General features: G+C 42.3%; 1 protein-coding gene across 2 annotated transcripts; it reads right to left on the bottom strand.

Annotated features, from left to right (window-relative positions):
• Positions 1–62,863: 62,863 nt before the first annotated feature.
• On the bottom strand, positions 62,864–106,100 carry LOC141498241 (putative G-protein coupled receptor 174). Of its 2 annotated transcripts, none has more exons than XM_074201274.1 (2): positions 105,936–106,100; positions 62,864–69,133 (listed from the first exon to the last, which is right to left on the bottom strand). In XM_074201274.1, exon 2 carries the CDS (start codon positions 68,622–68,624, stop codon positions 67,503–67,505), a length of 1,122 nt encoding a protein of 373 aa, XP_074057375.1. In that variant the 5' UTR covers positions 68,625–69,133; positions 105,936–106,100; the 3' UTR covers positions 62,864–67,502. The 2 variants fall into 2 exon arrangements, with proteins under 2 accessions (XP_074057375.1, XP_074057376.1); XM_074201275.1 differs by lacking the exon at positions 105,936–106,100 and adding an exon at positions 104,767–105,688.
• Between the last annotated feature and the right edge of the window lie 38,079 nt (positions 106,101–144,179).

The following is a 144,179-nucleotide window of genomic DNA, read 5'->3' as shown; positions in this document are numbered from 1 at the left end:
TAGTGAGTACCTTCCTAGACATATATATATATATATATATATATATGTATATGTAGAAATGTTTAATAAATATCACTAATCATACAACATTTAATAAATGTCTATTCTATACTGGCACTGTGCTAAGGATTGGTGTTGCAAAAAGAGGCAAAAAACCCCCAGTTCCTGCCCTTGAAGAGTTTACTACATATATATGGCTACAGATAATTGTGAATATCCATTTTACACAGTACTTTTTCTTCTTTTATCAAATGTACGTGGTTCTCATTCAATATTAGCTAATGTAATTATCTAAATTTAGACTCTTGCTGCTTTATGGAATAATTTGAGGTCCTGGGAGTGCAAATATGCCTTTAAAAATAATCCTTTAATATTCTTGACAAAGTCTTCTTAGCATATGGATTTTATTATTGTTTTATCTAGTCCTTTGGCATTTTGCTCAGTTCAGCATTAAATTCATAGATTATTTTGGCTAATTGTCATCTTGTTTATATTAATTTGACATAATCGTGTGCATTGAGTTTCTCTCTAGTTTACTTCTTTTTCATTTGTATGAAAAGGTTTGGTAGTTATCTTTAGGTAAGCCCTGTGGCTTTGAAGATTAATTCTCAGCAATTTAATATACCTGTAATCATTATTTTGAATATTTTTGTACCATTTGTTCTCTCTGGGGGGGGGGATGATATATGGAACTGTTTATCTTTCATCTTGTACCTTTGGTAATGTCATCCATTACATAACTTAGAAAATTTGTTTTGCTGCTTTCTCCAAAACAAACCATCGTATATCGTCCACAAATAGATATTGAACAAAACAACTGGAAATAGACATGGATCTGGGCTTGAAGGCATTTATCCATCACAACAGGGACATGAAAGAACATCATCAAATTTTTCAGATGCAAAGAGTACTGAGTGTTCTCAGAAAAAAAATATTACTCCTCTGGCCATTTTACACAGTACTTTGCCTTATTCCATCAACCAACTCTTTTTCATCTAGCCTTACCATCAAAAGATCTTAAAATGTCTGTCCATTTGCGAAGAGAGGCAAATACATTAGTGCTGTGGCTTGATGTTGTTTCCCAAAATCCTATAAGTCTACATAGTATCTTTACTGTCTAGGAGTTGGCACCAAGCTTTAGGTGGGGGACATATATAGGACGGGGTTTTTCAAATATGGTATTCTTTTTTAAAAAATTCAAATGTGGGGTGGCTAGGTGGTGCAGTGGATAGAGTACTGGCTCTGGAGTCAGGAGTACCTGGGTTCAAATCTGGCCTCAGACACTTAATAATTCCCTAGCTGTGTGGCCTTGGGCAAGTCACTTAACCCCATTACCTTGCAAAAAAAAAAGCCTAAAAAATTCAAATGCATAATAATCATAGTAGTATCTTCTGCCAAGCAAGTAGTTGCTACCCTAGTGCCTCTGTTTCCCCCAATTTAACTGTTTCCCCCAATTTAATTTAAATTTTCCTCCACTGGGTAGGCTCACATATTCTGGTAGACAGCAATGACAGAGTAGGATGTAAAGTATGGTTTGGGGTCTGCTAGACAGAGACTACTTAAACTCTTTGCCTTCTAAAACATATCTCCTGTTTGGGAGGTTTCAATCAAAAGCCAATTTAATTGACACTTCATCAATTAAATTCAACCTTTCAGGACCCAATTTTCTCCCATGGTATAGAAATCCCCTTGCATGCTCCTTGCTAAAGAAGACAGCTGTAGCCTCTGGGCCCCTGGGGCTTTGCACCTAGAAAACAGGCTAAGCATGTCATTCCTAAATTGTCACTTCCAATTTTTGAGATTACCAACTGGCTGATCCCCTTTCGGAATGGTCCGAAAAAAGCAATCGAAGCTGAGGAAAGAGAGTTTGCCCAGTTACAGGAGGCAGAAGGGGAGCCTGGCTTTGTTAGAGCCCATACATTATGTGGTGATTGGAGACATGGCCACCTTGGAGAAAACATTTGTACATTTCTGATCTTGGGATTCCTAGGTACAGAAGACCCCATCTTCAATTTTTATATTTTAAAAATTTATTTGTTTTATGTTTCTTGTTTTTAGTTTTTAAATTTAATACAAAGAATAAGAAAAAAAAGCATTGTCATATCCAGAGCAAAACAGGAGAGAATTCATTGTATAAAGCAAACATTTCTATTTCAAAAAGCCTATATAATAAATACTGCAAATTATATTCACAGTTGTCCATCTTTTCTTTGCTTCCTTATGTTTTCTTCTGTTCTCTGCTGTGAACTTCATTCCCCCTGACCCCTGCCTAGCAGGGTTACAATTAATTCTGGATATAAAGATACATATACATTGATACATATATATTACATATATATATATATATATATATATACACATACAAACACATACATACATATATAGAGACATACCCACATATCTACATATAAACACGCATATATTTGATTTGTATGTATCTCATTTTTATAACATTTCCTGAAAGCAGCAAGCCCTTCTCACTCTTTTAACTTTATTTTTCCTCCATCCCTAGCCCTCCTATTCCTTAACCTACCGCCCTTCTCTTCTCTTATCTACCCTTCTATATCTGCCTCTCCATTGATATTATATATATATATATATATATATATATATATATATATATATATTCCCAGATCCCACCTTCATTGGTCAAAACTGACAGGGGTTGAGGTGGGAACAGGGTGCCAAGTCTTTGTGATGAAGAAAAGTGAGCATTTGTGAAGTATTTGCTTCCCAGAACTCCTACTCCTACTGAACTCCATGCTCCATGAAGGCAGGAATCCAGTCTGGTCTAAACTTCAATTTTTCAATCAACACTTATTCTAGTACAGTGCTTTGTACTCAGCAGGGGCTAAAGAAAATATTTTCTGAGTAAACGAATGGCACAGATCACTCAGGAAACTGTTCCACCCAGGGAAGTTGGAGGAAAAATGTATGGAGAAGGAAGTAGAAATGGGGCATGTTGTATAGGGGCAGGACTTGCCAGAATAAACCAGAAGGTAGAGTATGCTGGAGTTTGAAAAGTTCAAATCCTCCTCTAGAAAAATCACTTAACTCTGATTACCCCCCCCCAAAATTTTCCTCCACTGGGTAGGCTCACATATTCTGGTAGACAGCAATGACAGAGTAGGATGTAAAGTATGGTTTGGGGTCTGTTAGATAGAGACTACTTAAACTCTTTGCCTTCTAAAACATATCTCCTGTTTGGGAGGTTTCAATCAAAAGCCTAAGCTACCAGCAGAGCAAAGATGAGTTTAGAGTTTTGGTGCAATAGAAATTGTACCAGGTTTGGGGTCATGGGACTTGAGTTTTAATCCTGGCTCTGCTGCTTGCCACAATATGTGGTTTGGGGCAACTGGTCTGTTTTTCCCAATGTCGTTTGAGTAGATGATCTCCAGTTTTTCAACCCTAAGCCCACAGGAAAAAGTATTTCCTTTCATTAATCATTGGAAAGCATTGCTCATAAACATTCTTAATAGTATTGATTTTGTAATTCTTGTGTAACAAGGGCCATCCCAGGGACATCATAAAGTTGCTCTTCCTACTTTTGGCTGGCCACAGGTGTCTCAACACTTGAGTAAATCACAGGTGACAAACTCTTTGACTGCTTGTAGCCCTGTGATAACTTAGCACCGAAAGGACTCAAATGGCAAACCCTAGGTGGTTGCCTTGTTCTTCTCTCTGTCCCATGACAGTGGCAGATGATGGAGTGCTGTATCCGTTAAGAAGAGATCCTTTCTGCCTTTCACTTCCATATGGCGAGTAGATCTCTGTCTGTCACTAGACTTTCCATGAGGGGTTGGGGATGAGCAGTGCTCTTCAACATGCTGCAGCTTCTCCCACATGGAACACTGACTCAACTAGTCAAACTTGGGCCTGGGCTGCCTGCCTTCCTTGTCCTCTATGTTTCTCCTTTCCTAGTTGGGTCATCATTCTCAAGGCTTAGACCAACTTTTGAGTTCAAGAGGTCTGAAGGTCCATTGGGTCCAGCTCATTGGCATCAAGGGATGTTTCTTCATTGGAGAAAATTAACCAGGAAGATGACTAAAAGTTGTTTGGACAGTGTAGAAGTGAGGTGAAATGTGGTCATGCTCACTGAGTGGTTTATGTTCTGTTGAGATTAAAGTATCAGTCTCCCAAGCCATCGAACAGTAGTTATAAGTTACTGAATCTTGTTTTCAAATTATTGTCAATGTGTGTTTTGAGTCTCTTAGTATTTTTTTGACCCATAGGAAATAATTACCTGCCCCATATCTGATTCATATTGTATATTGAGTTCTTTTCTACTGTCTACCTTCCCCTCTTCCCTTTGGGGAAACTTTACACCATAAGCCTAAACCTTAAGCAATTTTCCCCCAGATTGGGGGGGATGTAAGAAGCCAAAGAATGTGAGGAAAAGGAGTCTGACCTCTTTTGTAAATGGCTAGACTCCCCCATAAGTGAACTTGGTCCAAACTGAGTCTATCGTGAAGAAGAATGTGGTTGTACTGATCTAGTCCTTGAGACCCAGAAGTGGTTTCTTAATGTTAAATTTGTTTTCTTTTGTATTATGTGTCAGAAACTAAAGCTGAAAATCCCCATAATCATGCTAGAGTGTTGTGTTAAATCTTTCATTTGGCTCCAATGCAAAGCTCCACCAGGAGGTGGCTCTTGTAGCAAATACAAGTCAATTACACTAAAGAAAGCCATTATTTGATCGTTTTAACCTTATCACATTCATTAGAATTCATTTCCACAAGCATATACTCAGCACTGGGAATAGAAAAACAAGAACGAATCAGTCCCTGCCCTCAAGAAGCTTACATTCTATGTGAATATAATAAATGAAAAGTGCTAATTACCCTAGTCTGCCTTCTAACACCTATCAGGAAAATAATTTCAAGGGCACAATAAGCATCCAGGTCATTAGTTGTTTTAGCAATATCAAATGTTTCATTTGCATTCATAGATTTTGGACTTATTATTATTATTATTATTACTAATGATAGTAATAATCTCTTAGACCAACTGAAGTGAAGAGAAGAAGGGACTTTAGGAACAATTGAGCTAAATAAAACACTAGCTGTGGATCTTAGAGCAGATCATTTAACCTCTTTATATATCATCATTGATAAATGAGGGATGATGGTTATTAAAATGAAAGGCATTGTGACGAAATGGATAGAGGGCCACCCTGGGAGACAGGATGTCAGTGAGTTACAATCGTGCTTCTGAGATATCCAGGTCCAGTGATCCTCAGCAAGTCTCCCACACTTTCAATGTCCTTGGCAACTCTCTAACCTGCTGATGTTCCTGGCTCAAGAAGTTTCCACATACAATGGAAATCACAAATATGCATCAATACAAAAATCATAATCATCATCTCCCTACTCTATTACTTTTATTAAACTACAAAAATCAGGTATTTTTAAATCCATCTCTACGAGAGTTCCCTGAACATTAAATGTTAAAACAGTACTAATAATAGGACAGTTGCTTGTTCCAGGACTTTTTCTATCTGAACTCCATTAAAAAGATGAAAGTGAAATGATGATACTTCATCAAACAAACGACAAAAGCAGCACTGATATTTGAGAGGGCTGTGAAAAGGAGATGGGAATACTTAGAATGGGATTCCAAAAAGATCTTTTAAGGTTCGACACAATAAATCCACTAGCCAAACCATTGTACCCTAACAGAATAATGTTGAATAGAAAGTTTTCTTCTATATCCATCATGAACAAATACATTCTCTCATAGAATTTGACAGAAAGTGTAAAAAAATAGTTTAGGACCAGTAGTATATGTAGCAGACATTGCTATGGTAAGAACCAAAAGATGAAAAGTGAAAGTATCAAAGAATACTCCTAAGAATGGAGACCAAGCACCACTGCAGCAAAGACAGGAAGCGTGAGAGTTATTGAAGACGTATAGAAAGGCATGAGATGGCACCAGTGTCTACTTGGTCCACATGGTAAAGTATGTGAATGCTAAATTATCCAAATCAATGCAACAATAAACTTATGGAAAGGAATGCAGAAAGCATCAGTAGATAAAATTTTGAATTTTCCTTAATCAACAATTGAAAACAAGGTAGTACATAGAGAAAAAGTAGCATAAAGAACAAAGTAAACAATTCAACATCACTCAAAAATTTTGCTACAGAAACTTAAGAATTTAAAAAAAAGAGGCAAGAAGGGGCAGCTAGGTGGCGAAGTAGATAGAGCACTTGCCCTGGAGTCAGGACTACCTGAGTTCAAATTCGGCCTCAGACAAGTAATAATTACCTAGCTGTGTGGCCTTGGGCAAGCCACTTAACCCCATTGCCTTGCAAAACAAACCTGAAAAAAGAGGCAAGAAACAACCCTCAAAAAAGGGGGATGTAGAAAAATTCAGGTTTTCTACATAGCCTGAAGAGCTAAAGCTATAAAAACACAAATTGGATCAGGTGAAAAATAGAAAGCTCCCATAACAGCTAATATAATAAACAACAGAATGGTTCTGTCAAGGGAGGAAACAAACTAGTTTCTCTAAAAAAGTGGAAAAATATCAGACTGGATGAGATCCATGATATTGGCTCAAATACTTCACAGATGCACCGGAATTATTAGAATGTGCTTAGCCAGTTTTCCCTCAGATGCAAAACTGACCCTATCTTTCTCAACAGAAGACACTGGATTAGCATTTCCAGAAGGTGAGAACACAAGCAACCCCTCCAAATAGAGGTCACAATCATGTAATTCATTCTTAGCATTTAATTTGTATAATTTAAAAAGAATAACACATAGGGGCAGCTAGATGGTAAAGTGGATAGAGCACCTGCCCTGGAGTCGGGACTACCTGAGTTCAAATCTGACCTCAGACACTTCATAGTTACCTAGCTGTGTGGCCTTGGGCAAGCCACTTAACCCCATTGCCTTGCAAAAAAAAACTTTAAAAAAAGAATAACACATAAACACTTTCAAGAACAACAATATATTGACTGAGGACCAAAAAGGGATGCCAGAAAAATGGTGTAAACACCAGCTTGTAATTGAAAGCAAAAATTAGACAAGTGTCCATAAAATACAATAATATGAATAGAGTATCTTAGGTGGTTTTCATGACACCTTTGACTGGTTTTCTCACTTATGATTCAAGTCCTATAAATATATAAAAAACAACCTAAGTATAGGGAGAATGCCTATAGGGTATGCCTACAAGGGAAACTTTTTTATTGAAAATATGCCACCATAAGAATCATGTCAAGGAAAAATTGATGGAAAACAAGGCATCTTTTTTCAGGGAGACAGTTTAAAATCATTATGGTTCTGCCAAGCTTTAAATTCACGGTCATTTTCCCTAAATAGAACTAAATATGGCTTTTTAAATTAAAGAGGGAGCTGAATGAAAACAATTTTTATTTAGTAACTAAATGTACGTGAATGACATCAAATTATTTGGCCCCATGGCAGAATGCATAGAACAACTCCTTCATTGACTTAGTCACATGGGTTTGTTTGTGGAAATGGAAAGATTTATGATGGCAATTCAGGACCAGTTTATTGTTACCAGAAATTACAGGATTCTCTTTAAGGAACCCAAACTTAATGATCACTGTAGAGTATTCAAGGAAATGGCAGAATTGAGGCAACACGGCATTGTAGGTTGTAAAATTTTAGCATCTATCAGCAAGCATTTGTTTAGCATTTACTGTATACACTATAGGCATTGTACTGGCAAAACAAGAATGCTTGGATTTATCAGGAATGTGCATCTACTTCACAAAGTGAGTCAAACCTGCCCATAGGACATTGGGGCACAGAAGACCTGATTTGTTTTGAAACTTCAGAAAATTTATATTTGTGATATGATTTGGCTTCTAATTTCATCATTCAGCTGAAACTTCTTTTTCTAATGTTACTGAAGATCTCTTCAATTGCTAAATCTTAGGGCCTTTTCTCAACCCTCCTCCTACCTGCAGCCTTTGATGTTAACAACCAGCTTCTCCTGATACTCTTTCTTCTAGGTTTTCTCAATACTGATCTCCCTTGGTTCTCCTACCTTTCATCCTCCTCAGTCTCTTTTGTTGGTTCTTCATCAGTGTCATTGTCCACTCACCATGGGTGTCCCCCAAGGAATTGCCCTGGGCTTTCTCTTCTTTTCTCTCTTTTATCACTAGCATGAGTTCAATTCGTATCTACATGCAGATGATTCCTAGATCTATCCATATAACCCTTGGTTCTCGACCTACAGTCTATCATTGCCAACTATTTATTGGACATTTTAATCTGAATGTTCCATGGGTATCTAAAGCTCAGCATATCTAAAACTGAACTCATTATCTTTTACCCAAAACTCACCCCTTTTCAGGAAGCTAGGTGGTGTAGGGGATAAAGTGCCCAGCCAGAAATCAGGGTTTAAATCTGGCCTTAGACACTAAATAGCTGTGTGACCCTGGACAAGTCATTTAACCCCATTTGCCTAAGTTTCCTCATCTTTAAAATGACCTGGAGAAGAAAATGGCTAACTACTCCAGGATCATTTCCAAGAAAACAACAAATGGGGCACAAAGAATCAGACACAACCAAATGACTAAAGAAAAACAATATCCCTCTTCAGAAACTTTATTAATGTGAAATTAACTACACTCCTTCTGTTTGCCTAGGGTCACAACCTTAAGTGACATCTTCAACTCCTTATTCTTTCTGGCCTCATGTATCCATTCTGCTGCCAATCTTGTTTCTTTCTCCACAACATTTATATGTGCCCCCTTCTCTCTATTCACATGACCATCACACTAACTCAGGTCATCTCATCACCTCTCATTTTCCAAGAGCCTCCAAAATGGTTGCCTTGCCTCAGGCCTCTCCCTACTTCAATCCATCCTGCACTTGGCTACAAAAGTGATTTTTCCTATAGTTCAGACATGACTAAGCTACCCTTCTATTCAATAAAATCCAATGACTATTATCTCTAGGATCAAATCTAAACTTCTCTGGTATCTAAATCTACTCATATCTGTCCCTTTTCAAGATTTCATTTTTTCTTTTTGTTATACATCTCTCCCTTGTATGCACTCTACATGATCAATTATTGTTTCTCATACATAATACTCGAGTTCCAGTCTCCATGCCTTACTACTGGCTGTCCCCCAAGACTGGAATGTTCTCTCTCCTCATCTCAACCTCTCAGAATCTCTGGCTTCCCACAAGACTCACTTCAAACACCATCTTCTTCACAAGGCCTCTATGGGTGCTTCCCAGCAGTGAGTGCCTTGCCCTCTAAGGTTAACTTCTATTTTTCTACTTTGTTTGATTTTGTACTTATCCATATGTGGTCTCCCTCATTAGAAGGCAAGCTCCTTGACAGCAGGGACCAGTTTTTTTATTTTGGTTTTGTTTCATTTTGGTTTTTTTTTTGTTTTTCTTTTTTCTTTGTATCCCCAGGGCTCAGCATAATGCCAGTTACTTTGTAATAAATGGTTGTTGATTGATTGACTGAAGTCTAAGAATCTTGGAGACCAAAATAAAAGAGATGGAAGCCCTTTGACGGCAGGGGCAGTTTCAAATTTGTCTTTTTTTTTTTTTTTTTTGCAAGGCAAACGAGGTTAAGTGGCTGCCCAAGGCCACACAGCTAGGTAATTATTAAGTGTCTGAGACAGGATTTGAACCCAGATACTCCTGACTCCGGGCCGGTGCTTTATCCACTAGCCACTTAGCTGCCCCCATATTTGTCTTTTGATTGTTGACTTGAATGGAGTACCAAGAGAAAGGATTGTTGGGTAGCTCCAAACTTCTGAGATATGCTCCCTTTTGTGTGAGAAGTCAGAAGGGGGCACTCGTACCTTTTCTGGGGCTGCCACTACTAAATCTTTCCATGGTTCAAAGACACAATGATGAAACCACATTATTACTGTTTTCAAATAATTATTGGGTGTTCCTGTTTAAGCAGTTACAGGAAACACTTCCTCCGAAGATAGCAACCTGAGTTTCAGCCCTGGCTATTTCTATTGAACAGAAAAAAAATGTTCCCTGCCCAGAACTGAAGTCTGCAGTACCGACACATTTTGAGGTTTAGGACTGGGGTTAAAGCTCCCCAACTCCTTTTCAATCGACTTATACCGAGACATAGAATAAGGCAACATTTCCAGAGTACTTTCAACTTGACATGTGTTTTGCCCATATCGGCTCATTTGGATCTCAACAATCCTGCAGGGTGGCCACTATCATTATTATGATTTTCATTTGACAGATGTGGAAAATGATGCTTATAACAATGGAGTAATAACTCACCAAGGGTCACTCAGCTAGTGGGTAGGAAAGTGAGATACAAAGACGGCCTCTGCTGACTCTGAATGGAGCACTTCTCATGCCTCCATGCCAATATGGTTGCCCACATTCAAGAATATTACTATCTAGCAGGAGTGGGTGAATAAAATGCCTTTGCCTTATGGGAGACCTTGTGGAATTAATTTTTTAATAAGAACAATTTCAAAATATTTTGTTACTCCTTAGCGCCTTTCCTAAAACATTTGCAGGGTGGAGGGAGGAGAAGGAGAAGGGGTAGAAGGAAGTGTTTAGCTAATAAGAAGTATGAAGTCTGGTTTAACTATGGGAGTTACCTAGGCTACCCCTGTATCTTGTGACTATGAAAAGGCACCGATAAATTAAGGATGTTTCTAATATTTCTAGTTATGATGACCAAGACAATCATGGCATGATGGACTTGATTAGCCATGTGACTTTGCAAGGGACAGCGGACAGAGAATGGAATTTGGAGTCATAGATTTTGAGTCATTTTTTGAGTCATCTAATCCAACCTCTTCATTTGAAAGATGAAGAAAATTGAGGTCTATAGAGAGGAAGGGACAAGCCCAGGGTTACTAGTAAATCTAAGATTTGAACCCAACTCCTCTAAATCCAAATCCATTGTTCTTTTCATTCCATCAGATGACCAGATGACATCCTTCCCCCAACCCCCAAATTTGCACCTCCTTATGACTTTACTTTTTGTTGAGGGTGACAAGATCATTTCAATCACCTGACTGGAGATGGCATAACTATTTTCAACTTTTTAGTTCTATATCATCCAATAAAGCATCTGACAAAATGGTTCCATTGTCTTCTAAGTCAACATGGTCTTCATCATTTCTGCTGGGATTATTGTAATAAAGATGTGCTTAGATTTTCCATCTATCTTTCTGGCCTTATTACTCACTTTACTCATTCTGTTTTCCAGACCAACTGGACTTACAGCTGTTACCTGACTTCATCCTGCCTTTTCCCACCTCTGAACCTTTACACAGAATGAATTCTCCCTACTACCTATTTCTGCCCATTGAAGTCCTCCACTTCCTCTATGATGACTTCTGTGAACTATCTAGGTAGAAGTGTGTCCTTCCTCCTTGATTATCTTGGTTTTTTTTAGTTTCTTTTTGCAAGGTGATGGGGTTAAGTGGCTTGCCTAAGGCCACACAGCTAGGTAATTATTAAGTGTCTGAGGCCAGATTGGAACCCAGGTACTCCTGACTCCAGATCGGGTGCTCTATGTACTAGCCACCCCCTTCCTTGATTATCTTGAGCCACTGACTTCTGAACATGTTTGCTCACTTGGGAGAGGGGAGGGAGAAAAATGTGGAACTCAAAATCTTACCCCCAAAACCATGTTGAAAACTATTTTTGCATGTAGTTGGAAAAAATACATTTTTAAAAAATAAAAAAATAGGAGCAGCTGGGTGGTGCAGTGGATAAAGTACCAACCCTAGAGTCAGGAGGTCCTGAGGTCAAATCCAGTCTCAGGCATTTAATAATTGCCTATGTGACCTTGGGCAAGTCACTTAACCCCTTTGCCTTAAATAAATAAAAATAAATTTAAAAAAGTGATCTCAATCTTAAAGTCTTGTAAATCACTAATTCCCCCCCCCCATTCTTGTCTCATGGCCCTTTAGAAAAACACAAATTCAAATTGGAGGTTAACTAAAGCACGTAATTTTTAAGATAGTTGTTATGATGAAGATGATGATGTTAACTTTTATCCAATTGGAAAATTCTACATAGTAGAATATTTAGATGACAACCTAGAGGATTTTCTCCTGGAGACAAGAGGGAGTCATTCCAGAACAGGGGAGGTAGATGGTCAGATACTTGTTTCCTCCCCCTACTTAACTGTAACTTCCCTGAGGGCAGAACCCCCAGATCTGATCACAAAGAACAGGATGCTTCACATAGAAACCATTTATTGAATTGAACTGAAGCCAGCCCAAGCCTCTCATTTTCTAGATGACATGCTAGAGGTCCTGAGAGATGATGACAGAGTCACACACTCCAATAAGTGGGAGAGAAGCTAGGCTCCTAGCTCTCTCTTGATCCAAAATGCTCTCCATTTTTAGAGCACACTGGTGTTCCAAGTCATGTTCAGATGCTACAAGGAACAAGATGGCCTACTATGGATTCCAAATCACAAATGGCCTCTTGAGTCACACAAACCTGATCTTTCAAGGTGGAGCCCTCCATTCAAAGTAGCCATTCCTCCGTGGCTCTGAACTGGAAGTCCCAGGTGAACTTTGCCTATGGCTAGGGGGTCCTGTCATTTTCTAATTGAGAAGATCCACCTGAAGCATCTATCTATAAGCCTTGGCTTGTTGAGCATTTCAGCTCCTTCTGATGGTTGGTGCTAGGATGGTTTATGCACAAAGAAGCTTGTTACTGCCAGTAACCATCTTCATGGGCCTTGCAGCATAAAACTCAGAAGCAAAATATGTCTCCAAGATGGGGGAAGGGAGAGGGGGGAGGGGGAAAACCTGCTGCTCTCTCCACATTACCAACCACTGTTTCTAATGCTGAATCGGGAGATTTGCTGACCATAAAGAAAACAATTCTCAGGGAGCTTTCTCTTCCTGTCCAAGCACTTCCCTGGGGACAACATGATCAAAGTTTGCAAAAATAAACTCCATTTGCTATTCACCTACCCTCAGCTAAGAGAAATAGCTTGAAATTAAGTAACCTTCAACCAACCACAACCTTACTGTTTTATCTTGAAAGGAAGCTAAGGTTCTGTAAATTAACCCTTTTTCCCTCTGCTCTCTCACTTAGTACTTCACTTACTTCTTAAGGGACAGAAGTTCCTTTCAGTGCCCACTAAAAGAATCTCCCATCTGTCTGCTGCCTTATGGTCCCTAACACCTCTAACATCTTCTCCATTTCTGTACGTTCAAGGCCAATAGCCCAGGTCAGACCTTTAGCCCCTTTTAACTGGATTATTCTAGTAGCTTCCAAATTGGTCTGGAGCTCTTCTATGAGGAGGCAGAAATAATCCTCTTAAGGCACAAGTCTGACCATCTACCCTCCTTGTTCTGGAATACTTCATGGCTTCCAGGACAATCCTCCAAAATGGCATCTGAATATGCAACTGAGTAGAATTTTCCCTTTGGATGAAAGTTAACATTATTATCTTCATCATAATGTTAACTGCTTTAAAAGTTGTTGCTCTGGTTATGCCTTCATTTAGAATTTGTGTTCTTCTGAAGGGTTATGAGATAAGAGTAATGAGCAATTAGGGATTTACAGGTCTTTAAGATCATTTTTTTTTAAAATTAAGTGTATTTATTTTTTCCAATTACATACAACCACTCATTTTTGGTAAAATTTTGAGTTCCACCTTATTCTCCCTTCCTCCCCCCTCCCCTTGACATAAAGTAAACTGATAGAAGGTTATACATGTTATACATAACCATATTAAACATGTTTCTATATTAGTCATATTGTGAAGGAAACATCAGAATAAAAGGGGAAAAAAACCATGAGAGGAAAAAGACATAAAATATAAAACAAATTGAAAATAGTATTCTTTGGTCTACATTCAGACTTCATAGTTCTTTCTCTAGATGTGGATGATATTTTACATCCTAAGTTCTCTAGAAGTGTCTTTGATCATTGTACTGTTGAGAAAAGCTAAGTCTATCAGAGTTATCATCACACAATGTTGCTGTTAATGTGTACAATGTTCTGGTTCTGCTCGCTTTACTAGGCTTCAGTTAATGTAAGTCTCTCCATACTTTTCTGAAATTTAGCCACTCACAATTTCCTTCAGAATAATAGTACTCCATCACATTCATATACGAGTCTATGTAGCAAGTGATCAGGGCTTCAGAATAAAAAAAGTATTTGTCAACTGGATAGGTCAAGAGAGGTCAGAACAGTAGACTGGGTCATTGAATGCAGGCTTTGCTTTCATATGGCAAAACAACCAAAGTGGTTTTGTGTGTACCTATTCTTCTCAAGGACCCAAATGGCTCAACAGCCTTGGGCAAGTCATTGCCCTTCTCTGGGCCTCAGTTTCCTAGTCTGTAAAAACAGGAAATTGGGCTAGATGATTTCTAAGAGTTCTATTTTTCTGGTTCTTCTCCTTTTCCCCCACCTACCCCCAACCCCATTATCCCACTGTAAATCAGGGCTGAAGGTTTGACAATTATCATCATAATTCCTACTTCTAACATCTTTAAGACATATCAAGTGTTTTCCTCACCAACAACTCTGAGATGTTTTTTTTTCATTGTCTAGACCTATAATTTCATTGGTATTGGGTGATCTCCAGTATGAAAACTCCCTTCCTCATCACAGATCAAAAACTTCACTTTATTTTATAGTCTTAGAAGAACGATAAGGGTCAGAATTTGAACTCAGGTTTCTCTGGCTCCAAGATCCACCTTCTCCTACCCCATGCTTCCTCTCAGTCCTATTTTTAATGGGGAAACTGAGGCTCAGAGTCCCAGTCACAAAGCAGCTAAGGGTTCACGTTCCCACAGCCCTAAGAGTACTTTCCTCAGAAAGAATTGCTCTGTTCTCAGATGAAAAGCTTTTCCTTTTTTCTGTTGTTTTTTTGTTTTGTTTTGTTTTAACCATCTGTTGATATTGCTCTGCTCGGAAATGCCTGAGACCAAAGCCCCAGGAAATAAGCACACAGTCCTCCAAAGGCATTAAAGCCACAGGAGGAGGCCATGAAGTCAAGTTCACGGTCCACATGGACATACTGAGGTCAGGTGCCAGAAATGTCATTGACAGCAAGTGGCCTGAAATAAGAGCCAATGGCCTAGGACTGTACGTTTGCTTTGCAAACTGGTGTAGAACCGAGTAAATATTTTCAGATGTTTGTCTCCAATGGGAACCTGGGGAGAGTGGCCTTGGGACAGTGTCTTTGGGAATTTGCAACAGGAGGAAAAGTCACTGTAAATACAAAATCTGGTCCCTTGCACACAGTTGGAACTTCAGTGGAAGTTAAGTGATTGAGGGGAATCACTGAATTTTAGCATTGTAAGGGACCCTCGAGATAGAACATCTGGTTCAACCATCTTTTATGGAGGGAGAAAGTGAGGCACAAAAATAGTTAAGTGATTTGCCTAGGGTCACACTGAGCAAAGCCAGATGAAAGGTTAACCAGGTGAGGTCATGAATCCCTGGGGGGTAATTCAGTCAACTCCTTTCTAGAATCATGATTTCAAAGATAAAATTCATAGGATTACAAAGAAAACCAATCCTACTGAAATATAGTTAGCAGTGTATTTTTTTTTTAAGTTCACAGACTCCAGGATTAAGAATTCCTGATTTGGAGATGCAGATTTTTTAAGATGTAGAAGGAAACTTAGTGGCCATTAAATTCGCTTCCCTTATTTTATACTGTAATGCATAGACACTAAATGATTTGTGCTGGGCCACCCAGCTAGGATTTGAACTCAAGTCCTGTAACTACAAATATAGGGCTCATGAAAGTACATTATATGCAGTGGATAGAGTACCAGCCCTGTAGGCAGAAGGATCCAAGTTCAAATCCAGCCTCAGTTGCTTAATAATTGCCTAGCTGTGTGACCTTGGGCAAGTCACCTAACCCTGTTGTCTTACAAATACAAAAAAAAAGTGTATTGTAATGTTAGAATGCTGCCATCTTGCCATCCAGTTCAAGACTTATTCCATTGTTCCTTTTTTGTCTCTCTAGAGCAATAAAAGCCCAAGGACAGATTAAAGTGGCCGGTAGAAGAATATCTTGGTGAGAAATCCAACAGAAGGCAGATGCATTTTTAGGCAAGTGTATTTCTAGCAGAGATATAGAAACAACTCATGCACCCACTAAATTGAAAGGTTACTTCCTCCAACTTCCCCAGAGTACTGCCAATTTGCTTAGTTTGAGGGAAGGATGTCCTTGGACTTTTGCCTGGGGACCAGGATTTAATTCTTCAATTCTGAAGGGCTGCTTTGGGGGACTTTTGGGGAGGCTTGGGTCTGCTGGATGGCTTTTGGAGAAACCCATTTCTGGAATGTCCACATTGCTTGCCCTCATTCATTCATCATAAATTTTCTTGTAGCAACTAGTATAGTCAGATGTAGGCCTGTTTGTCAGGTTTGAAAACAGAATTACTTTTTTGCTTTTTTGAGTAACTATTTCATCAACATAAACAGTTTCATCTTGGCTCCCGATGTTACATTTTGTAGGGCAGAGTCAGCTTTTAAAATGCATGATACAACTCTCTTCAGGACTACGTTTTTTCCTCCTTTGATTCATCAGCCCATTGTGGTTTCATAGTATCAAGAAACCTCAATGCTCTGTCATGGATGGAGACCAAGTTCAATGGCCCCAAACTCGTGCTTGATCCAGAATCCCTAGAATCCATAGCTTTTTCCATCTACAACATTTCTGCAATCTATCTCTTATTGGATCACCATTAAATTTTTGCTTTCTTCTTTTGTCAGCCATATTCAAGGATTGGCAATGACGTCAAAGGATCATTAAATCAGGGGTCCAGAGCTAGAAGCAGAAGTTGGAGCATGATTTTTTAAAAGACTTTTTTTTTTGGAGCCTAATTTTTTTTTCAAGGCAAATGGGGTTAAGTGGCTTGCCCAAGGCCACACAGTTAGGTAATTATTAAGTGTCTGAGACCAGATTTGAACCCAAGTCCAGGGCCGGTGCTTTATCCACTGCGCCACCTAGCCTGCCCTGGAGCCTAATTTTTAATGAGAACATTTATAGCACTGGAAATTTGTTGTTTTGTTTATTATCTAGTCTTTTAAAAAGTTATGGAGATAATGTCAATAATGAAAATTAAGGGTGGCTAGGTAGCGCAGTGGATAAAGCACCGGCCCTGGAGTCCGGAAGACCTGAGTTCAAATCTGGACTCAGACACTTAATTACCTAGCTTTGTGGCCTTGGGCAAGCCATTTAACCCCATTTATCTTGCAAAAAAATGAAAATTAAGCTTAAAAGTATGTTGGGCATAATTCTTTTAGAGAGCTAATTACTAAATGTTTACCAAGCTTGGAAGCTTTTGTTTTTAAACAACCATATTAAAATTTATCCATCAAAATGTACAGGATTGTAAGAACTTACTATATTGTCAAAATTCCTTAAGGGAAGTAGGTCATGCTAATTTGATTTGGTGTCATACACAATGACTTACACATGCTGGGTCTTACACCACTAAAACTGACCTAAGATTTTTGGGACACCCTGTCTTACAGGTGCTTAGCAAAATGTCTGCTGAATGAATGGATAAACGAATACTACAAACAGCAAAATGGGAATCATAGTCAATAGGAAGATACCTTTTGAAGAATGTCTATGAATCACAAAAATCAAGGAATTTCAGGATTGGAAGGAAACTCAGCAACCATCAAGTTCAACCTGAGAAAAGGATTCCATATTTGATATAGCCTCCATTAGAATCATGTAACCGTCATTCCAATGACGGAAGAGACACACCCTCCAAGTAAAGACTATTCCACTTTTCCATAGCTTGAATTGGTAAGGTTTTCCTTGCAGCTATATGGCACAGTAGCTAGAATGCTTGACCTGGAGGCAGGAAGCTCTGAGTTCAGATTTAATCTTGGACCCTTGCTGGTTTGCCTCAGTTCTTCCTATGTAAAAGGGGAGTGATAATAAGCATCTACAGGGATGTTGGAAGGATGAAATGCGAGAAAAGTTGTAACGCATTTTGCTAATCTTAACGTGTCATATAAATGCTAGCTGTTATTGTTGCTGACATCAGGTCTGAATTTTCTTCTTTGAAACTTTAACTTGTTATTCCTGAATCTGCCCTTGAAATCCACCAGGACAGCCCTTCAGATGCTTGAAGACCATCATCCTGCTGCCCTGGGCCTTCTCTCCTTCAGATTAACCACCCCTAGTTCCTTCAATGGATCTTCGTATGACAAGAACTAGAGACCATTCACTATCCTCTATTGCCCTCTTCTCCAGCTTACCTTCTCTAGGCCAAGTTGTATAAACAAAGCACTTAGGACACCATACGTGGGCAGCCAGGTGGATAGAACATTGAGCCTGAAGTGAGGACGATCTGAGTTCAAATCTTGCCTTAGATGTTCACTAGCTATGAGTTTGCACTTAACCTTATTTACCTCAGTTTCCTTATCTGTAAAATGAGCTAGAGAAGGAAATGTCAAACTATTCCAGTACCTCTACCAAGAAAACCCCAAATGGAGTCACAAAGCATCAGACATGACTGGAAAAATGACAGAACAATCACAAGGACCATACATGTTAGAACTAGAATAGACATCAAGTGATCAGCTAAGGCAACTGAGACCTAGAGAAAATTATTTGTTCAACTGAGCAAGAAGATAGTCCAAAGATAATTCACGGGTATAATGGATACATTATTATTATTATTATTAACTCACTTTTTGCATTTCTTTTTGATATTTCCATATTTCAAAGTTTGCCAAATAACTTAAAATTCTCATCTAAAGTCTCTGGGTCTCAGTTTCCTCATCTGTCAAATGTGGATATCAATTGCTGCCCTTCACAGGGATAATTTGGGGATCTAATGAGACAATGCAGATGAAAGTGCTTTGGAAACTCATGTGTTATAAATTAAGATATATGGAATTTTTCACCTTCCCTAAAAGAGTTATCCTGTAAATTTGCCCAGGTTCATGAAAACCCACCATATTTTCCAAAATAGCCCTATTGATTCACATACACGCTCACATATGAACCCACATCCACGTATACACACTCCTACGCTCCCACACGTATACCTATTTATTACCTGGAGGGGTAATGGTAGTCTGTTTTAAGAACCTTAGGCAAATGGATGTCCTATTAATTAGCTGTTACCTTGGGAGCAGAGGTGTAGAGGAAATAATAATAATAATAATAATAATAATTTGTCCTTTATTTTCAAAGAAGACACAACAGGGAGGTGATATCATGACAAGTACGTGAACTGGATTTGAGTGAGGGGAGCCTGTGCTAAGTCACCAGTCTCACCTTTTCCTCTAGAGTCACCTGGAGCCTGTGGTCAGATAGGAATCAGGACGACTGGAGATGGCCCTAAATGCCAGGCAATCAGAGTTAAGTGACTTGCCCAAGGTCGCACAGCTAGTCAAAGTCAAGTGTCTGAGGCTGGATTCGAATTCCTGTCTTCCTGACTCTAAGGCCAGTGCTTTAGTCACTGCACCACCTGGCTGCTCTGGAGGACGTAAGACAAGTATATAGATACATATTATACATCATATGCATTATTTATCTATTTATCTGTGTCTATCTGTCTAGCTATATCTCTTTGATAGATACTTCTGCACTCGGTATGAGGTGCATAAATGCTTTTTGACTTGCAAATGGATACAAAGCTGAGCCAAGAATTAAAAGAGGAGGCAAAATGACTGTACTGTCTTTGGGCAACTGCAGACCCCCGTTATTGACCCCAACCTTCTCCCTGAAACAAACACATGATTGTTGTATCGCTGGGAGCTATAGAACAGTACAGTCTCTGAAGAATGAAAAATGAGCCTCGCTCAGAGGGCACTCTAGGGTATGTGGTGGGCAGGGGAAGGCTGTTACCATAAAAAAAGAAAACCCCATTAAGAACCACTAGGGTAAAGAATGTCATTAAAGAGATGCATGATTGAAAAAACAGTTAGGTTGGTCATGTGGTAAGAGGAAAGGATAACTGATAGTGTATGTGGTGTTCTTGAAACATCAGAAGAGAGAACATTTGGGTAGACTCCCAATAGTCCTCTGATGTTATTGGAGGACGCGAGCCTGAATAGCATGTGTAGAAAGTGTAGGCATCAGATGGATTGTTATTTGCATCCTGGGAATAGCCTTATCAATGGAATCACAGAAACATTGGAGTATTTGATTATAAGGGGAGGGAAGAGCATGGGAGAAACACTCCAGTAGAAGTTGGGTTCTAGTCAGACAGCTGGGGGAGAGGTATGATGGGAGTGGGTGCCATGGAGTAGTGGAAAGGAAGCAATGAACAGAAGGAGGCACTAAAGAGGACAGGGAGAAATCAAAGTCAGACTCTACCTTTTACAATTATCTTGTCATCTTGGGGGACACAGGTCTCTGTAGTGTCTCTGGAGTTTTTCTAGTATCAACATCACAGTATGAAGAACAGCATATTAAAAGATCATTAAAAAGAAAAAAAGAAAACTACGACTACTCAGTAATACAGAATGGAGGATAACAACAGTCATTTTTGCTCTTAAGGCCACGTATTTTGGAATGCAGAGTGGCCAGGGACAAACAAATCTGAACTCCAAAGAAGGCTTCAGTTCCAGGAGGCCAGAAAACTGGGGAAAAACTGACACTGATCTGTGGATATTGGGCCCCTGGTCAGTGTGTTCAGATCTCATCATTAGCAGATCAACAATTGTTTCTTCAAGTTCATCAGGTTCCCTTCTTCTTTGCTTTACACACCAAGCAATCATTTCTTGAATCACACCTGTCACCCTCCCTTGTCTCTTCTTCAAAAATTGTTCAAATCTGAGCTTATGCTAAGAGTGGATTGTCAGCATAAACTCAAAGGCAGGAAACCGAGGGGATGGTAATGGTGGTGGTGATGGTGGTGGTGGTGGTGGTGGTCTGTGTGTGTTTGTGTGTGTGTGTGTGTGTGTGTGTGTGTGTGTGTGTGTGTATGTGTAGTGCTATTTATTCAGAGAACTCTGGAGCAATACTTACATTTCTCATTTCATTCTGGCCTGAAGAAAAGAAAGCATTTCTTGAGCACTTCCTATATTATATGTCAGTCACTATGTCAGGTACTTTACAAATAAATGATTTAAGGTGCAGCCAAGATGACGGCATAAAAGGTGTATTTGAGTCAAATTCTCCCCAAATTCTCCTCTAAACGACTTTAAAATAACATGTTAAATTGAATTTTAAAGAGGCATAATCAACAAAAGGTCAAGGTGAGACATATTTTCTGGCCCAGGACAAGTTGAGAGGGGTCTGAGGGGTCTAGGGCACTACGTTGGGAATTGGCTGGTTGTACAGTGTGGAAGCAACACCAGCTTGAACATTGTAAGGGGCAGCAGCAGCAGTAAGCAATAACAGTATTAAGAATTTTCGCTGCCCAGAGATGGTAAGGGAATTGAACACTTGGTCAGAAAAAGACTCCAGAGGATCCCTATGTGAGTATGGACTAGGCCCATTTAACAAAACCATGGCCCATTACCCAGTTCCAGGACAGAGAGGAGTACTTGCACTCACAAGGGAGTAGGAATCATAGTTCTAGGTTATAGTTCCAAGAAGGAGAAGAGTTATGGTCATATGAGAGCACAGGTCCTACAAGGATAAGAACCAGAGCACAGACCAGGAGAGCACCACACCTTTTCCTTGGAAACATTAAAAACTTACAGGCCACCAAAACTAGATGAAAAAATAGCTGGGCAAAAATCTTGAAGTTCAGGACAGTGGGACCCCCACCCTAGCTGAGCAGAGTTCAACTATAATGTAAAGTTGAGTGTCAAGAAATATGCTGAAAAAATGAGTAAAAACCAAATAAAAAAAGAACTTCATCATAGAAAGCTACTGTGGTAACGGGGAAGCTTAAGACAAACTCAGAAGAATATAATGACATGAATACATCTACAAGCAAAGCCTCAAAGAAAAGTTCAGTTTGGACACAAGATCAACAAGAATGCCTAGAAGCTAAAGAAAGAGATTTTTAAAAAATTTAAAAATCAAATAAGAGAGGTAGAAAAAATGGGGAAAGAAATGAAAATAATGAAAGAAACTCATGAAAGGAGAATTAACAGTTTGGCAAAAGATACACAGAAAAGTACTAAAACAGAATTATATAAATGGTAAAAGGAAATACAAAAAGAATACAAAGCCTCACTGAAGAAAATAACTTCTTAAAAGGAGAATCAGTCAAGTGAAAGCTAATAACTTCTTGAGATATCAAGAAATTAAAAATGAAAGACAAAAAATAGAAGAAAATGTGAACTATCTCACTGGAAAAGCAACTAACTAGAAAATAAATCAAGAAGAGATAATTTAAGAATTATTTGACTACCTGAAATCCATACTTTAAAAGAAAATGTAGATAATCATATTTCAAGAAATTATAAAGGAAAACTGCCTGGATATCTTAGAACCAGAGGACAAAATAGGAAAGGAAAGAATCTACTGACCAACTCCTGAAAGAGATCTCAAAATGAAAAGTCCCAAGAATATCATAATCAAGTTCCAAAGTTTCCTGAACAAGGAAAACTCTTGCAAGGAGGCAGGAAGAAGAAAATCAGAGATGATCGAGTCACAGTTGGGATCACACAAGATTTAGCAGCTTCACTACAAAAGAGCAGAAGGCTTGGAATATGAGATTACAGCAGTCAAAGGAGCTGGGATTAAACTAAGAATAACCTACTCCCAAATCTGAGTATAAAAATCCTTCAGGAAGAAACATGGACATTTAATGAAATAGAGAACTTCCAGTCATTTCTGATGAGAAGACCAGAGATAAACAGAAAATTTGACACTAAAACACAAGACTTGAGAGAAGCATAAAAAGATACACATGAATGATAAATCATGAAGAATTTAATAGGGTTTCTCTGTTTATGTTCCCAAATGGGAAGATGATGCATGTAACCCCTAAGAACTTTATCATCATTAGGGCAGGGAGAAGGAGTCAACTTAGAGGGCATGGTGTGAGTCTATTATGCTAGGATGATCTCAAAAGAAAAATGAAAGGCTGAGAAGGAGGGATCTAAAGGAAAAGGGGGAAGGGAATGGAAAAAATTCTCTCACATAAAAGAGGAAAGCAAGGATGTTTTTATAATAAAGGGGAAAATGGAGAGAGGATAGGCAGTGCTTGAACTTCACTTTTTCTCAGTTTTATATGTCACTTTCACAGAATTTGATCATGCATTGTGGCATAAAAACCTCACAATCAAATACAGAAAAGCAGAAATATCAAATGCAACCTTTTCCGACCACAATATAATAAAAATAAACTCAGTAAAGGACATTGGAAACACAAATTAAAAATGAATTGTAAACTAAATAATAGAATTCTAAAATCAAATGGATAAGAGAACAAATCATAAAAATAACAATTTCATCAAAGAGAAGGACAACAATAAGACAGCATGCCAAAATTTGAGGGATGAAACCAAAGCAGCACTTAGAGGAAAATTATATATCTGTAAATGCATGCATCAATAAAAGAGCAGATCAATGAATTGGACATGTAGCTAAAAAAACTATAAAAAGAACAAATTTAACATCTCCAATTAAATACCAAAATAGAAATCCTGAAAATCAAAGGAAAAATGAATAAAACTGAAAGTTTAAAAAATGGAATAAGTAAAACTAGTACTGACTTAGTCAAGGTTACACAACTAGTAAGTGGCTAAGATCAGATATGAACTCAGGTCTTCCTGACTCCAGGTCCAGTACACTGGCCACTGTGCCACCTAGCTAATAATGTTTTTTCCTTCATTTTCAAGAAAGACCACAACATCAGGGAGGTGATGCAATGACAAGCACATGAATTAGATTTGAGTGAGAGGGGGCTGTGCTAAGTCACCAACCTCACTTTCTCCTCCAGAGCCTGCTGGGTCTAGTGGCCAGATAGGAATCAGGATGACTAGAGATGGCCTTGGATTCTAGACAGTTAGGGTGAAGTGATTTACCCAAGATCACACAGCTAGTAAGAGTCAAGTGTCTGAGGCCGGTTTGGAACTCCTGCCCTCCTGATTCCAAGGCCAGTGCTCTATCATCTAGCTACCTATAGGCTATAGAACAGAATGATATCCTACCCCTATGCAAACCAGTGGAGTTGAGCCTTTTTGTGGTTTATGAGAGCCCAGTCTCTAATACACTCAAGCAGTCTAAGAAGTCATGTGAAAAGATCCCTATACTCAAGACTTTCAGGAAATCTGTGATTTCATTGGAGGTATTGCTTCCAGCAAGGGAAATTGTTACCCATTCATTGCCTGCCCATCCTGGGCAATTTTTGTTTATGACTTTCCATAAGTTTTCCCCAGTGCCCTGCTCAATTTATGGGGGTATTCCTTGCTTTCTTCTGACAATTATAAGGTTATCAATGGACAACATGGATCGTCTGCTGGTTATATTCTGCCCATATTTTTGGATCATATACTTTCCTGCTTCTTTTTCATAATTCCTCAATGTGTAGACCATGCAAATTTCTGAGTTCATTAACCAGCCCTATCCCTCCTACACAATAACATCTGAATATGTTGCAGCCCCCTCATGCCCACCCTGTGTCTCTCCAATACCTTTTGGGTGATTTTTAACTTCAATTCTTGGGAGACTATAGTATTCCATAATTTGCAGCCAGACAACAAGCATCATTGGAAAGTAATTGGTGCTAAAAAGATGGGCCTTTGTTTCAGGGAGAAGTTTGGCAATAGTAAAAGCAATGAACAACTTCCCAAAGTCAATTTATCCCTTTCCCTCTGTTTAACAATGTGTTCAGTTCATTGTCTTCCTGTGTTGTCCAAGATAGATGTACCTAATTAAAAAAAAAGCTCTCTGGGCTGTCTCTCCAATTGCATGTCAGCTTGAACAATTGGAATTCTTCATCCACTTGATTTTTCCAGTGTAGATAGTAAAAGCTAACTTTTGAGTGTTTGTGGATTTCATTTAGGAGGTTCTACAATGTTCCAGGACTAGACGGAGTCAGCACACACAGGACCACTTAACATGGTTTCTCTTTTGCCTTGAGGTTAACTAAACCACAGATTTTCACTTTTTATTACTTACAAAGTAGGATCAAAAGCCTATATAGCAAAAGCCTCTTTTCTCTTCTTGGAATAACTTGACCTCAGAATACCATGAGCTTTCCCTGAATCTACAAGAGACCCTCCTTGGAGGGCTACCAGCTCTGGGTCTTGTTGAGTCCTCTGAGCCAGTTTGTCATTCTAGGCGAGACTGATGAATTACAAGGGATGACGCATTTGAGTTAACTTCCGTATTCTATAGGTGAAATGGGAGGCTACCTATATAGTGGGATTTCAAGAAAACCATCTGTCTCAAACCATCACTCAAATTTGGAAAACCACCTGTCTCAAATCATCACTCACAGTTCCACACTGCAAATTCTAAGTTATCCTTTACTTTTTCAGGCATTCTCTTCCCCAAACAGCTGAAGAAGAGCTCAGAAAATGATCTCTTCAGTTAAATATTAGGCTACCAAATCTGGCTAACAGCTTCTGATCACTGTTCCTCCAAGTCAGAATATACACTGTGTGGGATGTGGAGGTAGATGGCATTCTAGGACTGAGACTTCCGAACACAATTCTCTGATCAGATTGGGTTCAATGAAAAACTCACTCTAGACTCCCATTCCAGTCACTATCTCTCCTATATACACTGAGCTCTCCCGTTCTCTCTCTGCTACCACTCTTAATCTTTCCTGCCTCTCCAACTCTCAAGCATCCTACACATGTGCTATCATTTAGCCCTCTATCCTTACTTCTTCCTTTCAATGTTTCAATATCCTTTTCCAACTATTTCATAGCCTATATCATCTCCTAAGAAACTTCCTGCTGTTCTTTAAGAAGCATAGTCAAAGCCCTGGGAATAATTGGTCCTTGAATCAATAGTTCCCAGATCTTATGCTTGGTTCTGACTTCTGGACCCAGATTGGCCCTGACTCCTGCTAATTTTGACCCCTGACATTGTCCTGACTTGTTCTTGACTGCCATTCCCATGAGAGCAGCACTGTTGTCTAGACTTTAGCATGACAACCCTTCTGCTCCGCTCGAGGCAGTTCTCCCTCTTACTTCCAAGCTGAGATAAACCATTATCTCCTCTATGATGTCTTCTCCATGACTCTACCCAATGCTGATCGGGCCATTTCTTAATAATCCATAGTTTGGTCTCATGGTTATTCTTAGTTTCATATTTTATCATCATTCACAAGTTTGTCTTTTCACATGTGCTAGTCTTGACTCCCTAACCAGACTGTAAGCAATGAGAGCTACTGTCACATAGGCAGAGAATGTGAGAAGAGCAATATGTTTCAATTCAGAGGACCTAAATTCAAATGCCAGGTCAGCCACGTAGTACCTGTGTGACCTTTGGCAAGTTATGTCACCTATCTGGGTCTCAGTTTTGTATGATAGTGTTGAACTAGATGAACTCTAAAATATTTTCCAGTCCTAAAGCTATGATCCTATGTACTTCTTTTTAACATAAGTTTTACTATAAACCTAATGAAAATCTCAGTAATTATAGAAACAATCAAAATGAGGGATAAAAACCTAAATAAAGCCATAAAATACTCACTGCTAAAGGAAAAATACTATTTTTAAAATAGTTGCAATAGTAACTTTTTTCCATGTATTCCCTTCCAATCTTTTTTCACCTATGAATTTACAATTTTATTGTTATTTTTTCATTAAGAACTAGAAATTCATCAACAAATATGAACATTTCCATATGCTGTCATCACTTTCTACATAGTGTAGTCACTGTGTCTAGTGTTTTAATTCTTTTTTGCTCCTTTTGTACCACATCAGAAAGGCTTTCTTATCTCATTGTTACATTTTGTCAATCAATCATGTAATATTTTTATGTGCTTACTAACTTCTAGGCACTTGTTTAAGTGTGCCTTACATGTATGTCTCACCAGCATTGTGATTTAAGGTTGAACCCACTCTCCCCAGGGATGTGTGTATTTAGGAACAACATTCTGTACCAGCTATTATTATTATTATTATTATTATTATTATTATTATACTTTTTAATAAATACCTTTTCTAAATGTTAATTGAGACTATTGGTTGATCATCCATGAAAAGCACACCAATGGGGGCTCCTAAGCAATAGTTCTAGAAACCCAGTTTTCTCATAGTTACCTCTAGGACCTTGAATATGAGTATTTAACTACCTTCTGGGAATCAGGCCTGCTCCAGTAGGCAGGAGCTGGGAAGGAAGCCCCCAGAAGGAATGCTATACATACTAGCTGTGTGATCCTGAACAAACCTGTTTATCTCTCAGAATCTCCATGAAATTCTGAAAGATTCCAGTTGCTGGTCAGTATAATTTCCACACTTTCGAGACATATTATTTGTTACTATGCTTCCCATATTTTACAGTTCCAGTCAAACTGGCTTTCTTACTAGTCTTTTTTTTAGTTTTTTTTTTTTTTGCAAGGCAAATGGGGTTAAGTGGCTTGCCCAAGGCCACACAGCTAGGTAATTAATTATTAAGTATCTGAGACCGGATTTGAACCCAGGTACTCCTGACTCCAGGGCCGGTGCTTTATCCACTGCGCCACCTAGCCGCCCCCTTACTAGTCTTTTTAAACTAAAAACATGATACTTCATTTCTTGTCTCTATCCCTTTGGACTGTCTGTTCCTCACCCCTTCAAAGAACTCTATCCTCACTTCCCCATCTTTTAGAATCTCTAGCTTCATTCAAGACTCAGCTTAATTTCTACCATCAGCAGGGAGCTTTTCCCAGTCTCACCAACTATCAGCGTCTTCCCATATTAGGCGTCTTATATCATCTGAATCTTATACCTACTTTTTTAGCTACATGTTGCTTCCTCTATTAAAGTGTAAGCTCCTTGAGGGCAGGGATAGTTTTTCACTTTTTCTTTGAATTTCCAGTAGCTAGCATGCTACTTGACTCATAGTAAACATTTAATAAATGCTCATTGGTTGAAATATTATTAAAAAGGTATCAGCAGAAAGTGATTATCTACAAAAATATATAAGCTGGTGATGGGGGTGGGGAGAGAGAGAAAGGAAGGGGAGAGAGATGGAGACAAAGAGACCATCTCAATCTCTCTCTCTCTCTCTCTCTCTCTCTCTCTCTCTCTCTCTCTCTCTTTCTCAAAACGTACTCTGTTCCTTTGGTACCCACTGTTAAGAAATCTAGAAATCTAGGTCCTGGAGTCCGTGGCATGGAATCCATGTACTTGGATTGGCAAATAATTATATCCTTGTTTTCCCTAACCTCTAGCTGAATTTTAGCATTTCCTTTAATTATCAACGTAAATAACAAAATAGCATTCTGAAAAAGCTCCTAAAACACCAAAAAAAGGGCATAGAGGAAAGCTCTTACCATGTTGGGCACACCCCCTCTGAAAGACTGAGGAGTGGACAAGAGTCACCAGAGATGAGTTGTCATTAGAGTCATGAGAAAAATACTCACATCGATGAGGTGAAATGACTTCCCAGGTAAAGGAACTCCCTACCTTCAGGCTACCAAGTCCACTTCTGACTGATTCTAATTGTAAGGAAGTCCTTCCTCATACTGAGCTTCTTGCTTCCTCTGTGTTCCCTACTGAGCCTTACAAGCAAATGAAAGGGCAACAATTCACATAGACAGTTGCCATGGTACCATGAGATTATTGAATAATAGGATCATAGGAATAGAAGGAACTGCAGAAATCATTTCATACAACTCCCTCATTTTATGGGTCAGGAAATGGAGGCAAAGAAAAGCGTGCAATTGGATCACTTTTTTTGTCCAAGGTCATACATGAAGTTAAAGGCCATGACCAGAATCCAGATCTCCTGACCTCTCAATTCAAAGCTCTTGCTCTCATCACTCTCTGTCATTTGACTTCCATTACACATGGGTAGGGAGTGGAGAATCCCTGGTGCATTTAAAGTCCTGCCCTTTGACTTCTGTTTAACGCAAACCACCTTTCCATTGACTCCGAGCGACTTTACTGCCTGCCATATGGCATCTGATGGGAAGAAGTTCTCATTGGCCAACCACTGGTGGGAGAAAAGTTTAATGACAGAGGACGATGTGAACCTCTGCTCAGGCTCAACCGGCTGGGGACAGCTGTCTTTGTGCTTGGAGGAGAAAGGAATCAGACTGATTACATCAAGAGTGGCTTAATCTGCCCACACTAAATGATAATGAACTGATTGGCTAGCCCCCAAACATTGATATTACAGACAAAAGTCCCATTATAACATATCCCATTACCAAGAATGGGGCCCTGATAACTAAGCTGGTTTCAGGGCTTAGTGCAAGGCCCATAGCAAAAGCAGCTTGTTGGTCTAGTCACAATGAAGTCTTTACAACAAATCATCCTGTACAACAAGTGTTTTCTCTAGTCTTTGGCCACAGAGCAGCTGGTTGAGGAAAGTACCAGAGAATATGCTCTATGTATTGGAATTGGAAAGCAGGGGGTGGGGTGGGGAAGACACCATTATGAATTTTCTAGTGTCCAAAGGATCATGGGACCAAAATTTCAGAGGTGTTCTTTGGGTCCTCCACTAAATAGCAACTATCTTTCATGTGCTTAGAGGGGTTAGAGTTAGAAGGGACTTTTGGGATCATCTAGTCCCTTCTTGCACAAATGAGGATGCTAAACTAAGAGAGATGGAAACTCAATTATGGCCACTCAAGAGCTGCTTCTCAAATCTTTCACCAGTCTGCTCCATCACTCCTTAGTCCAAATAGCCAAGGCCCCTAAGCAATCCCAACGAAACACTGACTCCCTCCTTCAAGGCCCAGAAACTTGGAAGCAAAGGGAAAAGAAGGAAACTATGTGTTGCTGATGTTTCTGTCACTGAGTTTCAAACTCTTCACTTTCTAATTTATTACCCCAAAGTCAGACTTTCCACCTTTCCTCTGAAGGCCCTATTGACTCAGCAGGTGATTTTGACTAATTTCCTCATAACATGATTCTGGACATGTCAGAACTGGCCAGCCTGGTTGATCATACTGGAATATAAGATGACTTTTGGTATGCTCACATGTACATGTTTCTAGCTTGTCTATCACCATCATCTCACTCATATCAGGTTCCTCATCTATAAAATTGGGCTGATGCCTGTGTCACCCGTCCCCACTGGATTGGCCTAAGCATCTAATAAAATAAATGGTGCCAAAGCACTCCATCAACTGTAAGATATATTACACCCATGGACAATTTCATTCTTATCATTATTTTCCTCTCTAAATAGTTAGAACATTAAAAGTCTCTTGGTTCTAATGCTCTTATTTTACCTGTAAGGATACTGAAGTCCACAGAAGTTGATTGACTTACCTAAGCTTATACAAGTACTGAGTGCCAAAGGTGAGATTTGAACACAGGTCTTTCGACTCCAATTCTAGTCCTCTTTCTACTGGACTACTTCTCCCACCCTCTTTCTCCCCAACTTTTCACAATATAAGTGTTTCTATTTGACTTGTCTTTATGCTCTGAGTACAAGGCTGGAATTAAATTTAGCCTAGTGGGCTGTCAATTTCATAGGTCTTTTTTTCTTTTTCAAGGTTTCCCCCAGAGCCCACACAAGCCTCCCACACCCCACAACCTTTCCCTCGTTGGCTGACCGCGTGGTCTTTGGGACCCACAGTATAGTTTCTGATGCAGAAAGATGGCTTTCTTTTGAAACTTGTGAAACTGTCCAGGATCCACTACCATCCATCCCATTCCACCAAGCCTGCTGCCCAGGGTGAAGGCCATTGAGTTTCCCTTTCTCCCTCCACTCTTCTAGGGAACTGATCATGTGTCTCTCAAGTTCTGACAGTGGCAGGCTTTTGGCAGATATGTCTCATGTTTACTTTTTTTTTCCATTTTTCACCCGGCCCTACTGCACCTCAAAGGAAGACAGATAAGCAGGGCCTGTGAGACTCGGGGGGAAACAGTTCACAGCTGCTTTAACCAATGCCTAAGTTCTTAAGCAAGTGTGGTTAAGCTGGGAAACTCGTGTGGGTGTCTATGGAAACAGTCACCCGAATATTTGTGAGGTGAGACATATAGAAACCGCCTTGTAAAGATGGAGGGCCAACCCCTGTCTCCAAGAGTGATGACAGATGCTCCCCCCAGGGCTTGCCTCATGGGAATCAGGGCACCCATGAGCCCCTTCCAAGTCTCTCCTGGCCTTGGGGTGGGTGGTCAGCCTTGAGGCTATAGCCTCCAACTGACCAGTCTCAAAGTCCCTTCTGGAAGTACTCAGTGGCTGTCTGTGTCCCGGCCTGTTCTAGACCATTTCGAAAGCCCCCTTCAGCTCTTAATCCCGAGGTTTTATGATTGCTGAGGAATACAGGGAGATCTTGCTTCCTGGAAGAAAAACAAACCCTCCTTGAAACCTGAGGATTTCAAGACTCTAAGTAACAATGGGGATGCCTGTATAAGCAGCAGGAAGCTCATCCTGGATCAACATTTAATGGCACATACAGGTGGGGTGGAGAGAAGACCCTAAGACATGGGGGAGAGAAGGTGAAAATGCTAGGTGAGGTGGGATGTGAATAGGAGGGGCGGGGTAACAGCCAGAGGAAGCAAACCAGTTGGCAACTTCCTTTTTTGAACTAATTATTCTTGTTTTAAGGGTCAGCTTAATGTGGTAGATACATATCCTGGTTGGGTGACCCTGGGTGAGTCACTTAACTCCCCAGCTGTTCTAGACAGCTCTCTAAGATTCCATGTTATAGAGAAGGTGCTGGCCTGCATTGGGAGAAGGCCTTTTGTCATCTAGAAATTCTCTATCTTAATGGAATCACAGGACTTGACCCTATTCCAATTTTTGCTTCATAGATAATAAGCTCAGTTGCTTCTAGACTGGTTAAAGAATACATGTGCTATTAGTATACACTTAAATTTCTGTGCCCTGGCCCAAAGCCCTATTTGTCCCACCCTTGTTAAAGCTTTGCAGATTTCATAACTACACAGCAGCAATAGCATTCTGAGAATGATGGAAATGAGAGTAATAACTTAGCTCTTCTTGCCCTAGGATTTCCCTGCCATGAACCTCTTCAGTAGTAGCTAATGAGCAGTTTGGACTCTGAGTTGATGCGTTATCCCTGAAGGTTGTCAAGAAAGTTCTAAATGGGTCTAAGTGTCTGTTTTTCCTTCTGTTAACTGAGTAAATCAATTGCATTTCTTCCCTGGGTATGCCATCTCTTCATCAATTTTCTTACACAGGTCTGACCATGTCACTCACCTGCTCAAGAAGCTTCAATAGCTCCCTTTGGCTTCAAGGATCAAATAGAAAACTCTAGTGATGCTGATCCCTCTCCACTGGCTTTTTGAATCACTGGCTCATTTGAAGGTATAGCTCAAATGCCACTACCTACATGAGGTCTCTTCTGATTCTCCCCAGTCCCAGCTGGTCACGTTCCCCCATCCTCCCCCAAATGCTTTGTATATATTTTACATTTGCTTATGTGCATAATATAATTTTTCTTCTAAGGAATGTGACCTTCTTGAAAGCAGGAACTCTTTTATTTTGATCTCTGTTTTCCCACTTCCTATCATAGTACCTGCAATGTAACAGACGCCACAAAATGTTTACCTACTCAAGTCCTTTCCCTGACTTTTTCTCTGTAATTCCTCCATCCTATTGCTTAGATCCCATAAATATTGATGCCTGTCAAGAAAGAGCTCCCCATACAGTGTCAGATGGGACAGATCATGGCTTTTTCCCATGAAAGATCTATTTGGGGCAGCTAGGTGACATAGGGGGCATCTAGGTGGCACAGTAGAGAGAGCACTGGCCCTGGAGTCAGGAAGACCTGAGTTCAAATTTGGCCTCATACATTTAATAATTGCCTAGCTGTGTGGCCTTGGGCAAGTCACTTCACCCCATTGCCTTAGATGTACATTCACAGAATCTCAAAATCAGGAGGGACATTATAAGTCACCTGGTACAACCCTTCTGATCTGACACATTGGTTTGAACAGTGCAAGTGACAGAGAATTCATTATCTTCAGAGGCAGCCTGTTCCACTTAACTAGCTCCTTCCACTGAGATGAAATTTGGAATTGTAAAAGACCCTTAGAGATTGTTGAGTCCAAATCCTTCATTTTACAGATAGGGAAATTGAAGCTCAGAGATAGAGTGACTTACCTAAGGTCATACTGCTATCAAGTCAAAAAATCAGAATTTGAACTCAAGTCTACCCACTGAGGCCAAGCAGAAAAATTCTTCCCTTAAAATATAAATATCCTCAAGGGTGGCTAGGTGGTGACACAATAATTATCTAGCTGTGTGGCTTTGGGCAAGCCACTTAACCCCATTAGCCTTGCAAAAAAAACCTTAAAAATATAAATATCCTTTCTTAGTTCTTCTCTTCCTAGACTAACCATTCCCAGTTCCTTCAAGCAATGCTGATATGAGTCAGTTCATCAATAAATATTTATTAAGTACCTACTATCTTCCAAGTACTATGCTAAGCTCTTGGGATACAAAAAAAATAGGCAAAAGATGGTTTCTGTCCTAAAGGAGCTTACAGTCAAATACCATTTCTCCCATCATCCTGTTGCCTTCCTCCGGACATTCTCCAACTATTCAGTGTCCACCCAAAGACATGGTATTAGTTACTGAATGCTTATTCTAACCCTGGTCAAAGAGATGGGGTCTGTTATTCTATTTTTGCCTTGTTTCTGTCTCTACATTCATTCAATTGCATTCAACAATCATTTATTAAGTAACTGTGGGCAAGAAACTGTGTTAGGTACTGGGGTTACCAAGACCAAATAAAAAAATAATCCATCCTGTCAAGGACCTCCTATTCTACTGAGAATTTTGGAAAAGGAGAGATTTGGGGATTGTGGGAGAAGATATTTTGAGTTGGAGATGCTTATGGGGAACTGGGCAATGTCCAATAGGTGACTGAAGATGTGGTACCAGAACTAAGGAAAGAAGTACAGATCCAGTAGACATCTTCATAGAGATGATTAAACTCATGGAAGATGATGAGAACACTGAGATACAATGAATGTAGAGGGAGAAGAGAAAGGCCTCGGGCAGAACCTTGGGGAACACTTTTGGTCCAGGGGTAAGATATAGATGTGGAGTCAGGAGGATCATTACTAGAATCATAGAACCATAGATTTAGAAGTGGGAAGGGGTCTCAGTGGTCAATGGTAACCACCATCGATTTCTCAGTGTTCTCTGAATCTTAGAAGTGCTAAGGCACATTCAATCTCTTTTTTTTCCTCTGTAGTTCCCATTGCTACCTTTGACACAGTTAGAATGGGTTTTGCCACTGATCATTTTCAAGAGGGCACCCAGGTCATTGTAGGCCCCTTCTATGCCAATTCCAGGGATGGTATTTCTTTTCCTAACACAATTACATCTTACCAGTCTGCTCAATGAGTGACAGAGGCAGCATGCCACACTTCTTGAGAAAGTCCCAGAGCAGACAACACTTTTACACATTTGCCATGACCCTTGACCTTTATAAAGACCCCCTTGGGGGACATAGGGAGAGGTTTCCAAGTATTCCCATCCCAAGATGGAGGCTGACAGCAAGCTTCCCCATCTGTTCAGAGGCAGCCCACAAAGCCATGCTCCTTATTCTACCAAGAAGGTGGCTGCTCACAAATGACCCATAGGGGGTAGTTCATTTGCGTCTGGAGGGCTCTGAGGGCTCCAGGGACAACAAATGATCTCATGTTTCCAACAGAGGCAGCCTCGGGAGTGTTGGAGAGCATAATGCTGAGTTGAGTTCACCCACCCCCACACAAACCTGGGGAGGGAAGGCTTCCTGCCAAATATTCACAACTGCCAAATTGCCAGCCCACAACTTAGAAGATTGAGTTGACTAATAAGGTCTTACATTTGCCTGGATGGTACTTTTTACATTTTTCAGAAGTTTTTTTTCCATCTATTAAGTATCTCCCATGTAGAGTTTTATTGCTAAACTACAGCATATCTTCAGCTACTCAAAACCACTTGTCATTTTTAAGAGGGCACTCAGATCATTGTACCAGCACTATTCACATAATCAGGATATTTTTATGATTCCTATTTTACAGATGGGAAAATTGAGGAATAAAATACACCCTGAGATTTTTCCAAGGTCACATGGTTAGTGACAGAAGCAGAACAAATCAGTGAGGAAGACTCAAGTGTTTTAAGTCTGGGGACTCCACTGAGGGGGGGTGAATCTTAGAATCTCAGAGTCAAAAGAGACCATAGGGACCCTCAAGGCTGACCCATAATTGAATAGGAATCCCCTAACATCTCTGACAAATGATCTCTCATCTTCTTCTTAAAGACCCCCCACAGGTGAAGTCACTACTTCACAAGCCAGCCCAATCCACTGAGGAACCTCTCTCTAAGGGTTAGGTAGGCACTAAATAGTCCTCTCTGCAACTCATACTCATTGGTTCTGGTCTTGCCCTCTGGTGACAAACAGAACTAATCTGTCTTCCATGTGACAGCCCTTCAAATACCTGGACACAATCATCCTTCCTAAATCTTCTCTTAGCAAGACATTTCCAGTTTTCTCAATTGGGCTTCATGTGATATGGCTTACAGTCCCCTTATCAATCTGGCCACCCTCCTCTGAAATTGTTTTAGCTTGTTAATGTCCTTTATAAAGCACAGCACCAAGACTAGGGTACATATCACAATCCATCTATTCCTGCCACTATGGGGCCACTGTTATCTTGGCCCTTCTATAACATTGCATAATCACATAATGCAGGGGCCATACATTGGCCATCTTTGGTTCTTGTCATGTGCCCAATCCATCTTTTATAATCATTCATCTTTTTTGATATGCTTTACTCTAGTTCTTCATAACTCCTCATTCCCTTTCCATTGCCTTCTGAATGAGACTCATTTTTAATTCCTCATAGACTAGAGTAGTCTATGACTTAAAAAAATATGGCAGCTCAGATAGAAAACTGGTATTATGTTTGATTTTTTTATAGTTTTTGCAAGGCAATGGGGTTAAGTGGCTTGCCCAAGGTCATACAACTAGGTAATTATTAAGTGTCTGAGGCCGGATTGGAACTCAGGTACTCCTGACTCCAAGGCCAGTGCTCTATCCACTGTGCCACCTAGCCGCCTGAAAACTGGCATTATGAAGATGAACCCTTGTTTCAGGGAAAGGTATGGGGTCACAATCGGGCCTGTTCTCCTCTTGCTTTCTTCTGGGCCCACCTCACTGTCCATTTGAAGTATCTGTTCAAGATTTCTACTGATAGATTTGCTCTATAGGTTTTCTATTTAACTGCATATACTAATCTGGACATCAGACATTCTTCATCCACTTGACTTTTCCTGTGTGAATGATTAGTTCAAACTCTTCATTGTTTTTAATTCACTGTTAATGAAGTTAGAGTTTTAAAATTGATTTTTAAAATCTTACTAATATCAACAAAACTTTTTCTTAAAGCCCAGAATCTCATTTTTTCTCCATACTTGGATATATTCTATTTGCCAATTTGTAGGTGGGCCAGCCCATTTGCAAATCGTCTGCTTTTAAATTTTAAATTACAGATCCACAAACTATACATAGCAATAATCTACTTATCTAAAGTTCAAGCTATCAGTAACCTCAGACTGAGAACCCAAAGTTAAATGGAAAAAGAATTCTAAATAGTCAAAATTAATATCATAAAGCCCATATACTTTAACTTGTATATAATAGGGTCCCCAGTCGAGATCACACATCTCAGCGTTGGAAGGGATCAGAGGTTACTAGTCTAAATTTCCACTAAGGCAACAATCCCCTTCACAGATCACCAATAGGATGATAACTGGAATTTATAACAATGATACTCTTAAAAATATTCACACCGTTAATATACTTTAATAACTTATATAGCTCTTCAAAAATTGAAAAGCACTCTCTCTCTCTTTAGGATTTTGCAAGGCAAATGGGGTTAAAGTGACTTGCCCAAGGACACACAGCTAGGTAATTATTAAGTGTCTGAGACCAGATTTGAACCCAGGTACTCCTGACTCCAAGGCCTGTGCTCTATCCCCTGCACCACCTAGCCCCCTCTATCTCTATCTCTATCTCTTATCTCTTCTCTATCTCTGTATGTCATCTCTGTTGAGCCTCACAATGATTGTGGGAAGTAGGTCCTATTGTGTCCATTTTGCAGATAAAGAACCTGAGACTCAGTGAAATAATTTAATTTACCTGGCCTCATGCAATCAGTTTAAGAGAAAGGATTCGAACCCAGACCTTCCTGATGTTACTTCTAACACTGTTGCCACTAAACAAGGCTTCCTCTGACCTTTCCTAGTTTTAAGGAGCAGGCAAGATTTCCATCAAAATGCTTAAAGCATAAAATGTCTTGGCTCTTAAATGAGCCAGTTTTAGTTACCTAGGAAATTCCCTCATATCCCCTGATGATACTTTGGGAGTGTGTATGTGTATATGTGAGCACCTGAAAAGAGCATGAATCATGGAAACTAAATACTCATTAATATTTTTAAAGTTAACTTTTATTTACAGAGCAGCAAGCATGGAAAGAACATTAAATGTTAAATTAATGTCATCTAATTAGTTCTATTACAGATAGTGCTGGCCACAGGCAGTAAGTCTATGTGGCACTCAACATCTGGATGGAAAGTGGTATATTCAGTCTCTCGGTGTTTATAAATATCCAGGTGTTGGGTGTCATGGGGCTAGAGCATCCAAGTGATTGACGGAATTGTTCCTGCTTCTTTTAGCTAAGGTTTGGCCTTATATAGAGGCAGCTGTATTCTAAAATGTCATGCAATGCAGCTGACAGGGTGGAGCAGTGTTCTGTTGGCATAGCACATGAAGATAACGGGTCTGAAAGAGATTTGATTAGCATTTCCCTGCAGCCATCTTCCTTTTGTTATTGGGGGGGGGGGGGTGGTCTACAAGGGGAAGCTAAAGAAAGTAGTTTTTTATGTTGTTGAAATTTAAACAAACCTGCTGAGCCAGAATGTTCAACTTTTCCCCAAAGGAGTTGTCAGATGTCACGCAACCAGATATGGTCGAATTGTGATAACAGACTTTAAAGGCATCTTAGGATTGTCGATTTCTGAGCCCAAGACAGGATTGAGGAGTTAGCATTCCAGCTGAGATCCAAGGCAAGAACCTCCATTCCCAAGACCTTCTCTGCCTTTGGAATGACATAGAGCTTGGAGCTAAGTCCCAGAGGGCAAGAGGAAGAGGTTCACCAGGCAAGCCCTTTGGCACCATTTAATGATCTTTGAAAATGATGACTGGTTGCCATTGTGTTCAGCAAAACCTGTTCTCCACAAGAGCCTGTGAACATCTGCTCTTCCTGGAACTGAGTGTATTTATCAGATTTAAAGCTGGAAGGGAAGCCCTCATTTTACAGATAGGGAAAATGAGACCAGAGTTTATGTTCCTATTTCCAACAACAGTAAACAGAAGAGTCAAGATTTCAGCTCAGACCTTCTGAGGTCAGGTCTGATGCTCATCCATTACAGAATCACAGAACCTCAGTTGCTCTCAAGTTCAACTTAGATCCAAATTAGAATCCTTACTGCAGCACACCCTATCTTGATCAAAGATCTCTGAAGAAAGTGAATCTACTGTTTTCCAAGGCAGTTCATTTGACTTCTGGATCGTTCAAATCATTGAAAGTTCTTACCTTGCTTACTCAGAGCACAAATCTGTCCCTTTTTTTGCCACATCTACACTTTGCCCCTAGTTTCAACTCCAGGGGACAAGAAGAAAATCTTTCATGTGGAAGGCCTTCAAATACTTTATGATTAAGAGGACTCATGTCTTCCTTAAATCATCTCTTCTCCAGGCTGGACATTCCTAGTTCCTTCAACCTGCTTCATATATCACAATCCTCTGAACGTTTTTATTGTTCTGTGGTCCTCTTCAGGATGGATGCTGTAGCTTAACAAAGTCCTTCTGAAAATGCAGTTCCCAGAGCTGAATGCAATACTCCATTACTTAATGCACATTTATGACATGTGAGATGGTTTCCAGGCACTGTGTTAGAGTCTAGGGATGCAAGAGAAAAAGTCACTGCTCTCAAGCAGTCTATAGTGTATTGGGAGCTGACAAGACCTGACAGTAGATTGGATATGGGGGATGAGGGCAAGGGAGAAGTTGATGATTGGAAGGATGGTGCCCCTCTCAACAGAAGTGGGCAAGTTGAGGAAAGGGCAGTTCCAATTTTGAATATTTGGGCTTTAAAATGCATGTAGGATATCCAGTTGGAATTGCTCATTAGTCAATTGGTGATGTGGGGTTGGAGTTTAGTAGATACTAAGGTTGGATATATAGATCTGAAAGTTATCTGCATAAGGATGATAGTTGAACCCATGGGAATTGATGAGAGGGAAAGGAAGAAAGGGAGAGGACAGGAAGAGAGATAGAGCTAGAGAGAAGGGAGGGGGGGGAAGAAATGGGGAAGGAAAGAGACAGAGAGAAGAGACCTTCATATTTTGGAAACCTAGTAAGGTTGGGGGGAAATTTCTTGGGGATCAATAGCATCAAATGCAGCTGAGAAGTCCAGAAGGATAAGGACTGAGGAAAAGAGCATTCAATTTGGTAATTAAGAAATCATTAATAATATCTCATATTTAGTTTGACAGTGGCAGAGACTGTCATTTCCTTAGTCTGGAACATTATGCCTCTCTTAATGTATCTTAGATTGCCTCTAAATTTTTTTTTTACTTTTTGTTTGTTTTTTACTATCATATCGCACTGATGAATCATATTGTACTTCAATCTGCTAAGAATCTGAACTTTTTTCCAATGAACTGCTGTCTAGCCATGCCTAACACATGTTATACTTGGGAAATAATGTTTTTGAACTCAAGTTTATGACTTTACATCAATTCCTATTTGTCGTAGACATATAGATTCAATCCAAATTTATAGATGCTGAGACTTATTTGGAACCTGATGATCATCAAAAGACTGAGCTATATCTCCTGGCTCTGCAGCATCTGTAAATTTCCTAAACTTGCCTACTGTGCAAGGCAATGATAGAATGTGTGGCACAGGGCCAACTAGAGATCTCTGGGGACCACTTGAAACATCTTCCAAGGTGACATTAAACTATTTGGGTTTGACCAACAAACCAGCTCCAAATCCATCTAATTATACTATTGTCTAGCCCACATCTCTTCATCTAAACCACAGGAAAATAGTATAAGACGTTTTGTCAAATGCGTAGGTAAATCACATTGACAACATCCCTGTGATTGACTAGTCCAGTAGCCCAAATTCAAAAGAAAATGATGTGAGTTTAGTACAACCTGCTCTTGGAAATGCCGTGCTGGCTCTTCACTGCTTTCTTTCCTAGAAATTCACCATTTCTTCAATGTTACACTTGAGAATATTACCAAGAGTAAAAGTAAAGCTCACCAAATGGCAAGTACTCTGTAGATTGCTCTCAATTGCCCTCATTCCCTTTTTGGAATAAGCAGGACATTTACCTTCCGTTAGTCTTGTGCTTTCTCTCTAGTACCTAAAGTGTCTTGTCAATCACATCGGCCAGTACTTGCATGGCGTACCTTGAGATGGAGTTCATCTCAGTTTGCTGACTTCAACTGTTGTCTTTCTTGGTATCCCCAGCAATTTGCATAGTGCCTGGCACCTAGTAGGCGCTTCATCAATATTTGTTGACTGACTACCAAACTCAAAAGCACCTAGAACCTTTCATCCATTCTGAGCTTTCACCTTTCCTGACACTAATAATAATGTTTGCCCTTCATTCTCCAAGAAGACATCAGGGAGGTGATGCCATGACAAACACATGAATTGGATTTAAGTGCGGGGTGCTGTGCTAAGTCACCAACCTCACTTTCTCCTCCAGAGGCTTCTGGATCCAGTGGTCCAATATGAATCAGGATGACTGGAGATGGCCCTGGATGGGAGGCAGTCGGGGTGAAGTGACTTGCCCAAGTTCACACAGCTAGTAAGAGTCAAATGTCTGAGGTTGGATTCAAACTACCCTCCTCCTGACTCCAAGGCTGGTGCTCTATCCATTGCACCACCTAGCTGCCCTACCTTCCTGACACTATTCTTACAAGACCACATGATTATCTATGTTCATCTTTTCTTACCTACTCTTGCTCTTTTTTAAAGCAATCTAAAGTTAGTCAACCAGTTCCCCAAACATCACATCAGTATGTTTTGACAGCTCCCACTTTGTGCTTCATCAAAATTGTTTAATTGTGTCTTTAAGCTTTCATTTCCTGAAAACTTAACATCCCGCACTGGGATAACTTCCCCTGAAGAACTGTAGTCCAAGGGATCATTTTTCTGAACACTTTGAAATTTGTTCTCTTAAAACATCCTTTCCTTGTCTCTCCCATTATAAATTCTAAGTTGGAGTGCCTTGCCTTCCTGTTTACCATCATTCAAATGCAGCAGCTAGATTCTCCTTACTGCTGAGAATAAGATCCAGAATAGATGTTTCTCTTATTGATTGTTTTACTTTTTAAAGGATGAAATGATCTTGATGGTAAGTAAAGACATTATTAGCCACTGTTTTGGGGATAGCAGTGAAATGTGCTCTTTGTTGGGACAACTAAAGCCTCCCATCACTGCATTATATCTTGCCTCTGCACCTAGTTTGAACTCATCTATTTCTTCCTTCTTACCAGGTTGCCTATATTATATTCCAATGGAAATATCATTTCTGTTTTCCTCTCCATTGATTGTTATTTAGAAACTATCTACCACGCCTTCTCCCTCTGGCGCCTAGATTCCTTCACATGTGTGTGTGTGTATTTAATTAAACCATCCACAAGCATTTGTTGTTACCTTCTTAATATACAATGTGACCGGTCTCCCATACTCCCCTTCAACCAGTTCTGTTTCATTTGAAATTGAGCTATAGTATCATCAGGAGTCTCATCCCACTGAGTCTCAATGATGATATAACTGTGAGATCAAATTTGCCTCAGTGTACCAATATCTCTAGTTCATCTTGTTTGTGCACTGTGGATAGAGAGATGTGTAGACAGTTTTATCACTGAATTCTCTCTCGGATTTTATCTGCTGTGAACTGACTGTCTTTATTGCAATTTCTGTTGCTACAGTGTAGATACTCTCTGCAGCATAGAGCTGGTGGATCAACAAAGGCAGTTTTCTTCCTCCCCCTTCCCTTTCACTTTAAAGCCCTTTTGATTAGCTTGGCAAATTACCAGGCACATACATTCTTACTGGCTCTTGTTTGTTTAAGGTGGACTCCATTCCTGGCCAAAAGCCCATCATTCATATATTGACCAGAAATCTAAATCACTTTCTCAGATCCCATTCTCTGCATGAGGTGTTCTCTGCATTAAGGTGATTCAGTGGACAGGATGCTAGGAGTCAGGAAGACCTCCAGTCAAATCCAGCCTTAGATACTTACCAGCTGTGTGACCCTGAGTTTTTGCCTCAGTTTCCTCAACTGCAAAATGTAGATAAGAAAAAATATCTACCTCCCAGGGTTGTTGTGAGGGCCAAATCAGATAATATATGGAAAGTGGTGAGCACAGGTTCTAACAGACAATAGGTGCCATATAAATGTTCATTCCTTTGCCTTTTCCCACATCATACTAATAGCCACAGCAATACAGGTGACCCCAGGCAATCACTTTCAGGAACTCATGCCCTCTTGATGACCATATGACCAAAATTCTGCGTCAATAGTGTTGTGGGACTGCATCGGATGCATGACAGAGCTTAGAGACCGGAAAATCTGCTCCAGTCTACTATTTTCCCCGAGATCTTGGAGGATTTTCAAGAGCAAAACATGGATTCAAACCCAATGTCTTCTCTTAAGTTAGGGTTTTTCAAGTATGTCAAGTTGCCCCCCCCTTTTAAATTGAACTCATCAAGATGTCATTAGTACTGAGAAGAAATTGGGTATTATGAGTCTGTGCTCTCACATACAAAGAAAAATGAATGGGCTTTGCTTTTCCTTTTCTCCAAGAAAGGGACACTTCAAGGACTTGATTACTTGAGAAAGATCATTGAGGGGCAATCGATTCTTCTTTCTCTAACCCTTCCGAGGAGGGCCCAATCAGGTCAGCTGATCCTCCACTTTGCAGAAAAGGGAAACCAAGTCTCTTCCCTTTAGGTACTTCCTGCAGCCTCTGTCGGGTGGTCCACTCTTTTTGGTTTGCTTGTTTATTTGCAGACAAGACACAGAAAGATGGACTAGTTTTGTTGGTGAGAAATGAAACTAAGAAAAACTGATAGATATGAAGAAAGAAAACTATTTAGTCATATATTAGAAGTGGAAGAGTCATCAGCCAACCTCCTTAGTTTACAGATAAGGAAACTGAGGCCAAGAGAAATGATTTGCCTAATGTCAGATAGTGGTAAGGCTGGGATCTGTACTCAGGTGCCCTGATTATAAAAACTTGATCCTTTTAGTACACCACCTTCTTCTTCACTCTTAATGACATAGGATAGGATTCAGTTTTCCAACTGAGTCAAACACTTTCAATTTCCAATCTCATTATTAGGAAAGGTTTTCTGACATCAAGCCTAAATTTGGGTCTTTCAAACTTCCAGACATTGTTTCTAGTCCTGACCTTCATGGCCAGGGAGGGAAATCCTAAAACCATGAATGGGACCACCTATACTACTCTCTCAAAAGGCCAGATTCTACAGCAATTGACCTTGGCCAATGGGTGACATTGGGTCAGTTGTTAACCTTGGGTCAATCCCTCTTTATCTCTCAGTCCCAGTGTCTCTGCAAGGAGTGTTTTTGACTACAGACAGGAACTGAATCCCTCACCTCACTTTGTGATGGAGGTGAAAACTTGCTTTTCCAGGGGATACCTGGAGAATGTCTGGGCTTACCCTGAAAACAGTACGCCAAACCAAGGATATGCACTTTTGTTCCCTAGCTTATCAGCACCTAGATGAATAGATATAGTGCAGGGGGCAGGGCCAAATTGTCAAGTTGGTGAGATAAGTGTTTGGTGGTTCATGGCTCCCCTTCCTGTGGCCTTCTACCCCATCCACTTCCTCCCTGACCCTTTGACTCAAGGCAGAAGAATCTCCCCTTAGCCTGTCTGGGTTCAAATGATCAGAGTAAAGAAATGCAGCTCCTAAAGAAAACCTTCTTCTAAAAATAGATTCCCCCAGGAAAGTCGGATTGTGTTTGAGGTATTCTGTGGATGCCCAATCACTTAACATCATAGCTCACAAACCCCTCACCAATGTTTTCCTATTCAAACAGAAGACACTGAAAGCAAAGACATTGAATGAATAACATAGGGAAAAATGGTGATATGCTATTTCTTCCCCCTAAATCTGGGGTCTTCCACAAATACACATGTCATGAATGGGGAGAATGTATATGTCTTTGGTAGAAAATATATGTAACGGGAATAAATACATATAGGGCACATGTTTGTCCAGGACATCCAAGCAGAAGGATAATTCATGCCTCTCATGCTATAGGGCTGCCGTGTCTTCCATGGCATCATCATCCTGTCCATTGGGCCTAACCCAACCCCTCCCTTGCACACTACTATTCTTTAGAAAAGTCTACTGGGCCTGTTCACCATTTCGTGGGGTGATGGTCTCTCCCAGGTGATGTTCCCTGCTACTCTGGCCTGGGCTTTTCCAGCTCTCATGGCATTGGTTTCTGTACTGGGCAGTTGGTTCTTATGCTTCTATCGATTACCAGCTTCTGGGTTGAGGTACTGCTTCTTAATAAGAGAAGGAGAATTCTACCATCTCTCTCTTAGATTAGAAAGTTTTAGATCTTTCATTGAGAGAGGTAGACCCTTCATTTAACCAGTCATCAGATCTGGAAGAAATCTTCACCTACTGTATCTCCATAACAAGAAGAACCTGTCTTCTCAGTCTTAGCTTTTCTTCATAACTTCCCTCCCTATTCCCCACCCCCCAAAAAAGAGAGAAGAGGCTCAGTCTTTTAAAGCATAGAATAGCAAGTTAGCTAAAATGAAGTCACAAATATTTCATTCTCTTGCTTATGGGGGCAAGTCTCTGATTTGGGGTTACAAAGGGGTCTTTAACTTGCACCAGTTTCCATTTGTCAACCTGAACCCCTTGAAAATCATTTTTAGAAATTGTTTTTCCACCAGATGTCTGTGTCTGAAGCCCCTGAAGCTTGTGGATTTTCACAACCCTTTTAAGAGACTTTGTGTCTTCCATGCAAATGAAATTGGGGGTGGGGGGATGAGGACAAAAAACAAAATCAGGTGAAACCCTCCACAAAGCAGATTGCTGTACCTCAATACCTTGTTTCAAATATATTTGTATTTATGCCCAGTGACAAGAATCCTAGGCTTTGAACCCCTCTACATGAAGATATATCATATTTAATAATATTAAATTGTTGAAAAGAACTAGAAACAAAATAAGTGCCAGTGGGTTGAGGGAAAGGTTAAACAAATTGCAAAGCATGAATATAATATAATCCTACTGTGCTATAAGACATAATCAGCATAAAGAATTCAGAGAAGCATGAGAAGACTTATATGGATTGATGTATAGGGAAATAAATAGAATGGGGTGGGGGGATGACACACAATAACTACAACAATATGAGTGGAAAAGTCAATAAAAAGAAATTAAATGGAATTCTGTCCAATTATGTTTGGTCCCAAAGACTAGAGGAGAAATGTACCTCTTCCTTTCTTTGAAGAAATAGAGGACTAGGGGTATGGAACTATCAGCCTCAATTGATATGTTGCTTAGTATTGCTAAAAGATTTTGTTTTTCTTATTTAAAAATTGTGTTTCAGGGGATGGTTCTCTGGATTACGGAGCAGAGAAGAATATGTTCAGAAATGAAGGTGATGTTTAAGAAAGTTCTCAATAATTTTTAATAATGAATTTGCTGGATTGAACACTTAGTAAAAAGTCAAACAAACAACATGTTGGATGTGGCGTTGGGGGACCTCAATTTGAATTTTAGTTCTTTTCCTTGTTACCTATGTGACTTTAGACAAACTACTTGTCCTTCCTGGAGTCTCTGTGTCCTATTTAAAGTGTGGGATTTCTGAGGGGAGGTTGAAGTGGGGTTGACCAGCTGTTTTCCAAGTTTCCTTTCAGTTTTATAATCCTATAAAACTCTGGTGTGATGAGCCTACAATTTGCTATGACTCTCAGCTTTGGACTAAAGCATCTCCAAGGGATCTTCTGGCTCTAAGACTAGGTGATCTCATTTTATTTTCATTTTAAAAGGACACATCAGAGGCTCAGGAAGGTGACTTGCCCAGAGTCACACAGGACTGACTAGCCCCTCAATCATCTGCCTTCCTAGTCTAAGGGATTTTAACCTAGAGTCATTAGAACAGTTGTTTGAATATATTAACCAAGTGAATTTCAAGATAATTGCTTTCCTTTATAATCTTATGTACTGTATTTTTCACATTTACAAATCTTATTCTGAGAACAACTCCACAGACTTCAGCAGATTGCCAAAAGGGTCCAAGCCACATAAGAGGTTAAGCCCCCCTGCCCTAAGCTAGTTCTTTTTTCCCTAGAGAAGGAGCCTTTGCCAAGTACAGTTTGAGGGGGCCCAAATTTAAACTGAAGCCCCCTGCTGAAAGTCCTTAATTCAACACAGTTGAGCATGTTTCAAAAACAAAATACCCAGCAGGCTTTTCTAAAGCCTTGGATTTTTGTGCAGGCTCTGCCAGACCTTCTCTGGGTAAGAAGGATGGGAGCCACAAGGAACCCTAGACGCTGCTTCCTGTAAAAAGAAATGCTTGTGTTAATGTGTACAAACCACATTCTTAGCAGGGTGCCCACATAACAAGGCTCCCACCAGGGGCCCCCACCTGCTCTTGGAAACTCACGTGATGATCCCCACTCTTCTTTGTCTCTTCACACAGTACTTTCCCGAGGTACACGTGTGTAGATTGCCTTCAGCATCTCCTCACCTGCATCTGAACATCTTTAAATGAAAGCCATTCTGGAATACTGTGCTGCCTCTGCTTTGGTCATTGGGAAACGGACACTGTGTCTTGAACCTTGTGTTCCACACTGGGATGTAGAGATAAAAAGGTCTCATGTCCACCCTCTGAGGAGCAATCCAAAAAAAGGGGGAAAAAATAATACAAGAGAAACAAGTCAGCATTTTTAGTAAAGGGGTTTGCAAAGTGTTTATCTCAAACAATCCTGTTAGATACTGCAAATGTTATCTTTGGTTTATCCGGTGTTAACCTATTCTACAGAGGAGGAAACAGTTTCAGAGAGGCTAAGGGACTTGCCTAATGTAACACAGTCCAAATCTCTCGGCTTTTTCTATTGCCTCAGCATGACTTCTTCAATTCGGCAGTACATAAATGAAACAGGCTTGGATTCTTGTTGACTGATTGGGGTTGATTATCTGGTAAACCTCTATCAGGCCTTGCATACAGAAGGCCCTTAAGGGACATCTATCAAATGGAGTGATCTGGGACTAGAATAAGGGTTGAAAGGCTTGGGTAGGTTGTGGAAAGGGGAAACCCATTCTGATCTGGAGGGAATACATGAGCAAAGGTATCAGGGGCAGAGGGAGGAGGCCCAGTTGACTGTCTTGGAGCCTTCAGGAAAAATGAGTAGTAATGCTGTTTGAGTCTGGTTTTAAAGGGCCTTGAATGCCAAGTTAAGAATTTTGAAATGAATAATTGTGTAGGTGAAATCAAGACCCTCTGAATGTTTCTGAGCTAGAGAGCCCCATGGCCACTACTGCTCATCCTCTGGACACAGCTTCATTTTTTCCATTATATATGGTCCACTTTGGGGCTTTGTCACCTTAAGGGCCAATTTTGGAATGCTCCCTCTCTTCCACAACAGGGTCCCATCCCCCAGATCAACACTCCTGGAACTTGGTGGCTTTGGGAAGCAGACACAGATGGCCTCAGTGAGCCAGACTAAGGCAGAGAAATGACACCCCATCCATAATGGGAGATTTTCACGGGGTTCAAGCCTTTCTTCCCTTTGATCCCTTTTGGACAGGGAGGCTGGGGTGAGCTGCTGCAGCTGCAACAGATGTGTGGGCCTCCACGCCAGGCATTCCAACTTCCTGCTGCGTCTTTGTTCCCCCTCAGCCCAGGGTAACTTAACCCTGTCCGTTGGGACAGCTCTGCCCTTTGGGAAGTGGCCTGAGCCCTCTACAGAGAGAGGCAGAGCTTTGCACGCTTTGACTTCTCTCTGCTCCTGAGTGTAATTGATTCTACAGCCATTAAAAAAGAGGAAGAAATACCCTACTCTGGGATTACACCATCCCCGGAGAATGTGATTGACTCTCCAAATGTGGCCTGAGAAGTCGAGGGGCTGCCACTGGAGCTAAATTCAGTGGTAAAGGAAAGGGGCCCTCTTGTCTTTCCCAGGGTGGGCTTCCTAGGCAGGGCCAGCCTGTGGGCGGGTAGAACTGCGAGCTCCAAGCTTGGGCAGCTTCCTCCACCCTGCACACCAGGCATCCTGGACTTGTCTAGGATCACAAAAGCACACATTCCGAGTTGGAAGGGTCCTTAGAAACCATCCAGCCCCACGCTCTCATCATACAGAAGAGGAATCTGAGGCTGAGAGAGGTTAAGTCACTTTCTCAGGGTCACACAGCTAATACTTGCCTGAGGCAGGATCTGAATACAGCTCTTCTGGACTCCAGTGGTCCTTGTTCTACCACAGCACCACCTAGCTGCCAAGGCTGATAAAGACCTCCACCCACAGAATGGAGTTAGGGACTAGTATTCCACTTTCTCCTAGGGCAATTGATTGACTTTTTAAAAAATGACTGGAAGGGGTAGAAGGTGGAATGGGAGGAGAAGGCAAGTCCTTAAACCAAGGGAAATGGATCACTAATGGTAAAATTTCAGGAAGCTATTGGGAGAAGTTTGGGTCCAAGGAGGGTCTTGGATCTCCCTAAACTATTCCTCCTATATTGAATATGTCAAACCTTAGTGTCATAGATTTAGAATGAGGAGGGCCCTTTTGGATCATCCATTCTGAGACTTTAATGAACTACTTGCATCTGGATTATGAGAATTTGAGAAGAGAGAAACTAATCATGAAAATAATGGGAAAAATTGGGTTAGAAGAAAGTTTCTAGGGGGCAGCTAGGTGGTGCAGTGGATAGAGCACCGGCCCTGGAGTCAGGAGAACCTGAGTTCCAATCCGCCTCAGACACTTAATAATGACCTAGCTGTGTGGCCTTGGACAAACCATTTAACACTTTGCAAAAACTAAAAAAAAAAAAAAAAAAGGAAAAGAAAAAAAAAGAAAGTTTCTTAACTTATGTCTTGATTTCAAATGAGATAATATTTGATAATATTTGTAAAGTGGTAAGCAGAGCCTGAGACATATCAGATACTTAGGAAATTCTTATTCCCTTCCCTTTGGGGGCTTTCCTGATAATCATTTTCCAGCTTGAAGAGATCTTTTAAGTCCAATTGTTTCCTTTTCCCAGGGAATTTTTTGAGGCTTAGAGGGAGGAAGGACCTTCCTCAAGGTCACTTGTAAAGAATTGCTTTTAGAGACAAGCAGAGTAGACCGCTGAACACAGTCTATTTTGAGGGCTCAGAAGGATCCAATTCTCCCCCACTCCCACCCCAGCCCCCACCTGTCCTCACAACCTCAGGAGGATCCAATTCTCTCCCACTCCCACCCCCACCCATAGCTACCACCTAACCCAAGTTGGGGAATGTTGCTGATGGGCCGATTTTGGCTTGCTGGCTTACCAAAGGCTAGTGAGGTAGTGAGTTCTCTTTCATTGGAGGTTAACAGATTGAGAACCAAGCTCTATGGTCCCAGGCAGAAGTTCATAGTAATAACTCACATTTGTTCAGTTAGTGATAGTTAACTAACATTTAAGCTGATCACCCCCCCCACTTTCCTCCATCTCATGCAATGCAAGCTTTATTGTCCCCTTTTTACGGAAAGGGAGATGAAGGTGCAGATTGGGGAAGAGGGTCACATAGCTCATGTCAGAGTCACACCTTCAACAGTTAGATCAAAAATGTATGGTAGGAGTTTTTCACCTGGAACTTGGATAGTCTTGTTTTGGTTTTACTATTTTGACAATTTTATTTCAATAGATTTGGTTTCTGTTGTAATCCTGTGGTTTTTATTTTAGACATTTAGAAATATGATTCAGAGGACCCAAAAGCTACAAAATAGGTGGAGAGCCCTGCTCTAGGGATCTCTGAGGCCAAGCAGCACACCACTTGCATTTGACGAATGAGGAGACTGAGACTGATGGAAGCCAAGCAACTTACCTAGGTCTCTAGCATCAAGCAGATGACTGGAACACAGGTGCTCTTTCTCCAGTGCTTCTGGAGTTAGATTCTTTGTCCCCTTGCTGAACTTGTCCCTTTTGACTCTTGTCTTTAGCTTTTTCCACTACCCTGGAAGTACTGGGCTGTAGCCACTCTTGACGGACTGGCACTTGGGTGGGCAAGTAGTCTGAGGGCAGCACAATGGGTGTGGAGGAGGTCTATTTGGGTCAGAGTGGGGGTCCCCAAAGCAGCACTGAGACTTCTGGATAAGGAGTCCAGCCCTCCCATAAACACTCCAGTAAAAACCTAAACAGATGCCCAAAGGAAGGATAGTCAAGAAAGCCAAACAGAAACATCTACTGACTGCATCAGTAGAAAACCAGAAGCCTTCCGGCAATTAGAGAGGGTGAGGCAGGAGCCAGCATGTCCTCCCACTGAAGTCAGTGGGATCTGGGCCCTGGCTTGTTGGAGCAGCAACAAGGGGGTGGAGTCAGTCCCCAGTAGGCTATTGAGGAAGGAGACAGGACTAGGGCCACTCCAGGAAGCCTGAAGTCAGTACTCGTGTTGGAACTATAGCAAGAGATAGAGCAACCTGCAAGTCTGGTAAACTTCCAGAAATCCAGAACCCAGGACCATCTTTGATATATGATTACGACCTATTTGGATCCCAAGAGGGCATAGCGCCAACTCCCAAGGTCAAGAATCTCAATGGAAAAGGGGAGGAGTAGCAGTATCAGATCTCAAAATATATTATAAAGTAACTATCACCGAATCATAGTTTAACACTGGTTAAAAAATAAAAAAGTTGATCAGTGGAATAGTTAGGTCCTCAAGACCCAGAAGCAACTGAAGCGAGAAACAAAGTGTTCCATAAACCTAAGGACTGTACCGACTGGGTTTAAAACTCAACAACAGGGGCAGCTAGGTGGCACAGTGGATAGAGCACAGTCCTGGAGTCAGGAGGACCTGAGTTCAAATTCAGCCTCAGATGCTTGCTACTCACTAGCTGGGTGACCTTGGACAAGTCACTTAACCCCATTGCTTCACAACAAGAGTAACAACTCAACAAAAACTGCTGGAAAAAAACTAGAAGATCAACTGATAGAAATCAGATATAGACCAACATTCCATGCCACATGCCACATTCTCTAAATAGCTACGGGGCCTTGAAGATGAGCTGATATACTAAGCAAATTAAAGGAAAAGAGAAGGGGATCCATCTCACATTTACTTTACGCCTTTACACAAAGCTATGGAGAAGGGGGTGTTCTTGGCTAAATAAGGGCATAGAGAAGATCACGAAAGAAGAAAGTTACTTTTTGATTATAAAACATTGAAGTAAATCTTTTAATTAGATTTAGAAGGGAAGTTAACTGGGAAAAACGTCTTTGCACTATTTCTCCAACAAAGGCATTACTATCTAAGACATATACAGAATTTCTATATACATATGAGAACAAGACCTACTCCCTAATAGATATTTAGGTCTAGCAGTTCTCAGAAGAAGAAAGGTAAACTATCAACAACCACATAGAAAAATGTTCCAAATCATTAACAACAAAAGAACTGCAAATTAAAGCAACTCTGAGCTTCTGCCTCACATCCCTCAGATTGGCCCAAAAAATGATAAAAAAGGAAAAGGACAGTTGTTGGAAAGGAAGGAGGACAGACACATATGTCAGAGCTGTAAGCTGATCCAATCTTTCTGGAAAGTTATTTGGAACTCCACCCGAAGTCAATAGACTGTGCCTACACTGAAGCCTAACTAGGTGAAACCTAGGAAGCATACATCCTAAAGAGATCAAAGGAAGTGAAAGGACCCATATATGCAGCAAAGTATTCAAAGCAACAATCCTTTTTTATGAATACCCTCGAATATCACTGAGCTGTAAGGGAAAAAAAAAGACTTATTCAAAGAAACCTGGGAGGACTTGTCAAAAATGAAGGCGAATAAAGCAAGTAGAACCCGGCCGATGTCTATGATTAGAAAATTAGGAAGGACGACAACTGTGACTTAAGACCTGTGAACATTCCCATGCTCAACCATAATTCCACTTAGATTAATGTGCAAGTATTTCCTATCTTTTGGGAGAGAGGTACAAAATAGAAGGGTAGTAAGAGAGACAACTTCACATTACATGATTGATGAATGTGCTCTTCTTTGACTGTATGGATTTGTAAAAAGGGAACACTTTTATATATTGTTTTTGGGGAAGGAGCCCTGAGTGACTAGGAATAATGAGAAAAAAGAAAGAAGAAAAAAGGAAGAAAGGAAGAAAGGAAGAAAGGAAGAAAGGAAGAAAGAAAGAAAGAAAGAAAGGAAGGAAGGAAGGAAGGAAGGAAGGAAGGAAGGAAGGAAGGAAGGAAGGAAGGAAGGAAGACAAGAGTATAATTAAAACATTTTAAAAATACATAAAAGAGAGAACCCAGGAAAGAGGGGCAATGTTGGCACTACCAATTTATCTACTATATACTTAAAAAAAAACCCGAAGCTGTACCCAAGAGATACATATATAGTCATCTAGTCATATGGAATGGTCATGTTTGTTGATGCTTAAGAGAATAATTCAAAGTAAGTTTGGTAGAAAAGTAGAATTTGCCTACTTTCAGAGGTTGCTGAGAGGTACAAGTGGACTCTGTGTGCCTAAGGGCCCCTATGATGGGCATGTCTGCCTCCCTACTCTCCCAGTAACACCTGCAGCCTGCCTTCTGCTGCAGTGGAGAAGAACAGAGCTGGGGGTGGGGGAGGTGGGGGGGTTCCATATATGTCCTGAATACTGATTGCCATAGCCATTAAAAGCTCCTGACCTCATCCCACATAGGACTGATGGCACAAGCTGGAGGGGAGATTGGGCGGGGCTGTGGGGGGCAGCTGGGATCAGGGCCAGAGTCCCAGGAAACAGCCAGCAGGCCGAAAAGCAATGATAATAATCACTGAGCTGTCCAGAGATTCATTTCACCTTTTTCAGCTGCTGTGAGAAGCAACACAGAATGTGCTTGACCTGGCTCAAGATGCCTCCTGCCTTGTTTTCCTTGGGGGTTGCCCAGAGTGAAAGTCAGCAGACTAGGGGAGCTTAGGCCTTATGGGTGAGTCCCAGTAGGGCCTCACACCCACATGGAAGAACCTTACTTTTTTATTTATCATAAGTTAGAGCTAGAAGACCTTGGAGGCCATCCTACCCAATCCCTTCATTTGACAGAGAGGGAAACAGAGTCCCAGGGTGGCAAAGCCACCCACTCAAGGATCACACACACAGGATCCCCAGTTGGAGCTTAAAGGGATCTTGGAGTCTATCCAGCTCACCTCCCTAATTTCTAAATGATTACACTTTCCGGCTCACTTAATAGACACATAAGACAATGACTCACCCATTACTAGGATTCCAACACAATGAAAGCTCCTTGAGGGCAGGGCCCGTCTTGTTGTTTTCACTCAGTATCCCTAGTGCTGGGAGCATAGCAGACCTCAGGGTGTGCCCTGACTTCTCTGAGTATCCTGGAAATTGGATAGTGCTTATCTACCACCTGGCAGGAGAGCCTCCAGCTAATGGTATGGAATCTACCCATGCCATCTCAATGCATATGGCACTCTCCTGCCAACTGTATGGAATTTCTGCTTCCTATCCCCATCCTCCACCCCCGGGCATGTGAGTCTCCTGATTCTCCTATATGGCAAAGAAGAAGACTGTGGTATGATCAAAAAAGTTCAAGAACCTTGGAAGTTGACATTTAATGAATGGTTTTTTGAAATGTATTGAATTACTGACTCTGCTATTTACCTGTGTGTGAGCAACTCCCTATTCTTATATGAGCCTCAGTTTCCTCTTCTGTAAAATAAGTGGGTTGGATGACATGTTCTCCAAAGTTCCTGCCAACTCTAAATCCTATGATACTATGACTGTTAGTCATATTTTCCTACAGTGAATGTCAGAGCTGAAAGGAACCTTAAAGATCATATAATACAAAGAAAGAGATTGTCTCTTTCTCCCTTCTTCCTGCTAATTTGGGCAGATCAGTTGGTTGAGGGCTATCTGAATGAAGGCCCAACATTCCAAAACATCTGCTGCTCTCTGGGGAACATCTCACCAGCCTGTCTAATTGTCAGTAACCCCCTCTCCTTTTTTATTTCCCTTAGCAGGCCCTCAGATGTAACTTAGTGGGTACAGTCCATTTATGGAAATTACATAGAGGAATGGGTCAGTTGGTCCTATTCAAATAAAAAAAAAATCATTCAGCTGTCAAGATACTTTGGCAGAGATCTGTTAATGATGCAAATGACCAGTCACCTGCTGGTAGAGGCCAGTGATAAGCACGATTAAACAAACATCAAGAATGATTGCTTGGAAGAAATTCAGGCTGAAAGATTTGATTTGGATAATTTAGAAAGGCAGAGAAAAATAACAGAACTGGACCCCACTTGGACAAGAGTGTTCTTACCCTAGATTCCCAAGAACAACTGACTTTGGTTTCCCCCATGACTTCTTTCCAGCTGTGTGATTCTTGGCAAGAAATCTTTCACAACCTCAGTTTCCTTTTCTGTAGAAGGAAGATAACAATGGTACCATGACCTCAAAGTCTTGTTGTGAGGCTCAAATGAGTAAATACATTTTATTCAGAGCACTATATAACTCTGAGTTATGATATTATTATTAACCATAACCCCAGGGGCATCAAAGACAGAGGGAGAGGAGGTCTCTAATGTCCAAAGCTATTTTGGTGGCACAACCTGGAGTCAAAGAGGGGCTCTATCAACTAGGGATTGCAGAAGACATGCAGACAAATCTATACACACACATACACACAAATATTTTGTGAACCTTAGATAGCTATGGAAACTGAGCTGCTGAAACAGGCTCCGAGGTCAGGGCCATCAATCCATTTGCTAACAAATAACAACTCAAGTTTCTATAGCTTCTTAAACTTTACAAAGTAGCCCTAAAATACATTGTTATTCTCATTTTATAACTGAGGAAACGAAAGCTCAGAGATTTAGACAAGGAGTTATGGCAATGGCATCACCTCCCAGAACTGGTCCTGCTTCCAGCCTAGCCCTCCCAGCTATCAGCCAGGGAATGAGCACCTCTTGGAGAAGGGGTCAGCTATCTCCATCCACTGACAGCCAATTGCCACCCAAAATGGCAAGCAAGTCAATGTTTCTGAAGCATCAGGGCATCCTGTGTTGGAGACAGGAGGCAGCATATAGTGAGCAGATCTAACTATGACCATCACCACTGCACTGACCACCGTCTTTCTCTCTCAGATTCCAATGGAGGCAGCCCAGGACCCTGAACCCAAGAGCTTTGGGATAGCCATGAGTCCAGACCAGGGTCCTCAGCCACTACCCTGGGAAGCAACCCCCATGGAGATGTGATCTGCCCACGGGTACCTTTGAGTACTGCAGCCCAAAGCTACTGAATGTGTGAGAAAAGAGAGTTCTTACTCTCAAAGATATTACCACTGGCTTTGCCATAGACCTTAAGGATTATGGGAACTGTGTTGTCTCCCCTATAAGAATATGAGTTCCAGGAATACAAGAACTTTTTCTATTCATATGCCCAGCCCTTAACATACTGCTTTCCATACAATAAGCACTTAATAAATGCTCATTCATTCATTCTTTGAGAGGTAAAAACTCTTGGCCATGGTCTCACAGTTAGTAGGTGTAATGCCTGAGATTTGAATCCTAGACTCCTAACTTCAAGTCACAGCCTATGCCTACCTTTTGTAGGCTGACAAACTATAAACATGGGCCAGAAAAATAGCTCTGGGAAACAGAAGCCTGAAGAAGGGACTTCTTGGGACCAAAAGTCTCATTTCCAATCTTGGCTCCAATTCCATCTTTAGTGACCTCTGAAGATCTCATTCAGCTCATAAGTCCCTAAGTTTCAGGAGAGAGAATGGACTGAGTCACACCTGATGGCCCTTCTAACCCCATTGCATTTCCTCTCTTTCCCCTTTGAAGGTCAATGCCCTTCCAAATGTGTAAATAATTAGCTAAACTAAATACCAGGCTCCGGAATGAATGACTCCCATATTACCTGTGCATGGGTTACTCCGGGGCCATAGAGCACGTGCTATCCAGGAGTGTTCTTTAACTTCTCGCTTCAATGTCCTCTCTCCCCACCATATCATTAAACTCCCTGAAATCAGGGCCTAGTGGGACCAGTACCTGGCCAAGGGGCCCCCGGCTCATTCAGGTTCTTAATGGACGTTTGCTGTGAATGGGGATGATGCCAATGATGATTAATGGGTGGCTCCTTCTATTTGAAGGAGCCTTGGCAGGGAATCCTGGCTCCGGAAGGGTTTTCCAAGTTTTGTGACCTGGGGCAAGACACGGCTGTAAAACAGTGATCATAAGTGAATGGAATCAGAGATTAGGGCCACATGGGGCTTTAGCAATCCAATTCTCCTCTTTGTACAGAAAAGGAAGTGCAATCTACAGAGGTTAAGTAACATGGCCAAGGTCACCCAGATAATAGGTGGCTGAAGAGATAGTAATACTGACATTACAGACCTCACCAGAGTGTCGTTTCCCCCCAATGACAACACTTAGTTTAAATGTGTTTTTGTTATTTTATAAAATTATTTGTCTATTTACACATCTATTGTAAATAATTTAATTTAATAATGAATAACATTTAATTGTCATATAACATCGTGATTAATGAAATTTTTTCAAAAATAATTTTGAAAGAGATTCATCTTTGGAACATAAATGGTCTCCCACTGATTCTGTGTGCTTATGATTCTTAGATCATCACAATCCCAGAGAATCACAGTTGTGGGTCATAGCCTCAAAGAACCATAGATGTGGGGATGAGAGATGTTGCAAAGATAGAAACTGGCCCTGGCAGCAGATAGGATGTGGGGTGGTGAGAGAGAATGATAAGTCAAGGATGATTTCTAGGTTGTGAACCTTAAAGACTGAGAGGATGATGGTACTCGCAACAGTAAAAGGAGAAATGTATCATCAGAAAAGGAGGTGGGCCAAATATGGTGGGGAGATTGGGAGATGATGAAAGATGGCGTGTACCAGAACCCAAAGGAGGAAAACTTTTTGTTTGTTGGAGAAATCTTCTGAGAAGCCTCTGGGGAGAACAAAGGTAAGAAGTGCATTGGATGAGAAGATGTGTGTTATGCTTAGCACCAAAGGGTATAGTCATATGGATGAAATCATGGCTCCATGAAGTATTGAAGTAGTAATGTAAGAATTGTTAGCTTATTATCATCAATAATGATAGTAAGACTAATATGTCTCCCTTCCAGAAGCCACAGACTGGAAGGAAATGAAAATCCAAGCTGAAATGATGGAAGAGTTCAACATGTTTGAGACCTGCTGAGAGATGGGAATCAGAGCTCCTCGGTTTGGTTATTGTTGCTATTGGCTTGTGGGCAAGGAGTCGCCCTTCTTCCATGTCACTTGAGTATTTTCCATTCCATTCTTACTTTGGAGCATTCCTGTAGGCATCAGGTAACCCAGAACTATCAAATCACTGTGGGTCAGAATTGGAAGAGACCACAGGGTCATAGATCTAAGCCTAGAAGGCATCTTTCAAGCTGTTTAGTCAAACTTCCTCATTTTATTGGGGAGGAAATTGAGACCCATAGAGGGGAAGCCACTTGTCCAGGTAGCAGGACCTCAGAGGAGATGGGAGCTAGCTCTAGCCAGGCCTCAGGAGACAAGCTGGATCCCTGGTGGGCTCTTGTGACTGCCAGCTAGTTGTTCCAGTAAGGACCCCGGGGTCTCTATTCCCTGCTACCTTTCCTTATCATTCACCCATCATGCTCAGAAAAAGGTCCAACTGAGGCTTAAGACTATGGGGGGCAAGGAAGGATAATTTCCCTAATAGGGGATATTAACATGCTGGGATAGGCATCTTCTAGTTACCTGGCACCTACTCTATTCATATCAAGTTAATCTGTGAATAACTATCTCTCCTTATTCCTCTCTCCATAATTTTATGATCATTTAACAATTTTAAATTTAACAGTCCAATTCGCCAACTACCTGAATATTAAATGCCTATACTATCCTAGAATCCTTGTTTGTGAAAGGGACTTTGAAAGGGATCTTGGAGGTCTTTCATCCATTCCAGTGATATCAAACTCAACTGGAAACGGGGGCCACTAAACAATACTTACGGATCCCTGCAGGCATATTTTGTCTTAGACAATCACACATTAGCATTATCTATATTCTGTTGCATTTTTTGCTAAATATTTCCCATTTACATTCTAATCTAGCTTAGTATCTACTGGGAAGTGCTGTGGCTAGCTGTCTGCATGTTCCATGTACCTGATTTAGTCTAACCCCGTCATTTTACATATGGGGGAATTGAGGCCCAGGGAGGTTAAATGACTTATCCAAGGTCATGCAAGTAATAAGTGGAAGAACCAGGATTTGAATCCAGGTCTTTTGACTCCAAATGCAACACTCTTTCCACTGTATCACGTTACAACATGAGCATAAGTATCTTTGTGTTTGCCAGATTTGTGATTTTTACCAGTGCAGAGAATTCCCAGGGAACAAAACTCCCTTTGCCAATGCAGTTCAGCACTTTCTCTGTAACATAGATGGTACAGTGGATAGAACACTGGCCTAGGAGTCAGGAGGATAGGATTGACTCCTATTAGCTGTGTGACCTTGGGCAAGTCACTTAACCCTAACTGCCTGGGGCAATCTCCAGCCATCCTGATTCCTGTCTGGCCACTGAACCCAGATGGCTCTAGAGGAAAGAGTGAGGCTGATGGGAGTCCCCCCCCCCCCACAGCCCCTCCCACTCAAATCCAGGTCAAGTGCTTGTCATGGCATCATCTCCCTGATGTCATGGTCTTCTTAGAAAATGAAGGACAAAAACAGTTCGTCTTAGAGGTCAAATGATTTTTCCAAGATCACACAGCCAGGATGTCAGAGATGAATCTTGAGCCCCAGTCTTCGCAATGTTGAGAATTGATCTCTAGCCCTTATCCCAAGATGGGAAGGAGCAGTAGTGGGGGTTGTGGGGAGAGGTACAACAAATAATTAAAGTAGAAGGAAAGTTGGGAAGGAAAGCACTAAGAGGGAAGGAGATTAAAGAAGGAATATCTGGGGGATACCTTTGCGGAACCCCATCTAAACATCTTATTTTATAAAGGAAGTAAGAAAAGATCAGAATTAGCATCAGAATAGGAACTGGAACCCAGATCTTTTGCCTGGGTATGGTTGCCTGGAGAAGACTCAGGAGGCACTAGCTGTCTTCATAGACTTGAAGGGCATTGTGTGGAAGGGACTAGACTTCTTCTGATTGGCCTCATAAGGACAAAACCAGGGTCAATGAGTGGAGGGGGAGAGTCCGGTTTAATATCAGGAAGAATGAAAAGCAGGGCGGCTAGGTGGCACAGTGGATAGAGCCAGTCGTAGAGTCAGGAGGACCTGAGTTCAAATCCAGCCTCAGACACTTACTAATGACCTAGCTGTGTGGCCTTGGGCAAGCCACTTAACCCCATTTGCCTTGCAAAAAACTAAACACAAAATTTTAAAAATTAATAAAAAAATGAAAAGCACCCTAATGACTAGAAGGAACTCCAAGTGGAATGGAGGTGGGGTATTTGCCCACCTTGAAGGTATGAGTGAGATTGGCCGCTGAGGTCACTTCCAACTCTTAAAGCCAGTGGTTTGACGATAGCCAGTCCAACAAGGCTCACTGAGGCTGCTAGTCCTTTCTGAGAACCAGCCCATATCTCTTGGCACAATTTGTATAGCTGAATGGGAATGGAGCCCCTTGGTATTTCCCAGACATACTGGCCCCAAGATGTGTATAGCAGGTGGGAGGCCCCACAGGCTTCTTTAGGAGGAACAGAAGCCTGGGACTAGGCAAACATAGGACAGGATGGCATAAAAAAAGAAAATGGGACTGCCGGCTTCAGACATAAGTATACCCCCCACCTTTCTTCCCCATTCTGTTGGTTGTTCAGGAAATTGGGCTGCCACCGCTGCTTGTAAGGGAACAGACTTCCTGGGTTTGCATTCAGAGTGGGGAGTGGGCTGGTGTGGAGCAGAGGAAGGACTTCTATATTTGGAATCTGAGGACCTGTGTTCAAATACTGACTCTGCTACTTAAGGACTGACCTTGTACAAGTCTCTGAGCTTCTCTTTCCTCATACTAATCTAGCTTAATATCTACTGGGAAGTGCTGTGGCTGCTGTCTGCATGTTCAATGTACCTGATTTAGGCTAACCCCATCATTTTACAAATGGAGGAATTGAGGTCCAGGGAGGTTAAATGACTTATCCAAGGTCACACAAGTAATAAGTGGAAGAACCAGGATCCAGGTCTTTTGACTCCAAATGCAACACTCTTTCCACCGTATCATGTTACAACATGAGCATAAGTATCTTTGTGTTTGAGGGATGAGGTCTAACTAAATGTTGTAAGGCTAAGGATACTATGGTTCCTCCCACTTCCTAGGCCAGGTTCAAACTCAGGATACAGAGCCGTGGGGACTCCTTCCCTTCCCCTTACTAACATGATACCCTGAGATAAAGTCAACTCTTACCATCTTGTCATCAGATTGCCCTACAGCAGCTCCACCCGACCACTGAACTATATCTTCACCTTCTTCCATAGAGGATGAAAAACCCTCTGAATTTTCCTCTTTGGGATAAACATTCAGTCACCTGGCTCTAGTTATGCCTGCAATTCAAGGCTCAAGCTAGAACCCAGAGCATCAGCCCATGTGGGCATTTGCTTATTCTAAGACAAACTATTCTAGGTTGGATATGTTGTGTTAATACTTTTGGGTTTTTTTCACCTTTGGTCTTGAGAAAGTAAAAGGTTTTTCTGCTCTCCATCAGACTCCAAAGCCTGGATTCAGAGTCAAAAGACCTGGGTTTGAGTTCTGACTTTGAATACCTACGTCTTATGTAACCTCTCTGGGACTCAGTTTCCTCCTCTGTAAAAGAGGGGATCAATTGGGCTGGCACTGTCTCCTTCATAGGGTTCTGGTGGGCACTGTAGTTCTGTGGTTATTATTAAGAGGAAAATTAGAGAAGGTGTATACTAATTCTGAGATGGGCTGGAAGAGCAGAATGAACCCTCCTGGAGAAAGAACCTCCCCTGAAACCCACCATTAATTTGGGGGAGTGGTTTTGTGAGTGACCCCTTCACTATTCCAATGGGGACTTGAGAATTGACTTGGGAACGTCCCTCATCAGGCTTCCCCCCCGGGAAGCCCGTCCTTTCTCTTTCTCTAAATCATCACAATCCTGATGACCTTCCCTGTCTGCTTCCTCAGAATACACTGGCCTATGTGGGCACCAAACCCTTCTCGTCCAGGTTTGAAACTAATCCAATGCCAACTGTTGGAAACCAAGGCCAAGGAGCCATTGGCCAGAAATGAAGGAGGGTTTCCAAGCCTGTTCAAGCCTAGAAACTAGGGCCTGGGAGGCTAACAGTTGCCCTCTTGGGCCCTACTGGGGCCAAAATGCAAACTGAGATTCTTCTCTAAGCAGTGTCCCAGAAACCACCAGAGCCAGTGGTCCGTTCAGTACCAAACCCAGGTGGTTCCCCACCCCCCACCACTAGATTGACCACTAGCCTAGACAGCACCTTGCCAATCATCTGGCTGATCCTGATGATTAGAGGCCAAGAGCAGAACAAGGCTTAGCAGGAGATGGGCTGGGAGGTAAGGAGTGCTGAGAAGGGACTTAGTGGCCTGGTAAGTGCCAACACTAGAGCAAATGACATTATCTTCTCCAGAGAGCCTCTGGCCAGGGTCCCTAGGATTGTAAGGGAAAGAGGGGAGTTAGAATTCGGGAAAGGACACAGGAAGGGAAAGCAGGAGCCAAAAACCACACATTGCCCCTACTTCCCAATTTGGCCCAGGGCCGAGCATCCAAAGTTCCCAAACCAGGAAGTGAGGCTGTCTTTCCAGCCTCTTTGGGGGGCAGGTTCCTCTCCAGTCATTCTCCTGGTGTCCTAGAAAGGGTAAGTTGCCCCCTCCATCCCAGCGCCAGGCAGGGGGGATTCAGCCACTGCAGGAGATGGAAAGAATGAAGCGGATACCAATTAGAAAATGGAATATCATTCCATGTAATTAAATGGCTTTCTGGAAATGGAGCTTTTTTTTTTCTTCCTGTCTGGCAGTTTTACTTAGTCTCAGCTCTCACTAACGAAGCTGACTCGCTTTTCTGCCTCCAGGCTGTCTGTATACAAGAGAGGACTGCCAACTAGAGACCTCAGGAAGCCTTTGGAGCCAGGGGATTGAAGGAACCAGGCTTCACTCTGCTATAGAGCAGAGCAGGGCCGAGTCTGGCCTTTACTTCAGCACCCCTCAACTACCAGAGAAACAATTGGGCTCTGCCAATGCTTTGCAAGTCTACGAGAAGGATTTGGACCTGTGGTTTCATTGGTATAAAGGACTCCTGAGTCTCTATCAATGTAGGTTGGCCAGTTCTCAGCAATTTGGAGACTTAGGGAGCTGTCTAGATATGAGTTCAAATGGGAGCTACCAAATGGGGTCTTCTCACTGATGACTCAGCCTTATTTGGCCTCATCATGTTTCTTCTTTCAGAGTAGTCTTTCTCTCTCACCATTATGGGGTCTTTACTCATGGGTTCTGAGGTCCCAGGAACTGTTGGTCCTCCATAGTGGGGCATCCTGAGCTCCTTCGCTGCATGAGATCATGTGTTCTGAAGACCAAGTTCTCCTCTCTCCCTAAAAAAAAAAACTGATTTGCTTTTTTAAAAACTGAAATGAGGACACTGGTGGTCCCTATGACCCATAATTGCTAGGTATAGCTATGGAGGAGTCAAGTCAGAATAAGCTTAGACCATTTGGCCCAAGGGGGAATGGTGTTCCAAAGCATGGCAGACAACCATTCTGGGAGGGGAAAGGAGAACAGAAGGGGGCCTTCCCTGTTAGATAATAGGGTCTGTTGAACACTCAGATGTCTATTGGAAAAAAAGGAAGCCCAACAGTGAAGGAGGTGTTTCTCAGTTTGTGAAAGTATAAATCTATGGACTCAGGACTTTTGGATGCCAAAACATTGGATGCCAATGATTACTCTCACATCACAGACCTAGAGCTGAAAAGAATCAAAGAGGCCACTGAGTCCAAGCTCCTCATTTTAGAGTTGAGGAAACTGAGGCCCAGAGGTGGTTTGCTGAAGGTCCCATAGCAATAAGTAGCACAACGACTCTTTTTGAGACAAAATGCACTTTATAAATTATAGCAGTGAATTATGCTAAAATACATTTTCACAGTACTTCATGAAAAAACTAACTATAGGATTTAGAGCTCTGTAGGATCTTAGAGGTCATCTCTTTTATTATATAGAGGAAGAAATTGAGGTCCAGAGATGTTAAATCACTTGGGCAAGGTCACTCAGGCAGTGAAATTACAACTAAGTCCTGATTCCAAATCTAATACTTTTTGCCACAAGGCAATACTGACTTCTATGAACCAAAACTTTGACCTGGAAATTCACTTGCCCCCAAGTTCCTCCCCAAATCCCACTCAGGCCAAGATTCCTTGGTCCTTGGGACAAGAGGCTCCACTTTAGAGATCCAGTGCTGAGCACAATGAGTTGTCTCATTGATCCCCAAATGGGAAAAGGACAATCTGTTGACATGTCATCCCATTTTCAAATTCTCCCATCTTCAGATTCACATTTGAGGCTTCAGAACCAAAAGTCAAGCAGCTTTCTCCTGTCTCTCCTGGGACAAAGAGCTCTTTCACCTTAATCAATTCTGTAGACGAAGAGTTCTCTTTATACTCCTCCAACCTCAAGAAACTCTTAGTGGGCCAAGAGAGAACTCCAAATAAATTGCAGATGATATAAATAATAACATCTAACAGGTATGAAGCACCTTAACAGTTAGAGACCACTTCCAATACATTATCTATCTTGATCCTCACAGCATCCTGTGAGGTAGCTGCTATTCTTATGAATATGCCTATTTTGCAGATGAGGAAACTGAGGTTAGTAATGATAATAATACTTAGTACTGATATAGTGCTTTAAGACTTGTGGTACACTAATAACCATTATTTCCTTTATCCTCAGACAATCCTGAGAGGAAGATGTTGGTGTTATTATTTAGAGAGGGGACCTTGTCCATAGTTACACAACTAGTGGGTATCAGAAGCAGAAGTGCAACACTCTCCCAAATGCAGGTCAGTCCATTTCTTTAAGAATAAATTGGGCCAGATTGGAGAAGGCCTCAAGAGTCATGCTAAGTAAGGAGCAATAGAAGATTGTTATGCAAATTGTGGGGAAAATAAATGGGAGTCAGAAGCCCTGGGTACCCACTAACTTTGCCAACTGCTGATTACATAATCATTTGCCATCTCTGGGGTCTCAGTTTCCTCATCTGTAAAATAAGAAAGTTGGACTGGATGACCTCAAAGAGAACTTCTAATTCTGAATGTTCTGTGGTTTCAATATCCTATGAGAAAGGAGGTTCAAAGAGAAGCAGACAGCTATAACAATACCTTCCTTCTTGTTTGGATTGCTCTGCTTAAGGTGCAACTCAATGGCCAGCTCTTCCAGATAGTCTTTCGGATTCTAGCACTATCCCCAACCCCTTCACTCAGTAATTACCATTCCCCTCAGGCCCTCTTCACAGTACTTTGCACTTTTCCCATTTACTTACTATGGAATTTTATGTATTAGAGTTATCTGCATTTGTGGTTTATCTGCCCCCCCCCAGCCCCCAAAGACTACTTGGGAGACAAATGAGGGCAGTGACTACATTTTAACTGAACTTTAGCTCTTCTCCAGTGCCAAACATAGTGCTCTCTATGCCACAAATCATGGTACACAAATGTCAAATATTACTGTGACATAAGAAATAACGAAAGATGAGAGATTCAGAGAAGCATCAAAAGATTTCTATAAACTGATGCATAGCAAAGTCAGTGACTCCAAGCAAACAGTATACACAATGACTACAATCAGGTAAATGGAGCAAATACAACAAAACTGAATGTTATATAGATAAGATGATGAAATTTGGCCCCAGAAAAGAGATGAGAAGCTGTACCTCCTTCCTTCATTCAGAAGTGAAGGACTATGTGTATAGAATATTGTAGAAGCTGACAGACCTCATTAATATGTCTGGTGGTTTTGATAAACTGTTTTTTTTAGATATCTTGGATATAATGGAAAACTTGCTTGGTAGGGTTAGTGATAGATCCAATGTGAAAACAAAAAATAGCCATAAAACTTTTTCCTTAAATTAAAACCCTTGTCTCATATTTATATTCCTATTTCTGATTTTTCAATGATACTTATTAAGTTCTGATTCCTTTGTCTCAAAATATTCTGAGCTGTCAAGAAAACCTAGCCTTCAGGTGCTCTACACAGTCTTTCTGGATGATGAGCATACATATCATATATGTTTTGTATGAATATATAGGTGGATCTATATGTGTGTGCTTATATATGTGACTGTGCTCATGTGCATATATACATGTGTCTGTGTGTTTATATATGTAAATATATGTATATTTGTTCTTAAGGAACTTCACTCATCATGGGGCAGCTTTTCATGGCCCTAGAATCAGGAGGATGGGAGTTTGAATCCCTCAGACACTTGCCACTTACTAGCTATGTGACCTTGGGCAAGTCATTTTATCCTGATTGTCTCCCATCCAGGGCCATCTCTCATTGTCCAGATTCCTATCTGGCCACTGGACCCAGATGGCTCCAGAGGAGAAAGTGAGGCTGGGGATTTAGCACAGGCCCCCCTCAGTGAAATCCAATTCACTTGCACTTCATGGTTTTACCTCCCTGATGTCAGTCTTCCTTGAGAAGGAAAGACAAACAACAATACTTCTTTAGACAGGGAATTCTTGGTGTGGAATTGCCCTACATTGATGGAGATGGGGAACTCATTTACAGTTACCTAAGGTTACTGAGAGGTGAAATGACTTGCCCAGAGCCAGAAGGGTTCAGGGAAAAGTTTTAAACCCAGGTCTTCCTGATTCCAGGGAAACAATTTTCCCCTATGTCATAAATATATGTTTCTTTTTTTAAAAGGCATGAAAAGTAGCACATCAGCTAGGAATAGCTAGCACATGGATAGACTTTAAGGTTGCAAAGGATGCACCTTACATGCATAATCTCATTTGAGTTTCATAGCAACCCTATGAGATCAGTACTATAAGTATATTTTCCCCATTTAACAGATGAGAAAATTGAAGCTCAGAGAGGGACTCAAAGACACTGCCAGGGTCACACCTGTTAAGAGTGGGAGTCAAATATGTGTGTGGTGCTGCTCTTTCCCCCACACTGTCTTTTGTATTCTCAGATTGTGTTGCTTCTCACAAATACCCTACCTCATAGAGTTCTTACAATTCTTTGCAAACTCTCAGACTATAGAAATGGGAGCCATCAGCTCATTATCATCATCTTCTTCTTCATTAAGATCTTGTAGGAGGACCCAGGTTTCCCAGAAAGAGCTTCTGCATTCTTCCCATGAGGTAGGGGGTAGGGGTGGGACTTGCTTTGCTTTTCCCAGCAGCTAGGGGTAAAGATGGCAAACACAATTCCCTAAGTGGCAAGGCTAGGACTGGCTATTCCAGGGGGATCAATGATTCCTCCTGTGTTATGAAGTCAGGACAGGGGCCAGGGTTCATGCTCCTAAAGGAACAATATGGTGCTTCTGACCCAGGAGGTCACAGATTAGGGGCAAAGCAAATCTCCAAGCTCCCAAATTTGGATGAGTTGACATATGAGTCATAGAATAAAAGGTTATAATTCATTTCCAGAATATAGCACAAATATCATGGGTACTGTTGAGCATCTGTGATTTTGATTAAGATTGAAATCTGTCTTTAACTTAGTATGTCAGAGAAGGCAAATGACTTGCCCAGTGTCACAATTTATCAGAGCTGAGATTTGAACCCAGATTTTCCCGTCTCCAAGGCCAGCACTTGATCAACTTTGGCAAAGGTTGTCTTTCCCACAAATAAAATACTATCCCATAAGCCTGTGTTTGGTAGAGTAACTGGACAATTGTCCTGCACTTCAATATAGGCAGCCTCAATGGCCTAATGTGGTAGAACTAACAATTCTTATGTAAAAAAAAAATCCTTCTGTTAATGGCCCAACCACCCTCTGCTGACTCTTGAATGTCGACATGAATGACAAGTCATTGTAAACAATGGCTATTGTCAGCACAGACTTTACAGAGAGTTGATGGGCAATGTAATGAGTTCCCAAGCCAAGTCTGGTGATGGAAAGAGGCACTGTGTTCTGAATGGGAACCAAGACTAGGATCTACATACACCCACATGGACGGGCTAGGACATAACTGGAGAAGATACCGGCACACATGCAGTAGCTGTAATAATCCTGGTTGGGGTGCTGAAAAGTTGTTTTAATCTTTGAGCTTTCAATCAGTGCAAGCATTCAGATTTCAACATAGTCCTGACCCCACTGTTGAGGCATGGCTGCCTGCATAATTTTTACTATGGAGTTGGATGCTGTCTTGCAAATCTTGTCTGGATAGCCGCCTCCGAAACTCATTGGTGGTGAAGTAGTAGATGACTGGATCCAGGCAGGAATTCAGACTTGCCAGGCACAAGGCCACCGAGTGGAATATCAGAATCACCTTCTGAGCCCCACAGCTTTGGATTTTGTCAGCTTTGACCAGGAAATCTAAAGGAAAGCTGAAATGATAGGGTGCAAAGCAAATCAAAAAAACTACTGCACAGGTTAAGATCATTTTTAGAGCCTTCTTCTTCTCCCCAAGGTCCTGGGACACTGGGTACTTTTCCCTTAGTGATAACACTGTCTTCCAGGAACAGTAGAGAACAATGATGAGGGGGGTGATGAAGCCCACCAGTTCCCCCACTGTCACCATGACAATGGACTGCGCCAAGTTCACATTCCTGGTGGGCAGATCCACAAAGCATTTGGTCTGGTTGCTAGCTTTCTCGTGGTTGATCCGGAGAAAGGGGAAAAGGAGGCAAACGAGGCAGATGGTGAGCCAACCAGCTACGCTGATGTACAGATCACATTTCCTCTTGCAGTCAGTGAAGCGAAAGGGGTACATGAGGAACCAGAACCTCCGCACGCTAATGCACACTAAGAAGTAGATGCTGGCATACATGTTCACATACTTCAGGTAGAAGCAAAACATGCAGAGGCCTTCTCCAAAAGGCCACTTGTGATTCAGGTAATAAAAGATCCTCAAGGGTAGGGAGAGTACTTGTAGTAAGTCTGCAATGGCTAAGTTGATCATAAATATCACAGCTCGTTTGGTCTCTTTCATATAGCCATAGAAAACCCAGAGAGCTAGGATGTTTCCTATGAGACCGGGCACCAAGATGACTGTGTACGTGACGGCATAAATAAAGTACCGAAAATCTGTGTTGCCTGTATCTGCTGGGGTACATGAATTGGTACTACTCATGTTTCCCTCCAGAGACTCCCTCTGGTCAACGCCTAAGTCCACTGCCAACTGCAGAGCTTTTTCAGTGACAGATAATGGATGGGCTGGGAAATCTAAAGGCATCGAATAATGTTCTCCTTTCATTGCCTCTGCTTGAGCCCCTGTACATGATTTGGGCGCTTTTCATAGAATTATGTGGACATTTGCCTTGGATTAGCATTCAGTATTCATGGATATGAAAGTGTAGTCTGTATGAGCCACTGACAAACATCTATGAGTTTTCCTTCTTGCTGCTATGGTGGCAAGGCTTTCTGGGACGTTATAACTGTCGATTCCCTCCTTGTAGGATTCTGAATGTATCATGTAAGGACTCCTCCAAGCCCCACAGGGTGACAGATATCTCTTGGCAGGTATTAACGTATGATATGGTGGTGGGATGCTCTCTTAGGACTCTCTGGGAGACTCCCAAGTTTCTTACAAGAATGGAGTTGTTTGTGACCATGTTGGAGAAAAATACCATATTGGATACTGGTTTGTGAAAGTGGGAGAAGGGTGTGTCCATCACGCTTCAGGGCAAATTAACTAATCCAGCTCATTTCTCTGGGGCTATTTCCATGGAATCTTTAAGGCTGGAAACCCGAGGACATGCAGAACTGCAAGGAAAAGATAAAACAAAACAAAACATCAAATAGTTGTGAGGATCATTTTTGGAAGAGGTCAAAGTTTCTGTAAGGGAACACAGGTGAATTATGGAATATTAGAACTGGAAGGTTCCAGTCGATTTATTTTACAAATGAGGAACCTGAACTTTATAGGGGGCAAATGATTTACCCAAGGTCACCCAGCAAGTCACAGAGCTGGGAATAGAATCCAGCTCGTCTACCTCCTATTCTGCTGTTCCTTCCATTTCATCAATTTTCTTTGGTTCTTTGTTCAAAACGTCACCTTTTCAAATCCTACCTCCTTGGTGGACCAGGCTCTCATCACTGCATTCTTGCATTACTCTAATAGTTACTCTAATAATTACTCTTTAAATCTTTCCTCTCCCAAAGGCCTCTTCAAGAGGCTTAATCCATCAAGTTCTCTGCCTGGCTTTCAGGGCTCCTCATAATATGCCCTAGCCTGGCAATTCAACTATATCTCCCACTGTTCCCCACATTCCCACTTTGCTTTAGTTCAACCAAACTCCCGCTGTCTCCAGGCTGTACCATTCAGTGAACACGTTTATTAAGCACCTAGTATGAGAAGAGTACTGGGTTAGGTCCTGGAGACATAGAGATAGGTCTTGCTCATTCCTGCCTCTTTATCTTTGCTCCTACTTTGCTCTCTCTCCAATTTCCTTCCAGATCCATTTTTCCTTTGTGGCACTCTCAGTTATAGTCTCCTGACTGGATTCCCCTTCTTTGTCTATGTGCTTGTCCTTTCTGATTTCATTCACCTTTTCTAGTCCCATCTCCTCCACCCTTCTCCTCACAACCCCACCGGGAGCCCCCATCCCCTGAACCCCTCTCTTGTCCCAAATTGTGTATGTGATCTATCACCCTCACTTTTTTTGGGAAAAGAAAGTGTCAACTCCAAGGGACGCACAGAGTGATGGACAAGGCTGGCAACTGGAAAAGACTGAAGAAGAGAGAAAATAGGAAAGGTTTATGGGGAACAAGCAGTAGCAAGGTGGGGGAAAAACAAAGGACTTCAGCAGTTTTGCCTTAATCTTGAACTGGTGAGATGACATCCAAAGATTGAAGGGCTTCCAAAACATGCCATGACCTGGGCCACATGAAAATCGAAGTTTGCATTGGAGGGGTTGAAGTGAGAGGAGCATCTCTTCTCTCCATCCTCAAGCTGAAGGGAACAGGACTTGGGGAGAGGAATGGCTCCTAGTTAGGATTTACCAAGCTATTGGGACAAGTATCTGTTTGCTTTCACTCTTTGAAGGAAGCATTCCAAGTTTCCCCCAACACTGTAAAGTATGTGCTCGCCAGTAGAGGATATGCTGGAGATCCCATGCATATACTGGCCCAAGCTTCCTGGGTGGGTGCTATGAGCTTAACAGTGAGAGAACTCCCCAGAGTGTACATCGGCCCTTCTTCTCAGGAGAGAAGTTGTATAGCAGGGCCTATCCAGGAGAACTGGATGCTTCTCCTTAGGAGATCTGCTGCTTCAAATGCTTCCTCCCCACCCTCCTGGCAAACCTTCTCCTCTAAGGAAAAGGGGACTTAACAATGAATAACCAAAGCTCTAAGCACTTTTGAATAAAGAGAACTCTCCTCACCATCTGAGCTCAGAGCTGAATATAAACAGTCCCTTATCTGTCTTTAAGGCAGACAAAAGACTATGGAGCTGGTTTTCTAGGGCGGGCCACTATTCTTTGAGACTTTCCTTCCTCAGGAAAGCATCCACATTGTAAGGGGCTCAGCCTGAATGAGATAATGATTTGAAGGAAGCGTCCCCATTCAAATAGGGAGGTACATTTTTTCCCCCTGCTCTCCGGAGTTTTCCCTCATAAATCCAAAGTTGCTTCTGCAACAAAAATGAAAATGGACCAAAACACAGCCTGTCAAGTTGGCCAAAAATCCCCCAAGGACTGAAGCTGGTTCAGACTGAGCTGTGGTCAGCAGTTATGACTGTTAATTATTAATATTTATTGATCTTTTCACCCAAGCCTTCTAAAGTATAACTTAAATTGACTTATGCTCTGGTTCAATGGGCTTATTAACCCAAGGGCCCCTGGATGCAAGTGGGACCCTTAAGTGACTCCCTCATTTGAAAGAGCAGAAGAACCCCTGGTTCCAAGTCACCATCTGTCATCCTGGACACCTAATGTCACCAACAATCAAGGAAAGAAGGAATTTTTTGAACTTGGCTCGAATACTATTCAACAGTCTTTGAATAACTGCTATTCTCTGGAAGAGAGAAGGACCTAATGAGAGAGGGAATCAGGATTTGTGGCCTAAAGGAGGTAATATTTGAGTTGAGCTTTGGAGGAAGCTAGATATTCTTTGAGGTGAAACTCTGGGGTCATAGGGTCATGTGTCTCACAGAGAGGGATGCTGAAGGACAGAGAAGTCAACTGACTTGTTCAAGGTCAGGACTAGTAATGGTGGTTCCTAAGTTCCTTAGCTCTCTGCCCTGGACCAGGACACAAGCTCCTCCCTATATAGTTTGAATGTGTGCAGCAAAGACTTGGATCATTTTTAGCACCAGCTGGTAGAGTTACCTCCTTCTCAGTCATTCTAGCTATCTGAAATAGCCACAGTGTCCCCTCTCCCATGACCCTAATTGGACATACCCTACAGATGGCTCTGATGAAAAAGGGTGAGCAATAATAATAGCTGACATTTACATAGGGCTTTAGGCATTGCAAGACACTTTATATGCATTAGCTCATTTGATCTTCATAGCAACTCAGAGACTGGCTGGCACAGGTGTTATGCTTGCCCTTTTCTAGAGTCCTCATTTATGAAGAAACTGAGGCTTGAGGGGATTAACTGACTTGCCTATAGTCACACTAGGACTGTCAGAGTTGGGGTTTGAACTCATGTTATTCATGAAGCCAAGCCTAACACTGTTTCTATCATGCCCTGCTTACTGCATTTCTCTAGGGACTATGGCAGCCTCTCTGTCATCTTAGGAGAGAGGTTTGGGGAACAGAACGAGCTTTTCTAGAACATGGAACCCTTCATTAAAGCTGAAAATTTGGCACAGTTTGTCCTTGTCTTTTTCTTTCCTCTTTCCCCTTAACCCTTAGATAGCAATTCTGCCTTCCCATTCATTGGGTCATAGATTTAGAGTCACAAAGTACCTGGGAATTCATCTGATTCCACCCTGCCATTTTATAGAGGCCCCCAAATGTTCAAAGCCAAGGAGTCTTGAACATCAGGCTTCTGACGCAGAATTAGGGATTTTTCCTCCTCTACCTCTATGGTTTCCCTCAGAGCCTTTTTCCTGATTAAGGTGTTTTTTTCTCTCAGGGAAAGATTTGCATTTTGATAGGGTCTGGAAAATTCTTAATAAAGCATTGAATATCTTGAATGGTGGGTTTTCAGGTGCCATGCCAAGCTAGGTATGGGAAGCAGGAATATTTTGGGGAAGGGAGGCAGGAGTCCGGTCAACCATTCTTCAATTTATACCCACCAGGGAATTGGCCTAGCCTCATCCTTAAATTTCAAATAGTACTTTATTCATCAAGTGCCTTAAACCTAATGGTTTTGTTTAACCTTCAACAAGATCCTGGCAAGGCAGGCAAAAAGCCGACATTAATATCAGAGTTTTTATAGATGTGGAGACTCGGGCACAGGTGACGTCTACATGCCAACATAAGATGTGTTGGCTTAAACATTAATGTACCTTTTGGTTATTTGTGAGGCCAGCATAGCTGTTAGCAACTGAGGTGACCCCCATAACCCTCACAAAATGAACAGGGATATTTATTCAGAATAAGTGGAAGGGCTATGCCGTAGAGGAGTTGACTGAAGGAACTGGGAATGTTTTGCTTAGAGAAGAATTGCAGGATGGGTAGATAGGGTCTGAACTGGAAGATATGAAAGGTTAGGCCCAAAAAGATTAGTAGAGAAGATTCTGGTTCAGATTTGAGTTAGACATCCAACTCTAAGATCCAACTCCCTGGCTCATGGAGACCTTCCATCCTCCTGTTTGATATCAAAAAGAGGTGTTTGTGGCCCCAATCCAACAAGTTAGCTGCCTGTGCCAAGGACATTCCTGTCAGAACTTCCATGCTCCCATCTTCACTTTTGCCCATGTAGTGACAGTCTTCCCAGTCAATAGCAGAATCAGGTCAACTCTTAAATTCTGTTGGACAAGCTATCAGAAAAATACTGAATCTCACATCAGAGGTCTTGATTCAACTTCTCCAGGGTACCAGGGTATCGCACTGCTGAAGGGGCTGGGTATTAACCTTTGCACTCACTAGTTGGGTGACTTTGGACTTGATGTCTCTTCCAACTCATGAAAGCATGAAACTCTAATGAGAGCCTATTGCTGAATGTGAATGAGATTAAGTCACTCAGTATTTGCATTTTTATACTCAACAAGATAGACCTGAGATGTGAGCAAGCCTTCATTCACCTGTTAAACCAAGAAGCTTATTTGGGGGGTTTCCAAACCTTTAAAAAGTATTTGGGGGCGGGCATAAGGAGAGTGCTAATGGTACTAAAAACGAAGAAGAAAAGAAAGAAGAGTGTCAATTGAACATAATCAGAATATACTGAGGAAAGTCCATAATGGTATACAAACAAGGACAGTGTTGGAAATACAAATTGTACATAGTACACTCAATTTCCTTTGCAGTCTTTTTTCAGTCTTTTGTAAATGGAAATGTTTATGTTTGTTGATGACTGTCAAATTCATATTTTTTAAGCACTGAAAGAAAAAACAAAGGTATTTTTCATTTTCAATCAAATCCCAGTAGGTCCCAGGTTCTGAACTAGGCAGTAGGGATACAGAGACAAAAAGGGACCATTTCTTTCCCTCAAGGAGGTTGATTAGGATCAACTTGAGGGAGCAGAAAGAAGGTATCAGTACAGTCTCTGAGAAGAGTGAGGAACTAGTAGGTCTTGCCAGTTGAGTTCCCACCCTGCTTGTGAGGATCATGGCAAAGCTTGCTTGGCATGGTGGAAAGAGATTTGTGGTATCAGCAATTGTCTTGGAGATTGCTCCTGAAAGGCTTTGGGATTTGCCTATGTGTATCAGTCTACCATTTGGACAACTCTGCCCCCTTCTTTTGCTCTCTTTCCTTAAAAGAGTCTTGGCACGATGCCACCAAATGATCAAAAAGAATGCCACACAGACTGAGGCTCAGTTCTCTTTGTGCATGTATTGAGGAGTGGTGAGAGAAACATTTTCTTTAGGGAAATTTCCTTTACAGAAAAAGGTGTTTTCCATCTTGTTTCAGAGCTAGTAGAGAAAGCTGTGGCATAGGAAGGATAGCACTGATTTAGGAGGGCCCAAATTCCAGCGACTGAATGGCCGCTGAGTCCAGCCTGAGCCTTACAAAGAACAGCCTCTACAATATACCACACCATCCACGGTACCTGGGTTGAATCTTGGCTTTGTTACTTCCTGTTTGACCTTAGACAAGCCTTTACTTTCTCGGAGTCTCAGTTTTCTGTCTGTGGCAAAGGAAGGTTTAAGGGATCCATTGGATTTCTTCCAACTTTAACAAACTATGAATAATTTGAAGAGGAGAAGTGAGGGATGGAGGTGGAGGTGGGGGTGAGAATTTTCCATGGGAAGGCCTCTGTTTATAATAGAGTTAACCATTTACCTGTTCACCCTGTGACTCAAAACTCAATGAAATGGGTAACTTATGCTGTCTGCCCCATTTACACCTCTTGCCAATGAAGATATGTGGTAATAAAATAATTTTGTGGCATATGCCAAATGGATGCTCTGTTGAATCAAGTTGAAATACCACTTGGATAAGAAGGATTGATGTTTCTTTAAGCCAGGAATGACTGTAATCAAGGGATCTTTCTGGCCCTGGGGGCCTCAGGAACAGTCCATTAATCCACCGAGTAAGCTTTGCTGAACAAAGTCACTCTTCCATTTGTGAGTGAGGACCCATCACATGCCCCAGCAAGGCTGGAGGATTATTGATTGATTAGCATTTAAGATCCTTCACTCATCCCCAGAGTCACACCTTCTATGGAATCCTACCATGGGAGAGCTAGAAGAGACCTTCTGAGAGTGCTTAGTCCTGACTCTTGACCTCAGACAGAGCTGCCCGTTAACCTTGGTCCCCTCTGCAGATTGGAGGGCACAGCTTTCTTCTCTTTTCAAGATCCCTGGAAGGGATAGTTCACACAATCTTTTCTTGGAAACCCATTCCAGCAGTTAAAACAGCCCCAAGGCAGTGTGTACAGGATGGCGCCTAAACAGCCTGGGAAGCAATTAACCAGACCATGCCTCCTTGGGAGTTAACCAGCTCTGCCCCACTCACGGGGTCATCTTAGTGTTTGTTCAAACAGGTCTGGGCTGCCTTTCTCGACCCAAGCCTCCCAACTGGGGGCCAATGGTCAAAGCCAAGCAGGTTCCCAGCCAGTATTATTTTTAACACCTCCTCTAGGGCCCCATGGAGCAATGGAAAGAGGACAAAAATGTTGGAGGTCAAACAATACAATATTGTCAAGGCAGCCCTTGTCGGACCGGAAGGTCTTCCATGTGGCTAATCTACATTCCACTGGCTACAGGCAAAAATCATTTCCTCTTGTTCCCTCCTCCTCTGGGAGAGAAAGAGTACATCTGACCACTCCACTTGATGTCATGAGATTATTGCACTTGAAGCCCATGACGGGGTCATCCCTTGGCCTGGCATTGTTAGGCAAAGTGGGGCTGGGCTGCCTTGCTCCTGCAGAATAGTCTATTTTCCAACCATGGCAAAGCTAGTGTTATTGGGGAGGCGGCCATGGCTACACACCAGAAGTTTTGGGACTTGGAAACTGGCACACTGGCATGAATCTGACCATAAGCTGCTCCTTTTCCTAGAAAGTCACCCCCCCCCAAGGGTTGACAGGGGACTTTAAAAAAGCAGGGGGTGGGGCAGGCAGGCAATGGTGAGACTTCCTCTTACATAGATCCTGCCCCTCTCTACCTTCATGTCCCATCATTGGGTCACTATATTAGGCTCTGCTTAGACTGTTTTGCTTAGACTATTTTTTTTCAGATTGCTTCTAAACTCAATTCTGGTATCTGAAAGTCCACTAAACTAGAGTGGAAAGCACTCTGACTCTGGGGTTAGAAGACCTAGGGTGGAAATCTACCTTTGATACTTCCAACTCGTATGACCTTGGATTAGGTTCTTAACCTCCTTGAACCTTAGTTTCCCCATTTGTAAAAGTAGATGGCTTCTCAAGTCCCTTAGGATCCTATGATCCTAAGATTTTGGTGACAAGGCTCTCCTCTTTGGGGATGGAACCATCTAGTAAGGCTGAAAAGGGTGGGAAAGTTATCTTCTCTTTTGGACTTGGGGCACCTCTATCTGTAGCCTTCAATGGGCAGCTCAAGATTGAAGGATTGACTATTCCATTCCATTGATGAGGCACCATGACTTAAAACTGGGATGGGGGGACTTTAGAGGCTTACCAATACAACCCCCTTATTGGACAAAAGGGGAAACTGAGACTCAAAGAGACTTGTATGACTTGCCCAGAGCCCCAGAGCTAGTAAGTAGAAGCACTGCTGCCTTGACTCTATAAATTTTTTCTCTTCTTTTTATGCATCACTAGCAAGCCAGGGAAAGTATTGAGGTCGGCCTATAAGACACTGAGGCAGATAGATTAAAACTAAAGGTAGCCAAATATTTGCTTGTCAAGGCACACCATATTTTCAAACCCCAGTGACTTGCTCCATTGCACTTGTGTGTGTGTGTGTGTGTGTGTGTGTGTTGTAAACACACCAAATTTTGTAATGAATACTCTCTTCTTCGAGGACAGCTCACCTTGTCTGCCCCTTTTAAGTTTCAAGATTCCAGCCTTTTCGTTTGGAGAAGCTGATGTAAAGATCACAAGGTCTGTTTACAGTGGGGAAAGTGTACATATTTCCTGTCCTCAGCCCTCTTGAATACTTGCTTTATGTTTGGGGCCAGACGGGAACGTTTGGACAAGAAGGGGGAATCTAGGGTGGGGGGTGGGGGGGCCAAGTTATGAGCTTTCACACTTATAGAAAATAGACTTGGTTCCAAGATAATCGAGCCCTGTGGGTAGGCCTTACCTTTCTACAGGCCTTCTGGGGCCTGCCCTCTTGGACTTACAGGACTCACCCACTACTCAATGGGAGCAAGAAAACAGAGACTTCACCCAGGTAAGTGGAGGATTTTGGATTGGAAGGGGCCTTGGAAATAATAATAATGTTAACTGACATTTCTATAGTACTTTACAGGTTATGGCCGACTTTCTCTTCATCCAAATTGAGGGGTTGGGAGACCAGGAACAAATAATTTCCATTTCATAAACAAAATGATGAGTGACTTGCCCAAGGTCATAAGAGAAGTGAGTGGAAGAGTTGGGACTTCTTCTGTGCCTTTGGTCAACGTACTCTTTTCACTTTATATTGATGTTCACTGCGATGACCACAGTGGCAAACTCATGCCCACAGCAGACCACTGTCTTTTTCAGTCTTGGTCTAGTTTATACTTATTCCCCACATCTATTACTGCCTCCTAGTTCTTCAACTCTGGGATTAATTATGCCAATTTGACAGATGAGGACACAGGCTTTGAGAGGTAATGTAATTTGTTGGTGATCACATGGCTAGTAAGTAAGAGGAGAAATTAGAAGACAGGGCTCCTGAGGACAGGTCCGGTGCTTTGGACCCTTCACTCTGACTGCAGAACTCAGAGTTGGGAGACATAAGCTGGAGTATTAGAACTGGGAGCTAAAAGGGCAGAGGAGATGAGGCAAAAACACCACAATGGAAGTAGTCTTTGGTGTTCTTCTCTAAGAGCCAGCTTGAGAATGAGGCAGATCGGGCAGCTGCCTTCTGGTGGGATTTCAGGGGCCCAAAGCCCCTCTTGTCCCCTCTCTAATGCCTCCCTCCACCTGTTCACTGAGGCCTGAATTTTTTTTTTCTACCTGGGGACAAAGCCATTCATTCCATGAGACAGCCTTGAAATGCAAATATCCCGAGAGAGGAAACACAGGGCCTTACATTCACCCAGAGGAACAGATGCCAGCCCTGGGTTGGCTTGTTGAGTCAACAGTGTGAGGGTGGCAGCCAAAAATGCTAATGCCCCCTTGGGTCGCATTCAGAGAGGCTCAGTGTCCAGGCTGATGGTCCGGCTGTCTTCTGCTACTCTGGGCAGACCACAGCTGGAGGGCTGGCTTCAACTCTGGGCGCCACAGCCTAGGAGGGACATTGATATTCTGGAGAGCATCCAAGGGAGGGCAGGAAGGGGAAAGGCCTTGAGCCTGGGCCATGCAAGACTTGGTGGAAGGAACTGGGGAGGTTTAGCCTCAAGGAGAGAAGACTTGGGTGGTGTGAGGGAAGACATAAGGACAAGGCCAGTCATGTGGAAGAGGGACTAGGCTTGCTCCATTTGACCCCAGAGAGCAAAAACGGAACCAATGAGTGGAATCTGAAGAGAAATAGATTTAAGTTTCCTAACAAGAAAAGCTTTCCCACTATGAAAGAGGATGCTTTAAGTCAAGGTTGGATGACCATTGATTGATATGATGTCCTGGCATGGGTAGGACTAAGTGGACCCCGAGAGGTCTTCCAGTTCAACCCCCAAAGTCTTCATTAAGCACCTACTAAGCCCAAGACCCTAGGTTACCTCTGAGATTCTGTGGCTTGGAACCTTTTCAGAGAACAGGCTTTGAGGAATGGGAAGAAGAATGCTATCCCCCAAACTCCAAGTCCTTGGAGAAATGCAAAAGAGAAAAGTTCTCTGGTGGGAAAAATGAGCTTCCTACAGTGTAGCCATATCAGGTTCGCCTGCTTCTGTGTAGACTGGTCACGATGTCTCTAGCTGATTGGGCGGTCCTCAAGCCTTCATCATTCTTTTTGAGACTAGATAGAGGAATCCACAAATGAAGCAAAGGTATAGGAATATTTCCCCATTTCCTTCTTTACCTTAGACCCACACTTGGGTCCTTAGGTGGTGGTGGTGGTGGGGCCCCTTCATAAGACAGAACTTTAAGTCTCAGGTACCCTTTCTCAAAGCACCCTGGTTCTAAAGGGTCATCACACTTGCACGGAAATGGAATGAATATTAAAGCTGGAAAGGACAGAGGTTTTCTACCCCAATACTTTCATTTTTACAAATGTGGAACATGAGACCCAAAGAAGGGAAGAAAATTTCCTAAGATCATACAGAGAGTAAGGAGAAGAGATGGGAGGGATTCAAAATCAAATGGCCTTTCCTATTACACCATAGCTGCCTCAGTTTAAGGAAATTGAGACTTAAGGAGAGGAAGGGTGATGAGCTGAGACTAGAACCCAGGTCTCCTGATTCTGAACCAATGATCTTACTGTTAAACCCTGGCTGACTCTTGGAGCCAAGTGCCTGCTCATGGCATCTTTTGGCTCCTGCAGAAATCTTCCCCCATCACTGAGTCTTCTGACTAAGAACCCCATTATTAGCAATCAGCCCAGCTGGTTACTCACATTATGACTCAATGGCAGTGGCAAGGCTTTGAGAATACCAAGGAGACTTGGACCCTTTCTTGTTAGGAAGCCATTGGCCAGGCTTCTAGAATCAGCGGTCCAGAGGTTCATAAGTCTAAATCTAGAAGGGACCCTCAGAGATCGTCCCCACAACACCTCATTTTGCAAATGTGAAAACAGGCTCAGAGAGATGGAAGTGATTTGCCTGAAGTTCAAGAGCAGGGATGGGGTACATTTGGCCCATGGGTCATATTGATCTGACATTTCCAGGGTAACTGCAGGTGAGACTTGAAATTCAATTTGTTGAGGTGAATTAATTAAATGTTTGACCAAATATAGTCTGTGAATGATGGTATAAATATTCAAATGGCCCTTGGCAAAAAAAAAAAAAAAAGTTTCCCCACCCCTGTTCTAGAGGTAGTAAGTCTTAGAGGCAGGATTTGAACAAGATTTTCTGATTCCAAGTCAAATGGTTTCCTCCACTGGCACAAAGGCTGCTTCTGGGCATGGAAATATTGACTGGGCATGCCTTCCAATACTATTCAACCAACACCCACTCTTCAGCTTCTTCTTGAAGATGCAGATCAGGCACCATCATCTTCTACAAGAAGCCTGCTAGTGCCCTCTCTCCCGAACTACCTTTTTTTGTTGTTCCAAGACAACTTCTTTCTCTATGCTTACATTTATTCTACATATACTTCTATGTTCAGTCATCTTTCCCATTAGAATGTAAGCTCCTTGAGAGCAAGAACTATTTCATTCATTGGATTTGTATCCCTTACAAATATCACCATAGAGTGACAAATAGAGAATGACTGGACCAATTTTAGCCCCTCTCTTCTCCATACCTCATGGGCTCTGAGTTTAGAAGATTCACCCATCTGCAGTCCTCAGGAAATCTTGCTCTGGGCAAGGTAAAGTGCTGTACATTGAATATCCTAGGACCCACTCAAACTCTGGAAATTGGGTAATGGGTACCACCCACCAGACATTTTGGGGGATTTGAACTTGGGTTCTCTGAGTCCAAAAATGGTTCTCCTTCCACTGGATCCCTTGCTTCAAACCATCAAGAAGCCATGATTTCCTTGGTGTTGGGACCCTTCTTCCAATAGCTGCTCACAACTTCTCCATGTTTTAATAGAGTGCCTTCCTATGCATGGTGTAAGCATTAACTGTTAGCCCTTCTCCTTGCACATCTATGGGCAATCTTCAAAAGTCCTGTAGCCATCTTGGTGCTGCGGCATTGTGTACTTTGCCAGGCTGAACTTTGGACAAGAGATGTCCAGTACTGGACTGTACTCAAAACTTTTCCAATTTAGTAGGACCTGCCAGAGCTTGCCCTCCCTTGCTTGGCATTGCCTTCAAGAACCCAGGCTGCTGTTCATGCTACAAAGAGGCACCAGAGGGGGACAGCTAATGACAACTGTTGTCACTGGATATTATTTAGACTCAAGGTCAGCAGAAAGGCTAACCTATTGGGTATAAGGCATTGGCTTTTGTCCAGTTGGCTCCAAAAGTAGAAATGTATCTCCCCCTTTTGTCCATGTCTGTCATTCCTCCTGTCCATTTTGAGGTGGACAAGATAGCTGAGAAGAGCAAAAATCTCAGCAACCCTTTTCTTTTCTGCCCTCGAGTCATCAGCTGTTCCCAAAGAGGGGATCTTAGAAATTGGCAGGGACACAGCGACGTCTTCCACCCAACCAAGAATTGAACAGAGAGTCTCGAAGAAGACTGACTATGCCGGCCAATGAATGTCAACATTTGAAACAAATCAGCTATCAATACATAGTAGATAGAATGCTGACCTGGGACTCGGAAAGACCTGACTGGAAATCTGGCTACAGATCCTTAGTTGTGCAACCATCAGCTAATCCCCTAAACGCTCCCAGTCCCAGTTTCCTCATCTGTAAAATTGGGATAATAATACTATCTCTTCTTCTTCTTCTTCTTCTTCTTCTTCTTACTGCTAAATACCAGCTATTACTATTATTATTCCACCTTGATTATTCTTACTCCTACTACTGAGGATAACTCCAGCAATTATTCCAACTTCTCTGTTTCTTTCTGGACCAAAGTTACTTGTGTTAGTAATCTTTCCAAAAGCGGAACTGGTATCCAATGGGGGAACTCTCTTATCTAACTGAGGACCAACCCTTTGCTCTGGCTTAATAGTACTGCCTTAACTTCCTTTTTTAAAAAAAATGATGTTTAATGAGCAGAACTTCTCCCTGGAGTTGCCAGACCTCTTCAGCGCATTTGTCTTTGTTCTCCATTAGACAATAGCCAAGCACCAAGCCCATTGGGGCTCAGTGTATTCTTAGGTCTGAGAGGTATTCGGTGTGAAAAGCACCTCTGTCGCCAGTCTGAAGGTCACTCCCCTTGTAAAACCCCATGATAGCACTTTATTTAGCAACTTCCCAGCTGTTGTTTTAATCACTGGTTGTCTGCCTTTGGGAGGCCTTGGGCCATGGTATAGGCCAACTTTTGGGAGACTTCCCCCCCCCCTTTCCTCCTAGTGAGCAGGTTACATTACTATTTCCCTGACTAGGCTTGTCTTTTAAAATGGGAAATTTGCTTTTCCTCAATAGTTATCTGCCAAGGGATAAAAATAAACACAGACCTGGACCCTACGCCACTTGACTAATTAGGGCTCCCTAGGGGCTTCTGGGTAGACTTCCCAGTTGGTCTACTGATAGGATCAGAGACTTTTAAGCTGAGGGAAAACCCAATCCAATGCATTCACTTCACACAGAAAGAAACTGAGGCCGGAGAGGTTTAGGTAGCTTTCTGAAGGGCACAGAAGTAGAAGAGTTAGGATTTGAACCCAGGTTGACTTTGGTATCAGTGACTGGGAATGAAAATGCAAAAATTTTTAAATTAGACGTCAGGAACATCTCCCATGCAAAGTGTTTTCTCACCTGCTTCAAGCGGGTCTTTGCATTTTTGAATCTAGCTAAAATCAGACAGGCACCTAGGGGTAGTACAGTGGGTAGAGCGCTGAGCCTGGTGTCAAGAAGACTCGTGTTACTGTGTTCAAATCTGACTTACTGTGAGATCGTGGGCAAGTGTCTTCATCCTGTTTGCCTCAGTCTCTTCATCTGTAAAATGAATTGGGTAAGGAAATGGCAAACCACTCCAGTATCTTTGTCAAGAAAACCCCAAATGGGGTCATGGAGAGTCAGATATGACTAAACCAACTGAACAAAAGCAAAGTAATTGAAGGACTTCATTTTTATCTATAATCGAACTCTCAGTATTCTGCAAAATCAGAAGAGATAAATGGGGGAGAGTAGTGAACTTAAAATCATTCTTAAGTCTTCAGAATCTCTCTCTGTCCATATATATATATATATATATACATATATATATATATATATATTTATATATATGTATAACATTTGAATGGTATTTCCTTCATGGACCTCCAAAATAGAGTAGAGAAAATAAAAAAAGCAGAAAGAGTTTAAAGAAAAGAACCAACAGAAACCACTTAGAAGCCAGTGTAGGACCTTGATCAGGGTGGCCTGCTCTCCATAAAAAGAAGTGACTCCTTGCCTAGCCGAAGGATAGGCCATGAGGATGGCATGATGACCCAAAGATGACTTAACCAATCCAAGAGGAGGAGAGAGTTGAGGCAGGAATCTGATGGAGCCAACATTAGCTCTGGCAGCCAATTTTCCCCATTGTTTAGCTTTATTTTCCAGAAATTTCTCTCTTCCGCAAGATAGAGACCGGACCTGGTCACCCCACCAAAGAACAGGAACATGGGACCACAGATAGAGAGCTTGAAGGGACCATAGAGATCATTGAGTACACTGCCTTCATTTTACAGGTGAGAAACTGAGGCAGGAGAGATTGAGACTTGCCCAGGATCACACAGTTAATAGTAAGTGTCTGATAGGGGTTTTGAATTAGTCAATCATTAGGCATTTATTAAACATCTTACATGTATAAGGCACTATATTAAGTGCTGGGAATACAAAGAGAGGCACAAGACAGTCCCTGCCCTCAAGGGGTTCATATCTAATGGGGAAGACAACAGGCAAACAAATAGGTATAAACAAGCCCAGAACTTCTTAGCACCAAGTAGTGAATGCTGTCCATTCTATCCTGTTGCCTCTCAAGGTGACTTTAGGGCAGATGTTCTTAACCTGCAATCCATTATTTTTAAAAATTCTTTCGGTAAGGTAATGATATTTGTCCTGTGTTCTTGAAGAAGACCATGACATCAGGAAGGTGATGTCATGACAAGGAAAAAAATGGGATTGGAGGGAGGGGGCTGTGTGAAATCACCAGTCTCACTTTCTCCTCTGGAGCCATCTGGGTCCAGTGGCCAGATATGAATCAGGGTGACTGGAGATGGCCCTGGATGCAAGGCAGATAGGGTTAAGTGATTTGCCCAAGGTCGCACAGATAGTGAGTGGGAAGTGTCTGAGGCCAGATTTGAACTCAGGTCCTCCTGACTTCAGGGTTAGTGCTCTATCTATTGTATCACCAAGCTGCCCTTATCCATGATTTTATAAAAATTTTTTGAGAACTGTATTTCAGTGGAATCAATTTCCATTGTAATTCTCTGTATTTTATTTTATATATTTAAAAATCCATAGACTTCATCATTGACACACAGACACACAGACACAGACACACACAGACACAGACACACACACACACACACACAAATTAAGAGCCCCTATACTAGTAGAAATTGGCTAGTCCAGTTTCTTAAATCTTAAACTGGGATGGGTTGTCCCCGATCACTGCTACTGCTACTACCAAACTTCCTTCCACTAGGTGTAATGGGGGGGAGGAGGGGATGGAAGTTGGAAAATGTTTCTCATGCCCGTACAGAAAGTGAATTTTCTTAATTTGTGGATCCCTATCTTTCCCAGTCAGAAGAATACAAATAACACCTTTGCTGGTAGAGAAGGCTCTTGCCTCTAGTTTACCAAAGATAGGGTCTAATGGACTGTCCTTGGTTTTTCTGATAAGTGGCCACCAAACAATTGCACATGACAGAACATGGGAGCTGAAATGACTTTCAAAGGTCATCAAGTTCAATTTTCATTTTACAAGAGGAAATTGAAGTTGAAAGAGAAGAGGAAAGATCTTTCTTAGAGTCACACATCTAGGTAAATGACTGAGCTGGGAATCTAACTCTGGTCTTCTGCCTACAAATTCAGTGTTTTCCTACTTAGGCTACCCTGCTGATAAATATGAAGATAGCAAACAACCCAATCATCACCCATCTCACTATCTTTTTGGCCATTGGCTTACAGACCATCAAATCAATCTAGATTATTGATTGGGCATTGATGGGCACTGGATTCTAAGAGTTTTTATCCAAGTCATTTTGACGGAAATGAAAACAGATAGCCAGAAAATCCAAACAGTTTATTTCAAACTAAGCTGAGATAGCCTTCCTCAACCTGTTCTCTCATCAGTGCTAACACTGTCTTATCAGTCCCCCAGAGTGGAAACCATGAAATCATCTTTGATGCTCCTTCCCTATCACCTCCCCCACATGCAGACCATCCTTAAATACAGACCTGCTACTTCCTCCTTGCCACAGTTTCTCAGTAGTTCTGCTCTTTTTTTATATGTAGCTAGAGTCTTTTGTCTTGCTTGAACCCCCTCACTCCTAGATTGTGGTCACAACCTTGCCACCTACCCCATCCATATAGCCTACATATGGTAGCAAATACCTACCCAAGGAAAACCCCTTCAGCAGAGAGGGTAGGGGGATTTCCCCAGGAGGCAAACTCATCATCTGAGAGAGAGAGGTCACAACACCTTCCCTTCTGCTTTTCCCCCCTCCCCCACAAAATCTCTCTGGCCTCTACCTTGTATGAGGAGAGTCTATAAAATGTAAAGTTTTTTTTTTTCAAATAGATAATACAAAAATGGCAAGGTAGCCAAATAAATGTTTCCTCTTAAGGATTGAATAGGGTTTAAGGGCCGGGGGTGGGAAAAGACATAACTGTTATTCTAGTCATGCTTCCATTTCCCCAAATATGTAATCTGCTGTCAGGGAGAGAGCACTTGGTTCAAATCTCAGTTCAATTGTTCACTAGCTGTGAAATCAAAAACCAGCATTTCATTTCTAACTGAGAAAGTAGAGGTAAATTCTATCTCAGGCCTCTTTATAACGTTAAATCCTCCATGTTGGAGTAGATAGGAGTTCAAATCCTGCCTCAGACATTTTAGCTGTCACTCTTCCAGTTTCGGTTCCCTCATCTACAAATGAGAGAGTTGGAGACAATGGGCTGCCAATGTCTCTTCTAGCTCTAAATCAAAGATTCTCCTTGGGAACTATTCTCAAAGCTTCAATAATAGCAAATGTTCATTCTTGGATTTTGGAAATGATCAAAACAGAGCTAAAATAGCAAATTTTCACATCTGGGGCTCCAGGACATTGTTCAGGATGGGTGGCCCAAAGTCTAGCCTTAGCTAAATGGAACAAGGTTGGGGGAAAAAAAAGGAAGAATACCCCAGCGCATAGTCTGTTAGCCTCCTCTCCCAACTGATGATTCTTGCTAACTCTGGGCTAAGCTCAACCAGGATGGTGAAGGGTCTCAAATAGAAGATAAGTTGAAAAAAACTGGGAATGAAAAGTAATGAAAAATTCAGGGTGGGGGGCATGAGAGCTGCCTTCCCTTAGACTTGTTCTGTTTGGAAGATTAAAAATCAGGATAGATGGAGAGAGGTTACAGCAACAAATTTAGACTTATTGTCAGGAAACACTTCCTAATGATGGGAGTCCAAGTAGAATGGGCTACCTTGAGGGATGGTGGGATCCCCCTCTATCAAGGAGATGTGATGACCTCTTGTCAAGAACCTCATAATAGACATTCCTTTCATGCATTAAATTGGACTAGATGGTCACTGGAGTTCCTTCCAACTCTCAGCTTTTGTGATTCCCTGGTGTGTGACTATACATGCTGTCAGTACCCTTAAAATCCAGCACCCTGGGTTGACCTGGTCCTGGTGAATTGGCCTTATAATGTCTTCCTCTGTATAATCAGAGAATTAGCTAAATATTCTGTTCTGTAAGATTCTGATCCAACTTCCAGAAGTCATAAGATGCTGTAAGATCACTCAGTTGAATTAGATGACCCAAAATAGACTATGTATGCATGATACATCTATGATACTCAGCCCAGAAATGGTAGAATATCTTTAAAAAGTATATTTATAAATATGAACTGGTTAATATAAATGTATATATCTCTATATATGGAGATAGGGACTACAAATTATTTCACTGGTATAGAGAACTTTGGAGTAGAAGAAATTCCCCCTATAAATGTAATTCAGCACCTTCTCTGAAAGTTAGTCTTAGAGAGTTGCCTGAGGCAAGAGCTTAGGTGACTTGTCCAGGGTCACACAGCCAGGATGGACCTGGTATCTAGGTCTTTCTGACTCTCAGAGCTGCCCTCTATCCATTATACTCCACTTCCTCAAACCCCAGTTGTTTCCAGAATAGCCGATTCATTGCTACTAAATGACTGTCTTTTTCAGCACTGGAAGGTTGGCCTTCTAAGTTTTCTAGGTTATTAGATTACTCTCTTTATCTCTTTCTGTCTCTGTCTCTGTCTCTGTCTCTGTCTTTGTCTCTTTCTCTCTCCTGACTGCACTTCTAGAAAGCATTTAGTATCCTCAGATCATGGTTATAAAAACACTTTCTCACAAAAATGAGTTGATAATACTCCCTTCAAATTCTGCCCCCTGCTCAGTTCCTCCCACCTTGGGGCATCGGTGAACCACTGATGACCTGGTATTTGAGCTAACCCAGTTTTCACTGCCCAGTTCAGGGTCCCAGTTGTGTTGGTCCCATCATCAGGCCTTTAGTGATGGATTTGAATTTTCCTTCCCAGAATGTAATGCATTTCCCCCTCTGTATGTTCTTTCTTTCAAATGCATTAATAGGAAAAGAAACCTGGATCTGATGGCTGACAGTGAGACCATCTATGTTAGAGATGCTCACTTTCAGAAAGGGGAACAATGGATTGGGTCTCCACATTTTCTGGTATCCCCCTTTGGAGACTGGGAAAGAGAAGACAGTATCACAGAACTAGTGATCTGCACCCAGCCTGCATGATCCCGTTGGAATGTGACCTACTTCATTGTATGGGAACATTTTCATGAGGAGATGCAAACCCAGTAGGTTTGCAGCAAGAGGTCCCTTTAGCCTAGCATTTGCAAGCTTTCCCAGTTTGACTGTAGTCAACCCTTCTAGTCTTTTCTAGCCTGGCTACACTTTGGATGCTCCATAGTCCAGCCCAATTGGCCTTTATGCCATTCCCCATCATGGGCACCTCATTTCTTGATTCTAAGTGTTTCTGTAGGTTGAACCAAGACAGCATTTATTCCTCAGCTCTGATTTATAGGATCCCTAGATTCCTTCAAGGGCAGTTAAGTGGCACTGCAGTGGATAGAGTTTTGAGCCTGGAATTGGAAAGATTCACCTTCCTGAGTTCAAATCTGGCCTAACTGTGGGACCCTGGGAAAGTCACTTAATCCTGTTTGCCTCAGTGAAATGAAATGGAAAAGAAAATGGCAAAGCATTTCAGTATTTTTACTAAGAAAGCCCTCAATGGGATCACAAGGAGTTGGGCACAACTGAAAAATGACTCAACGAAAACTTTTTGATTCGAGGTGGAGTGTTCTAACCACTGCACCAACTAGCTGCCACCTACTTCTTTCTCTCACAACAAACCCTTTCAACAGATGAGAAAACTGAGGCTCAGACAAGAGAGCTCATATCACTAGGAGAGTACTAGACTTGGATTCAAGAAACCCTTGAATTCCAATCCAAGCTTGGCACTTTGGTTAAGCTGTGCCATTTCTGGGGAGTCTCATTTTCTTCATCTAAAAATCTAGATGATCTCAGAGGTCCCTGATAGTTCCACAACCCAAGTTTCTATGTTGGAAATCAAAGGATTATAGAACAAAACTCTCCAACTGAAATGACTTGTTCCAGGAGTTCCCCAGCTGAGGCAGGATTGTCAGGCAGACCTCCTGGTTCCAGGTCCACTACCTGCTGGACACATAGAATCCTGATGCAAGGGGGTTAGGGGAGGTAGTTTGGGAGAGGCTGGCTAACATGGAGGAGAGAAGAATTCCCCTTGCCTCTAGGAGTCCCCCTGGGCTTAGAGAAGGCCTAGGGAAGAGTGAAAGACAGGTAAAGCCCTGAAACATGGGACAGCTGGAGGGTCCCTTGTGATTCCCAAGGCTCTCAGCTACTCAGATCTACTGTAAAAGAATTCCACAGCCCCCCCCCCCCCCCTCTCATTGTGACTGGAGGACAGCAAATGTGTTTTCTCAGTCAGGAATCTTCTTAGGAGGAAGTTCTCACGACCACAGCTGTTTCAATGCCTGTTGATTGAGTGGATTAAGGCCTAGCAGCCTGTCAGTACAGCTGTGTTATAATATACATTTTGTACCCCAAATTTTCCCAGCCTGATGTGCAAACAGAATAGGCTGTAGTCTGTATGACTTGATTGGAGGGTCACCAAAAGGTCCCTGTGCCCACAAATATCTCCCCTACTGGACTGGAAATCCCATCATTAAAGAGTCATCTATTTGGGTTGAGGTTTTGTGTCACCAGGAGGTCCTTATGAATTTCACCTTAGAAAACAGAGATCAGGACCCTGAGACCATGGGATCCAAGGCTGGCAAGAGAAAAGAGCAGGGGAGAGGAGGGAGAGACAGCCTAATGGAGCTGGGAGAGTGTTCCGTTTGTCTTCAGACCTGCCCTCAGATCTTGCTAGTTATGTGATCATCATAAAGTCAATGTAATCTCTAAGCCTCAGTTTCTCCACTGTTAAATAAGGGTAATAACTATAGCCCTTACCTCCTAGGGTTATTATGAGGTTAAGTCAAGTCAGCAAACATTTATTAAGCATGTGACACCTTCTCTATAATATCTTCTTCTATAATATCACCAGTGTGTGGCGACGATAGGTCCATTTGGGGAAGCTCAGTAAGTGATTTTGCCTTCCTTGGGAAGATAATGTTGGGGGAGTGGATCTTGGAGGAGGAGAAAGGCATGAGAGAGGGTGGGCAATATCCAACTGTGCCTATCCGGTAGAACATAAGCTCCTTTCTTTGTTGAATCTTCTAGAACATGGCACAGGAATGGATATAGAACAGGTGCCTGCTAAGTGGTGAGAGCAGGGGGAGAGGCCAAACTAGACAAAAGCTCTTTTCTCAAATCTGCTGTCCCTATGAGAAGGGTCCAGCAAAGGAGTTATAAGAGTGTGCCCGACCCGCACCAGCCCAGCCACTGAGCAAACCACAAAGCCAGGTCTGAAGAAGCTCTGTTTGACTGCTTGCCCAGGAAGTACCACCATGGTCTGGCCATATCTGGCCAATTGTGCTAAGTTCTAGGCCACACATTTTAGGAAAGCCATTGATAAACTTGAGCCCATCCAGAAGAAAGTGATCAACATAGCAAGAGATCTGAAGACTATCCCATATTGGGGGGTAGAGAGCAGCTCCGAGACCATCTATCTCAACACCCTCCTTTTACAGATGAGGAAACTGAGATCCAGGGAGATGAAGTCACTCGTTCAAGGTTGCATATAAGATGGTCAATCAAGAGCTAGAAGGGACTTCAGAGACAAAATATCTCAAACCCTTCCTTTTCTAGAAAAGGAACCAGCCTCAGGAATGCTGTAACTTAAGCACCAAGTCATCAACAAGTGAAAGAACAAGGAATGCTAAGGCCAGACTTGGACTTGGACATGGTAGTTATCTTTCAGTACCTGAAGGGAAGAGAAATTAACCATGTCCTATATAGAAGTTGCAAAGAGGCAAATTCATTAAGCCTTGTGGTAAGAAAATGGCCTCCTGAGGAAGCTGCCCCCAAATCGAATGGGTCACCTCAAGAGGAAATGAGCTTTCCATCCAGTCACTGACCCCTCGATCAGGATGGTATGGGGGAAAGTCCTGTCTGAGGACTGGCTGGATCAGAGAGAGAGACTTTGAGCTCCTTTTTCAACTTAGAAATTCTGTGATTTTAATTCTGGTTAGAAAAGGAAATTTAGGTGGAGAAGGTGAAAATTAACTTGGTACTTAATCCTTCCTTTCTTGTGTGAGGACTGGCCAGATGCCACTTAAACAGAGCAGATCAGTAGGCACAGTCCAGAGCAGAGTTCACAGGGACAGAATTGAGAGCTATTGAATTCATCTTTGCCATTGAATAAACACCAAAGAAACATAGCTAGTTGTTCTCAGACATTCCTATTAAAATGGCTCATCCCTTGAGTGGATGCTAGAGATGAGAGCCTGGCAGCATAGGTTCTGGTTTTCTGCATCTAATTCATTTTTTTAAAATTTATTTAAGGCAATAGGGTTAAGTGACTTGCTCAAAGTCACAAGATAGGTAAATATTAAGTGGCTGAGGTCACATTTGAACTCAGGCCTTTCTGACTCCGGGGTAGTGCTCTATCCACTGTGCCACTTAGCTGCTCTCTACTCCATTTTAAAAAGAGAATAAGTGAATCTTTTTCTCCTCTGATGCCTCGTGGTACCATGGAGATGTCTCCTCCTTCAAGATAAATTCTTGAAGGCTACAGTATTGAAGCAAAACCTCTGTAGCTTCAACCAAGCTGGAAAGGCTTCTAGAATATTCTAGCAACCAGCCAGGGACTAGCCATGTTATCCTTAAAGAATTTCAACACCAGAAAGCCATCCCCGCCCCCCCCCCCCCAAACAGTTCATGAAAATAATCTACTTAGGCATCAAGAGGGTATGATATAGCTAGATAGCACAGTGGATAGAGCACTGGTCCTGGAGTCAGGAAGACCTGAGTTCAAATCCAACCTCAGACACTTGATACTTACTAGCTGTGTGACCTTGGGTCAATTATCAAACCTCATTGCCCTACAAAAAAAGAGGGTATGATTTGTGCCAAAGGAGGGAGTGCCCACACTGATGAAATACCAGGTCCTTTAGAGAAACAAACTACTGAAAGAAGATCTTCAATCTTTTGGCTCATTTAGTCCTTGTTCTGGGCAGTCTAAGGCAAAAAGGGAGGCATGGTCTCAGGGTGAGAAGACATGGGTTTAAGACCTGTCTGACACATGCTAGTTGTATGACCTTGAGAAAGCCACCTAATCTCTCTGTGTCCCAGGCAATTCTCTAAGACCAGTGGTGTCCAACTCAAATAGAAAGGGACCAGTAATCCATACAGAAAGACCCCCATGGACCACAGATGAATTTAGTCTTAAAATGTGATGTTAGCTTTCATTGATTGTATTTGTGTTTATTTTGTTCAGTCTCTCCAATTACATTTTAATCTGGTCCAGGTTGAATTTGGGAGTGAGACCTCACATGGGAGTGAGACCTCCGCACTCATGTGTTTGACACCTCTGCCTATGCCTGGAAATTAATGCATCAGAGACAGGGGTCTCCAAACTAATTCCCATGTTTATGGAAGAAAACACAAGTTCAGGACAAATATGTCTATAGGGATAGGGAGTGGACCTGGGATTTCATTCACATCAGGAGTTAACACGTATTAGCTGTGTGACTTTGAGCAATTCATTTAATCTCTAGTTGCCTCAGTTTTTCTTGCTATCAAATGGGTTAATAATGGGACCTGTCCCCATAGGTTATGAAAATCAAATATTTGTGAAGTGCTTAGCATAGCAACTGATACATAGCAAATACACATTCTTGTTCTCCCTTTTCCCTTCCCTTCCCTTCCCTTCCCCATTGGCCAGTGAGAGGCCATAATCCTAAAGGGATTGAGCTATAGCTGTTTTGACCTACAGAGTGGTAAAAGACTCAGAGGTGGTCTTCCAGAAATTGGGTGGACTTCCTACCATAGGACTTCCATGAGGAGATAGAAGCAAAAGGATGGATTGATTATGATCTTTCTCACTGGGGACACACTCATATCAATCACTGAGCTTGTAGGTCCAACCAATCCAATCCACTTATTAAGGACCTACTATGGGTCAGACACCAGTTTAGACACTGGGGACACAGAAGCAGAAATGAAACAGCCTTTGTCTTTGAGGAGTTTGAGGTATCGAAGAAGCATTTCATCATGCTAGATTGTGGGGGAAACACTCAAACTGGAAAGTGCCAAGTGTTCCTTGTAGAGGAATTATTCGGCTCTGTAGAAGGACTTGGGCTACCAGGCTTAGGGCAAAAGTCCAGTTTTAATCTGGAGCAACATGGGGCCCCTCAGTGTGCAATTTGGAAAATTCAAGACCATAAAGACCATAAACAGCACTTGGCTCTCAATTCTCCTGCATATGGATTAACCATGCTCCCATGATCCTCCTTGCTCCTCCAGCTGCAAACCTTTTAACCATTTGCTCTCTCCCTGGCATCCCCCATTATAAGCCTTGCCAAGTGTGCTGTCCCTGTATGCTGAAAGAAACCTTTCAGCTAAAAGAAAAAAAAAAGAGAGAGAGAGGGAAAGAGAGAGAGAGGGAGGGAAGGCAGCAGTTGCTTCCCATGAGTTTTACACTATAATTTGGTTTAGAATAACAGGTAAAAGACAGATGAATTTAGTTCAACAGATGCAACAGAACTCTCTGGGGTGTGTTTAAATGGATAAAGCCCAGCGTGCAACAGATCGGAAATTTGCACAGAGGCACACCCACTGTGCTCCCCCACCCCCTCCAACTCCCTAGTGTAGAACAGAGGAAAGAGTGTTAGATTTGGAGTCAGGAGACCCGGCCCTGAGCCCCAGCTGGAAAGCTCACCGACTCTGTGACCCTGGGCAAGTCAGCTCACCTTTCTGAACCATAAGGATGGATAATCCCTTGCTCGAAAATGGAGCTAATGTCATAATACTTACACCACCTGCCTAGCACTTAAACTGTTGGGAGGAAGACACATTGGAAAACTTACAGTTCTAAAAAATGATGTCTATTAGTGGGAAGGGAATTTTTGTTTGGTCTAAGGAAAAACTCCCTAATGAACAGGGGTGTGCCATTGGGAATGGGCTGCTTGGGTTTAGGGCAACCTTCCTCTGCAGTTTCTGAGATCAGTGGTGACCATGATGGGAAGGTGCTGTGGAGACTTTAAGATGCTAGAAATACCTGTAGTTATTGGGGTGATGTTATTGTCACTGTCGGCCAGACCTATGCTTTTATCACATGTGCTAATGTTTGCAAATCGATTAGCACAGCACCTAGTAAAAAGTTGGTGCATTAGAAGTACACAATCCCTTCTTCTCTCTTCATAGGTGAGGAAATTCCCTCAACTAACTCAGATCAGCTCGGCTGTACAACTACGTCTTAAAAGAGTTGCCTACAGCAGCGGTGTCAACGAGAAACACGGGTCACTAAACTGTACATAAGGACCCTGCTTGCTGCATATTGACTTTGAAAACCACATGCTAACATTATCTCCTACATTTTTATTTACTTTGTTAGGTACTACCTTTTATGTTTTAATCTGATTCTGACATACTTGGGAGTGTTGAGGACCTAGAGCACTGAGAAATGTAATGATTTTCTTCTTTTTCCTCCTCCTCCTCTTCCTTCTTCCTTCTCCTCTTCCTCCCTGTCCCTTTTCTTTTTCCTCCTCCTCTCTATATTCCTCCTTCTCCTCCTTCTTCTTCCTCCTCCTTTTTCTTCTTCTTCTCATCTTCCTCTCTGTTCCTGTTCTTTCTCCTCCTTTTCTTACTCCCTCTTCTTCCTCCTCCTCATCTTCCTCCTCCTCTTCTTCCTCTTTTCTTTTCTTCCTTCCTTCTCCTCTTTTTTCTCCATGCTTCCTCCTTTTCTTCCTGCCCCTCCTCCTCCTCCTTCTGTTTTTGTATATGAAGGAGAGTATATTTTTTCTATAACTCTAACTTCCAACCCCCAGATCAAGAATCTCCAGGAGGGACAGTGCAAGGCACAATTCTTTGGTTTTTTTTTGTTTCTGTATCACTTTTCTCATCCTTCCTTCCTGTTACTTCTTTTGGAAATGAAAGATTCCCTTTGATCTCATCTAGCTTCTTCTCTAGAGTGAAATCCTCTCTTCTGCCATACTCAATGATAAAATCCTAAGGCTGGATCTGGGAGCAACAAGGCTTCAACTTTGAAAAAATCAGCCACTTGATTAGCAAAAAACAAGCCAACTTCTTTGACTTGTTCCAGTTATGTGACCTTGAAAAAGTTACTTCCTCTCCCTGGGCCCCAGTTTCTTCCTTTTTGAATGAAAGGATTGGACTTCATGATCCCTAAAGTCCCTCCTAGCAGTCGCTTTAAAATCCTATGACCTCTACAAAGCAAGAAGACCGGCACTTTGATACGTAATCTTTTCCTAAGCCATTAATCTTTCTCTAACACTTTTTAGCTTACAAAGCACTTTGCTGGCAACACACCTAGGAGGTTGGTAGTTCAAGTATTACTGTTCCTATTTTACGGATGAGGAAACTGAAGCTTAGAGAGGCCGAGGGGCTTAGTGAAGTCACACAGCAACTAAGTGGCATTCTTGGGATTGAAACCTAGACCTCCTTGTCTTCAAGTATGGCACTTTCTATTGTACTATACTCTATAAGACCAGTGGCCATCTTTCTTGGGGGCATAAGAAACACTTAATAGTCCATCCACTGGAGGGAAACAGTGTGAATCTATACTTGTTATTTCAGCCTGTTTTAGTCCCTATTTTCTTTTAAAATTTTAAATAAACTTAATAAACATCAACAAAAACAAACATGGAAAATACAAGCCAAGATCTTGTCCTTGGCCTTTTGTAAGGCAGAACCTAAGGAATAAACAACAAATAAATAAATGGCTTGTTTGGGGTCTACATTTTCTTCTAGTTTTTCAGAAATTGTACCAGTTTGGGGCTGTTTTCTTTCCTTTCCTTTCCCCCTTTCTCTTTCTTTCTATCTTATATTCTTACTTTGTCCTAATAATGAGTCAACTATTTCCTCTTTGGGAACTCCAAAAAATATTTATTCATGAGAGGCTTGAGTCCATGGGTCATATCTCATTGTTGTTCAATCTTTTTTTCAGTCATCCGATTCTTTGTGAGTCATTTTGGGGATTTTTGGCAAAGGTACCAGAGTAGTTTACTATTTTTTTTCTCCAGTTCATTTAAAAATGAGGCAACTGAGTAAAACTCGGTGACTTGCCCAGGTCACACAACTAGTAAGTGTATGGGGCTGGATTTGAACTCAGGTCTTCCTGACTTTAGGCCCTGTACTTGATCCACTGCAGTGCCATCTAGCTGCTTTTTTGTATCATATGAGGATCAGTCAAAGGACCTGGGGATATTTGGGCTGGAGGAAAAAAAATATTCCAGGGGGTCCTGATAGCTGTCCTTAAGTATTCAGGAGGGGTGTCATATGGAAGAAAGTTTTAGACTTGTTCTGTTTGGTCTCCTTTATGGTTTCTCCTTCTCCTTCATTTCTGAATGATTTCAAACAAAATGTCTTTACATAAATCTTTTCCCATTTCCTTGTGTGGTTTAGGCTAACTAGTTTCCTAATTCAGGGCAGAGAGAGAGAGTCAATAAGTTTCATTAAGTGCTTACTGTATTCAGGCACTGTGCTAAGGGCTGAGGCTACAAAGAAAAGGCAAACCCAGCCTCTGTCCTCAAGGAGCTTGCATTCTAATGGGGAAGATGATCATTAAGCAACTATGTAAGACAGATTCAGAGTAGATGGAAGGTGATACAGTTGAGAACCTGGGGGCAGGACCACAACTATTCCCATGGATTGATTTCCATTGATGATGCTCTTTCCCCTGTAGATGATATTGCATCTCCTTTGTGCACTGTTAGAATCTCCTCTGAAGATGTAAGCTCCTTGAGCATAAGAATGGGTCCATTCTTTGTCCCTGAATGCCTAGCAGCTGGCACATAGAGTAAGCTTCCTAAATGCTCATTGGCTAGAACTGAATTGGAATTTCTAGATGGAGACCAATTTCTGCTCGAAGGAAGGAGAATACTTCCCAATAATTGGGATGGTCCCAAAGTGGAGTGGTTGCAAAGAGGAATTTCCTTGAGAGGGAGAGGGCTCCATCTTGCTGGAGGTCTCCATATAGAGAATGGAAGATAATTAATTAGCTGCAAGGGATTGAGTGGGCACTCCTGTTCCAGAAGAGATTGAGATGAATGTCTTCTGAGTTGCCTTCCCACCCTGGATAATTGTTTGATTTCCTGATCTGGTCCAGCCCCACAGGCACCCAGTAAGTTCCCTACTAAAGTAAGGTCTGCCTGCTGCTTCCAGTCACTGAGGGGAAAACTGTTATATTAAAGCAGTCTAAAGTAATAAGTTTATTTCCCAAAGTGAGATGAAATCTAGACAAGCCAAAACAGCTATCTGTAGCATGGAACAGTGGAAAAGAAGACAGTTTGATGTCAGAGGGCATGGGTTCAAATTCCAAGTCTGCTATTAACTAGCTGTGTAATCTTGGACAAGTCTTTCTCTGTTTCTGTGTATCTATTTCCTCATTTGTAAATGGAAGGCATTGGATTAGACAGTCTGAGGTCCCTTTCAGTTCTAACTCAGTGGTCCTATGAAGCATTCTGCCACTCACATGGTTGGTCTATATAAGGTTGTACAATCAAAAGGAATGAAGTTTGGACTAAAGAGGTCAACCATAGAGACACTTAATGGAAGGGACAGTAGAAGTGTGCCAATGGCCTGGGCCTCCTTGCTCCTAGCAGTCATCTCTCTGAGGGTTCATGCCTTCCATTTAATTTGGGGTAGCTAGGTGGTGCTACAGTGGAGAGAGTGCTGGGTCTGGAATCAGGACGATTGGGAGTCAAGCTTTTACCTCAGACTCTTACTAGCTATGTGACCCTGGGTAAAGTCACTTAACGTCTGTTTTCCTCAGTTTCTCAACTGGGCTATATAAATGCTTATTCCCTTTCCTTCTCTATTTCTATCACCTCTCTGTATTTTTTCTGTGGTAATCTACTGCCCTCTAGTTCTTTCCTCTCCATCCTTTGGTAGCAGCCAGTGGCTCTTACCAGCAGCTGCTGCCAGCTGCTTCACCCAGATTCCAGGCTGGCACCCTGAGTCAGTAGACAAGGTTACCAGCAGTGCCAGGGAGACTGGGTGGGCAAATAAAAGCCCCTTCATATCCCAAGCCCTGAGAAATTATTTTCAACTGAGCAAAGAGAAACTTTGCCAAAAATCAAACCTGGCTTCCCAAATCAAGTTTTGAATTTGGGAATTAAATCCTGTTGGCTGTTAAATTGAAAGGACCCTGATGTTTTACAGATGGAGAATGAACTTTTCTCACCTCCTTCTAGGGCTACTCAAAATGAGACAGGACGGCATGTCTGCACATGTATGGGGTTATGTTTGGATTCAGGTTCCCAGACCCCGATAAAAGGACAGTCTTCTTGAGCTTCAGGGTATGTTCCCCATCTAGTTGTTAGCTTGGGGCTTCCCACTAGCCTGGTCCTGTCTCCTTGCATCTGATCCTGGTTAAATGTATCAAGGGCTCAGATACATCATAGAAGGAAAAAGTGAAGAAAAGAAAAGTGTGTGAATCCATGGGTGTGTGTGTATATATAATATATATATATTATATATACACACATATATGTGTGTGTCTGTATGTGTATGCATGTGTGTCTGTTTGTGTGTGTTGGGTAGGGTTAGCAAAAGAGAAAACTGAACTCGGATTGTGCTCCTAACCAGGGAACTCAACCTGTAGAACTGCATGAATTGGAGGTGTGGGGAGGCCTGCTCACAGCCTCCAGATATTGGCTGCCTGCCCTTTTAGCTACATTTTTTGAGCAAATGACAGCCAGGAAATAACTTGCAAACTTGGATAATTAACCCTGCTTTTGCTCCATGAGGCTACCTAGTATATTGGCCTTGAATTAGGAAGACCTAGGTTTAGGTCCTTGTGCTACATTGTGTGGCTGCAGGGAGATCACTTCCTGTGTCAGTACCCCCAGGGGATCCTGGGAGATTGGAAGGTAAGAGTTATAGACCTGGATTTAGTGGAGGCTAGTTGCCCATTGACAGTTTCACAACTCAGTTTCAGTGTATCTTCCTCCCCTTCAGAAGGACACTCTCTGGTCCACCCAAAGCAGCCTTCTTAATGTTCCTACCAGAGCATGTTCCATTTCCCAACTCCATGTCTACACTGACTGGATCTCCATGCTTGGAATGCTCTCCTTCCGCATCTCTACCTCTTCAAATTCCAAAGTTTTTTTCAAAACTCAAGGCAAATGCTACCTCCTATAATCATGAAGGTTTTTTTTTTCACCCTCCCAGCTGCTGGTGCCCTCCTTCCAGTTACTAGGCATTCGCTTTTGGAGATATCCATGCATATATACATTGTGTTCCTCCAATGGAACATAAGACTTGTGATATTAGGAATTGTTGCCCTTTTTGTGTTTGCTAATGACACAAGATCTGACCTTTAAGAAATGCTTGTTGATTGATTGATTCCCCTACCTCAATAAAATCATAAGGCCAGATAAAAAACGGTGGTCATGTCACAGAAACTTTCCATTTTAATGTTCCCAGAATTCTTTTTTTTCCGTTCCCTTTGGAAAGACATAATTGGGTACAAATATTTCTCCACATGCGATGCAATTATTTCTCCTGTAGTGATGCTTATTACCTTGTGTACAGTATGACCTGGGTCATACTTTATTTATTCTGAGAAATAGCACTGTTCTCAGCAGATTCACACAATGTTCTCAAAGCTGTACAATTAATTACATGAGCCCAGAACTGGACAAAATTAACTGTGTCCCTCATATCTCCTGGTCCGCCCCTCTTTGGAAGTCTGAGCAATGACTCCAAGCAGCCCCCAAACCACCCACCCAACCCTGCCATCTTGATCTTGTCCTTGTAAGCCCAATTGCAAACATTTCCAAAGTGATACCTTTGGAACACCTTTTCCCCACTTGTCCTACCCCCCCCCCCCCCACCATGCAAACTAGGCAATAAGGAGATAGGGAGACAGCTCAGGGCTGCTGTGGTGGTTTCACTGGTAGAATTCCTTCTAGCAATTCCTTCTCTACAGTTGTCCTCCCCTTTCCTCTCCTCTCTTCTCCTTTCCTCTTCTCCCTTCCTCTCCTCACCTCTCTTCTCCTCTCCTCCTCTCCCCTTTTTCCCTCCCATAACTCTCTATCTTTTATACTCCCAGAGCTTCAAGTATTCTCTCTGTGTAGATAATTCTCAGGTCGATATTATTAGAGCTCTCCTTAACTCCAAAGCTTTAGACCTTTTATTTCCAACTGCCTCTAGGACATCTTTCCCTGGATGTCATTCTGCCTCCATACATTCAACTGGTCCCAAACTTGACTCCTTATCATTTCGCTTTAACTGCTTTTTTTAGGACTATCACTATTTCTCCCAGTTGCAAATAGCACCATCATTCTCCAGTGTCCAAAAATTCAAGGATCACAGGTCCTTTCTCCTCCCATTCAATCGTTTACTAGCTCCTACTAATCCTACCTCTAAAGTCTCTCCAGTCTACCCCCTTGTGATTTCCTCTGCAATCTCCCTAGAAGAGAACTGTATTATCACCTGCCCAGAATATGGCAATTCCTTTTCTCCCAAGTCTTCCTAAGTCTTTATTCTCTCCAATCCAATCAAGATTTCATATTGTTGCCCGAGCCAGTTCCCTTATTTCAGAGGACTGTCTCTTTACATGTTGTCATCTTCCCCCTCCAAAATTCAATTCCATTCAACAAACATTTATTATCTACTGTGTACTAGCACTAGGAATCAGACATACATATAGATAGATATATGAACACATACACACACATATATGTATATGATATATGTAGACATATATTCATAGATATAGATAGCAATATCTTTCCATCTATCCAGCTATACCACCTAAGTGGTATACTAGATAGAATACTGGGCCTGGAGTCAGAAAACTCCTCTTCCTGAGTTCAAATTTGGCCTCAGATACTTACTAGCTGTGTGACCCAGGCAAGTCACTTCACCCCATTTGCCTCAGTTTCCTCGTGTATAAAATAAGCTGGAGAAGGAAATGGCAAACTACTCTAGTATCTGCCAAGAAAACCCCAAACAGGGACATTTTGAGTTAGACATGAATGAAGCAGGCTAAAAACAAACATGCATAGATATATATCTCTATTTGGGAAGGGCATCCTACAGGAGGAAGCAATGGAGATTCAAACTGACTAGTTTGAATGGAATGAGAGTGCATGAAGAGAAATCAGATGAAATCAGATGAGAGAGCCACATTGTAGAGGGGTTCCATCCCAGACTCAGGAATCTCCAATGGAATATAAGCTTTTCAAGGTCCAGGGTTGTTTTTGCATTTTGTCTTTGAGATCCCAGAATCTGGGTGAATACTTTGCATACAGCAGATGCTTAAGTAACATCCAAGACATTGAATTTTTGTCATTATAGGCCCATGAAGAGGAGAGGGAAGAAAAGTGCAGGGAAGAGAATAGGTCACCAGAAGGGCAAAGGGTTCAGTTCTTATGGAATCAAGTAGGTGATCCTCTTTGGCATCAAAGAAACAAGAAATTATCTTTGACTAGATTTTTTTAAAGCTTCAAAATTTCTACTTGTAATCTGGTTTTTTTTGAGCATCCTCTGATTTTTTTTTTGTCCAGAATGATGATGCTATTTTCCTCTTCCCAGTAAGGACAAATGTGTGGTTAATTGCCCTGGATTGTTCAATTCCTCTTTCTCCGATGACCAAATGAATTGGATAATCCCTCATCACTTCAAGGAGCTTGGCAAATTTCAACCCAACCTCATTTCCGGCAGCATTTTCTGCACAGCTGACAGTTTTTAATTTGATAGTAAAATTCTAAGGAGTTTTATTGCCACATTGTGTTAAAGATAATTCCAGTTCCCTTTACTGGGAAGGGGAGGGCTTGTTTACAAATCTGTCCAGGGCAGCTCCTTGATGCTTAAACTTAATCCACTAGACCTGTCCCAGTGCCAAATGTACATTAGTCTCAATAGCTTTTGCCTTCCTGGAAGAAGAAAGAGGAATCTCATTTTTTTTTAATTCAAAATGAAAAAAAAGATGTTTCAACAGTTTGGAGGAATTTTCTTGCCAGTTATCATTTGTACAATCAATCTGACTTCCCATTATCTGTTGATATGAAAATTCAAGAAATCAAGAAATAGACTACAAAATACTAGGAGTGGAGGGGACCCTAGGCAAGAGAATGTCATAGAGAGAAGGGACATAAGGGCAGAAAATGTCAAAGCTGAGAGGAATCTTAGAGCATGAACTCAGAACTGGGAGAGACCTTAGAACAGAAAATAGAAGAATCGGAAGAGGTCTCAGAAAACACAGTGTTACAATTAGAAGGGACCTTGGAGAAATTTCGAACAGCCTTCTCATTTTTCTGAGGTGGAAACAGTCTTGGAGGAAGGGAAAGGACTTGCCCAAGGTCACACAGATAGTAAGTGGTAGAGTCGGGAAGGCCTAGACTCTAGTCCTGATACTACCACTAACTGTGTGGCCTTGGGCAAGTCACTTCATTTCCTCTAAGACTCAGTTTCTGCCCATTAAAAATAGGGATAATATTTCCTGTACTGCTTGCATTTCATAGGGCTGTTATAAGACTCAAATGAAAGGATGGGTACAAAAGAGCTTTCTAAACTCTAAAATTTGGGGTTCAAATCCTGATCCTGTCACTTATTATCTGAATGACTCTGGATCATCTCCTCATCTATAAAATGATAAGGTTGTACTGGATGAACTCTAAGGTCTTTCCTTTTGTGATCTCTGACTCTACACAGCCAGAAGCCCCCAAACAATCTATATTTCCCAAAGTCAAACTCATGGGAATTCTTAGGGACTAGGGGTCCACCACAGGCTGCTTAATGCTCTCCATTTATCAGATGTGTAACCCAAAGTTAAAGTCAGCAAAGATAAGTGTGGGAGTCAGACAGTTCAGAACCCACTAGACTTGGAAGAAGATGTCTGCCTTGGTGTGGAGATAGGGCTGCTCCCTCAAGTCTCAATCGGGTATCTCAGACTTACAGAGCTAGTTGAAATAAATATAGAATCAAGCAGAGGAAGCAATCATCCTTCCTCCCAATCTTTGCTCATTTGATTATGAGGCACTTGGCATCTCCTCCCCCTCAGCATGTGGGGTTCCATATGAGTAAGAGTTCCCTCCTCTGACACAGACAACAGCCCCTCCACATTGCCAGAGCTGGTTTTATGAGTAATGGTCCATGAAAAATTCATCAGCTAATGGCCAGGCTTCTGATACTTGGCAAGACCTGTCAGGCCAAGTCCTTTGCTGGCAGAACCTTTGGAAGGCCACCTCTGCCATAGGAGCAGACCTTGGAAGCAAGAGATAGCCAGCTTGGACATCAGAGGATGTCCTTGAAGGAACATCAGAAGCCATATAGGCTGACTTCCTCCCTTTACAGATGAGGAAACCGAGGCCTACAAAGGTGAAATGACCTGCCCAAGCTCACACAGATAGTAAGTGGCAGAACTGGAATTCCAACCCTGATTACCTGACTCCAACCCTGCCATCACCAAAACCCTGCCCCTGAACACATTCCTTCAAGACTTCATTCCCCTCCTCTTGGTTGTTAGTGCCCTTCTTCCCCAAATGACTGACTTTATTCTGTTCATATTTGGAATTATTCATCTATGTCCCCACTCTAAACAATGGAAGCTCATTGAGAGCAAGCATCATTTCCTTTTTGGCTTTACATCTCTAGAACCTTGTACAACAGATACCTAATAAATACTCACTGGATGAAGGGATGGATGAATAGATGGATAGATTGGATGAATGAGTGAATGAATGAATGAATGAATAGGAATGAAGGCTGCATTGACCAGACTATGGGGAGAAACTCCCTATTTGGAGAGGTTGCTGAGGGGGATTTACAATGAGCTCCTTTCACTTTTCTCAATGACTAGCATCAGAAAATCAAAGATGGAGAATGGAAACAAAGTACAGAAGTCACCTAGTCTGATACCCATACTGTCCAGATGATGAAACCGAGGGCAGGGAAAACACTTGCCCAAGGTCACACAGGAGGCAAGAAGTAAGGCAGCATTTGGAACCAGGCAGTCTTGCCTGTGTGCCATTTTCTGCTTACCTTGCTGGGCAGCATTGGCATAAGTTGTTAAAAACCCTGGATGACAGGGTTTTAGTCCTCGTTCTCTTAAATAACTCACTCTAGTCAAGTCACCCAATTTCCTTGGGTCTTAGTATTTCTCAAAATCAAATCTAAAGGATTGTAGTGAGGAAGAAATGAAACAGTGGCTATAAACCTATTCTGTCATTCAAGCAGACATTGATACTGAAATTCAAAAGATGGGAAATTGTTCCTGGGGCTACTGGACCTCCATCTCCAATCTGATGCTCAGAAAGCTCTGGGGGTTATTTCCCCGCCTTACCAGGACACCTATTGTGGCTCTTAGGTAAACCATTGGCATTAGGAGGGGAATTCTTTTCCTAGAGCTGAGCACATTTTCAGATTACCAAACCCTATGTTCAGGCAGCATGGCATAGGGTGTTAAAAATCCAGTGTCAGACACTTAACAGTTATATGACCTTGGGCAAGTTTCCTCACCTATAAATGAGAGGTGAGTTTAGTTTGTTCATTGCTCAATTTTTCAATAGGAATTTCACTTGTTCCATGTCATGGAACTGGCTTGATGATCTACTGCCTGGTTATGCCCCTTGGTAGTATACAACACCAGAAGCCAGTGGTCCCAACAGAAAGGAGGTCCTGATGGTTCTATTTCCAAGGTTTTCATAGATTTTCATAGAGCTGGAGGGACCTTATTAAATCAACTAGCTCAACACTCTCCTTTGATAGATGAGGAAACTGAGACCTAGGCAAAGGAGGTACCATAACTCCAAGTCAGAAAGTTGGAAGTTGTACAGCTGGGATGAGAAACCAGATTACTTGGAGTGGAGTCTTGTCAAAGTCAAATGACCAAACAATTCAGCATCATCCCTCAACCGGACATAGCCTTTTCTCTAAGAGGTTTGATTTTTAGACTCAGAATATTGGCTAACTGGTACTTCACACACTCAGCTTGGGGATGGGGGCTGAATGGAGATCCACCTCCCACATATCTAAGACATGTACCTGAAAATTCTTGTGGCTGCCCTTTGGCTGATTCGTGTATCTAATTAGCCCTGCTAACTGAATTGAATAAAAACGACAACAGCAGCAGCAGCCACAGCAACAACGATCATGCCAATGACAAAAAGCAGAGCAATAGCAACAACTCACATTTATGAAGGTTTGCTATTTTCTCCTTCTCAGGCAAGAATAGAAAATACTAGCCGGCAGTTCTGGTGTGGCCCAGTTGACAGTGGAACTGAGAAGTATGGGAGTGCTTTTGTGGGTGGTGGGGAGGAATACAGCATTGTCCCCTCCCAATGAGGAGAAATCTACCCTTCTCCTCTTTTTGCAGCTCTCAGCCCCCATCCTTTCCAACTTGACTCATTTGGTTTCAAATTAAAGGGAATTTTCACAGATAAATCTCTTGAGAAAACTGGTAAACTGACACTTAGGTTTAGTCCAAACAAATTAAGACTGTTTAAGTGTTTGCAAGCTGCAAACTGAAGCTCAATTCCTTTTATTCGTTGTTGAGTTTTCTTTTTTTGGCCCCCGCTGAATATTTCTTCCAATAGATAAAGCTTATCTACAAAGAACAGAACAGCAGGAATCTGTCTTATTTCCCCTCTCTCATTATAAAAAAATGGTTTGTTTTAGTCTTTACACCCTTACCCTCCTCTCTTTTCAAAGAATTTCTTCAGATAGCCTTGTCCAAAGCAATGAGTTTTAACAGTTCAGGAGTTCAACGTATAGGGTAGGATGTGAGGGAGCTTCAGCCATGTAGATTGGGGTCCCTAGACAATAGAATTTGCCCAATCGAATTTTTTTATTATGGATAAAAATCTGGAAAAAAAAGAGAATGGTTGGGAAAGTAGATTATGTATTTTAGTTACTCTGTAGATGATCAAAAGAGAACCTGTAGTTACCCCCAGCATTGTGGTCCAAGACATAGTATTTTGGACAAGCATCAGCTCTCTGTATGTGATACTCAGACCACACATAGCTGCCTTGCAGAGGAAAATCCATTAGGGCCATTCCAAGAGCATCAGTTGCTTGAGAACCATTGGGAGAGAGGTCAGAAAAGAGCCCCCCCCCCCCAAGAGTCTATAAAATTCTCATCTCCCCAAGGGCCCATCTACCCCTCAGCAGTCACCCAGTCACCAGACTCACCCCATTAAGACAAATCCAGAGGAAATGATCCCCATGGTCAATCCAGACTCAAGGTAAATACCTTGAGTAAATACCTCAAATGCTCCTGGGAGTTGATGGAGCAAGTTGGGGACAGGGCCCTACGGATGGGGCATCTTGAGAAAAAGACAGGAAAGAAAGGAGATGCCTACCGTGCGACTTCTCTCAGTTTTCTTCTTCAGTGAGTCCTCCCCCTGCTCCCCAAAGGGCTCATCCAACAACCAGTCGGACCTGACAGTCTGATCTGTTCATCGATTCTGGCTCCTTTGCTCGAGAGGGACTGTGGGTCTTCCTTCCTTCCTTCACCAAAAAAAAAAAAAAAAGCTCACAGCTTTCAACCTCCTACCATGTTATAAAACATGGCAGGGAAATGTCAGAGCGAGATCTACAAGAGACTGAGTGCACGTTGAGCATTTCCGTTTCCCAGGGGGCAGCTCCCTCTCTCTGATTAATGAGGCTGGGCTGCGCCCTGGGACCCATGAGATGAGGCCATACAGCTTAACACTTGGAGGGGGGGGGGGGGTGCTCAACTATCTTTTCTATTTATAAGGCCAGAGTGTATTGTCTTCTAAATGTGTGGTCACATTCAAGGTTTTGTGGTATCGCCCAGTCTCCTTCTATCTGGAGATGGGCTCTGTGGCTGGGTAAATTTTGGTATGTTCCACTGAGAGAGCAGAACCTCTAAGTGGGGTACGCCAAACTCCCAGCAGCCCCTTGGGTGCTTTGGGTTTCACTTCTCTTAGGATGGCTAAGAAGTAGCTCTCAAAGGGAATAGCTGCACTATTTTGCTCCCTAAGTCAGGACCTAGAATATTGGAAATGGAAGACACCTCCCTCTAGGCCAGCCTCCTCATTTGACAGAAGAGGAAAATGAGGCCCAGAGAGAAAGAAGCAGAGGCAGATTACAAGTATATGTCCTCTAATTCCAAATTTCGCTCTCCTAACTCCATGCTATGCTCAAGGGAGTCTCAATTTGAGGGGACAGCAATATATTTCCTCTCTTTCCCAAGACTGATTTAGAATCTCATTTGGAGGGACCTAAACAGCTTCTAGTCTGCTTCTTCCAACCCCTTGGACCCTTAGATCAGAGACTCAGAGTGGATCCCTAGCTCTCCCACCCTCCAGAGGTTACAGGTGCCTAGAGGCTCTCAGGTACCCAGTCTGACTACCTTGGGCCTTCGGAACATCCTAGAACTTGGGGGCTTGTGCCATCAGGAGGGCTGCAGCTCTAACCCAGCAACTTCATAGGCCCCCCACACTACCACTATAACTCCCTATGCCAAAGAACAAGTCATGGGACATTGAGATCCCAAACCTACTACGTAGTTTCTACTGTTAAGTTTGGAGAAAAAGATAGTCTTCACAGGACTGCTTAAGAAAGTATCAAAAGATGGTTTTTTATTAAAAAAGAAGAGTTCATCTTACATAGACCCATTCGCTAGAGTTTCCTGCCTTCCTTCCATTTCACTCATTTCCTCACCTACCCCCAATTTCATTATGCTGTATGTAAATTTGATCCCAGGCTCCAGAAAGCTATGTTAATGGAGTACAAGCCCTAAGGCACAGGTAGATGGCACAATGGATAGAGCGCTGGTTTTGGAGTCAAAAGGACAGGAGTGGGGGCGGCTAGGTGGCGTAGTGGAGAAAGCACTGGCCCTGGAGTCAGGAGGACCTGGGTTCAAATCCGATCTCAGACACGGTAATAATTACCTAGCTGTGTGGCCTTGGGCAAGCCACTTAACCCTGTTTGCCTTGCAAAAACCTCAAAAAAAAGGACAGGAGTTTGAATCCAGCCTCAGACACTTGCCACTTATTAGCTGTGTGACCCACTTATTAGCTGTGTGACCTTGGGCGAGTCACTTCACCCTGATTGCCTTGCATCCAGGGTCATCTCCAGTCATCCTGATTCATATCTGACCATTGGACCCAGATGACTCTAAAGGAGAAAGTGAGACTGATGACTGAGCACAGCCCCCCCCCCCCAATCCAATTCATGTGCTTGTCATGGCGTCACCTCCCTGATGTCATGGTCTTCTTCGAAAATGAAGGGAAAACATTATTGTTATCATTAGTAAAAGCCCTAGGATACTGAGAATCTTTGAGGAGGGATTGAGCAAGTCCTCATCTGAGGATTGGTTTAACTCAATGTAGATAGGCTCAGTCGCAGTGGGGGAATTGCTTCTGGATGCAGAAACTCACTCAGCAGGGACTGGATCTCTGTCGGTGGAAGAGGGTTGTAGCTGAAAGGGAACTCAGAAGCCAACTAGTTCAATGCTCTCATTTTAAAGATAAAGAAACTGAGGCATTCAATGGTAAAGTGACTTTCTCAAGGTCACACAGGCAGTGTCAAAGGTGGGATTCCAGATTCCAGAGCCAATATTCATTCTATTGCACCACACTGCCTTGGATCCTTGATATATTAAAATCAAATAATAACATTTATATGGTGCTTTAAAGTTTTCAAAATGCTTGACATGCTGTCTCATTTGATCCTTACTATGACCATTTGAGGAAGGTGCCATTATCTCCATTTTACATTGAGGGAAACTGAGGCATGGAGCGGTTACATTGACTTACTCAGAGTCACACACAGCTAGCAAGTGTTTTAGACAGGATTCCAATGCAGGGCTTCCCTTCCCAACTCCAAGTCCAACACTCCTCTAAGCTGTCTCATACATATGAATAAATATCTCTCATGTGATTACAAAATATGTTAAGTCTCTTATTTGAGCTTTACAACAACTGTGGATAATGGAGGATAAGTACCATTCTCATTTTACAGATGAGCAAAATCAAAGGTCAGGGGAATAAAATAACTTGATTAAACCCAAGATTTCTAATTCTAAGGTCCTTGTTCTCTCCAATACATTAGACATAAGTGGAATAGTCCATCATCTTATAAATATAATTTAAGTTAGGTCAGAGGCAGATTGTGGAGGACTTTCAAAGCTAGACTGAGGAATTTCCATTCTATTTCTTTTTTTTTTTTTTTTTTTTTTTTTTTAGGTTTTCGCAAGGCAATGGGGTTAAGTGGCTTGCCCAAGGCCAGGCAGCTAGGTCATTATTAGGTGTCTGAGGCCGGATTTGAACTCAGGGACTCCTGACTCCAGGGCTGGTGCTCTATCCATTGGGCCACCTAGCCACCCAAAATTTCTATTCTCTTTCAAAGGCAATAGGGAGCCCTTAAGGTTTATGAGCAGAGGAGTGAGAGAGTCATATTTAAGGAATGTGATTTTAATAGTTGTGTGGAAGATGGATGGAAAAAAGAGAGGACCCAGTCCTGGAGTCAGGAGTGCCTGAGTTCAAATACGACCTCAGACACTTCATAATTACCTAGCTGCGTGGCCTTGGGCAAACCACTTAACCCCCATGGCCTTGCAAAAAAGAGAGAGGGACAAGAAGTAGATAATCCACCAAGGAGCTGTGATTTCATCAGGGAGGATACTCACTTCTCTTCATCAAAGTAGATAATGTCTTGTCTGATGTTAAAGGTTTTCCTGAGTTGTGACCAAATAGTCTCTGACCCCCGTGGCCACCTAGAGCTAGTAAGCCTCTTTCCCTTTGGCTGGTCGACTGTTCGTTGAAGGCAAGGAGCCTTCCCAGCCTGATATAACTTACCAGAACTTGTTTTCCTTGACTGAACCTTTGAAAATCCAAAATCCTCTGCACACCATGATGAAGATTTGATGTTCATATATCCAAATACAATCCCTTTTCTTTTTTGTGTAAGCCTGAGCCTCTGGTGAGAACTTGGGTGTGGGACATATATAACTTTGTAGGAACTGGATATAAAATCTACATTATTGTTGGTGTTTGACCTTCATTTTCAAAGAGGACCAATAACATCACAGGACGATATCTTGACTTGTAAGGGGATTGGATTTAAGTGAGGTAGAGTTGCACAAGATCATCCATTTCACTCTGTTTCTGAATCATCAAAGACCAGGGGTGGGACAAAAGTCAACATAACTGTCAATGGCTCGGCATGTAGTGGATGAACTTGGGTATCTTCTATACCTGACCAAACTCTAAGTGTTCCACAGAACCTACTTCAATCACCTTTGTGGTCATTGGAATAAATTGTTCTCATCTACTCATTCTACTGGGGGAAGTTTTCACATACTTGGGGTAGACATCCCTCTAGGTCATCGATGGGTTTGAAGTCCTTCAATCTGGTTTAGCCCATTTATTGAGACAGTTTACTAGCATGTGGCCACTGTCCATGTTATAACTTTTTGGAGCCACAGGTGAGAGAGAGTTGAGTAACAGGTGAATGCCAAAGGTGGAAAGTAGCCCTGAAAAGGGCTCAGCAGCTCTCACCCCAAAGAAGCTTGTACTCCCTGAACACCCCATATTTCATTATAATGAGATGCCAAATGTCAAGACTTTTGAGTTGGATGACACTAATTAATCTGCCAAACTCAAAGGAGTCTAGCTTGATGTGATTTCATTTGGATCTCATAGCTCTTAAACAGGGGGGGTTTTACCTGGAATCCCTCAACTTTCATCAATAGATTTCAGGGAGTCCATAAACGTGATTGAGAAAAAAAATTGCAACTTAATTTTTGTTAACCTCTCACCAAAAATTAGCATTTTTTTCAATTATGGTTTAAAAAAAATCCCATTACATACTTCCATAGATTTCACCATCCTGCCAGAGGAGTTCATGGCACAAGAAGGGTTTATACTTTGTTTTCAGGGTCAACATAATAGATAGTATTATCCCTGTTATACAGATGAAGAAACCAAGGCTCAGAGAGGTCACAAAATTTGTCCTTGGTCACAGAACTAGGGAGTGTCAGAGACAGGATATAAAGTCAGTTCTTTTCCCTACTTCCCACTAACCTATTATTGCATCTCTTACACAAAATGTTCTGAGTGATTTTTTTTGGTCAAGCTAGAAAAAAAAAAGAAGTTAAATTAATCAGAGTGGTTTGCACATGTACATAAATTGCATTCTTGGTCATTTTCTTTACTGAAGGACTGAATATGATAATAGGCAGTATTTAGCAAAAAGAGCACTGCATTTGAAGTTAGAAGTTCTGGGGGCTGCTAGGTGGCACAGTGGATAGAGCGCCGGCCCTGGAGTCAGGAGGACCTGAGTTCAAATCCGGCATCAGACACTTAATAATTACCTAGCTGTGTGGCCTTGGGCAAGCCACTGCACTCCATTGCCTTGCAAAAAAAAGAAGTTAGAAGTTCTGAGGTAGAATTCCAACTTCTCTTGCATAGCTCTAAATAGATGACATTATGACCCAGGTTCAAATCTCAGTTGTGTTCCTAGTGATGAGACCTTGGGCTAGTCCTTTCTCCTCTCTAAATCTCACCTTCTTTGTCTATGAAATGGATGACTTTCAAAATCTGAAACCCTTGAATGGGACAAGCATCAGGAAAGGAAAGGTTGAAGAAAAAGAGGTTTTCTTTTTGGGAGCACTGGGTAGTGACTAGAGAGGGACCCCTCTAGAGAGGGACACAGGTTCAAGGTCACCTATGACAAATTCTCACAGTGGAGCCCTGGGTAAATCCTATAAAGTCTCAGAGCCCCAAGCCAACTCAATAGGACCATGAATGGTAAAGCCGTCATAGATCTGAATTTCCCTGGGACCTCCTGATGAAGGCCAGGGCCAAGTCTTTTCTTTTCTTAATTATTCCATAAAGTAATTATCTTTCAACCTAATACCTTGCTCTAAGTAAATGGTTCTAAACTTAGGGAGTTTCATCTGCTGCTTTTCTACCTTGTTTAGTTGGTACTACAAAGTAATATAAATTTTTGTGAAGCTTTTCAGGACCTCTGATGTCATTTACCAAGACAGTCAGGTGACATAATGGATAGAGTAGAGGGCCTGGAGTATGGAAAACCTGAATTCAAATCGGACTTCAGATTAGCTCTTTGTCTCGGTTTCCTCATCTATAAAATAGAAATGATAACAGCACCTACCTTGTAGAGTTGGTATGGGAATTAAATGAGATGAACATGTAAAGTGTTTGCAGAGCACAGTGTCATGGTAGGCAGAAGGGCTAAATCAGGTGAATGGAAAGTGACAAGTCTGTTGGGAAGTTAGGAGGATGTCTACTCCAAGCATCTGAAGACTGCCTGGCGGAATGGGTGGATGAGAACAGTTTATTCCAAGGGTGATATGGAGTGCTTAGAACTTAGCCAACTTTGTAAGACGTCAAGACCTCAAAGACACCAAGGTCATTCACTGCATCCTGGATCATTGCCAGGCATCCTGACTTTTGTCTTGCCACGGGCCTTCAGTGACTCAGGAAGAGAGAGTGAGGCTGATGATGTCATGTAACTTTGCCTCATTTAAATCCAATTCACTTGAAAATCAAGACATCACCTCTGATGTCATTAGTCATCTTTGAAAATGAAGGACAAGCAGCAAGGTGTTTTAATAAATAACTGCAAGTTTGCTTTTCTCATCTATATCAATGTCTTCATTTTACAGAGGAGCAAACTGAGATCCAGAAGTGGGGAAGGGACTTGACTAAGACCACCCAGGAAGAAAATAGTAGAGATAGGATGTAAACCTGGGTCCCCGGAGTCAAAACCCTCTTCCCATTGCCTTAAACAGTGAGGTAGCAAGAAAATAAGTTTTTAAAATTTATAGACAGAACTAGAAATGTGACAATTCAGAGACTTGTGCTAAAGTCTGTCTTTGAAGTTAAAATGGGGACTTCCCCATTGTTACCCCCAAGGTGCGAGAGCATACTAGAATTAGCTGGATCCTTTGTGAGGAGGAAGCTTCCCAGATCTGCCTTTGTAGATTCAAAGAGATCACCTAAACCAAAGTTCCTCTGGAACATTTCTCTCCTCCGCAGAGCTGCTGTTTTCATGGAGTGAATGCAGGCAGGGCCCCATCTGAAAGGAAGCTCCCTCTTTTGAATTTCAAACTTGGAAAATTCATTAGAGGAAGACCAAGGTCTGAGAAGATTGCCTATAGTGATCAAGAGGAGAATAGAATGGAAAGCTGAAGGACAAAAGCAACTGGTGTCTGAAGAGGATAAGAATGAAGGAGAGGGAAAGGAAAGAGATCTGAGATGGCCGGAAAAAAATACTGACAAAGTCCTCATGCTGCCCATCTCCTGACAAAGATGGTGGACTCAGGATGCAGAATGAATGAGATGTACATTTCCAGGCCTAACCAATGTGGGGATTTGTTTTGCTTGCTTAAATAGACTTTTTAGAAGAGATTTCAGTTTGGGTTTTTTAAACAAATGTGATGAGTGAGAGAGTAAGGGGGTATAAGGAGAGGGTGCCAAAAAAAAGAGAAGGTCATTGAGGCAGAAAGAGAAAAGAACAGGAGGAAGGTCCAAAAGAAGAATGTCAACCAGGCAGGAATACTTTGGAAAGTCATAGGCTAGTCTTATTATATCCTAAAAAGGAAACTCAAGCTGTATAGCACAGAGATTTGCAGTCTCATGGACTTGCCTCACTTCAGTACTAAGTAAGGTCACAATAAAAAAAGGAGAAATTCAAAATACAACAACAACCCGGTCCTTAATGTACCTTCTAATGCTGTGTAGGAGGAATAGGATTAACCTTTTGGACAGTCAGTTCTCCTGAGTTTCCAGCACCTGCAGGCCTTCAAACTGAGCAGACTAGAGGGGGGAGATTATTCTCCTTCGTGGTGAGCCTGGAACTATTAGAAGCTGTGATGAATCGGGGAGTTGATGGGCTTTTTAAAATAGGTTAATAACTTGAAAAATTAGGAGACAATTGATAATAAATAGTTTTCAAGTAAGTACCTTTGATCTAAAACAAATTTGAGAGCCGCCCCAAATGAGCCCCTTGGCTCTGCTGCCAAAAAGAATTCTTCTTCCAGTGCAACCAGGAACGTGGCTCCAAAGTAAGTATGTGGGAACAGTCCCAGTTTTCAAAGACAGGGACAGACTGTGTAGAACAGAAAACCTGTGTGGCCTCATTAGGGGGAGATCTAATGGCCAAGCTGGACTGGAATATTCCCAACTAACAGATGGCCTCCAATCAATTTCATTTTCCTCCAACCACAGGGAGCAAACTTCAGCCGACTCTAGAGATCAGAGAGATGCAGCCAATTTCACTCGGGTCCCTGGCTCAGGGGATGGCCTTCTCCCTGCAGATGGTTCTTGGTTTGGAAATATGTGTATGAGAGAGAGAGAGAGAGAGAGCTCCTGTCTCGAAAGGCCTTCTTGCATGACCTGGTATAGTCCAACAAAGAATGCCGCTTTCTATTCAGTGGGTCCGGTCCCTGTCCCTTTAAGGAAGTCCTAATTTAGGGCTACAGAGAAGGGACAGATCTAGCATCTTATGTCAGCCAGCCTCTCCAGAGACAGTCTGGGGGTTACTTAGGCTTGTCCCAGAGAGAATGAGCCCCCCCCCCCAACTGTTGCTAGAATAACTCGGTGAACCCAATGGATGCTTTTGGTCTTGGAAGGAAGGTTAGGAAGACTAGGATTCAAATTCCACCTCATATTCAACTATGTGACCCTGGGCAAGTCACTGAAGCTTTGTCCATTTCACTTTTCTCATATGTAAAATGGGCATAATAATAGCATCTACTTCACAGGGTTGTTAGAAAGCTCAAATGAGAAAATCTATGAAAAGTGATATATAAATCAATGTGAAAGTGTCCCTGAATTTTCCTGACTGGCCAACTGAGCTCCAACCAGAGGACTCCTAAAGGCTTGTCCCCACCACTCTCCCTAACTCCAGGCAGGCAGTCTCCTGTGAGGGGACCAACCCTTTCTTTTTCCCTCTTTATCTCTTTCTGATCCTCCCAGACATCCCCAATTCAAACAGCCTGCCCCAATCTCCCTGGATCTCAAGCCACTTGGACCTTAGACCAGCACTGATTGGTTCTTCCCCTCTCTGGGGCATTTCCTCACTATGGACAATGGGAGAAAGTCCTTCCTCTGGTGTAACTCAGCCATCCTTTGGAGTTCAGAGTCTTTAAGTGCTGCCTAACTGACTCTCCTGTCCCTTCTTCCTCCTGCCCCTGGGGACTTTCCTCTTTTCTGCCCATAATCCATTTAGCAAAAAGAACACTGGTGACTCTGGCGAGTTAGGGCCAGTCCCTTCTCTTAGTCTTCCCCAAGCAGATTGCATAAGAAAATGTATGTGGGATGTTTTGCCAAGTTGAAGACTCCATCTGAATGCCAGTGATGGTTGGCATCAATGTTGTTATTATTATTATTATTATTATTATTACTGTTTGTTGATGGAACTTTAGTCCAGAGAAGAGAAACCATGTCATATGAAAAGGGGGTGGAAGGGCCTGGGGAACTGCTAAACGACAGTTTTAACTCAAGGTAAGGCAAAACTTTCTAACAATCCAAGTTGTTCAAAAGTGGGCTGGGTTGCCCAGGGAGGTAGTAAAGGCTGTTTCCGAAGAGGTTGGGTGACCACTTGTCGGAGCTGCAGAATAAGGGATTCCTGTTCAGGAATGGGTTGGACGTGCCGCCCTCTGTGGTCTGGGCTCTGAGAGTTGTGAGTCTATGACTTCCTGTCCACTATTTTTATTTTAATTGCTCTAGATCTGAGATTCCACTGGGGGAGGGGATTGCTCCAGTTGTACCAAGTCCTCCCTTTCCTCTTCTGACTGAGCAGGAGATTTACACTAGAGGTCCTGGCCTTGGATGGCAGTCTTCTTCTTCCTCAGAAAAGGGCTTGACGAAGGGAACATCTGGCTCATCCTGAACCAGGAATATAGCAGGCATGACCTTGAATCGGAAGATGGAGAATAGACCATGCAAGGACTTAATTGGAGGGTCTGAGGTTTAGTTGGAGAAGAGAACTGAAGTGGGGGTGGACTTGGAAGGAAGCTTCAGGCCATGCTGACTCTTTTCAAGTATTTGAAGGCTTGACAGGAGCAAAAGGATTTGTTCTCCTTGGCCACAGAGAAACAAATTGAGAGCAAAATGGGTAGAAGTCACTTTATTTCCCTGGGCCTCAATTTGCTTAACTGTAAAATAATGGTCTTTTGAGTTCTTGGTAATTTAGAGGCCCAGAGAGAAACTTGAGGAGACTGGGAAGCTAAGGGGTTCTCCTACCTCCCATATCCTTCCTTCTCTCCTTGAAATAGTCTGTCACCTGGAAGAACATTCTGCCTTCAAACTGGTTTAAAGCACCCTCATCTTTGCTACAAAGGGTTATTGTAGAATGAATTCTATTGGAGGATCTTTCCCTTCACTGTCTTATGGCCCACTTTGGCAGTTTGGTGAAACCTACTGGCAGTCCCTTCTCAGAGTAATGTCTTTAAATGCATAAAATAAAATTGAAAGAGAACCAGTTGGATTGAAATAAAGTTATATTTTTTTTCCCCATCCAAGGTCATGGACCTCTTGAAATCTCCCCATGGATCCTAGGTTAAGAGGCCCAGATCTGGAGTTGAATCTTTCCTCCTAGCAGCTTGAGGCTTCGAAGGCCTCTTCTGGAGTAGCCTGGAGGCTGGTTGATACCCAGTTGTTCTAAGAGCTACCTTTGCCTTTACACCCCAGTTATCTAACTGGGAGATGATTCTCAGGCTGCTCCTGATTGGTGATCCATTTTTAACCACTTCCTGTCCCAGGGGAGCAGTTTACAAGAAATGCAAATTTTTTAAAAATGTTATTGGTAAAAATAAAATAAATAAAAAAGTAACCATTGATAAAGCAAGGTCTTTGTTTCCCCTTGGGAGACTGGGCTGCTGGTGTGGGGACTTTTGGCATTCTGAAGTTAGTTAGGTACCTTTGCTTACTAACCCATGCGGATGATGGAAATAAGATCACAACAGAAAGAAAAAGTGAAATTGTTTTGGTGGCTTCCACTAGATGTTTGCTTTCTTGTCCCTGGGCTGTGACACTGTCTTTGGGCCCTATCCTTCAGGATTGTAGCTGGTTGGATTTGAGTGGCCCCCCTCACCTCCTCAAAAGGCCTTGAGACTCATCCTGAGGAGAGAGAGAGAGAGCCTTGGCTAGGAGACCAAGCACCTGGCTTGGGATTTGAATTGTTGCTTCTCATGTGACCCTGGACATATTCTTGCAGCTTTCTGGCTCTGGGTATCCTCCTTGGTAAAATGAGGGGCTCATCTCCAAGGTCCCTTGTAGGCCCAGATCCTCAGAGTCCAGTTTCCCAGGCTCTGTTCTCAGCCTGGTCTCTGGACACTGCCAATTTGGCCCCAAAGTCAATAAATTCCAAGGTTGATGTGCAGCCTTGTTCTCCTTCCACAGCTGTTGGCTGCTGTCTCTCCCATCCCAAGCTCTGGCCTTTCCTTTAGAGGTCTGAAATCCCCCCACCACCACCTCCAGGTCAAATTGTGCAAGCAAAGCATTTTGCTAGATAAGTATTTGGTTGTGACTTTTGTCTGTAAGTGAACAGTTATGATCAGTATAAACAAAATCTCAAGGACCCATTTAAGATAATGGAGAGTGAAAAAAAATCCCCATAGACCTGGGTTCTAGTTCCAACTCTGGTACTTTTTACTTGTGAGATCCTGGGCAAGTCACTTGTCTCTGGGTCTTGATTTCCTTGTCTGTTCAAAGAGGAGGTTGCACAAGATGCCCTTTGAGGCCGAGTGCAGCTCTGAAACTATGCCTAGATCATCTTCAAGGGTCCTTATACTTTGCCAGTTGCTCTCTCATTGTGAATAAAAGACCCCAGAATAGGTGCCCAGAAAGCAGAGGAGAGGAGAGGGTACCAAGTACATGAGGAAGAGAGGACTCCAGGGGAAATGAGGAAAAGGATCTAGAAGGACTGGAAGGACTAAAGTTGAGATGGGGCTAATGGCTTCTGGCATGATTAGGCTTTAGGTTCACATAGTCTGGGTGCTGAGGAGGGTCAGAGTAGACTATACCAAGCTCAAGACACAAGGGGGTGCCATCATGGAATTCTTTCCTCCCTAAAGGTATTGTTTCCTTCCCTCCACTTTGCCTCATTGTCCTCTGAAGGTAACTTAGACTGTTGCCCTCTGGGTCCTGTTCCCATGAAGCTCTACTCCCTGGGACTTCTTACCCCCACTCTACCTTCTTGTCTGCCATCTTGCACCCACCATGGTGAGGTGGTCTCCTACTCCATGGAAATTTGCCCCCCTTCCCACGGTCCCTACTGGTTTGCCCCAGTCACTGTTACCAGTTCTGGGTCAGGGAAATGGCTTTTCCCTCTGCTTCCTCAAGTCCACCATCCCCAGGAGCTGCTACTTTAGCTTGGACCCTTGAGCATCTGGACTTGCCAGGATGATTCATGGGGGAAATGGAATTTCTACCTTGGTAACCATTGGTGTCATTTTTATAGGATTAAAAAAATCCAATTTCCAGGAATTGACATAAAGAACATAACGTCCCCTTTTCCGGGGCATTTATTTGATTTCAGTTTATTACCTTGCAATAAAATCTCCCTTATTTCAAGGGTTTAACTTAGAGATCAGAGGTGCTGAGTTTTCAAATTTTAATTGAATTTCATCTTCAAGGGTGACCTTGTAGATCACATTTTTGGAGAGTTCCACCAGTGGATTGAAGTTGGGAATCTTTGAGTGGATGACAGTTTTGCCAATGCACTTTGTATAGACTTTGGAGTTATTCTGGCTCCACCCCACCCCCAACCCCCATTAGAATTAATTCAATTAGGATTTTTTTTTTTTGCCTTTATATTCCAGGTGCCCTTTCAGATTCCTGATGCATAGTAGGAGTTTCATAAATATTTATTGGATCAAATTGACTTAAATCCCAGAGACCATGGCTCATCTCTCCCTGGGCTGAAGCTGTCTGCCATGGACTTGGCTGCTTGGCCCATGCTGGGCAGTCTTGCTGGGGAGGGCTGTGTAAATACAGGTGGCCCTGGCTGCTATGGGGAATTTTGTTTCCACATTAAATTTATAGGTTTTAACTTTGAACGCCTCCCTGCTTTGGAGAAAAACCAAAAAGCAAATGAGTCCAAAGGATTTTATTTTTTCCTTGGCTCCTTTTTTTTTCAAACAAGGATTCGCCTTGTTTTCCGACAAGGAGGGACAGCGTGGCAGGCATAGTGGAAAGAACATTGGATCCGGAGTTAGGAGATCCGTGTTCCAGTGTTGGCGCTCACATTTCCTTGCTGTATAACCTTGGAGGGCAAATTGTGTTGTTTCTCTGGGTCTCAGTTCCCAAATCTGTAAAATCTGTAAAAGAGGTTTACTGACACTTATGTTCCCTAACCAAGAGTGTCACTGTGATTTAAATGTTTTGCAAACTTGAAGCACTACAGAAATAAGAGGCGTAATTATTCAGTTTAGTTCACACTCAGCTGAAGTGTACTTAGTTATTCACTTTAATCCATACTCATCTGGAAGAGTTTGATGGCATCTGAGGCATGACTTGTCGTGATTGTATTATGAGATCCTCAATTCCCCCCCAAAGTGTGAGATCTAACTATCCACACTAAGAAAACAAAGTGGATGAAGAATGTCTATGATCTTGACTCTGATCTGCAGTTGGGCAGATAGACCATGAACCTCATACATAAATAGGTGGACAATGAGTTAGGACCACAGTTAAATAGGAGGAGGAGAATAAGTTGGATTTACAAAAGAATGCAATGCTTTTCATGACCCTGTAGTTTATTTCCTAGGTGAAAGGCCATCTTTTTAACATCATTACTATTCCAGTGATGTTGTGTGACTGTGAGCCTTGAAACATTGTATTCTGAAGAACCGAAGGTGACATTATACACAGGACAATAGAGAGGTGCACAGTGAGAATGAGCAGGTGCCAAATGAGGAATCATTCAAGAGAAGTGGTAAAGGATGTGGTAAAAGAAATAAAGTAGAGACTGGACCTATAATTTTCATTGGTATGGGGAATTCCTGGATCAGGAAATGCCTTCCATCAGTGCAGTGGGCATGTTTTTGGTCACTTGCAATCTTAGGGAGCACTGACAGGTTAAATGAATTACCCAGGGTCATACAGCCAGGATGTGTCAGAGTTGGACCTTGAATGGTCTTCCTGGCTCTGAGGTCAGTACTTTATCTGCTATACCACATAGGCTCTCATCAAAGAGAGGCATTCTCAATGAAGATGGACTGGCCATGGGATGATGACTAAGAATGATATGGGAGCAGCATATATGCTGGTAGCCTTGAAGTGTCAAGAGGATGAGAGGAATGTCCCAAGCTCATTTAGAAAACCTCTAGGGAGAACTTATGGGAGGACATGGATGAAGGTCCACAGATAGATAGATCCACATGGGTGGATGACCTATTTACATTGTTAAGATCAGAGATCCAATGGCATTTTGGACTTTTTCCACTCTTTCTCCACAGAAAAATCAATTTTTAAAAAATTTACTAATTAGAATCATTTAAATTGGTCCTTGGAGGCCCCCTTCTCCAGCCTTCATAGATGCTCCAATTCAGCATGGAAGTAGCTAAGATCTCTCAAAGGCTACATCAATGAATGACAAATTCTAGCAGGTCCTGGACCTGTGTCTTGATTCAGCAATGAGTTGTGTGTCTGTTGTCCAAGGTCCTACGTAGTTAAGGACAAAGAGATGCAGCTCCAGTTTGTCACAGGATCTGGAATCAATGGGCACCTATTTGACAAATCCTGAAGCTCCAATCGTTCTCCAAGACCATCTCCGAGGTCTGGTAGGGAACTATCTGCATCTTGGAGAGAGGACCCATGCCTAGGATAGCATGGTGTCCCTTGATAGATTATTGTATCTCAGGGGACAAAAGGAGAGTGAATTTCCAACAATGTGGTTGACCAATCTCAACTGAAATGATGGAATTGACTCTAAGATAGGCTCATGAGCTACTTATGTGTAAGACATAATTCTTCTTTGTCTTTGGTCCCCCCAGCTGGTGCTCTTTTCACTTTTGATCTCCTAGGATCATGGGATTTAGACTTGGAAGTGACTTCAGAAACCATTTAATTCAATTACTTCATTTTACAGATATGGAAACTGAGTCCCTTTCAAAAAGACTCATGATGGAAAATGTCACCCATATATAAAGAACTATGATGTCTTAATGGAAGCATATTATTTTCACTTTTTTGTGACTTTTCCCTTTTGCCCCATTTCTTCTTTCACAACATGACTAATGTGGAAATATGTTTCCATGATTGCACATGTATAGCTTATATCAGATTGCTTGCTGTCTTGGAGTGGGTGGGGGGTGGGTTGGGGGGAAGGGCAGGAGGGAGAAGACTTTGAAACTCAGAATCTTATTAGAAACTGAATGTGGAAACTGAGCTCTAGAGAAACTAAGTGACTTAGTCAAAAGTAAGATATGAACCCAGCTCTTCTGGTTCCAAATCTATCATTTTTACCTAGACTAGGCTTCCCATCATTCTCTCCTCTGAATCCCTGCAAAGTCTATAGTCCTATACTTCCCTGTATTAGTTTCTGTTGTTCCATGAACTTTGGTTTGATCTCCCTTATTAAGCTATGAATCCTCTACTGGTCCTAGAACTGTGTCACTCATCTTTGGAACCCCCATAGATCTTAACACCAGGCTGGGAACATCATGGGTATGAGACAAGGGTTTGGTAGGTGGTTGTGTCCCAGGACAGAGCAATTCGCATCAGAATTTATGATGTGGACACGAACTGTAGAATTTTTAACCTTGACATCCTCCCTGGAGTTGGAGAAAACCCCAAAAGCTAATGAGCCTCCTTTATTAGACTATATAAACATCCTGGTTTATTTGCAGGCAGATTCCCCTCAATGCAGGAGAATATTTCCCTAGTGGCCAGAGGAGGATGTTCTATCCGGGTTTGAGACCAGGCTTGACAGATAAGCAGATTGACTGGGTTCCTTTGCAATGGGGCTTGGGAGAACGTTCTTCTGCTATTTACTCGTGAAAGGCTGTGCATGAGGTGGGTGAGGGTGGGCAGGGCAGGAAACCCGGTTAGAATCAGACTGGGTGTTCTACCAGAATTGTCCTGGATGCATTTAGAGGGTCTCTTCAAGCGGTTTTCTGACCCTGAAGGTATCTGTTAGCAGGGCAAATTGCCTTAGGAGAACCTAAGCATTGAAGTGCCTAGCCTCATATGTATATTTTGAAGGCACTGTTTATTCTCTTAGGGGATTTTTGTTTTAATCAGCCTTCTGAAGCTCAAGGAAGTGATGCCATATCCTGTTTTTGCCAGCGGTTATGTACAGTACCCAAAAGGCACTGGGCAGCCAAGTGAGCTTGCTTGTCACCTGAACCAGGAGAGAGAATCTAAACTGTTCAGTTGCCTTGTGGAAGCTGAAACAACTCAGAAAACAAGTGTGACTAGAGCCAAGTGGCTTGGACAAGGCAGAAGAACACTTCTGGCCTTCGCCCAGTAATGCTCCCAGCATCCAAGGGCTAGCATCCTAATTATATATGGTCATCTAGGGCAGAATTGTGGAGGGAATGAATTTTCGGATCTTTGAGGTCACCCCGCTCATCATACAGAAGTGGGGATTGATGTCCACAGGGAAAGGGACCTGCGCTGGCTGGCACAACAAAGCCAGGCCCAGGCCCCAGGAGATAGTATTTTGTAGATAGTATTGATCAAGTAGCGAGCACAGTGCCTTGGCCTACAGTGGGCACTTCATCGATGCTTGCTTGTTCCTTTCCTTTCTTCTTCCTGAGGTCCATTCCTCTGGGCTTTTCCATTAAACTGCTATGCGTCGCCAAGGCCACATTGCCTCTTAGGTCTACCAAAACGTCTTCTATGCCAAAAAACATGCCTAGGGTTACTTTTAATGTTTGTGTGCTCTGGTTAGTTCCCATTGCCCTGGAATCTAGGAGTTTACTGAGTCCTGGGCCTCTTATCCCAACTCTGACACTTACCAGCTTTGGGATTACAGGCAAGTCCCTTAATCTCAGTGAGATTTCATTTCCTCATCTGTAAAATGGGTATGATAATTTAATTCAAAACCCTATGGGTCAGGACTTCTCTTCCAGGGTCATTGAGAGAAAAGGGTTACTATTTTTAAAAATGACAATCAGGGGCAGCTAGGTGGCACAGTGGACAGAGCACCGGCCCTGGAGTCAGGAGGACCTGAGTTCAAATCTGGCCTCAGACACTTAATAATTGCCTATTTGTGTGACCTTGGGCAAGTCACTTAACCCCATTGCCTTAAATAAATAAATTAAAAAAAACTAAAACTGACAATCGCCTAAGCTAATTGACTTGAAGGTTTTCAAAACATTTTACTTATATTTCATTTGAGCTTCACATCCAGATCTTACAAATCTTACCTCCATTTTGCAAATGAAGAAACTGAGGCTTCAAAAAGTGAAATTCCTTGCTCAAGGTCACTCAGCTAGTCAGTGTGAGAGGCAAGACTTGACTCCATTTTTTTCCTGACATATCCCCAACATAATATTGTCTCTCAAGGCTCTATAGATTGCAAGTGTTAGAGGCAGGATGCAAACCCAGGCTTTGATTCAAGTTCCAATGTTCTTACCATGAAAATTATATGATACTCAGAACATGCTTAATGCATTCTAGTTGACTCGATGAATAGAATGGAATGGACTGGAATCCAAGAACTATTTACTATATGATAGATACAGTAAACATTTATTGCAAGGGGTGATATGGTAGTTACGGGGGAGACTCAACGTGTTAAGAAAACCGTTCCCATCCTCAAGGAGTTTACAGTCTAAGGAGTGGCAAAGGCTAGAGAGGACCCCAAACTGAACAAGACTTGCCCACTTTACAGTTAGGTAAAAATGAGAAACTAAACCTAGGGGATGATTTCTAGCTGAGAGATTAGGGAAGGTTACAAGAGGATTCTAGAGGGTTTCAATCTTGATACATCTCCGAAAATGGAAGGCAAAAGAGTGAAATCATTGTTGAAAGTCTTTTTGGCTGAGTTCAGAGATACTTACAAATGAGCTCTGGCATTCAGTTTCCTTTGTAGATCTAAGTAAGTGCAGAAGCTGGGCCCAGGCAAGGCTCATCTGAAGCTGAGCAATGACTTTGGGCAAATTGGTTCCATCAATATTGTCTGTTGCCTTTCATTCCATTAGTTATTTATAATGACCCTTATTGCCTTCAACTTCAAATGCTTTACAACACAGAAATTATGGAGCCTGGATCTCTGGCCCATTTGGGAGAGTAGGCTCCTATCCCCCTGCCCCAGGAAGAGGGGGCATTGGAAGGACACACACACACACACACACACACACACACACACACACACACACACACACACACACACTGCAACCTACACTAAAGCCTGAGGGGTTGAGAAAGCATCCTCCAAGGCCCTTCATGTTTCATATTTTATATTTCAGGACAGCATTTGAAACCGTTGCCTTAAGGAAACCATTGAATCAAGAAGTTGGTTCATCTGGACAAAGTTAGTTGGGAATAATAGCAATGTTCCTTTCTTTGGACTAGGTACCACTTAGAGGGAAACAAGATTTCCTAGTGGTTAGTGCACTAGCCTAGGAGTTAGGTGAATTCAAGTTGGGACTCAGTCACAAATTGCCTATGTGTTCTGGATAAGTCACCACCTCTCTGTAGACAAATTTACACATGTGAAATGAGGGGGTTGGACATGGAGAAGACCCTGCCCTCAGGGAGCTTATAGTTTGGTAGGGTAACTTTCATTTCTTCAATCATTAGACATGCATTAAATATGTAAAGTTTCAGTTTCTATACAGAAATATTTTGAGCTGGCATTTTTGAAATTTTATTTTATTTTAATATTTTTAGTTTTTTGCTAGGCAAATGGGGTTAAGTGTCTTGCCCAAGGCCACACAGTTAGGTAATTATTAAGTGTCTGAGGCCGGATTTGAACTCAAGCACTCCTGACTCCAGGGCCGGTGCTCTATCTACTGCTCCACCTAACCATCCCAAGCTTGCATTTTTGAAGATGGTTTGGAACAGCAGCTGCAAATTTGCTTTACCATGATAGAAATTTGTTTTTTTAAATATTAAATTTAAATAATATTTGTAAACATGTTTTCTTGTGATAAAAGATACTGATGAAAGAGCCAAAGTAAGAACTTTGGGAATCAAAAATAGACCTGTTATGCACAGTAGTACACTGTGCTAGATAAAAGCTATATATGGCCTTTTCCTGTCTTCAGGGAGCTTACAGTTCATAGATTCTTTTTCTATAGATCAAATTGGATTGGGTCTAGACCTGATTTCAAAGCTTAAAGAACTGAGTGAGGGGATAACCCTCATTACCTTCCATTATGATTCAGATCAATCATCTCAATATCTAAGAATCTTAGAGAATTACCTAGAGTACTGAGAGTTTTAAGTGACTTGCCCAGGGTCAAATAGTCAGGATGTATGTCAGAGGCAGGATTTGAACTCAGGGCTTCTTGATTCGGAGGTCAGCTCTTATCTATTATACCATGCTGCCTTCTATTGATAAAATGAATAGCTAAAAAGGGATTGTTTATATATCTGCAAGGATTATTAAACAAGTCAGAAAACCAATCATGTACTGGTTCCCTGGTTTCATGCTTTGCATTTAATTTTTTTTCATTTGTTCATTCATTCATGTTTCAGTCTTTGGGAGTCGTGTTGCTCAGGGCCCACAAAATCTCCATTTGGCGGCTCATCAGAAAAGAAAGATTTTTTGTTCTTTTACTCTTCATCCCTTCACCATGTGAGAAATTCCCAGTCACCACATAGGGTGGAAAGAAAGTTTGATTTGGAGTCTGGGGACCTGAGTTCCAATATCTACTATGGATCATACTGACTATGTGATCTTGGTCAAGTCACTTCCACACCGAATGATCTTTAAACTTCCTTCTAGGTGTAAAACCTACACTCCTAAGTCCTCTTCCTTCTCTGTACCTCAATTTCCTTCTTAGTTTAAAAAAATAAAAGAAAAGATGGCTTTGGACTTTGTTTTGGTCATTTTTCAGTCCAACTCTTTGTTGGATTCTTGGGGTTTTTAAGGCAAAGATACTAAAGTGGTTTGTCATTTCCTTCTTCAGCTCATTTTACCGATGAGGAAAATGAAATAGATGGAGTTAAATGACTTGCCCAAGATCACACACAGTGTCAGAGGTCGAATTTGAACTCGGGTTTTCCTGATTCCAGCCCTTGCTGTCTCCACTGCACCAACTAGATGGTCTGGACCAGATGACCCCTAAGATTCTTCCCCCTCTCCCCACCAATGCTGTGAACAAACTGTGTCTACACACTGAACTGACTGGTTCTTTGTGATTCAGCTGCCTGGTTAGTAGATCAGAGGTTACGGGTATCCTGGTTGTCGGTTAATTCCACCAGGTCACCTGGCTTTGTCTAGACAGTCACATAGCCTTGGAGAGATTTGGGTGGGGCTTGGGGGTGGGATGTCCCCAGGTCTCACTAGGCCTGGGTGCTCACTTTCCCATCTGGAAGACATTGCCTCAGCCATAAATACCCCCACAGAGAGCCCTAGAGACCTGAGAGAGGGAATGAGGCCCCTTAAGTACCTGCCTTATTCCCAGTCAGGGACTCCCTCCTGTACTGAGAAAAAAAGAGAACCTTCTTCACTGAGTTGTTGGCCTTGAAATACCTACCCTACCCCACCCCACCCCCACCCCACCCCTATTTCCCTTCCTGGATTTCTCTCTCTCTCTCTCTCTCTCTCTCTCTCTCTCTCTCTCTCTCTCTCTCTCTCTCTCTCTGTGTGTACCCTCGATTTTTTTTTTGCTTTGGCAAGAGTTTGGGGGGTGGGGGGCCGCTGCTATCATCCCTGCGAACGTCTCATGGAGGATTAGGGGTAAGTCACAATTTCACCAAGGCCATGTCTCCTGCTTGTCACTTTGCAGAATCTCTTTGGAATTACCCAACAGCATTACAGAAAATATCCTTTAAGATTAATCAACAAATTGCCTGGTTCCACTGGTACACACAGGCCACTTGACTGGACAGCTGGGCCCAGGGTGAGGGAGAAATGCTGTAATTTGTATTTTCTGAGGGAAGATTGTTCAGACTTCTGGACTGTCACGGGGATTGCATTTCCACCCACTTTTTCTCCCTCTAAGACACCGTGAGAGCAGGTCTCTAACTGCCATCCCACATTCCTTTCCAGTATGGCACCTGTTTTCATCCATTATAATCATTTTTTTTCAAAGCAAAGTTCATCCTTAGGAGGGGCTGAGGCAGACCAAGGCAAAGCATTGGGGTGTAGGAAAGCCCCTTCCTCAGGGACCAGCTTGAACATGGCCTACTGCCTCTGGGGTGGGTCATTGGGGGGGACCTCCAGATTTCCCAAGTTGAAGACAAGAAAGAGGTCAAGTTCTAGTTCTTGGCTGGAAAGATTAACCCATTGCTCCAGTGTTCTCCAAACTCTGTGGCCCCTTAGGCCCGGGACTCCAAAAGTTCCAGCCTGAGCTCCTCCTCACTGCCCAGGAATTCCAAGACATCATTTGGGGGTTGTATACTTCCATTTTGCCCAGACATGAGCCCTTTGGGGCACCTGATCCAGTGGACACTCCTAGGATCAAAATGTCAGGCTCCTCCTGATGCCCCAGACTTAATGGTTAGCTCCCAAATGTGGCTGATGGTGCTGAGCAGAAGCAGCCCCCACACTTAAAGTTCCTCTGGATATTTTGTTCCATGGAGGCTAAGAGTGGAAGATGGTCAGAGGGCAGAGGGCAGAAAATAGGCACCGGAGACTTCTTTCCATTTGTCAGAGAAATGTATGCAGGGCAGTGGGACTCTTCCTGGAATGCCTTCCTCCCTCCCCACTACCTACCTCCCTCCCTCCCTCCCTCCCTCCCTTCCTTCCTTCCTTCCTCCCTTCCTCCCTCTCTACCTTCCTTCCTTTCTTCCCTCTTTCTTTCCTCCTCCCCTCCCTTCCTTCCTTCTTCCCTCCCTCTGTCCCTTCCTCCTTCCTTCCCTTCCTCCTCTGCCTTCCTTCCTTCCTTTCTTCCTTCCTTCTTCCTCCCTTCCTCTTTCCTACCCTTCTTTCCTTTTCTCCCTCCTTCTCTTTCCTTCTTCCCTTCTTTCCTTCCCTACCTTCTTTCATTCTTTCCTCCCTCTGCCCTCTAAGATCCCTTGGAGGTGGCATAGTGGATGGAGTCTTAGATTTGGAGTCAGAAAGACCTGAGTTTGAATCCTACCTCTTACACTTACTAGCTACATGATCCTGGGCATCTTTCAGGCTCATTATCTCATTGACAAAATGAAGATAATCATCATCATCATCATCATCATCATATCAACATCACAGGATTGGGGAGATCAAATGACATAATGTTTGGAAAGAGTTTTGCAAACCTTAAAGTGATAAAAAGTTGATTCTTATTATTTTACTATTATGCTTATTTAAATTTTGTGATTATTAAAATAATTATGATTATTAAAATTATTATGCAAACTCTAATTTCAGGAAGTGGAAATAAGACAGAAAGATTGATCAAGTGTCTACTCTGTGTGGCTACCATAGCATATACTCTTAGGATCATGGGGGAGGGACTGGAAGGGGTCTGAAGAATCACCCACTGAATCAATGTCTCCAGAGTAGCCCCCAGGCCAATCTGCCTCCAAATGAGAACCCTCTCTCTGATCATATAAAGGAAAATGGAAAGAACAACAGCAACAGGATGGCCACAAAATGTGGAGAAATTATAAATATCACTTTCAGCCCTGAAGCAGAAATATGAGAAGGCACATTGGTTCCTCCTTTGCAGAGGTGGAGAACTATGGGTGCTAGAATACTGTAAACATATTTCCAATATGTGGTTGTTTTGGTTGCTATTTTTTCTTCTTTGTTCTACGGGGTGGTTCTCTGGTGTGGAGAGGGATACACTGAGAAATGCAGGTGAACATTTGATTGTTGATTGAAAACAAATGACTTCAAAAGAAATTTTATTTTGAAATAAAGAATCTCCTCTATCATATGTAAAAGTAATCAGCTAATGATGGAGAGAGATTTGATTGGTTAAAGACTAGGGTCAATGAGATAGGCTCAGACAAGAAACAACTCAGGTTCAAGGATCTCAACCTTGATAATGGCTTAAGGGAAGCTGTGAAGACGATTCTCCCATTTCCAACCTCGTCCTTGAGAGGAAGAGTGACAGCCTGCTGATTTGGCATCAAGCAGAGTTGGGTTCAAATCAAAGGAGAGAATATATGCACAGTGCTTTGTAGACCTTAAGGAACCATAGAAATGTTATTCATTATTATTAACAATTATTATTATTATTATTATCATTATTGTTCAAATCTTGCCTCTGACACTTGCTGTGTGACCATGGGTAAGTCACTCAACCTTTTTGAATCTCAATTTCCTCACCTGTAAGTAACAGGACTCAATTGAGATACTGATTTCCAAACTTTAAGGGATGAGGCTAAAAGCTGGACCTGTGATTCCTTTTGTCCCAAAACCCCTGGGTGAGGAGACACATCCTCTGCCTCTACTTCATGAGCACTACAGAAAAGCTAGATTTTGTTGTCTTCAAACCAGGTTATCTGAGACTGGGTTGGGTTAGGTTGAAAAAAATGACGGAGAAAGGAACTTGAAAGAAAAGGAAAAAGAATTCTAGATATGGCTAAGTGAAAAAAAGGAAGATAGTCTTTGGAAAGTGCAGTCCCTTTAGTTCACAGAGTGTAACTGAGGACAATGGAAGGGAAGTAACTTGTGCAGGGTCACCCAAGTCTCACCCTGCCCCAAGGAGATAGTAGAAGAGAGGTGTGTTGAAGGGGGGAGGCAGCATTTCTTTCCTCATTCCTCTTTCCCTTCTTCTAGGTTAGGTCTCCCCAATTTGAGAGGGGCAATTTCCCCCTCCTCAAAATGGACTTTATTTGGTCTTGGTACTTAAATAATGTGGCCCATGGACCCCCAAGGCTCTGGCTCTTCTCTGAGTCTGACTGCAAGAAGCTCCTATGTGGGAGAGCCCCGTGGCCTGTTCCTCAGGGGATAGCAGCTGCCCACCGGATGCCATGGAGCCTGGAATGTCTTCGGTTCCCTCCATGGCCAGCCAGCACAGTTAAAAGAAGCTTTGTTCCCCGTGGGTTTGGGAAACAAGGCCCCACTCGTACAAGACCACAGTCCCCATATATGTTTGCATAGAAAAAAGGTGTGGGGCAACAGCCTAGTCACCAGAGGGAGACCTTGCCTTGACGATTTGCTATTTGACTCCCTCAATGGCGAATTTCCTCTGCCCTATGGAGAATGCTAATTGAGTGGGTCCACCTTATTGGGATGACTTCTACTTATCCAAAAGTCTTCTGATATTATAGCCCTGTGACAGTTTACAGTTTCACAGCCCTCATGTCCTTCAGCCCAGAAACACTGAGGAGACAAGCGAAGTCACCTATCTACTTCAGATCTTCGTTCTTTAGAAGTAGAAAACGTGGGGTCCAGTCACTTAGATCACTGAACCTCATCCTCAGAACAAAGATTCCTAGCCCTCAGAGGCCATCTGATCCAATCCCTTTATTTTCCAGAGAGGAAAACAAACCCATGGAGGTCAAGGGGACTTGCTAAGGGGCCCAGGTCCTCTGTGCTCTTTCTCCATTTACCACATCATACAGTCTTCCAGCCAGTATCTCTTTAGCTTGTCCACAAAAGCAGCATCAGTCACTTTGTTGAATGTTGTTCAGATTTTCTCAGTCTTGTTCTGTTCTCTGTGACCCCACTTGGGGTTTTCTTGGCAAAGATACTGGAGTGATTTGCCATTTTCCTTCTCCAGCTTATTTTACAGATGAGGAAACTAAGGCAAACAGGGTAAAGTGACTTGCCCAGGGTCACACAGCCAGGACCTGTTTGAGCCTGGATTTGAACTCAGGTCTATCCCGATTACTGTGCTGTCTGTTTTGCCACCTAACTGCCCTACTTTGGCAAATATTTTGCTAAAATCTATGGTGTTCCTTTGATTGACTTGTCTTGGCATCCCTGCCCCCACCCCCAAAAAAAAGGAAATGAAGGAAGCCTGGTATAACTTGTGCTTGACAAAGCCTCTCTGGCTCTTTGTGGCATGGAAGGAGTGAATAGAGTGCCTGGCCTGGAGTCAGGAAGACCTGAGTCTCAGATATTTGCTAGCAAGTCACTGACCCTCCTTTGCCTCGGTTTCGCTCTTCTGTAAAAATGAGCTGAAAAGGAAATGGCAAACCATTCCAGGATCTTTACCAAGAAAACCCCAAATAGGGGAACAGAGAGTCAGACACAACTGAAAAATAACTCAACCACAGCAAAACTGTAAACCTTTTACTTTTCAGATGAGAAAACTGAGCGACTGTGGGGTAGAATTACTGCTTAAGATCATATAATCAGGAGAGGTCAGAACTGAGATTTGAACTCACGCTCCCTGACTTAATTTTCTTAATACTGGACTACATCCAAGGACTCTTGAGTTGAACTCCTCATAAGGGCTATCTTCCTAACTCGCTTCCTGATCCTTTCTGTCTTTTTCAGGCTGGCAGTTAATAGTACAGCCACTTAATCTCTCCTATATAAGTGATTGGCTAGTCATCCACCGGGCAAGGGCAGAGTCAGAATTAGAATCCGGCTCTTCTGACTCATGCTCTGAAGTTCAATGGGCTGCTGCCAGAAGGGAAAGGGCGAACAATCACTTATATAGCAGCTGCCATGAGCCACACACTGTGTTAAGTATTTTTCCAATATTGTCTCATTTGATCTTCCTAACAACCCTGCAAGGGAAATATTGTTATTATCCCCATTTTATGGTTGAGGAAACTGAGTCAAACAGAGCTTAAGTGACTTATCCAGGGACCCACAGCTAATAAGTATCTAAGGATGGATTCGAAATGCAAGTCTTCCTGACTCCAGGCCCTGTTCTCTCTCCACCAAACAGGGAGCCTCTCAGACACCAGGGTGATCAGGTTTGAGAGCTGCCGAGCACCCAAACATATTCACTGTGCTCCTTGATCTGAGAGTGCTGAAATCCAGTATTAAGGCTGCAAGGCAGTGAAGTGGATAGACCACAGGGACTGAAATCAAGAGGGTCCTGGCTCTGCATTCTGATTTCTGATTAGCTGTGTGGACCTGGACAAGCTATTTCATGGCTTCCCATTCCCCTTTCTAAGATGGAGACAATAAGAGGACCCTGCCTTCCAGTGGGCTTGGAAAGGATTCAAAGAATACAAGTCAAGAGCTTTGCAGATATCTTAAAGTGGGTCCTTTTGGGGGTCCTCAAGGCTTTCCAGTCACCCCTAGTGAGACGATCCAGACTCCTAGAGGGCCTGAGCAGGCCAAGCCCTAAGCTGCTATTTGTTGCCCGTTAGCTGGGACTAAGGGGGCCGGTGGGAAGGAGAAGAGCTGCGCTGGAGCTGGAGCACCACCAAGGTAGGTGAGAGATGGTGTGGGAAACAGGAGGGGAATGCAAAAGTCTTCAGCAGCAGCCTTTGCAGTTGTTCTAAGCCATCCTGTCCATTGTAATCACTCTCATTTTCTCTTTTCCCTCTCCTCTCCTTTCATCTTCTCTCCTCTCCCTTTGTCACTCATCCTTCCTTTCATCTTCTCTCCTCTCCCCCCTTTTTCCTTTGTCTTCTAATCCTCATCTCTTCCCCTTCTCTTTTTTGATCTCTTCTCTTCCCCTTCTCTTCTTTGATCTCTTCTTCCCTTCTCCTCTTTCATCTTATCTTCTCTCCTCGTCTCCCCCTTTCTCCCCTTCTCTCCTTTTGCCTTCTGCCCTTTTATCACCTCTTCTCTCCCACTTCCCCTCCTCTCCCCTTCTATCTTCATCTTCTTTTCTCTCTTCTTATGCTTTCTCTCCTTTCCTCTTCTTCCCTTCCCCCTTTTGTCCCCTCCTCTCTCTCTTTATCTTCTTTTCTCTTCTATTAACAAGTCCCCTTTTCCCTACTCTGGTCCCCATTTTCTCCAGACTGGCCAGATCACTTTCCCAGCACCCTAGAAGCTGAGGTCCTGCCAAGGTGGATGTTAATATAAGTAGAAACACTCACATGTGATAGTGGTGATCTTGTTGGGCTCTGTCTGTTAAATCAGCCTCCTCTGTCCCCTTGATCTTTATACCTTAAACTCTATCAATTTTGATTTTCAGATTCACTCAAACCCCTTCACTCTTGTCCTGTCCAGGTGAATAATCCCTCTTCCCCCAAAGAATTATCCAATGGTAGAGCTTGAAAGGACTTCAGAGATTCTGCCCCTTATCTCTATTCAGGAAGAAGCTGGAATTGAGAGGTGGACAGGGACTTGTCTAAAACCCCATAGCTAGCAAAGGAACCAAGCTGAGACTAGAATTGGAGTCTCCTGACTCCCAGCCCAAAATCCATATCCTTTCTCTCCCACAAGCATAAACATATAGTTATCAGAGCAGAGACAAGGACAAAGACAGAGATAAGACAGAGAAAGGACCAGGAACAGAGACTGAGAGAGACAGAAATCCTCTGACAACTAGATGAAAGTTATAAAAAACAAACCAGACAATTTTGATTACATTAATTTTTTTTAAATTTATTTAAGTCAATGAGGTAAAAGTGGTTTGCCCAAGGTCACACAGCTAGGCAATTATTGTGTCTGAGGCCAGGTCTGAATTCAGGCACTCCTGACTCCAGGGCCATTACTCTATTCACTGCACCACCCAGCTGCCCCAATTACATTAAATTTTAAAAGTTTTTGCATAAACAAAACTATTGCAACCAAGAATTAAAAGAATATGAAAAGTTGGGAAACAATCTTTACAACTAATGTTTCTGACAAAGGACTCATTTCTAAAATATACAGAGAACTAAGTCAAACTTATTTTTTTAAAAAACAAAAACCAAGTCATTACTCAACTGCTAAATGGTCCAAGGATAGGGAAAGGCAGTTTACAGGAGAAGAAATCAAAGCTACCTATAGTCAGATGAAAAATTGTTGTAAATCATTATTGATTAGAGAAATACAAATTAAAACATCTCTGAGGTACCACCTCACACCTCTCAGATAGGCCAAGATGACTAGAAAGGAAAATGATCAATGTTGAGGGGGGGGATGTGGGAAATCTATGACACTAATGCGCTGTTGGTGGAGCTATGAACTAATCCAGCCTTTCTGGAGGGTAATTTGGAATTATGACCAAAGGGTAATAAAAATGTAAAAATGTGCATCCCTTTGATCCAACAATACCACTACTGGATCTTTACCCTGAAGAGATCATAAAAAGGGAAAAATCTCACATTCACAGCAGCTCTTTTTGTAGTGGCAAAGGATTGGAAATTAAGGGGATACCCATCCATTGGGGAATGGCTGAACAAATTGTGGTATATGTATGTGATGGAATACTATTATTCTATAAGAAATCACGAGGAATGGGATTTCAGAAAAGTCTGGAAAGACTTACATGAATTAATGTGGACATTAATGTGGTACAATTCACATTGTACACCCTAACAGCAACATGGGGTGATGATCAACCATAATGGACTTGTACATTTCAGCAGGACAATAAGCAAAGACAATTCTAAAAGATTTGTGAAGGAAAATACCATCCATGTCCTGAGAAGGAACTGTGGAGTTTAAATGCAGACCCAAAGCTCTTCAATTCTTTAAAAGTCATCTTATGTGTTATGTCATTTTTTCCTCTCTAATGTTTGGGATCTGATCTCTCACAATATGATCAATATGGATCTTTTGTTTGGCAATGGTTACAGATGTAGAGACCATATCGGATTTCTTTCTGTCAGGAGGAGGGGAGAGGGAAACATAACCAAAAAAATTGATTGGTAAGAACGACCACTGCGAGTAAGTTGGAAAAAACAAATACAATATTTAAAAAAAAGAAAGAAAGCCAGATGGAAAAGTAAAGTCATTTTCTTGCTTTCCAGTCCAGTGATAAGAGGTGGGCCTGGCAGAGAGCTTTAGTTTGGAAGCTAGTTTCTCCTCGCCTACTTCCAGGTTTCCTAGGCAACGCTTTGTATTTTCCCCTGGGTCACTCTGTCCAACTGCTTTCTGGATTTGGCATCCTGAGTCAAGTAGAGTTCTCACTAACCACCAAATGTGCCAAATGAGTCAAAAGAAGAGATCACCGGGGAGCCACATTTACAGGTAATGCAGGAAAGGGATTTAAGTGAGAGCCTGGGCCTGTTTCCATGGAAACTCAACCCTAGACTCTGCTGGTAAATTGGCATCCCTCAGCAGAACCGGAGGATGCTAAACGAGAGAGGGGCCTTAAAACAGACAGAAGGGAAGGCAGTTGGGAGAGAAGGGCCCTCTTTTGGGTGGCTTTAATCCAGTCCCTTCCCACTTGTTGGCAGGTACAAAGTGCTCCACACACTCTTCCTGCCTCTTCTCCTCAAGCTACACTCTTGAGGTGGTGAATGGGGGAGGCTGGCGAGGAGGCAAGGTCAAAGTTGGGCGGGAGGGGAAAGTGGGGTTGGGAAGAGGGAGCCAGGCAACCATTCTCCCCCCCCCTTTTTATTTCCTTTTCTCCTTTCAATCTCAGGCTCTGATTATAGATATGAACAGAACAATACTGAAGCCTTCCAGAGTGAACTTGGCAACGGGGGTCTGAGCCAACACATGTGTGCCCTCCTCTCCACCTTGCATTTTGGGGAAAATGAGGTAACCAGAGCTTGAAGTCAGACCTGGATAGCCTAAGTAGGACTCCAGAGAAACTGAGGGAAAAATTTAGGAGCAATGATAAATATGAAAATACCAGAGCTTACCCAATATGAAGTAACAAGGTCCTTGATTAGTTAGACAGAGAGGGAAGCCTTGCCTGGGACTCTGATTGCAAGTCACTCTGGAAAGTGTGGGCAGCAAAGGGCAATAAAAATGTGCATCCCATTTGATCCAGCAATGCCACTACTGGGTCTATACCATGAAGAGATGATGAAAAAGGGTAAAAACACCACTTGTACAAAACTATTCATAGCAGGCCTGTTTGTGGTGGCAAAGAATTGGAAATTAAGTAAATGTCCTTCAACTTGGGAATGGCTTAGCAAACTGTGGTCAATGTATGTCATGGAACACTATTGTTCTATTAGAAACCAGGAGGGATGGGATTTCAGGGAAGCCTGGAGGGATTTGCATGAATTGATGCTGAGTGAGATGAGCAGAACCAGAAGAACACTGTACACCTGAACAGCAACATGGGGGTGATGACCAACCTTGAAGGACTCGCTCTTTCCATCAGTGCAACAATCGGGAACAATTTGGGGATATCTGCGATGGAGAATACCATCTGTATCCAGAGAAAGAACTGTGGAGTTTGAACAAAGACCAAGGACTATTAGCTTTAATTTAGAAAAAAAAAAAAACCTGATATCTTATTGTCTGATCTTGCTATCTCTTATACTTTATGTTTCTTCCTTAAGGATGTGATTTCTCTCTCATCACACTCAATTTGGATCAATGTATGTCATGGAAACAATGTAAAGACTGGCAAATTGCCTTCTGTGGGGGGGGTGGGGGGAGGGAAGCAAGATTAGAGGGAAAATTGTAAAGCTCAAAATAGATAAAATCTTTAAAAAAGTAAAAAAAAAAGTGTGAACAAGTCCACTGGGAGCCAGTGACACTTTACTAAGAGTGAGGACTTATGGTCATCAGTTCAGAGATGGAAGGGTCTTTAAGAGGTCATCAAGATCAGACCTTTTGCTTTGTAGATGAAGAAAACTGAGGCCCAGAGCAGGTGAAATTGCTTTTCCCATCTCATTCCCAGAAAGTGACTCAGATCCACATTTTTACTGTGTCTGATAAGAAAAGGGATCAGAGGGAGGCTAGGTGGCACAGTGGATAGAGCACTGGCCCTGGAGTCAGGAGTACCTGAGTTCAAATCCGGACTCAGACACTTAAAAGTTACCTAGCTGTGTGTCCTTGGGCAAGCCACTTAACTCTACTGCCTTGCAAAAAAAAAAAAAGAAAGGGGATCAGAGGATCAGGCCATTTAATCCACTTCCTTCATTTTAAAGAGGAAGAAACTGAGCATGTAAGTGACACAGTGGTCCTGGAGTCAGGAGGGCCTGATTTCAAATCTGACCTCAGATACTTGATACTTACTAGATGGGTGACCTTGGTCAAGTCACTTTACCCCATGAACCCACAAAAAACAGAATTATGTAGAAACTGAACCTCAAGAAAATTTAGTGATTTGTCTAGGACCATAAAGTTGGTATACTTCCAAGGTAAGATCAGAAGTTTCTGACTACTCCAGAACCAGTGGGCTTTCCATGGAAGCATGAGTGCTGAGCAAAAAGCAGCAGAGCTAAAGAGCCAAGGTCCCAGGTTGGGGAAAGGGGGGAAAAATTGTGCATGTATCTGTAGCCTCTTACCAGCCATCCCCCAGTCTGCAGTTCCTATATCAGCCTTGAGGCATGAACCTGTGCTTTCATGCCCCTGCTAGGCTAGAGCAGAAGGCAGTAGCAGGGCCCCTTCCATGCTGGTCCCACCCCCAGGATATGGCCACCCCAGAGCCTCTCAATAGGTTGTCTGTCAGTGGGCTTGCCCACACCCTTTAGAGAAAGATTTCATCAAAGTCTCAGACAAGGCTCCTCTCCCTGTCATCTCAGGGAACACCCCTCATTAACCAGGACCCAAGTCTCTGGGTGTGGAGTTTTACTTCTTTTGAAGCAATTGTGGAAAAGTGAAGCAGCAAAGTGGGAGTAGCTATTTGGTCTTCTTAGGGGTTGCTGGAAAATCAATTTCAGTCAATCATTACATCAACAACATTTCTTAAGTGGTTATAATACATCAGGTCCTGTTCTAAGCATTGGAGATACAAAGACAAGCCAAAACAATGTTTTGGGGTAGCTCAGAAATAGGGAGGATCTGGTATCTCCTGTGTAATTGGCAATACCCCTTGGAAGCTCTAGTGAGAGAATGTGGGTATCATCAAAGAAGTGCTCAACAAATGATGATGATAATGGTGATGATGATGATGGTAGTGATGGTGATGAAGATGATAGCTAGCATTTACATAACACCTGCCATGTGTCAGGGCCCAATGCTTTATAACGATCTCATGTAAACTTCATAATAACCCAGGGACATTGGAACTATCATCATTCCCGTTGGACAGATGAGGCAATGTTAGTTATTAGTAGAGATGGTGATATGAGATTCATGTGGTATAGTAGAGAGAATAATCAGACTTGGACCTGGGTTCAAATCCTACCTGTGTTATCTAGGGCAAGTAAGCACCTCTCTGGACTCAATTTTCTCATCTGTAAAATGGGAAGGTTGGACTAGCTGACCTCTGAGATCCCTTTGGCTTCTCAAACTTTGATCCTATGTATGAACTAGGGCAAGTTGCTGAACTTATCTGGGCCTCAGTTTTCTCTTCTGTAAAATCAGGGTCTTCGAGATCACTTTCAGCTACACATCTGTGATACTGTGGTTCAGACCTGGTTCAAATCCTGACTAGGCATTAACTTGTTTCATGGTCTTGAGTAAGTCATTTCCCTTCTCTGTTCCTTAATTTCTTCCTTTGTAAGATGATCACCAAGTGATTTCTAAGGTTCCTTCCAGCTCTAAAACTGTGAATGCCCAATCTCCAGAAGACTGTGGGAATAAGGTGGGGACACATGATGCTGTCCTTAAATATTTGGGAAGCAGTCATGCAGAAAAGGGACTGGTACTGCTTTCCTTGACCCCAGAGGCTGAAACTAAGACTAATGGATAGACTATGGTAGATTTCAATGTCAAGGAAGAGTTTTCCAATGAACTCCACCCCTCCGAAATCACATGAATCATCTCATTGAATCTTCATGTAGTGGCAAGATGAGGCACCAGATGGGGTTCTATACCAAGGCAGCATGGCATCAACCTTGGAATCAAACTGAAGGTCTTCAGGGTAAACAAAGGTAGCAAGGTGGGTGAGCCAAAGACCTGTTCTGGAGACCAGTTTGGCTGCTTTGAAGAGTTTGCTTAAGGAATGAATATTTGAAGGGCAAAGAGTGTGTACAAGTGGAACAAAAGATTAACAAGAGAGGTTAGATTGTATGCGTGTGTGTGTGTGTGTGTGTGTGTGTGTGTGTGTGTGTGTTTGTGTGTGTGTGTGTGTGTGTGTGTGTGTGTGTGTATGTGTAGAAGGGGCGGGCAGGGGAACAAGCCTGGAGTCAAACAAGGGCTGTTACAATGTCCCATAGATCAGGGAAAATGAATTTCTTCAATTAAAAAAAATTGAGCCTTTCTTCCAATATATAAGTATTTCCTAATTTATGAATTATATAGACTACTATACTATTAAATGCATAGGAAGGCAATAGGACAACAGCTAGATGATGCCACAGAGGACAGAATGCTGGGCTTGGAATCAGGAAGACCTAAATTCAAATCTGACCTCAGACATTCACTAGCTAGGTGACACTGGGAAAGTCACTTAACCCTGTTTTCCTCAGTTTTTGTATCTGCAAAATGAGTTGGAGAAGCAATCAGCAAACCACTCCAAGTATCTTTGCCAAGAAAACTCCCAAAAGGTTCAGAAAGAGTCAGATGTGACTGAATAACAGTGGGAGCTACTGTAATCTCAGAGAGAAGGAAATTGCATTTAGCAGCTTAGGTGGGTGTGATGAGGGTGGAAGACTGGATGACAAGAACTGCCTAATTAGGTCAGTAAGAACAGGACATAGCCTTTTTTTTGAGAATATATTCTGGACCCTTATTTTCCTCAACAGTTTCAGACCCAGAATCCTCACATTCTCAGAATTTAGGGCTATGTTTCCCCCTGATCTCACATCTTCCTTACATTTCACTGATTGCCAATTGTGTCCTCAGCTCACCATCACTCCCTCACCCAGTCTCAACCTCTCTGTTCCCCAGGCCATTCTGATTGGCCGACTCTTGTGACAGACTTTGTGGTTAGATTAGGCCAAATTCTTCTTGTTTTACCCCTTAGGTGACCTGACCAGGACTATCTGACTTCTAGCCACAGTCCATGTATTTGTTCTCTGCTTGCTTCTTAAGTCAGTAAAATGACCTGTGATGACCTGGGTGTCTTTGATGTCTGACCAAACTGTGAGCACGCCAAAGCGCTTGCTTCAGTCTCTTTCATGGCAATTGAAACAAATGTTCTAAACCACCCTTTTTACCAGGGGAAGTTTTTACATGCTTGGGGTAGACACCCCCTAATTTGCTGATGGGTTTGAGACCTGTTGGTTATACTCATCCCAAGCTATCACCAATAATCTTAACTTCTGTCTTGTCACTAGGCTTGGATGACTCAGAGAGTGAGGTTGATAACTTTGTTTAACTCTACCTCACTGAAATCCAATTCATGTGTGTGAGTTAAGACATCACCTGTGATATGTCGGTCCCCTATGCAAGCAAAGTGACAAATGAGTGATCTGACAACACTAAAGGTGTCATCACAAGATTCAGGGACCTCAAAGGACAGTTTATGTGAGAATCAATTTGATCAATTTCTCATTCTTCTAGAATTAGCTGCTCCCCCATGGAGAGAGAAGAGGAAGCTCCCCCCCCCCATTCCCTATGGCATGATGGTTCGGACACATAGGCCTAGTTAGGCAGCACAGTAGAGAGTAGTGCTGGGTCTAGAGTCAGGAAGCTGAGTTCAAATTTCAGACACTTACTAATTTGCGTAGGGCATTTAGCCTCTGCCTGCCTCAGTTTCCTCAACTATAAAATAGGGATAAGAATAGCACATACCTCCCAGGTTTATCATGAGGATCAGATAATTGTACAGTGTCTGATATGTAGTAGGCACTTTCTAAATGCTTGTTTCCTTCCTCTTCCCTTCCCTTGTCCAATGACCACAGCAGAAAGGGACAGTGGGTTGGCACAGTAGACAGTATTCTGGGCTCAGAGGCAAGAAGACCTGAATTCAAAGCAAGTCTCAGACACTTATGAGAATCGTGTGGCTCTGGGCAAGTCATTTCACCTCTAGTTGTCTCAATTTCCTTACTGCCAAATGGGGATAACAGTGGAACCTACCTGTCAGGGTTGTTATGAGCATCAAATGTAATAATAGTTGTAAAGAGAAAGCTGTATAGAGAGCATGGTGGTCGGCACATACTTGTTGAGTCATTTCAGTCATGTCTAACTGTGATCTCATTTGGGATTTTCTGACTCTTTGTGAACTCCTTTGGGATTTTCTTGGCAAAAATACTGGAGTAGTCGGCCATTGCCTTCTCCAGCTCATTTTATAGATGAGGAAACTAAGGCATTCGGGCCGACGTGACTTGGTCAGGGTCACACAGCCAGGAAGTGATTGACTTTCTATTTAGACTCCTGAAGATAAATCTTCCTATTTTCCAGGCCAGTGCTCTAGCCATTTCACCACCTAACTACCAGCCCAGCAAATATTGCTTAATATAAGCTTATTCCCTTCCTTCCTCCACTACTGAGATCTTTTCATTTATGTATCTAATATCTAATAAAGAGCGTGCATCTTGATTCTCTCCCCTTTTATGGCTCTGGTAGAATTAGAAGCAACAGAGGAAGGGCTTTGGATTTAGGTCTACCAATCCAATTCAAAACCACCAAGCCATGCTCAGAATCCTGTCCTGTGTAGCAGGGATAGAAAGACACATTGAGCTTCAGTCCTATTCTGGGAAACTTTGTTTAGAGGGAAGGAGATAGTAAGGGAGAGAAGAAAAAAACAATTGGTCACCTCAGCTGGAATCTTGGGCAGGTATCTTCCCCCTCTTTGGGCTGTAAAGTAGAAGCCAATCATAAGATGAGAGGAATGGCCTAGAGGGCCTCCAAGAATTCTTCCAGCTTTCACATTCTGAGTTTTCAACTTGGTAACATCAAGAAGGTCCAAACTTATCGATCAGCTGCTTCTCCCAAGTCCTAGGAGGAAGCTGGAAGTATGAAGCTGCAGTTCTAAGATAAGGCCACAAGGTGGCAAAGTTAGCAAACCCATAACTCCTCTCCTTCAGTTACTAGCTGGTGCCCAGAGAGGTGGTGGGGTAGGCCTCATTTGTAAACCTACCAGATCCCTGGGTGGCTTAGAGGAACTGTACTTTCCCCATTTCAGTAGCCTCCAAAAGAAAGATTAACATCTAAAAGTCTATTACAATCACAACGGGGAATACTGAGTCCTTTTCAAAGGGAAAGAAACAAGTTAAGTTTCGCCAGCCATTTTCTTAAAAGCAAGGAGGAAAATTACCCATTTCAAGATCATTAAAACAGTTTGGAACTCATTCCCTTTTTCTAGAGAGATAAGTACTGCTTCTGGGAGTATAATTTTTAATAATTTATAAAACTAAAAATAACCAATGACTTGTGCTGGCAAGTGTGAGTCTTGGAAGCCAAGGGAAAATGTATTCCCAGAAACCCCAGGTGTCAACAAAACAACCAGCATTTCTTGTTATGTTAAGTGCTGTGGGGGCTTTGATATGACTCACCATTTAAATTTCCTGGGGTTTATGAAAAGACTTTAAGAATCTGGGAAGAAAGTAATGGAAAATTGGACAAAGTCTTAATGCTTTGATAAAAGTAGCCTGTGGATCTTTTCTCCCCCCTTTCCAAAGTAATTCTTAACTCTTTCAATAGGAAACAGGTGCACTCAAACTTAAGCAAAAATTCATTATGTAAAATTCAAATGTTTCAGAACCAACTTGGCAAAATGACCAGGGCACTGGACTTAAGAGGCAGGAAGATCAGAGTTCAATTTTGCCCATAGGCAGTCACTAGCTAGCTGTGTGACCAAATCACAAAGCCTCAGTTTCTTCCTATGTAAAATGAGAGGGCTGGATTTTGTTTGTCTCTAAAGTTTCACCCAGCTCTCAATCTATGATCCTAGGATTCCATATGGAGAACTGAGAACAGAAATCGAAAATCAAAGGTAGAGTTAGCTTACTTGTACCCTAGGGAACCTAAGCAAAGGTTGTTTCCCATCAAGTGGGAAAGGGAAAATGGCAGCCATGTTGTAACAAGGAAAGGGGCAGAAAGCGTGGTGGAGGGGAGGGGCTTTCAAACTGTGGGCAGTAATAGAATCCTTTGGTTAAAATACTACTTTGGTATAAACCCGTATTATAAAATCTTCTAATATTATTATTTTAATGACTAATATTAAACCCAATAAGGCTCATCTTTTTTTTTAGGTTTTTGCAATGCAAACGGAGTTAAATGGCTTGCCCAAGGCCACACAGCTAGGTAATTATTAAGTGTCTGAGACCGGATTTGGACCCAGGTACTCCTGACTCCAGGGCCGGTGCTTTATCTACTATGCAACCTAGCCACCCCCAAGGCTCATCTTTTTTAAAAAAAGAAACTAAACCTGGGGATGCTTCATGATTCTCAGGATTTAACTTTGAATGCTGGCTCTGCTTCTGACTAGCTATTGTGACTATGGGCAAGTCTCACTTTCCATACCTGCCAAATGAGGAGGTTGGCCCTGATGATCTCAAAGATCCCTAATACTGACTCTATATGTAAACGAAACAGACTTAATTTATATTTCTTTTCTGAATTGTACCTTGATTTTTCAAAGTCCCAGGAAAATAGAAAAATATGTTTATGAAAATTTTATATGTTTATGAGGAACAAGCCTACCTCCCCAGAAATCTGCAATTCTTTCCTCTGTTTATGATAACATTGCTTAGTCTGTTCATTCATTCAGTAAGTATTTATAGAGTACCTACACAGTGGAGGGTACTGTGCTTGCTCCTTGGTAGGGAGTAGGCAATACACAAACGAGGAAGACATAGTTCCAGCCTTATAATTTTGTAGGAAAGATGGATAAGAGTTATACAAAGGTTTCAGGGTCTATCCTTTTCCTTGTCTGGTGTGTAGCTACATGGTTAGAAAGTGTGTGCTCTACCCTTTGCCACAAAAATTTGAAGAAGCAGCAACAGGGATTGAGGATAATCCTGCCCAGTTGTTCCCAAGGGCATGGTGGTAGACCGAGGCCATTAGAGAGAGATCAGGGTACTTTCATACATTTTTAAAACCCATGAAAGTCACTGGCACAGGAGGGAGATGATTAGTCTGGGTGCAGGGAAAGAGAAGATATCAAACTCTGATAAGTCATTTATAGGCCAGCATGAAATTGGAGAGAGACCAACTTGTAAGGTACAAAAGGAGATGATTCCTTGAGACCTCAGAATGGTCAGTCAGTTCATGGGCCACAGAACCAAGGTATAAGAGAAGCTTTCAAAAATGAAGCCATGAAGTAGGTTGTCAGAGATTCTAGAAAAGAGTTGGTTTCCTGGAAAAGAGATGGCCACTATTTTCCAGGAGCTGAAGAGAACTGGAGGAAATATAAGCTAAAGGAACTGATTTGGGGACGGACAACCAGGGACTACCACTAAGAGTGGCATGAAAAGCAACTTTACAAAGTCAGCCAGAAGGGCCATACAGACATGGATCTCTAAGGACTCTCATCAAAGCCTTAGGGAAGGCAATGCTAGAAGTCAGAGTCAAACTCAAATAGAAACTGGGGCACTCTTTGGACTGCATATTGACTTGGTTTTTAAATGTAATTTTATCTATTTTTATTGTCAGCAATAAAGGAGATCCAATTCTCTGGATCTGGTTGGGGGGTGGGGTAGGGCAAGTGGGCAGAAGAATTACTCACTTTTGAGTATTATTTTCTTCTATGGGTTTTGATGTTATTTGTTTCCCTTAGCCTGTAAATAAACTATGCTCATGAA

This window comes from Macrotis lagotis, chromosome X (genome assembly GCF_037893015.1).
Source record: "Macrotis lagotis isolate mMagLag1 chromosome X, bilby.v1.9.chrom.fasta, whole genome shotgun sequence".
In the NCBI taxonomy this organism is placed as follows: domain Eukaryota; kingdom Metazoa; phylum Chordata; class Mammalia; order Peramelemorphia; family Peramelidae; genus Macrotis; species Macrotis lagotis.
Note: the sequence above shows the minus strand (reverse complement) of the source record. Positions and strands in the feature narration are given on the sequence as shown.

Excerpts from the sequence above, each read along its gene's own strand:
- LOC141498241 (XM_074201274.1), bottom strand. The coding sequence starts at position 68,624 with ATGAAAGGAGAACATTATTCGATGCCTTTAGATTTCCCAGCCCATCCA.